General features: G+C 30.1%; 2 protein-coding genes across 3 annotated transcripts; both read left to right on the forward strand.

Moving 5' to 3' along the window:
- Positions 1 to 1,189: 1,189 nt before the first annotated feature.
- Positions 1,190 to 102,745, forward strand: LOC129921197 (retinal homeobox protein Rx). 2 transcript variants are annotated; one of them, XM_056002925.1, is made up of 6 exons: positions 1,190 to 1,780; positions 6,937 to 7,059; positions 28,900 to 30,192; positions 31,413 to 31,579; positions 101,570 to 101,735; positions 101,851 to 102,745. In XM_056002925.1, the coding sequence occupies exons 1-6, from the start codon at positions 1,555 to 1,557 to the stop codon at positions 102,600 to 102,602; spliced, it is 2,727 nt and encodes a 908-aa protein (XP_055858900.1). In that variant the 5' UTR covers positions 1,190 to 1,554; the 3' UTR covers positions 102,603 to 102,745. The 2 variants fall into 2 exon arrangements, with proteins under 2 accessions (XP_055858900.1, XP_055858901.1); XM_056002926.1 differs by having other exon boundaries at positions 31,419 to 31,579.
- Positions 102,746 to 139,102: 36,357 nt separating this feature from the next.
- Positions 139,103 to 141,863, forward strand: LOC129921041 (actin, muscle). Its single transcript, XM_056002668.1, has 2 exons — positions 139,103 to 139,261; positions 140,733 to 141,863. Exons 1-2 carry the CDS (start codon positions 139,222 to 139,224, stop codon positions 141,821 to 141,823), a joined length of 1,131 nt encoding a protein of 376 aa, XP_055858643.1. The 5' UTR covers positions 139,103 to 139,221; the 3' UTR covers positions 141,824 to 141,863.
- Positions 141,864 to 144,179: the final 2,316 nt, after the last annotated feature.

The raw sequence follows: 144,179 nt of genomic DNA on the forward strand, positions 1-144,179 counted from the left end.
CAAAATGGAAGAGTGAAAATCCATTCAGAAGCACACAAGCAGCATCCGCAGCCGTGTTTTGCTCCTGCCGCCTAGCCTAGTCATCCTTCCATTTTTCATCCTCTGTCATCCTTCACAATCAAGTAAACCTCTTCTTCGTCCTTTTTTCCCTCTCCCACTCCCGCGCACCTCATCATCCAGATTCTTAAATACATCTCAATTATTGTTTCCAAGTCTCTCGTTCGTTACACAATAACAGAATTAAGTGCTTTTTAAACCGCAGGACTATTAGCAAAAATCAGAAACAAAAACTATTCACACTCACACCGATTTACACATACAACACATGAATCGGAATGGAGACGAAGTAGCAGCAGAAGAGAGGTGCCACACGGCCTGAGTCTGATTCTGATGGCTATATCCTTATCCTTGTTATATACTCTGAATGGCTGTGGGTTACCCCTCAAGGACTCTACTTCCACTCCCTTACCCGCACGCACACACACACACGACATTGACACAGACTCATCATACACACTATACACGCACTATATTAAGATTGTTATTCCATTATCCTTGAAATACCCTCCTGCTTTACCCATCGACAAGAGGTTATAGCACGTGCCAGAACAGTTACAACCACCCCAGAGTAACGCTGTCACTATAACCATCTCTCTCACAGCTTTGTTATCCTGTTTCGTTTGTATTGGAGTGTGTACTGGCTGTCAGGTTTACGTCATTAATCTTCAGGGAGGGGTTGTTGTTTGTGCTATTGTGTTGCGCATTACGGACCGCCTTCTGTTCGTTTCGTTGAAAATCCCGTTTGCACACGTCAGAAACTCAGTCGAACGTGGCTAATGAGACTTCGGTGCTCACCTTGCCGCAATAGATGTCGGTCTGCCTTGTTCGCGTCAAGTTGCTTTCACGGAATTTTGTGTTTTCTTTCTTCGGGTAACTATTAGATTTTTTATAGCGAAGCGAAGCGAGTATATACCGTTACCACGCGATTTGACGTTTTGTTGTTTTTTTTCTGTATCCCCATAACCGTTACGAGCTTTCACCTACCTGTTTTTTTACTTGTTATCGTTGTTGTTGTTTCAAACTCTTTTCAGCAATCAACGACAAATGGGATTAATTAGCTTTTAATAAGCTCTAATGATTTTATAAGGAAAACAAAAAAATAATAAATAAATACACTTGTTTGTGTTCGTGTGTGTGCGTTACGTTATTATTTGTGTTACTTTTATTACTGTGGCTGCAAGGATACACTTTAAATGGATTTCGTTTCGTGATGCATCACACATTTCGTGTTTGATAAAATATTTCACCACACAAAATAAATACAAAAGAAAAAATTAAGTGCTTTTTTTATAAAGTGAGTGCATATTTTTGACTGTCAAGTGTATACCCAGTGATTAAATCGACAGTTTATGTTATAAAATGTTCGTGGTATCAAAGTGACAGCTGTCAAATTAGATAAATATAATAAATTTCTGCTCCAATTGACAGATTTTTGTTTGTTTTTTTTTCGTGTTCACATTCACGGTTAAGGTTATATAATTTTCGACAAACAAAATGGACGTCAAACCACCAATGACGGAACTACAAAAGCAAACATTTCAACATATTTTCGAAAAAATCGTCGCTAATAATAATAAATTCCCACCGAAGGAAATTGAGAATTTTCGTAGTTTGCTGGAAAATGTTCGTGATACTAAACATTTTCAACTGATTGTGGAGAAATTTAAGGCGTTGGAACAATTTGAGAATAATATACTTGGGAGTAATAATTCAATTGGAGGTGGGTATTTCTTTTATTTTGTTGGTTAAAAACCAATGAGAGGTCCAAATATTTTTTACTACAGCAAATTTTCAATCTTGTTTTAGATCTAATAGAATTTGTATAGAGAAATTATTTGAGAAGTGGGAACCCCGTCGGCTTTCTTCAATTGGATTTTATTTGCTTTTTTTTATCAGTCCTCTGAAATTTGAAGAAGTTTAACAAACTTCAAATGTTGGTTTTGTTGCAGTAACTTTTCAAATATAAGGTTTTTATTTACTGTCATTTCCTTAAGAAAAAACCTCTCTACTGGACATTCTTTAAGTGGACCAACGAAACTCTTACCTGAAATTATTGTATTAAAAAAAGACGACGGCCTTATCTGTGGTAAACCATGAGTAACCGCTACTCACTAAGCACGATTCGTTGAAAGAAATGGGGTCCTTCGAACCAACAGCAGTAAACCAAAAAACCGTTTGAAACCGAAAAACAGTTTACCTAAGCATTCGTTTCTCCATAGGTACTTTCTAGCGCCTATGTAAAATTTTCATAACTTTTAAACGGGTTGGGGTCGAAATTCTGTATGTTTAAAAATTCTGTATTCAAAATACTGTATGTCAAAATACTGTATGTCAAAATTCTGTATGTGCAAAATGCTGTACGAACAAAATTCTGAAAGTCAAAATTCTGTATAGCAAAATTCTGGTTGGTCAAAATACTGTATTTCAAAATTCTGTACATCAAAATTCTGTATTTCAAAATTCTGTAAAAATGCTGTAAAAAATATCGTTTTGATAATGTAAAAAAGTGCGCGCGCACTCACTTTTTCAAATTTTGATATCCTATTCATCAAATTTTGTTTTTATTTTTTTTGACTCCTAAAATTTTGAGTTTGGCGAAACGCACCGATAAAATGTGAAGAGAAACAACATATTTTCTTATATTTTTGTTTGCTTAACAAATTTTGTAATGAATTTTTGTGAACAACTTTTAAAAGCGGCTTTTTTTTGGCCCAATTTTGTTCAAGTTGTTCTGCTTGTTTATGGATTTTAACACCAAATTGTAAAAAATACAACAGGTTTTTTAGTTTTTGCATTTTAGTGATAAATTTTTAAGTGTTAAAAATCATGGATGAATTTATAAAATTCAGTAAAAGTTGGAGTAAAGTAAGTGGAAAATTACAAACAGAGTGGCCATTTTTTAAATTATACAAGTTTTCTTTGCAATTTCAATTTCCATTTGAGGCGAAAATATACACGGTTAAAAATGTTGGTGTAGATTCTACGAAAATTTGGGTTACAAGTTACAACACCAAATTTGTATTTAAATTTAATAATTTTGACTGTATATTACATTTTTTAGTCTAATACAAAATTTATTGAAATTTAATTTTTTTTTGTATTTAAAATCAAGGAAATTGTCCAAAATTTAAACTTTTATTTTATTATGATAACAATTTTTTTCCTTTTTTTTTTATTGTTTTTTAATATTTTATTTCTTTCTTCTTTAAAATGAAACAAGACATTTCTGAAAGTGATTACCTGCTCATCATAAATATAATAATGATGATATTATTATCTCTTTCATTTTTTTACACAAACTATGTAGGTAAAGTGAAATCTTATTGCCGTTCAAATTTTGTCAGAAATTCATACATTTTTTTTTTCGAAAAAAAAAACACAACAAAGTGCCTTCAAAATATGTAGTGCAAATTCAAATTTTTTATTTTTCATTAGAAAAAAGGTTAAAAAATGCATTTTTCTGAACCAAAATAGTTTAATATAGATAATTTTCGAGGTAGCCCTAGATCCAAAAAATAAATGTATTGTGCAACGGAATTAGTTTTTAATTCAAATTTTCTTTTATTTCAATACTTTTGATTAGGTAAATTTTAATGTTTTGTATTTTAACCGCGTAAGGTCTGTTTATTGTGTTATTTCCTAGTAAATAGAATCTGTTTGTTTTTTTGTAACCTAGCTATTATAAAAATTATTACTATGTATTATACAACTTCTAAACGGTCCTTTGTTATAAAAAATTGACGGTATTACAGATATCTATCAGTGAAACGAGTAATCTTTTGAAAATATAAGCTCAGTTGGATAAGTGTAAGTTAAAACAAATAAAAACTATTTCCTGAGGACTTTTCTCTCAATTTTTGCCGTCGAAGAATTTTTTTTTTTTTCAAAATGCCTTGTTTTTGCATTTATAAGCGGTTTTTTTTTTGTTTTAATATTAAGATCAAGAAAATACTTTCATCCGTTATAATTTCATTACGTCAATATTTAACAAGTTAAATAAATAAAAAAACATCATTATTTAAACGTTAAAAAATTAAGGGTAAATAATTTGGTATTTAACCATAAAAAACTTTATGTTTATTTTTTACTGTATGCGAAAAACTAAAGTTAATTAATAAAAAAAATTACACAGGGTTACAGTGAACTAAGAAGCGTATTGTATGTACAGTGATTTGTCTGCAATTAAATTAATTTACTAAACGATGTCTCTGCCACACATGTTGAAAAAAAATCCATATTAAATGTATTTTATTTTATCGTTAAATTCTATTTAACAGTTATATTTTCTAGGTTAAATGACTCTCATAATAGAATAATAAATTAATAGAATAGAACCTCGAGAAATGGATATAAACCAAAAACCGTCTTTTGTCTACCCTAAGTACCTATTGAAAAATTCAAAGTCCCATAAAATCCCCAAAAATTACTTTTTTCAAAAATTCAAATTTCTGTCGATTGCCGTTTAAATATTCGAAAAAAAAAATAAATTTTGGGGATTTTGAAATTTTCAGTAGATACACTGTGGTGTATGCGCAACTTTGGTTGCTATTTTTTAGTACAAAATTTATTTTTTTGAATATCTTTTAAACGTAGAGTGACAAACGACGAGGTGGAAAAACGACAGCAGTTTGAATCTTTGAAAAAATTAATTTTTGAGAATTTTAGGGGAATTTCAATTTTTCAGTACAAAATTAGTTTTTTTGAACATCTTCTAAACGTAGGATGGACATGGACAAACTATGATTTTTGGTGTGTATCCATTTCTCGAGGTGAACAAACGATATCCGTTTGAATTGTTGAAAAGAAGTAATTTTTGGGGAATTTAAGGCCTTTGAAATTTTCAGTAGGTACACTGTGGTGTATGAGTATTTTTTTATTGGAATTTTGAAAATTTGTTTTTTGAATATCTCCTAAGCTTAGGGTGGACAAACGATGATTTTTGTTATAAACCCATTTCTTGAGGTGGACAAACGCTGGACGTTTGAATTTTTGAAAAAAAAAAAAAATAATAATTGTTGGGGATAACAGAAAAAAACGATATTTTGTATGAGAGTTGATATAAAAAAAATCTTTTTGGAATATCTCCTAAGCGCAGGGTGGACAAACGATAATTTTTGGTATACGTAAAGAACTTAAGGTGAACAATCGACAGCAGTTTGAATTTTTGAAAAAAATTGATTTTTGATTATTTTAGGGGAATTTCAATTTTTCAGTGCAAAATTTGTTTTTTGATTAGCTTCTAACCAAAATGTGGAAAAACAATAATATTTGGTATGTATATAAAACTCGAGGTGAACAAATGATTGCAATACGTTTATCTATAAATTTAGGCGTTTTAGACGATTTTTACCGACTTCCAAAAAGGAGGAGGTATTCACTTCGTTTTTTGTCCTTACCTCATAACTTTGGACTGAATGAACCAATTTTAATAATTGTTTTTTGTATTGAAAAGAAACTAGAAGAAAAACAATAAAACCCAGTTTTGATCCATTGAAGTGGTTTTTTTTTTTTTTTTTTGATAAAAATTATTTTTCGTTTTTCAGACTTCCCATAAAAAAAAAGGAATTTTGCTCTAAATTTTTTTTGGACAAACGAATTAGAAAAATTTAATTCAAAGATTTTGAGGTCGCAGTTCAAAATTTTTGGTTTGGGTAACAGATTATTGTTTCCAAATTATTGGTTGATCAATCAGAATTTTAGAATTTTTTTAGATTATTTTAGTTCTCGGAAAAATAATTAAGGTAAATGTAAAAACGATGACATATTCTTTGATATTTTAGATCATGTTCATCTGATCCCCGATAAGTTTTAAGTTGATAATCATAGTTCAAAACATGGTAATGTCTTACTTGTGTGCTGGTTATAGAACGTAATCCTACATTAAGTTAAACATTCAATAATCAACAAACAAAATTTTATTTTTCTAATATACTTTTTCCAAAGTTTTTGGAAACAAAATAAAATCTATTAAAATTATTAAACCCCATGAAAGCATCACAAAAACGAGCCTTTTTTAAATATGTACTTACATCAGACAATTTTTTCTTAATTTGATACAATAGAAACAAAAAATTAGCTTACGTTCAGGAATACTTTAACTTGTTTCTAAATGATCCCAATTTAAAAATAAATCTTAATTATCCACCTAAGCTGTGTCTTTATCCTTCAACATGCTTATTAGCACACAATTCACCTTGATCCGCATTCAAATAATATAGCTATGCCATTTTTTCAACAACATATCACATTAATCCTGCCTTTTTCAGTTGCACCCTGGCGTTCACCTTATAATTAAAAGTAATTTAATTTCTTTGTCGTAAATATTCATATAACTTAAATAAATGATTCTACGTGATTTCACATATATGAGTATGTATGTGACAGCAAAACCTACCTCAATAAAAAAAAATAGCGTTAGCGTGTTGCTTAAAACCTCTCTCCCACACATGTTTGACACATGAAATCGTTTTAAACTCCAAACAAATTACCAGACTCTAATTGCAGCCAATATACCATGACAAATTGTCATTAAATGCTTTCTCTTAAGTAAATTTTCCACACACACACACACATATAAAATCATGAAACCCCCACCAAAGACCCCACTGTGTGCATTTCGACCGCAACAATTTAATGCAATTCTGGAAAGGACCACCTCCTCCTATAGGACTCGTATAATTATTCTGTTTACCTAGTTAATGTAGGTAAATGTATGATTTTATATATTTTTGTTGAAAATCTCCAACAAACACGATAAAAATATTGCTGAAACATGCGATATGTCGGTCTCGGTATTTTTTACCTTCAGACTTTTAAATGTGACAATAATTGCACCAGCAAGTTGATAAATTTTTGTATCTATTTTGTTTTATATAGATGCTGATATCAAGGACACTAGCCGAAAGTTGGGATCCGCTGGACAAACGCTAACACCACGTCACACGATCGACGCCATTTTGGGATTAAAAAATCGTGCTGAAAACGGTGGTGGAATAAATGGTAAGTTATCCTTGAAAAGTGTTGTTTTTCTTTTTTTTTTTTTAGTTTTAATTTAAAAAACTTGGCGCTAACAAATAAAAAAAGGGTGCCAATTCTACCAGGCAAATTTTTTTGTTATCCTTATCTGACATCTTGTTTAGCAGCAAGAACAAAAAAGGGGCATAACGGAACAAAGAAAGTGTAAAAAACAAATGTTTTGTGCCTCGAGACAAAATAGCATTATCGTTTTATATCGGACACCTTTTTTTTGTAGTGGTCCGGGTGTGTGACAATCTACAATAAGGATCTGTCAGGACAAAGAGAACTAAGAAAAACTAAAACACAAAAAAAGTACGCCCATTTTGTACCCGACATCGGTACATGATGGTACCCACGACTAAGAACTCTCAAACGGATTTCTAATAATAAACCCTATCACACCGAAAGGACATTAAGGACCCTCTCTATCTCATTTCTATTGTTTGCATGTTTTCTCCCGCGCAACACACGAAAAAAACAAATCTAACCAACAAAAAAGCCAATTATCTTAACCAAATCTTAAAACGGGATATAGGATTGACTAATCCAAGTGTCTACATAAAATTGTTCATCAAGCCGTTATCCTTGATATAAGGATTGCAAGACATTAGCCCCAAAAAAAAAAAACAAAAACGGATTAAAGGATGGAAAATTGCAAAAAAAAATCCTTTTCTTTCTGTTGAATTTGAATTGTGTCCCGCGTTTATTTGTAACTGTTGTAACAATTTGGACGGCTTACCTTATAAGAATCTTATCAAATAGCGTGCATCTAAGGATACGGAAATGAGCGGTGCTATTTCTTTTTTACTATACTGGTTGCTGCTGCTAGTAGTGCTTTGTGGTAATAATGCTTAGGGTTTTTGCCTAACTGTGGTTTAGTTTTCCTTGAAAAGAATTCCAACCTCCCTCCATTACACAATATAGAACTTGTTGTTGGGTAAAATAGTTATGATGGGGCTAGAGGGACCCTATATAGAAAGTAATTGTGATTGTGTTGCGCGATTCGACATTTATTACAAATTTGAAATTATTTAGCAAGTCGTGCCGACTGTAATTGAAATCGATTACGTGATTTTGAGCTTATTACTCATACTTTTTTTTTTTAAGGAATGAGGGAAAAATTGGTAATGTGAGGTTAGAATATGGCATAAAATATTATTAGTTGTATGGTTAAATTTGAGTAAAAAGGATGATTTCACTCTTTAACGAGATTTTAAAATTCATGTTTGAATGAAATTTTCCTTGAGTGGGTCAAAACTAAACTACTTAGCCTCTTTCAGTCAACTTATTCCAAAACCTTCTACGAGTAGATTCTTCAAATCGGTGAAGTCAGTGGACTTAGCTTAGCTTAGCCTTATTCCACTTGGCCTTCTTATAGAGATGTGCAGTGGCATAGAACTAACTTCAATTCTATCTTGAGGACTATTTTTGAGGAATTTGGTAAGAAGTGAAAAAAAAAAATAAAGAACTGTTTTGATAATTTTTTTTATAATAGACTAAACGTGTCCCCTAGAATCAAAAACAATCTATTCCACTTTTTGTGAAAAATGAGTTAGAAACGCAGTTTATCTCAATTTTTCAACCTCTTTCTTTTAGTGTGGTTGAGCACTTTCAAAGTGAACTTGTTCCAGTGTTCCAGAGTTATACTTTATAGAAATATTACAGTTTGAATCAAAACGAATGTATTCCACATTCTTCACATTTTTTGAGAATCAAAACAACACTATTCCTGATATAAAGGTAAATATTTCTTTTGCTAAGTTTCAAAAGAAAACTATTCCTATACATGACTTTCAAAACACTTCTATTCCAAAATTAATTATTAAATATTTTCGGAACGCGTTGGGTGACAAAGGAAAGCACAGTCAGTATAAAATCAAAAGTACATGTTTAATTCGATTCAGAAGTTGTTTTTTTTAATAAAGCGGGAAAATGTGCTTCGGAACGTTTTTTTTAAATAACTCAATAAAAGAAAAAGTGGAATAGATTGTTTTTGATTCTAGGGGACACAAACATCGTTTTAAATGATATATTTCACAAAACTAAGTATGCCATTTGACTTCTTGTATAAAAAAGAATTTTTAGAAAAAAAATTTCGAAAATCGTTAGATCTGTTTTTTAAAAAAGTAATTTTGTAATTAGGTATAAAAACTTTCTAACATTTTTCAAAAAAAAGTTGGTATATCATTTTAAAGAAATAAATATTTTACACATAAAACGAAATTTCAAAGTTTTTCACCAACCCATTTGCAAAAGCTTGATTTTTCAAAAAAAAAAAAAAAAAATTGAAATATTTTTTAAAAATCTAAAAATGTGTTTTTTGAAAATTTTAATAAACGCTTTTGTATAAATAGTACGTTAAAATCGGGTTAATCCTTTATGTACGAGATATTCAGAAACCAAAAAACCCTTCTATGGCAGGTACCGTCAATAACGGTACAAAAAATATTTTTTTTTTATTTCAAAAGTTAGCTCTTGTGTTTAATAGTACCTGCACACAAAAATTTGAATTCAAATCGTTAGAGCCGTTTTTGAAAAAAAAAACATAACTTTTGCATTTTCGTTATATTGCAGGTACCGTTAGTTTTGGTCATACAAAACATTTTTTAATTTATCCTCTAGGGAATCACCCAAAACTGCTAACTACCAAGTTTGAAGAAAATCAATTCACTCGTTTAGGCTGTAGCTCGGGTATATACAGACATCAGACATCATCGTAATGTTAAGTAAAATTGTTTTCTCGAATACGATTTTTTTTTTACGAATCCTATTGCCCTAAAATAGGTATATTTAGTATTTCAACGGGTAGATAACATAATAAAATAACAGCGTCCCACGAAATTCATATACATAGCTATTAACATTTATGAAAATTTTTGAACTGACAATACATATTTTGAAAGCAGAATCTTTTCCTTCAATTTTTATTTCAGTCATTATTAGACCTCGGATTTTGCATACTTTCTTATTTTTCATCATATTGATACCAAACTTTGTATTTAGACGTTTTATCATTCAAGTACAACAAATTTTGATGCATATCGAAAATATGCAAAATATATGCAAAAAATATACACAAAAATATACCAAAAATATGCAAAATATATGCAAAATATATGCAAAATTTTATCGAAAAATTAAATTGATTTTTTTAAAAATAAGTGTTTATTTAAGGTAAATACTAACACGTTGTTTATTTTAGTTAAATCTCAAAGGTGAAAATTTGTCCCAAGTTAAATTAAGTGCTCGACCAATTTTGAAAAAATAACAATAACAAGAAAATGTCACAAACCGTTAGTATAAAATTGGTTTTAGATTTCAAATACGAATTTTTAAAAAAATTTTTTTTTTTTCCTCATTTTCGAAAAAAATAATATTTTTTGAAATTATTTTGTATAATACGTTATTGTATTAATTTTAATTATGTAAAAGCCCCATTTTATGACGAATTTTATAATAAAAAAGATTTTTCTTATTTCCTTACAGAACAAAATGTTCTAGCAATTTGAATTTTATTTTTCTCAAAAATATCAATATTTCAAAAAAAAAAAAAAAATAAGTCGTCTTGTCTTGAATAAATAAGTGCTCGAATAATTTAAATAAAGTACCTTCACACCATTTTCTGAGATCATGCAACAAAAAAGATTGCCAAAAAGAAGTTCAAAACAAAAATAATATGTATGTAAATATTGGAAAATTAGTAGGAAAATGGGGTATAATTATAATTAATAAATAAAATATTTTTTTTTTTTTTTCAAAAATAACGAAAACTATTATGTATTCATTTGGTCCTTTTTAATAATCGTATGTGACAATAATAATAATTAATAAAATTTTAATATGTATCACTTTCATATAATTTTTTTTATTTGTTTGACATAGGAATTTTTGAATATTTTGCATATGCATTTTATGCAAATATGCAAAAAAAAATTAAAGTATGCATTTCGCTTTCAACTTTATTTTCGATTAAACTAATTTTGGTGTCATCAGAATTTACGTATCATAATTCTTCAAAAATATATGCAAATATGCAAAATCCGAGGTCTAGTCATTATTATTAGATATAGGTACATAACTCATTTGTTCAAGTCACTGAACTGTTTGATTTTTGTAATAATTAAGGTCCTTTGACAAGATCTATCTACCGAACAAAAATTTAAGAAAATCTTTTAAATGCAATAGGTACTATTTTTCATGTACAGTTTCCAATTTCCAATGTGGACCATCTAAAAACTTAAATTGAAAGAAGTTTTTTTATTTTGACAAGCTGCTTTTTTATTCAACAATTATTTACCTGCCCTACCACCAAAAATATGATCAAGCAGATTGACAAGGATTTTATTAAGGCGTTAACAAACTTAGCTTCTTTTCATTTTAGTCGAACGTTTGCAAAATTAAAATATCGATAACATGTTTACTTTCGTCTTGTTAAACACTATTTTTTATAGAAGAGATATTTGGCTATTAAAAATTTAATATAGTTTCATATATTTTGCTCCTTAAATTGCCTCTCTAAACTCAATCATTTTTATCGAAATTAATCGAAAACGAATATTTGTATATTTCACTGCAAATTCTTGTGAAGCACAAAATGACAACGATGTGGAAACTTTTTAACTCGCCTTAAAATATTGACACATTTCTTAAAATTTCGTCGATTATAGCTTAGATATAAAAAAAATATTACATAATAACTGGCAAGGCTACAGATAGCAGGATAATTTTACTTCTAGTAGGTATATTTAATCATACTATATAGTTAAATATACCATAAATTGGGAAACCGACGAAGTTACGAATACCAGAGTTAACTCTAGTTTTTCGTAACTTCGGTTTCGCGTAACTTTGATGGCCGTAACTCTGTCGCGCGTAACTCTGTTATTCGTAACTCCGTTACCATTTCCCATAAATTATGTACTTATAACAGAAATTTAGTTAAATATAGCATAAGTTAAAGTTAACCCCGCGTTATTTTTTCTCCGTAAACCCTCTCCTGTAGATGGTTCATTCATTCTTGTTTATAATAAGTCCCAAATCAAGTAGAGTGTTCTTATCATGAAATCTTGAAAAAAAAAAATGATAAATGACTTCTTTAAAATATAAATTCCTCAATAAACACCTCATTGAAGTCAATTAAAACGCCATGCATTAGCATCATAATTTCCATTAAGTAAGTCTAAGATCACTCAATTAATTCTTAAGGTTCCGGACTTCGGGAATAATTTAATTCTACGCTCAACCCAGCACGTAGTATATAATTAAACAGATGCACCTTTAAATGACAGCTCTAGTGATGAACTCATTCTCATTCAAACGAATAAAAAGAAGAAAACTTTATCTCTGAAAGCAGTCACCTAATTTGTAATATCGCCCTTTTGAAAAAATGAATTCGTCTCGTCTCGATACGATGAATAAAAGATCAAGACATCAACCTGCCAATCACAACGGGGATTTACCATCACTTAATTTCCAGGACCGTCCGGCGGCGGCTACGTCTCCACTATAATAAATGATTCCATTTCGTAATGTTCAGTCCAGACAGACTCCGTTCGAAGTTCAGACTTACAAATCAATTGATTTGAATAATAATTATTTTACGCACTTGTTCGTTGAGTTTGAGTTCTTTTCTGTATAAAGTTATAGCCAACAATCAAATCCACTTTGTTGTTCCTTCATATTCATTGACGGTTACGGTGTCTGGCGCGGATTATTAATGAAATTAAATTGTACGATATTCATACAATCCAGTGCTGTCGGACAGGTAAAGAGGGGAAAGGGAATGGTAACAAATAAAAGAACGTTAATGGATTTTCATTTTTTTTTTTTTTTAATTTATTGACTTTCATTGTCAAAACGTTACACGCTCGATTGACCACAAGACGATTAGAGAATTTGACATCTCATGTGAATTATATTAGTTTGATTGTCAGTCAGCATATAAAAACGCCTTAATGGACTTTTGACTGTTGCGCTACTGCAAACATCAATTTGCTGCCAATTTTCTTGATCTTAACTGACATTTTATCATTTATAATTGAATTAAATAAATTGCAAGAGATTTGGATTGCTAATAGCAAGAGTCTAAGTTTAAAAAGTCGCCAATTTCTACAAAAGGTGTGGCCAATATCTTTTGAATTAATTATATTGGTAACAATGATTACAATTATTTTTATTTTTGAATGTCATTATTTTAAGAGTATTTTGAATCAGTTTCCACACAGATTTCAAAAAGTCCATGAGAATAAATCAAATCGATAGTTAATTTATCGATATTTAAATTTAATTATGTTGCAAAATGCACAAAAATTTACAAAAAAAAAATATGTACTTCATTTATAATGTGTTACAATTTTCGAGTATGGAATTAAATTAAATTTTCAGACACTTCAAACGAAATTCGAATCGTTTCATTGTGAATTAACCTTTACATAATGTTAAATTAATGCGGCCATTTTAAAAATAGAAATCTCTGCGTTTACACGTTGCAGTTGTTTTCCGTTTTTTTTTTTTAAGAATGAGTAGAGTGAAAAAATCATTGAGATTAGAAAAAAAAACACTAAAATTTAAGATAAAAACAAAACAAATCACTAGAGGTAATAAAACGCAGAAATAAAAGAAATTTTGTGTGGTCTTGAACACCCAACGTGACGATATTTGAGAACAAGTCCCTTTTTTTTCAAAAATGAGTTTTTCATTAAAACGGATCTCTTAAATATACCTATCTATTTTAATACAAAAATAGATTTATGCAGCTAGCTAAAAATTAGATGGCACTAAAAAAAAGTGTTGCTTTAAAAAACCATGTTTCTAAAATCTCTCGTAGCTCAAAACTGAATTTTATGGCTTACGTCACTATTGTTCTCATAGCCTCATTTATGGGTGTGTTCGTTCAGTCGTCATCAATCAGATCCAAATTTGAATACTTTTGTTTTACATTTGGCATACCTAATTCATGACTTGTTTCATGACTTTCAAAAAAATGAAGATTGATACAAAAAAAATGTTTCAAAAAATTTCATGAATGTTGATTTTGGTATTCCATTCTGCAGAAATAATAACACTATTCGGCAACGAAAATAGAACATAACCAAACCCTACTTTTCTAAAGGAGTCCGAATTAGAAGTCAAAATTTTACTGGCACGTCACGTTTTTGAAATATTTGAATATTACCAGGTCAAAAACGCGTTTTTTTTTTGGGTACATTTGACGTCGAAATTACATCACTGTTAAGTTTTTAAGGCATTTATTTTTTTTTTCAAAATTATTTTTTCTCAAAGATATTTAAAAAAGAAATTTATGATAAATATCTCAAAATCTGGCTTGTTTTTTTTTTTTTCAAAATAATAAATGGGTTTCTGAACCAAATTCCAGTTTGCTTCTTCTGATTTGGACTTAAAAAAGGCAACATATTACGAAAAGATATATATTTTTGACTAAACATCCAAAATAACTTAGTTGAAAATTAGTTGATGAATGTAGCTTAAAAACTAGACGTGATAGAATAAATGTGTAAACAGTTTGAAATTCATCATACTAAAGTCAATTAAAATCACCTAAAAAAGTTCTTGCTCCCGATTGTTATTTGTTTTTTGCCGACCAGTGTAAAATCCTCATATAAAAAAAAGTTTTAAAAAACTCAATAACGTGTTTTGAAAATATGTATGTAGGTATGTACCTATTGATTTTTCAAAAAAAAAAAAAATATATATATTTTAAAGAATCCATAAATCATTATTTTTGGAGATTTTTCTTTTTTTTTATATTAGAATTTATTGAAACGCTTTTGTAAGTTCGTTGAAATCGGTACAAGAAAGTCAGAAATCGTTTACGACAAAGTCAGAAATCAAGAAACCGGTTCTATGGCAAGTTATTTTATTTGAAAAGAAAGAATTTATTTTCGAAAAAGGTTGTATTTTTTATAAAAAAAAATCGTTCGAACCGTTTTCGAGAAAAAACACATATTTTCAACTTGGTGATATGGCAAGTACCTTCCTTTAATTTCGATCCTAAAAAAATTTCAATTTTCTCCTTAACCCTTATGGCCCAACTATTGCTAAATTGGGGTGTGATGGTAAGCGTTAACACACAGTGTCTTATGGGAATGGCTACAATGCCTATAATCGTAATTCGTTAAGTGAAATATTTTTCCTTGGAACGTCTTATAAATCGATGAACCATGGCAGCCACCACAAAAAAGTGACGCCATTTTCTCCCGTTCCACTCTCGCACTTTTGCAGTGCGGCAAAAATTTAAATTCAAAATTTAAAAAAAAAAACTATTAGAGATACAAAAATCTTCTATAGCTTATTTAAAAGATAATAACCTTAATCCAAATGAAGGATTTTTAAAAATTCCGTCATATAATAGGGTAAACAGGGGTAAAACGGAAAGATGAAATTTGGGCTTAAATCTAAACGCGAAGTCGCAGACAGTTGATTTTTTAATTGAAGAATAACTGCATTTAAGAAAAAATTCTAAAAAAATTTTAAACTAAGCTGTAACGTTTTGTTTGAACGTAGTACACGTGTTGGGGCTATGACAAAATGATGATTTTGGGTAGGGAAAATTTTGTTGACAATTCTAAAGGTGCCAGGTGAAAGATGAGGGAAAAAAAATTAGGCTTCTCATACGGTTTTTTTTCCAACACTCTGCGTTTCGAAATATGAATTTTTGAAAAACACCTTGGTTTTTAGGGGTATTTTTGGATAGTTTTTGATTTTTAGCTTTTTTTTTGGAGCGTTCAAAAAATCTCAAACTAATAGGACAAGTAGATTTTATGCATACATGTGGAATCGTTTAGTGGGTTTTGACTAAATAACGGAAGAAACAAGTTTTTAAAAAACACGTTTTTGACCGTTTTTAACCGATTTACATGTTTTTTTTATTTTAATCATTTTTCTTTAATAGATACAGGAATAAAGTATATTGACACACCATGACCACGACTATATGTGTGCGAAGTTTCAATCATTTTCGTATACACAATTTTGAGATAAGGGTAAAGTAAAATTTGAGAATTCAACAGGTTATAACTTTTGACCAAAAGCAGATAGAAATTTTATTAAACTTTTATGAGCATCCTGATACAATGACCTTTCATTTGGTATATAACACATAACTTGCAAAAAACCTCAAAACACCAGTGGAGATCTATTGCCCCCCGAACAGCCACCAGTGTGGGAAGTACCGTAATCTCAGTCTGGAAATTCGACATGGTTGACTTTAAAAAAATTCTAACTTTTCTTGTAGGCATCTTTGAAATGAGATTGATACGTCATATGAAAGGTGAAATAATAAGCTTTCACATGGTGTAACATTTTTTAGGTTGTCAATTAAAAAAATTGATTCCATAGCGTGAGAACATAAAAATAAATTTTTTTTTTTTGCTTTTTTTAATGAAATTTGATCGAGTTCAAAAAATTCTAGCTCTTTTTGTAGATGTCTCATAGACCTAATCGATATATATGTTTTGAGCTAAGACGATAAGCTTTCAGATGGTATAAAAATTGTATAGGTTGTTAGGGAAAAAATGGAATTAATGACGTGAGAAGATAAAAATTCATGTTTTTTTTTTTGATTTTTTTGATGGAAACGATTGTTTTCAATAAATTTATTTTTACACTTTTTGCGCATTGTAAAAATTTAAAAATGGTTTTATTCTTAAGAAGAAATACTTGGCTTTTAAATTGCATAATTTTTTTTGTAAGCTTTTAAGATAAAAAAATTAATATAGGTAATGAGAAAATAAAAAAGGTATTCTTTTTTAGCTTTTTCTTGTAAATTATGATCGTTTGAAAAAAGTAAACGCTTCAATTGACTCTTTTTAAACAAAAGCACACAACCTGTTTTCTGACGACGTTATCACGTAAAATCATCGTCCATAAACCGGCTTTACAGATAACCTCTTTTTTGTTACACCAAAGGAATACTTGTCCATTGGAGTATACCTAAGTGAAAAACGTGCTTGTTAATAAGTTTTCGAAAGAACAATGGCATATTAATGAAAGAGCAAAGAATAACATAGCTATAGTAAATTTATTAAAACTGAATCGAAGAACAGTAAAAATTACGTTCAAGTTTCCTAACTTAAAATTATTTAATTAAAATTGATTAATGAACAAAAGGAATACATTCTACCTGATGATAAAAGTAATATTTTGGCAAATCAACTTTTTTATTTACATTGTTACTTGACTCATTTCACCTGAAAAAAGCTTAAAAAAATGCTTCCGAACAAATTCATGGCCTTTTTGACAGTGATTAACTTTTGACCCAACATGTTTTCTAGCACAAACTATCATGCAAAAAACAGTAGATACCTAAAATTTTTTGTTTACTTTATTTTTATATGTACCTAAAGGCTTCTTAACCAAGTTAATAAAAAATCAATCAACTAGGTCAATTATTTTGCTCCAGACAAGATTAAATCCACAAAAAAACATCAAATCAATATAATGCGGGGGCGTCAATAAAATCACTCGCTTCTACCACCGATAGACACTGCCGCCATTCACTGTTCGTTGTTCTGACAAATTGAAGGCACTGCCAAACAAACAGCATTAACCATCTGCTAATGATGTTAAAATCGATCCAAGCAAAAACACAAAACGAAGCGTAATCCTCTTAATTTGGACAACATTCTTCAGATTCGTTTCTATTATGTTCTCGTCTTTCTGTCCAAATTGTCCTAATGTGTCCGCCGACAAAATTTTTCGAGTGGCGGCACGAGTTCAGATACAAATTCATTTTAACCTCTGAATTTGTGATGTATATCTGAGATGTTGTTGCTTTGTTGTTGTTCCATAACATCAGATCGATGCAATAATGATGAAGATGTGATTCCAGAGTCCCAGGATGTACCTGTGCACATCTCAGACAAGGGCGATCGATAAGATCACTCACTGCGAATGACATGAGGTTTTTTTTTTTAACGTGTCTTATACAACTTCAATCTGCAGCAAGACTGACAAGTGGCGGCTTGGCGGCAACATACGTTAAACACGGTGTCGGTTCTTGCAACAAAACAAGAATTACTGTCACTTTTCATCATCATCGTAATGGATTTCAAAATCAATAAAAAAAAAAAGAAAAGAACTGCATTAGATGAAATGTCAAATTTGTTAAGTGACTTAAAAGCAAGATGTAATATTGGGCCTCTATTATGAACAAACAAACCTTAAAAAATGCCTCAATTAGCCACATGACTCGATTAGGGTCAATTTACAGGATCAGTGCAGTCAGACTGACTGAATCCGTAACGGAAAATGAAAAACCCCGATTAAGATCAAAAGGTTTTTAAAGGGCGGATTTATTTGTGTTTTTGGGCTGTGATTTCCTTTATGGCCCCGTTAATTGTGGCCTACACGCACAAATTAAGGGCTTTTTGGTTATTATATTGTCTTTTATTTCACTCAACGAAATCAATTTCATAACTTTTGATTCCATCAATTGATACCCGCTGCCGAAGTGGTTAAGTGGTATAAGAGTACTTTTTGGGGGAATTCAAGCTCGAAAAATAAATCAAAAAATATTATTTACTATTTCGTACGCCTACAGTATTTAATTAGGGTTATTAAGCGTAATTAATGACAGAATTGTTGTTGTTATATTGATTTAGTCTCATTTTTTTTGTCTTTAAATGAATATATTTACACTTGTTCTGAATGAAAAAAAAAAAGAAGTTAACCAAAATTAAGTGGTTTTGTTTATTCATTTCGAATATTAAATGATTGATTAGCATAACTAGGTGTATATATGAGGTTGAATTTAAGTCGTAAGCGAACGCCAATGGTAATTATTTGATTCCCCAAGCGAGATAAAATTTTATTAATACAAATTTTCGTTAATTATATTTGATTTTCTATGAGTCAAATTGAGTAGGTTTTTGGGTGGACAGATATTGAAAAATTCAATTGAACATAGTGAATTTAATTGAACGTTGAGTTTGTATAGTAATTTATTACTTTGATTTATTGGAAACTGGTTTTATTTGGTAAATGGAGTTGTTATTTGTATCTGAGATTATGGAAAGAATATGACCTCCATATAGTAAGTGGGCTAGTATAGTTAATACGTTTTTCCTTAATCAATAAGACTTAATTAAGTAAATGCAATTGGTAACAAGCAGATACATATTTTTTCAATTGCCTTAAAAACTGTTAAACTTTTAATGTAAACTATTAAAAAAAGGCACCATAAAATTAAATTATGCCTACTTTAAATCCCACCTTCTTAAAACAAATACGATATTCGCTTAAAATAAGTGGAATCTGAACTTTATTTTATTTCAATAGGAATTTGTAGGGAACAGGTCGTTATTCTGAATTCCAAAATTCTGTATGACCAAAATTCTGTATTTGAATCCATTATTCTGCTTTTCTATTATTCTGTATTTCAAAATTCTGTAAATCCATTATTCTGCTTTTTGGAATTCTGTATATTCCAAACTTATACATATTTATCTTTCTTGTTGAACAATTTATATTCAATTAACAAATTTAATTAAACAGTGTATAAGAGCCGTTTGCTAAAACGAAACTTAAGAATTTATGTTCTACATAAAACCTTATGCGACAGTCTACGCAGAGAAAAAATTAAGGAATATGAGTTTATGTTCTACTTAAATATTTCAGTTTTGTTTCAGCAAATGGCAATAAAGGAGAAATAAACCCTTACCTTACAAAAAAAAAAAAAAAACAAATTCAAAATACCAAAAAACAATTTGATGAAATATGTATACATAATGAAGATTCTTGGCTAAATATTAATCGTATTTTGGTATTCAAGGTATGTCATTGCCATATCCAAATTAATTGGGGAGATACTTTACTTCAAAGCATTTTCTGCAAAGAAAATACCAAAAATCTGTATTCCAAAATTCTATAAATGATAAAAGAAAAATAGTTTTGATAATGAAAAAAAGTGCTCATGTTTTTTTCATTATCAAAACAATTTTTTTATGGATTGGCATACCAATTTTTTTTTTTTGAAAATTTGTGTAGGTTTACATTTGTATAAAAAAAAACTATTAAAAAAAACGCTCTAACGATTTCGAAAATAAAATTTAAAAAATTATTTGTTATACACTGGGGCAAAAAACGGAACGTAAAATGTAATATGTTCAAAGTCGAAAAAACTAACATGAAACATTTTTAAATTCAAATTGAAACAGTATAAGAAATTTTTTTATTTTTGTCGGACTTCAGTTTTTGGTGGTTTTCGTTGATTTTAAGTTGTTTTTTCTCTCAGTGTACCAACATATAATTAAATGGCATTCTTGGTCTGGATTTAAAAACTACTAAAATTAATGTTTCTGTAATTTTTAAAAAATTTTGTCTATTATTTTGAAGTTTTAAATAAATTTCTAATGAAATTAAGTGAAACTATTCTTTAATGCATTAAAAAAAAAACTAAAGTATTTTAAACAATTTTTAAAACAAGACAAAGTAGGTACGTGCGATTCAGTCGTACATTTTATTTTGAATAGCGTTATAAACAATTAGAACTATTATCGGATTTGATTTTCGTTTTTGTTTGAACTTTTTAGTGGAGTAACTAAAGCTCAAAAATTGGCAATATTAGGGAACCCGGCCGAACAGCTTAGATTTTGATGATCTTTTTTTTTCAAACGTCGGTAATTAAAAATACTTTAAAGTCTATAGATTAAAAATTGTCGGTGTTGCCGTTTTGATTTTTTAAATTTAATTGAAGATTTTTGTGAACAAAAACAAATTTTTTTCAAAAATTTTTCTTAAATTTCATAAATTAATTGATGCCAAAAGATTGTCTAGGAAATTCAAGGAAAATAAATATCTGGGAGTGAGGGACAATCTTCCATAGTTCAAGCGATAGATGCAATTTTCTTATTAATTGACTTCAAACACAAAAAAAAATATTTGAACACAACGGCAACACCTACAATATTCAAATATACATTTTTTTAAAAGCTAGAAGCTTAGTCATATATGTAAAATTAAAATTAAGTTAATTGAATGAACGGCTTTTGAAAGAATGGTAATTGAACTCAGATTAAAAAAAAAAAAAATTATTGAAAAAATTTTAACATGTCGTTTTTTAAACTTGGTCGTAATATAAAATGCATTTATTTTCAAATTTTTTTGGCCGCATTTATTATGATTTCAAATTATAAAGGGAAATGTCAATATGTATTACGGTTTATGAAAAAAATTAAAAAGTATTTCATTTTCGAAGAACTTTTTTTAATAAAAGTTTTGAAAAAAAATGTAACTTATTTTTTTTTAAAGTTCAACATCTAAACATAAAATTATTTTTTATTCATTTAATAACCCTTACTGTTGAAAGTTAAATAGCAAAAATTTAAAGTTCCTATTTACCACAGTCTTTGAGAAAATTAATTATTTCACTGCAAAAATTCAGTTTTAATAAAAAAAAAACCATTGAAATTGAAGTAATTTTTCATTTTTTTTTTCAAAAGTGTGATGTATTTTACCTTTTTTGCTTCGAAATATAATATTTATGGCCAAATTTTTTTTTTAAATAAATTCATATTTTATTAGAAAAAGTTTGGAAAAAAGTCATTTTAAATTTTTCTAATAACATTTTTTTTTTTAATTCTGAGTTTTAGGACCATTTTTTCAAAAAGTGTTGATTAAATTTAGTGGATTTAAATTTAAGAGATAAGAATTAGCTTCTGGCTTTTTAAAAATGTATTTTAAAATATTGTAGGTGTTGCCGTTGTTTTCAAAATATTTTTTTTGTGTTTGAGGTCAGAATGTTAGAAAATTGCATTTATCGCTTAAACGATGGAAGATTTTCCCTTACTGCCTTTTATATATTTTCCTTAAATTACCTAGAGAATCTTTTGCTATCATTTGTTTTATGAAATTTGAGCAAAAAAATGGTTTTGTTAAGAAAAAAATTAATTTTAATTTTAAAAAACAATACGGCAACACCGGCAATTTTTAATCTGTAGACTTTAAAGTATTTTTAATTACCTACGTTTTAAAAAAAAATCGTCAAAATCAGAGCTGTTCGGCCGGGTTCCCTAATAATTTGCTTTAGTTACTCTACTACACTTAAGAGCAAAAAAACGGAATCAAAAAAGATAATTTTTATTTAAAACAAAAATTGCAATGGATAAAATAATGTTTCTTCAAGTTTTATGGTCTCATTTAAAAGCTTGAATTTTTTACTTTTAATTGTTGGTAAAAACTTCAAAATGCATACGATAGTATCATAGCTATCTGTCAATAAATTGCACTTCATTTTTTTCTAAATGTTAAATTTTCTTGATATTCTCTGCTTCAATTTCAGGTTTTTTTTCCTACCGTTACTATTGACGTTATCTGTCAATAAATTGCACTTAATTTTTTTTAAATGTTAAATTTTCCAGATATTCTCTGTTTCAGTTTCAGTCTTTTTTTGCTTACATGCTTCATTTATGTTGATTGGATCCTTATAAAGTGAACGGGTTTTAAAGTTCCTAGTATTGATTTAAAGCCTTTGTTTCAAGCTTTTTAATGGTGCAATTAACATTCATGTATGTCAATTACATCCTGGCCAATTAACGTTTTAAAAAAACGCAAAAGTTTGATTCCATTTTTTTGCTCCTAAGTGTATTTTATTGTTAGAGATTCAAAGCTCTAGATTTTGAGAAATCTTAATTCAAATTCTTCTTAAAGCAAAATTGAAATTCAATTAAATTTGTCACCATGAAATTATTTTCCATTACCAGCCTACTCCTGCTTCCATCCATCGTTCATCAAATTCACATATCCCACCGTCAAATCTACCATACCACCTAATTATATACACATTCTTATCCACGCGGAAAAAAAAACGAACAAAAAAAAAAAACCAAACCTCTAATTACATTTTAACTAGGTGTCCTTTAGGTAACCGAATTATGTGTTACATTTAAGTTTGATTTCGTTTATTACATCGATGAAACAAAAAGGACCCAATTCGTCGATTGCATATAATTAAATGAAACATTAGCTTAAATGCTTCCTCATGATTGTTTTTTGCTCTCCCAGAATCAACCGAAAGCCACCCATCCTGTAGGCTTAAAATGTGTAGAAATATCCTTCTAACTCAACTCGAAGCGACAAGAGAGTGGAGGAGTAAAGAGTGATGATCATTTGACATGCAAGAAAGTCATTAGTGGCGCAATGTTAGAACAAAGTCTATAATGGTGGTATGCCGTTAATACACGGTTTCGATATCGTAGCGACGCTCACAAGAAGTGACTTTTATTTCAATAAGAAATTTCAATTGTTTTTCGTCCTTGTTATCATACACGAGAATATTTAAGTATTGGTAAAAGGTAGTCATTGGCACTGTCACGAGGACGACGAGAAAGCAGTCCATGTGATTCGGATTCGGTGGTATTATTGTTTCATGGTATATAATTTCAGGGTCTATTTCACTTAACTGGAGGGAATCGCATTTTCTAACTTGACTTGACTTTAAGAAATGTTGCAATTGTGTGTAGATGATTGGTTTGGGTGGAATATGGTTTGCTTTGCGAACCAAAAGCAATTATTGTTAAAGCTATTATATTCTCAACACTTAGGTGGGCGTTTTGATTGCATTCCACAGGAGCAATATATAGAATTACCATAGGTTTAGTAATTAAATAGACAAATTGATTTCGGAAAATGTAATTGAATTGAAAAAAAAGAGAAGTTTTCTATTCGATGGTAGGGGAAGTTTGATGGTGGGAAAATTCAGGAATAAAATCGTAATTATTTACCTACTAACGAAACATACCAGTTTTAATCGATCAGAGTGAGTTTTTCAATTAATCAAACTAATTCAATGGGTTTGGTGTTCATGTTCAATGAGTGATGAATTTGACTTGGTGATGATGTAAGCGTTGGCTGGGTCTTAATGTATCAGAAAGTGAGAACTGTGTTTTTTTTTAATTACTATTCATAGAGTGTGTGTGGTCTTCATCAATAGATTAGAAAAAAAGGTACAGAAAAGTTAATTGTATTGTTTAGTGCAAAGCTTTAATCTACATAGGTAATTGAATTTTTGTTATAAAATTAGTTTTAAAGTCATGGACCTACCGATGAAAAACTCCTACTTTTAATCTTTGCTTATTCTTTTTTTAAATACAGTACTAGCTCTATATGTATCTTTTTTGCCCCCAAAAGGTCACTGTGGCGTATGCGTAACATTTTTTTGAATACTTGTTTGTAAAGAAAAAATCTCTTGATCTATGTGGACAATTTTTTATCATAAGTACTATGCGTGGTCAGTTGCAAGTTTATGTTATGAAGTTGCGGTTCCTGTGAACTTTTTATGTTTAGAACCTCATTAATAGATGTAACCGATCATATCTTATAGTCAAAGTTCCTTTGTTCATAAGGTTAAACGTTATAATTGATGTCAAATTAATGATATAGGTACCTAAGTTGATATTAAAAAAGGAAAATCATGGCTGCAGCTTGTAAATGGGAAATTTTAATTTGGAAAAACACTATTTTAGTGGAAAAATTGTTACAATGTCATATGCTTTTAGTTTGGTAACAATTAAAAAAAATCATGTGTGCAATTCACACGTGGTTGAAGTGAAACCTTAAAAATCATTAAAAAAAAAATCGAAAAAATATAACTTTTTTTTATTCCATCACTTTTTTTATATGACAACCTACAATAAATTTTATACCATCTGAAAGCTTATTGTTTCAGCTCAAAATATTTATATCGACCATGTCTACAAAAAGAGCTAGAATTTTTTTAACCCAATTAGTTTTCATAAAAAAGCAAAACAATCAATCTCTTTTCTCTTCTAACGCCATTAAATCCATTTTTTTAAAGACAACCTATAATAAATTTTATATCATTAGATATTATTTGACCTTTTATATGACGCTTCAATCATATATCTACTATGCCTACAAAAAAAAGAGTGTGTGTACACATGTACACGCGACTGAAGTTATACTTCTCATTCAGTATATGTAAATGAATTTCATTTGATATTTTTAATTGGGCCTTAGTTTTTTTACATTTTTATCAAGTGAACAATAAATTAATTCTTTCATCCTCCTTGGGTCCATGTAGTTTTCAATTTATTCTGTGAAATTTCCTCATGTTGTGCGGTTCAGAACGTACGGTATATGGTTAACGAAAGTAAATAAAGTGAGCTGAGCTGATGGTTGAGCTGAGCTGTTGGGTGAGCTAAGGTAAAGTGAGCTGAGCTGAGCTGTGATGGGTGAGAGGATACATTGATTTTTATTTGGAAAGTATAATGAAATATGAAGATATTTTAAACTTTTATAAAACACAATAGCTTAAGATGGTTGGTTCTAGTTATTAATGGAATTATTTTAACACATGGATATTTTTATAAATAAAACAGATAATTTTTCGTGATCTTTTTTCTTGGTTTTTTTAATAGTAAATATATTTCTATTTTTTTAGTAAAATATTTCTTTTTTTATCATAAAAAAAAATTCCGGTACAATCCGGTTTTTCGACTTTTTTCAAAATTCCGAGAAAATTGCGTTTGAAAGTTGGGGTAAATTTTTTTTTTCGAAAAATCCCCGAATCTTTGAACGCTCCTGGAAGCTAAACTGCTTGAGAGCAATTTTTGGGAGTGATGCTAAATGATAGCTTGTGTCATGGGCCTACGCTTTGCACATTATCAGATTTTTAAAAAATCGCCTTCCATGTTAAACCGCTGGTTTGAGAAAGCGTGGACCTACAGGGATGGGAGTTGTACCCAAATGTAGGTTAGAGTCCCCGCTACCTTTTGGCATCAAAATTTTTTTTTTCATTTTCTTCAAAATTCCGCGATATAGGCGTTGGAACGCTTTGATCTAGAGACAGGGGAGTGGTGCCATATGAAAGCTTATATTCTCAGCTACCCGATAGTGGTATAATCCGGTTTTTCGATTTTTTTTTTAAATTCCGAGAAAATCGCCTTTGAAAGTTGGGGTAAAATTTTTTTTCGAAAAATCCCCGAATCTTTGAACGCTCCTGGAAGCTAAACCGCTTGAGAGCAATTTTTGGGAGAGATGCCAAATGATAGCTTGTGTCATGGGCCTACGCTTTGCACATTATCAGATTTTTAAAAAATGTCCTTCCATATTAAACCGCCACATCATGCCTATTTTATCAGAATCGTGCCTATTTTTTTTTTTACTTTTAAGTTCTCCCGGTTTGAGAACGCGTGGACCTACAGGGATGAGAGTTGTACCCAAATGTAGGTTAGAGTCCCCTCTACCTTTTGGCATCAAAAAATTTTTTTTTCATTTTCTTCAAAATTCCGAGATATAGGCATTGGAAGTTGGGGGCTAGCTCAAATTTGAGCTGAGCTGAAATGTGAGCTTTTTGCAACCCTGGCAACTTGCCACATTTAAATTACCACATGCAACTTGCCACACGCAGCTTGCCACATACAACTTGCCACATGCAACTTGCCACATGCAACTTGCCACATACAACTTGCCACACGCAACTTGCCACATACAACTTGCCACATGCAACTTGCCACATGCAACTTGCCACATACAACTTGCCACACGCAACTTGCCACATACAACTTGCCACATGCAACTTGCCACATGCAACTTGCCACATACAACTTGCCACATGCATTTTGCCACATGAAACATGTAACTTGCAACGTGTTGTGTGTTTTATGTTTGCCGTACTGCGGCGTACTGCATTTTTAAATACTAAAGTACTGCCTACTCTAAAGGTGAAACGACAGCCCTGCTACCCAGGGTGATCGCGTCATAATCCCTTTGACATTCTTGTCAAAAAGTAAATTTTCATACTCACCCTCCCATAAGAAGTATAACTTCAAAAATTAGAATTTTTTAAAGCCAACCATATCGAAATTTAAAACTGAGATTACGGTACTTCCTCTACTGCTGGCTGGTCATCGGCAACAAACCTTCACAGGTGTTTTGAGGTATTTTTCAAGTTTTTCAATTAAAAATTATATAACTTGTAGAGCACATACCGTTATCTGTGATATATAAAAGGTAATGTTATCAGCATGCGTATTAAAGTTAAATAAATTTGTTATGTGCTCTAGATCAAAAGATATAACGTGTTTAGAAAAAGAACATCTTTTCACCGTTATCTCAGAATTTTGAATATGAAATTAATTGAAATTTTGCACAATCATAATTTATTATTATAATTTACTGTAGGTACAAATTTCATTCATCTATCTATTAAAACAAAAAAGTTATGAACAATTGATTTTTCGTGTCGCTTGTTCGTTTCATCTTGTTTCAAATCACTACGATACTAAAGAAATATTCACTTCAAAAAATAATAAAATAATTTAAGGAATGTAGACATAGGCATCCAAATATGGTAACTCTAGTCAAATATAACTCTATGATTTTTAATACAAATACATTTAAGTCCAAGTTAATCAGTCTAAATTGCACTAAAAATTGTCAAAAATAGTGCCTAAATTTGTATATTCGCATACAAATTTTTACATTTCCACTTTTAAATTACAAAACGTATATATATCTGGGTATTTATAATAATAATATTCATCAAAACGCATTAATTTTGGGTATGTTAGTTTTAGTTATAGTTTAATTGACTTAAACATTTTAATTCTATTCACAATTTCCTTTGTAAGTTTATCTAAAGGCTTAAATTGGTTTGGCCGATTCTACCAGGCTTACATAAATATATTACTAGGTAAAAAAAAAAACTAATATAACGCTTTCAAAAATATAATTATATACAGTTTTTTGAACAATTTATTTATACGCTAAAAACTTTCATTGATTACATTTTCTGAGACAATATTGGTATAAAAGTTCCCAACCGCTGTTATTAACTCTACCTGTCATAGAACCATTTCAACAAAAAAAACTTCAAAAGAAACATTTAAGTACCCTTAATATTAACAAATTTCAAAAACATAATTTTTGGATGATAAAAAAATATCTTTTTTTTTAAATGATCTAATAATTTTTAATAATACTTACCTACTTTCTTTAGAATGGCAAACCAAAATTTTATTGAAAAAATTTATATTCAAAAACTTGGCTTCAACGATTTAAACAGTTTTTGTTTGCAATTCCTTTTGTTATGTATCAAATTATAAATTATGTATCAAAGATTTAGTTTTTAGTTTATTCGCCAGTTTTTATTTCAATTTTTAAAGAAAAATGCGATTAAAATTCAAATCCCAAGAAATTATATTTTTTTGTATTACCTTGTTCACTCCAAGTTTTTTGCTTTTTTTTGTTTGTCCTTTTTTGTCATAAAAAGTCGAAATATAGATTTTCTTGAACATTTCAAAAACTACCAAAAACAACGCCTATGCCATGGATAAAAGAAGTTTTTAAAACTCAATTTGACGTTTGATTATATTAATTGTGAAGTAAATTGAAAAATTCATGTGAATCCGGATAGTAAAAAGGTGAATACGGGAGGTGTGGCTCATTTGTATCCTTAAGTGCCTAGCCTATACGGTTAAAAAACGCTTTATTTTATACCTTTCCCCAGCATTTCATATGAGTCCTGAATTCCTCAGTTAGTTCAAATATACATTAATACCTACAAGCTACAAGTTTCCCGAGTGTAAGTTCACTAGATGTGAACTGTGCAGTGTCAAAAATTAGATTTTTTTATGATGAGTTTGAATCCAAAGTCACGTTTATGAAATTGTTGAATATTAACAATTCAAAAACGTGTTTTTTGGGTACATTTGACGTCGAAACACATCTCCGTAATTTTTTTTTGCAAAACTACTTCTAGTATTTTAAAGAATACGCAGATAATGTGCTTTTACTTTTTTGACTATGTTTCTTAACAATTTTTTTTTTTTTATTCAATTCCAGGTGATCTAAATGACGATGCCACTGACTTACGTTATGGATTGCCTTTGGCCCACATTCGTGGCATTGATAACCAATTACTTTCATTGAACACCTCCCCCCAACTGCCATCACACAAAGCCTGTGTCGGTGGTGCTAATGCCAGTGGCGCCTATGGCATTCATCACCATCAACAGTCTCATCACCAACAACATCAGCAACAGCAGCAACAACAACAACAAAATCATCATTCCCATCATCACCATTTGCATGGTAATCATCTGAGTTACTCGGCACATTTCCGCAGTTCCGTAGACAATGGATCACCTAATTCATTGTCCCAGCAACACCAGCAATACCTTTCGGCAGCGGCCGCGCAAGAACACCAACATCAGCAGCAATCGATGATGGTGGGACATATTCTGCATCGCCAACAGCAGCAACAACAGCAACAACTACCCAGCCCTTCGGATAGGGATTACACAAGTCCGTCAATAGTAGCCAGCATGGCCCTAATTCAACAGCACCAACATCACGAGGCTAATAATGCGTCATCGGGAATTGGAAGTAATGTCGGCTTTGGCAATCAAAATCACATTTTGCATGAGAAAACTTCGAAATCATCTAATCACTACTTTGAGGATAATTCAGGACTTGGTGAGGCAATCGGTGGTGGCGGTGGCTCGGGAGAAACTACTGAAGGTGATTACGCCGACGAATCAATGTCGGCAAACGGTGATAACAAGGAGAATGGCTCATCGGCAGCCATTGATGTGACAACACCATCTCCTCCGCTAAGTATTGGCGGTGGCGCTGGCGGAGAATCAGGACTAAAAAGAAAATCATCATCGTCGCCAGCGTCCTACGATGATTTGGATGAGAATAATGAGACGATGGCTCACAACAGTAAACTGTTGAATGGAAATGATGACCAGGTTACTGGTAATGACCCGTCCACAATGGCAGATTGCTCAAAACTTGGCCCCAATTATGGTGAATATATAAGAGCGAGAAGTTTTGATGAGATGCAACAACAGCAACAACATCAATTACATCATAGTGGTGGCGGCGCTAGTGACGCTCATCAATCTCCACCACCTCTTATGCACCAGCATCATCTTCAACACCAGCAACAACAACAGCAGCAACAGCGACAATTGGATGAGTTTCGTTCGGCGGGAATTATACCAGAACAACCGGACAGACTGAATGACAATGACAGTGTTGTCAATGGCAGTTGTGCTTCTAGCGAGGACTTGAACCAGACGAATTCTAGTGAACAGGGTGAGAAGATCACATCGGGAAGTGATGATGAGGGTGAGTTGATGCCTTTTTTTTTTTACTAAAAGTGCAAGTTTTCTAGTAACCCGTGACGTAAAAAAAAAGTGGGATGAACTGTCCAACAAAGGGTTTTTGTGCCTTAAACTGCTTAATAAAGTTGTTCGTTCATAGTCAGTTTCCTCAATATATTAAAAAGGGGCTTTAAAAGATTGATATTTTTTTTTATTTGATAACGTCTTATAAACAGGACTATAGCTGTGCATAATTTCAATCACTTTTGTAGTTACAATTTTGAGATAATGGTAAAATAAAGTTCTATTTTTCAACAGGTTATATCTTTTGACCTAGAGCAGATAAAAATTAAATTTAACTTTATTAAGCATTCTGATAATATTACCTTCCATTTGATATAACACACATAACGGTACATTCATTACAAGCTAAACAATGTTAAATTAAAAAACTTCAGAAATACCTCAAAACACCTGTGGAAATCTGTTGCCCATTATTCTTAGTTTGAAATTTCGACATGGTTAGCTTTAAAAAATTCTTACTTTTATTGTAGCCATCGTAGAAATATGATTGAAGCGTCATAAAAAAGGAGAAATGATAAGCTTTCATATGATATAAAATTTATTATAGGTTGTCATAGAAAAAAATTGATTTAATGGCGTGAGAAGATAGAAAACATTGATATTTTTGCTTTTTTTGATGAAAACTGATCGTCGCACAGACATGATCGATATAAATATTTTGAACTGAAACAATAGGCTTTCAGATGGTTTAAAATTTATTATAGGTTGTTATATAAAAAAATGGATTTTTGGTTGATGGAAGTAATTTTTTTACTTTTTTCATAAGAAATTATCTTTTTGCGCATTGTAAAAATTTTAAAATTGTTTTATTCTCTAAAAGAAATATTTGGTATAACTTTTTGTGTAAGCTTTTCAAATTAAAAAAAAATTAATATAATGAGAAAAGAAAAAAAAGGTAATTTTTTTTAGCTTTTTCTTGTAATTTATGATTGTTTGGAATAAATGCTTCAACTGACTCATTTTAAACAAAAGCACACAACCTGTTTTATTACGACATTATCACGTAAAATCATCGTCTATAAACAGGCTTTACAGACAACCACCTTTTTTTTTTTGTTACTTGCGTCACGGGTGGGAAAAATGATTGCAATTTGACGAAAAATACAAAATTTCATCTGGAAAACTTTTGTTTTCTTCACTGTTTTTTTCATTTTTCCAAAGCTCAAGATGACTCCTGTTCGAAGAAGAAACATCGTAGAAATCGAACGACATTTACCACCTATCAGCTGCATGAATTGGAACGAGCGTTCGAAAAGTCCCACTACCCTGACGTGTACTCTCGCGAGGAATTAGCTATGAAAGTGAATCTCCCAGAAGTTCGAGTGCAGGTGAGTGCCAGTCACCCTTTCCCTCCCCTTTTAATTTATTACATGTAATAAAAACCCACATATGAATACCAAAACAATAATAACGGTACCTGAAATTTATTTCGAACAAAGGATAATCGCGTATTTTTATGAGGACATAATACAAAACACAAAAGTATCAAAAAACATTTTTATAGGCATTCGTTCGATGTTCGATTTTATTTGTTTTACCTGGTTTTGAGCTTTGATATAGGTTATAATAAAATGTACCTTTTTTTTCGAGACCTAGAGGCATAAAAAGTGTTATACTTTTTCACATGCGACACATATTCGTTACTTGCTAAATTTTTTGTTTGTTTATTTTTTTTTATCGAATCAAATTTAGTGGGTTAAGTTTAGGAATAGTTTGTATATACATTATTTTTGTTGAGTACATGAATGTGAAATAAAAATGTTATTTATGCATATGTAAATGCATTGCTGGGGTTTAATAAATGAAATTTATTTGATGTTGTCCTTTACTTCAAGATAATAAAATCAGTCGGGAATAGTTAGTAAGGCAGAAGACTGTCAAATTGGTTAATACACTTTTAATGATAAAAATAAAACAAGCTTATAAATCTTTCATATAAAATATTGTAATTTGAACGATCGAAATTGAAAATGGATAACCCAAAATGTATCCTAAAGCAGTTTTAGTATCAACAAATAAATTTCTGATCACGAAGTTTTTTATTTTTTGTTTAAATATTCCTGATTAATTTAATGAAAAACGAATCGAAAGGAATTATTGCCATTATTGTATAATCGGTAAAAAGTGCATTTATCATAAGTTTTATAGACATGAAGGTTATAAAAGTTTTTGCGATAAATAACCCGAATATATTTTTATATTTAGAAAATCAAAATGCTGAGCTTTTGAACTAAAAATAATTTGCATATCTAATAAAATTCATCTACATTTTTTTGTTGGAAAATCAATTTAAGTTTTCGTACTTAACCGTTTATGATAACCTAAGGTATATTTATATTTATCATTGATTAAATTTTTGTTTATGATTTCTGGCAAAAGTAAAAGCCTCTTGACACAGTAGATGAAAATAATTAATTATCACAAAAATAGTGTTTTTCAAAGTTCAAAAGTCGATATCTCAAAAACTTTGCAACGTTAGAAACATTGTAATGCTAATTTCAATTTAATAAACTCAAATTCCAATAGAAAAGAATAATTTGGTTTTTATGGAAAAATATTTCTCGCCAATATCACAATTGATTACGAAAAAATCCATCTTAAAAATCGTTTTTTTTTTTGTTTTTTCAATTTTTTTCAATATTTTCTGAAATAAAAGTGTAGTTTTTCTACATAATCATAAATTTAAAAGTTTTAATCTGAATAATAGTATTCCAAAACTTTTCAAAAATCAAAAGTTTTATCGGTAACTTTTTTGATTGAAAAACAAGCTATTTTTTCAAATTATAAGTAAAAGCTCAAAAAATAAGTAAAAAACATAACAAAGTAATATTAAACCATGCTTTGTTAAAATCTAACTATTTTTGTAAAAGATAAAAATAAAAAAACAAAAAATCGTGTTCTTGCATTTTTCTCATTATTTTTGAGGTTATAGGTAGGTATAAAAAAATGGTTTGAGTAAAGTTGTAGATCTTTTTATTATTTACAACTTTTGCATTAAATTTTTTCGATAGGAGATCTACTTTTAACAGAAATTATAAAAAAAAACCGATTTTTGTAACCCACTCCACTTTTTCGCCCACCCACCCCCTTTTCCCCAATTTCTTTTTAGGGCAATTTATTTTTCCCCTTTTTCATACACCATTTATCCTTTTTTCCCACCACCCGAATGCTGATAATAATGATTATTTCAACTTTTTCCCTCTTGAAACTGGATTGGCATTGATCTACATATTAAGAAAATACACATTAGTTCAACTTTGGTAAAAAAAATTCAGTGAAAATTTACGTTTACACATATCGCTGGCTGAGAATTATAGGGTTGTATGTCAACTCAACTTAGTTTTGAGAAAATCGATTTCAAAGTTTTTTAAGGCTGGTTTTTGGATAAAATAGTTACATAGCAGTAAAGTATTGATGCAATCTTATAAAGGACCCTAAAAAAATCATAAAACCATGAAAAAAACATTAATTTCACCACAAAAAAGGATTCTATGAGCATTTTCAAAAAATGACATGGAACCTTTTTATGAAAAAATTTGTAAAAAAATTTGAAAAAGGTTCTATGTTCAACATAGAACCTTATAGTTATAAAGAGCTTACATGTAATAAATTCATTTTATATGAAAAAAGTGACTTCATCGTGAAATAGGCTTTGATTTAATTTAATTTTATTCAAGTTTTGCACAAAACAGTCAAAATCTATTTTAAATAACAGAACAAAATACCACAAATCACGTTGTTCCATTTATAGAAAACAACAATTCCTACTTTTGTTGAATTAGGTACACAGAAAAAAGACATGCTAAAAACATTTAGAATTTGTATTAAATCAATCGGATTTTTGCATGCTTTTTTGCCAGAAAGACAGTCGTCTTAAACAATCATCTACGGTACAAAATTTATGCCAAAAAGTTTGTTTAATCTTTTTATTTTAATAAGTACATAAAATTAATAAAAAATCATTTCGATCTCAGCAGTTTTCTACACTTTTATTAAAATGAAGTTCACTTTGATTTTAAAAATGTTTAAACAAATTTTACTTATTTTTATTAGAAATCTTATTAATTTAAGAGGATTGGATTTTAGAGGAGTATCATCTTGATTCTAAGTTGCTTATTTGTCTCCATGTATAACGTAAGTAAATTTGCTTCAAGTTAGAAAAAAGTTTTATTCGATGAAACTTTTAATAGAAATAAACTAATATTATAATTGTAAAGATGAATAACGAAGAGTTCACTACGGTTAGTAGAGTAAAAGCTTGGCCTTTGAAAAAAAAAAAAAAATACTGAATTTTCCAAATACCACTAAAAATTAGTTAATTTTTTGTTTTTTTTTTGGGTACTAAGGTGACTCCTTTTATTTAAAGTTAAGAAATCTTTAACTTTTGGTTTGGTGTTTCTTTAACTTTTGGTTTATTAATACGAACTATGAAATTCCCAACCTCGATTATGAAAAAAAAGTTTTCAAAAAATCACTTCCAATTCTTGGCACACAAAGAACATTATTTTAATTTAATTATGATGTAAGAATATCTAGGTTGGATAGTACAAATTTTTTGGTTTAAAGAGTACAGAACGAGATACAAAAATTCTTTGCTGCTAAGCAAAAGCCCGTCCGCTAACTTGATAGTCGATAGTTGATAGTCAAAAACGACGAATTATGGAGCAAAAACATCGTTTTTGACTGTCATTTATTGACTATCAAGTTAACCGACTCCATCCCTGTTGTACAATACCAGCAAAAACATCAAAAGATCTTTTATTTTTACTTTAGTTAGAAAAAAGATCATTTCCATAAGATTTCATTTTTAAAAATTTGCGTAAAAAAGTTCTATGTAACTTAATACAATGTATTTTTTTGTTTGAAAAAATCAGTAAAAAGGTTCTATGTTGCAATTTGAATAACATAGAACCTTATTATATTAATACATGTATGTGAAATCATGAAAGTTGTATGTCTTTTTTACCTGTGCCGTCGCCATTAATTTTTTTCTAATTTTTTTTTTAATTTTATCTAAAAGCCGTTGAAATTACGAAAATTTTGGTGTATAAAACTCATTTTTTGTATTTTGTATGAAATACACCCTTATAATTCTCAGCCAGCGATATGTATGTTCAAATACCTATATCTATAACCTAAAATTTTATTTTAAATAAAATATTAATTTTTCGATTTTGATAGATTTTTGAAAAATGGTCTATTTTTAAGTGACAATTTAGTAGAATTTTTTTATTTCAATATAACACATATAGACCAGTGCCGATGCCTTCAAAAACATTAAAAAGTTCAAAAAAATCATAGTAGGATGAAACCCATTGGAAAAGGAGGTGAATATGATGGAAATTAAAGGAAAAATAAATTACGGGCGAGCCGATTTCAGGAAGTGGGTGGGTTGAGTTTTTAATGGTAAAAAATGGTATATCTCGATTTCCGGCAAAACTACAAGTCCTATAGAAATAAGTTGTATGACAAAGTTGTAGGAAGTTGTAGGTAATAAAAAGATCTACAGCTTTTGCATCAACAATTTTTTCACATAACCTCAAAATTTATGTGAAAAATTAAAAAAATCCGAGTTTTTGGTTTTTTATTTTTATCTTTTTCAAAAACAAAAATTTTTCTACGAAATTTGGTGAAAAATTACCTTATTATGTCCCAAATACACTGTAATTTATTTGATTTAAAATATTAATTTGTTCAACTTATTTTGACTTAATACCAAAAAAACACCCTAATTTTCAATCGAAAATTCACGTGTCAAAATATCAGCTTTTTTCAAAAAGTCGGTGGGCAGTTCGTTTGTTAAAATGTCTATTTTCTGATGGTGTAAAAAAAAATTTACATTAGTATACTTTAGAACATGTTTTAGTAAAATGCAAAAAATGAAAAAAGCTGGAATTCGAAAAATTTTTTTTATCATTGTTTACAATTTTGCCCTATTTATTCAAATTTACACTTTAATTACTCAAAAAACGTAGGATTTCATGTAATATTGGTTAATGTTACGGTTCTTGAGTAATTTAAGTGAAAATTTTAATAAATAGTCTAAAATTTTAAATAATGATAAAAAATTTTCGAATTCAAGCTTTTTGCTTTTACCGAGAACATGTACTATGGTATACTAATGTAAATTTTTGTTTACACTATTGGAAAGTAGAGATCTTAACGAACAAAATACCCACCGATTTTTTGAAAAAAGCTGATATTTTGACACGTGAATTTTCGATTGAAAATTAGGGTGTTTTTTTGGTACTAAGTAAAAAAAAAGGTTAAAAATTAATATTTTAAATCAAATAAATTACAGTGTGTTTGGGACATAATAAGGTAATTTTTCACCAAATTTCGTAGAAAAATTTTTGTTTTTGAAAAAGATAAAAATAAAAAACCAAAAACTCGGATTTTTTTAATTTTTCACATAAATTTTGAGGTTATGTGAAAAAATTGTTGATGCAAAAGTTTTAGATCTTTTTATTACCTACAACTTTGTTGTACAACTTTTTTCTATAAGATTTGTAGTTTTGCCGGAAATCGAGATATACCATTTTTTACCATTAAAAACTCAACCCACCCACTTCCCGAACTCGGCTCGTTTGTAATTTATTTTTCCTTTAATTTTCATCATATTCACCTTTTTTCCAGTGGGTTTCATTCTACTATGATTTTTTTTGGTTTCAAAAATTATCGACCCTGGTCTAATACTTTAAAAACTATTTTGATGCTTGGTTCTTGGCTCGGGTCTTAAGAGGATAGAATATTTTTGAGGTATTGCAATTATCTGAAGTTCTTACGATTTTGATTAAATTTGGTCTACTTAATGGTCTACGTGATTTTAATAGAACTGCTTTTTTGTTCTTCCTCAAAAAATTCAAATAGTGTCGTTGCCGTTGTTGGCTTAAATAATATTTTTTTGGTTAATCATTTACAATGTCCTTAAATGGCATTATTAAAAAATTATAAAAGTGGCATAAAAAACAATTCTGTACTTTTTTTTGTTTGTTTTAAAATCTTAACCAAGAGATTTATTTTCTTATGATAAGCTAACATAAAAGGTTCTTTGAACTACATAATAAAGTTCGGGCAAGCCAGTCATGTCATTTGATTACTTCGACAGGAAAATTTTTTTAGAAAAAAAAATTTAAATCGTTGAAGTGGTTTTTTAAATAAATAATTTTTTTAACACACACACAAAGCAAATTTATCGGTCGTTTGGATAGTATTTGGGTATGATTTTTGGCTGACCGGATTCCTTAAACAAATGCACCACGGGCATTTTGTTTATTACACTGTGATAGTTCAAAAAGCCGACAGAGGGCTCTCATGTCTACTAACGATAATTCGAGTTTGCTGAACAAGATGTCGTACTTAGTTTTTTTGGATTAGGTCAAATAAGAAAGATTTTTGCGCTTAAAATTTTGTTTGTACATGCCAAAAATGAGGCTATAAAACACCATATATTTTCTAATTTTTGATTTTTTATCTATGTAAAATGATGGAAAATCAATTTTTTTTTTGAAGTATTATACGTAAGACAAGTTTTTAAAAAAAAATCTGTCGAATGGCTATTTAAATCATTATTTTATGGAAAAAAACGTCGATTTTTCTTACATTTTTTAACTATAAAGGTACAAATGTATGCGAAAACTCAACATTTTTATGTAGACACCTTTTATGTGTTAGTACTCTGGAATATTATACATATGTAGATGCAGATATTTAATTAAAAAATCAGGCATGGTATCAATATTTTAATTTAAATTCTTTCAATTTGTTTAAAAATTAAAACATATTTACTATTACTTCCATCTGCATACTGCATTATATGAGCTTACATACACAACACATAATATATTTGTCAGTCCATCTCTAACTTAAGGGGGTTTGTCACGCTTATCTGTTTTGACTCCTTTAACGGTAATCTATTTTTTATTTATTTTTTTAGCTACTTGAGCCCATGAGTGTTTTGCCCCCTTCCGATCTTACCTGATATTCTAGAATATTTTTTTTCTTAAGGTTCAAACCCTTAGGATTCATTCTCTCACAAAAAATACTCTTGAATATCCAACTTTCATTATAAAAAAGAATAAGTTAAAAACTTTAAATATCTCACGGTAAAAAGTGCAACTTACTTTTAACATAAACGGTAACGATTTGTTGAAAAATTCCATATTTTATCCTGAAATTCAAGATCAAATCGTTGCCACCGAGTGCTGCATTTTAATTTAAGTAATACGAAAAATATTAGAAAAATTGAAGAAAAATCGATGAATTTTTCCATGAAAATAATGATTTAAATAGTCTTTCGACAGATTTTTTTTCAAATACCTTTTTTTTACGAATAATACTTCCAAAAAAATAGATTTTTCATTATTTTACATCGATAAAAAATCAAAAATTAGAAAATATATGGTGTTTTATAGCCTCATTTTTGGCATGTGCAAACAAAATTTCAAAAGCAAAAATCTTTCTTATTTGACCTAATCCAGAAAAACTAACTACGCCATCGTGTTCTGCATACTCGAATTATCTTTAGTAGATATGAGAGCCCTCTGTCGGAAAAAAAAAGTTCCATTTTCGAACACAGTGTTATTAAACGTTAACTTTTCTTTTAACTTAAACTTTTTTTAATATTTAAGTTCTATTTAGTATAGAATAAACAAAATTTTAAGGCAGTATAAAAATTAAAATGAATCTAAGAAACCGTTAAGTTTGGTGAAAGGCTTTAAAGTTAAGAATTATTCTTAATCAACGTTGATTTAAATCTAGGAATTCATTAAATTTTGTACGAAAGAGCTGTTAGAGGTTGCTTAAAGCTAATCAATTTAAAGCTTCTTCTTCCTTTTAACTAAGGTCTAATTTCTAAAAAGAAAAAAAAACAATTTTTGCTATTTATCCGTTCGGAGATAGTTCCGAAAGGATAGCCCGTTTCGATAAATAAAATATAAAAAATTCTCCGATTTCAAACAAATCGGAAAAAAATTTCTTTGAACGGATACCTCGATAGGGCTGAATTTCAAGCTATTGATTCTCTTAGTCTTAAAGATATTAATAATTTTCAAACTTATTCCGAGTCGTTTAATCATTAGTAAAAAAGTAACGCATATTACCGACAACACTTTATCAAAAAAAAAAAATATGCATCTGGGTTTTTCTGATATTCATCAAGCCATCCAGATGATTGCCATAATTTGCTTTGTCATCTCATACAAATGACAAATGAGCAATTGCAAAAATAGAAATAGAAATAGAACAACACATAAACACATTTCCAATCACATTTATAACCTAAACGAATCGAGTTGATCCCCACTTAATGATTTATATTGTTTGCAAATAAAATTTATTCCCTCCGATTTTTCATGCGCTGGATTACACCCGAAAATCCTTTAGATAGATTATTTATTATAGAGAAACAAAACATTGCAAACAGTCAAGCGAAAAATTCAATTTGAAGGTGTGACCGCAGCCATATGGTTTTACTTCGAAGATGAAGAAGGACCTTTATCTTGATGTGGATGGTTTGTATCCTTGTCATCGAGATATAGACAACTAAAACGATGATGATGCCGTCGTCGTCGAGGACGACAACGAAGACAACGATATGACGACAACGATGTCTGGAGAAACCATTTTCTTCATCCATTTATCTAATAAAGAGCCAAGATATAGATAATATACGAAACATCATAATGTTATACTCTAATGGAATTTTCCCCCTTTTTGTATCCACTTGTGTCGGTGTAGGGGTTGACATTGTTTTCTTCACCCTTTCCATAGTACAATGCAATCCGTCCTTACTTTGGGTCTTTCTCACTCGATGATGATGATGATGATGATGGTGGTAATAAATGTGAACGACGGCAATCATTTGCTCCGTTAAACACAATCAAATGTTTCTATTCTCGTCTATTAGATGAATTTATGTGCGTCCAGTTCATGGCTATTAGTTTGTATATAACCCTTTTGAGTTAAGGGCAAATGCGGTAGGCTTCAAAGTTATAATCTAACTTTCATTAGTTTTCCTTTCTTTGACATTCAAGTGCGGCGGCGGCCTCACCAACTTATTAGCTATGGTTTATTCTGTTGATATAACGCTGATATAGCTGACATAGGCTGAAGGCACCTAGAGAAGAAAGAAAAAAGGGTTAATTAAGATGACGTCAAGCTGAACAGCAATAAGATTGATTAAGCGTTTGTTAATTAGTTTAATATTAAGTTGAATTTGTTTCAAAAGGAAAAACAATTGAGGTAAATATTCCATGTCGAGTCGTCCTTTAGTAATTTTGTGCTTTATTTAATTCACATTTGTCGAAAGGAAATGAGGGAGAAAATGTGTATGAAGACGTAAAAGAAAATATATCTAACATTTGCAATTCCTTATAAATGATGAGAAATATATTTCCAAAGGAGAGCATAGGTAAGTATCCCCTTTAAATTGAATTTCCGATAATATGATATTTTTATTTATATCTTTTTTATCGAATTGCACCTAATGAAATAGGGAGAGAAAAGGAATGATTTTTGTGTTCTTATTGAATTTTTTTGATAAACAAAAAATAAACATAAGCGATATGAAAAAGGAAGGTTAAATAAATCGTTGACAAATTGAATTTCCCGAATTGTTTTTTGATGTGCTTTTTGCTTGGGGCTCATATCAGTTTTTGTGAGTAGTGAAAATGAATTCAAAGAATTGTAGATAATAATTATTTCAAAAAAATTTTTGCTCAAAGAAAATAAACACATGTCGTCTTTGTTTTGACAGTTTTGTCTTTGTTATCGCATCTCCATTAAGAAACTGAAAAATTTGGAAAAATTGTTAATAACACCAAAACGTTATATTTATTTACTTTATTTTTTTAAGATTCCATAACGGTATCCCTATAAGTTTTTAAATGAGATTATTCTTCGTTTCCATTATAAATAGTTATTATCAATGTAAAATAAGATATGAACGTTATTCCTGAGTATTCTGCAATATATTAAAATTACTTGAGTCTTTTAATGGAGGGGCGATATGCATTTTAAAAATAAAAAGATTATGTTTGCAGAAACAAAAGAGCTGAGCTGCAAACCTGAATACTTGTTTTTCTAGTTATAGCTTTATTTCTTTTGAGTCAAAAATGGTGGTTTAAATTTTTGTAGGAAGGTATTGTTATTTTTATTTAATCTAAAAAGGTAGAGCAATTTTGGGAGTAGGTTCTATACATTTTTAAAAACTATTCGGTACGGATTTTTTGGAAAAATTCTAGTGCTAGCTTCAAATGAGTGCCAAAAACCCAAATTTTAATACACCTACCGAGAGGTTTTTTCGGTGGGTTAAAAAAAATGCGGTAAAAATAACGTAGTCTTGGCAAAAAACTACTTATTTCTCGTTGCTAAAATCAACGTAGTTAAATTGTTTAAAATTACCGATTTAGAAGTTTATTTTAACTGACCACCTTTTTTATATTGATCAAGAATTTGGTTGAAATTTGAGATATTAGTAAAATTTAACCGAGAAAGTGGGTAAGATTAAACAATTTTCAATAACAGAGTCGATTCGTGTAATTTTAACCGGATTAGTTTGCAGATTCTATATTAACAATCTCCCTCTGTTAATTTTACACGAATTTTACGTTGTGTAATAAGCCGATGAGCTAATTTTTTTTTACAGAGCACGCACAGAAGAAACGCGTTTTTGTAATAGTTTCATATAATTTTTTTCGTAAAATACATAATTTTCCCCCAATTAAAAAAAAAACGAAAAAATATTTATTAAAACACCATCATTGGCAGCGTAGCAAATGTGACAATTCGGCCTTGGTTTCAATATTGAAGTTAAAAATAATAGTTGACATGTTAAGGGTCTTATAGGTTACGTGGAACATAAGCAAACATGAAGGAATTGAAATTTTATTATCGATTTAAGTTCTTATACTTTAATTCATCCATAAAATACTAGCTTCAACATTGTAAAGGCAAATCTACTACTGACCATATTTTACACTGCGACAGGCGATAGAGTCTAGAGCAAACCCTGATCAATTTCAAATTCAAATTCAATTTCATTTCTTACGGAACCTTCCATTGAACCACTTTTTTTATTTCTGATCATCTCTTAAATGGATAATTCAATTTCAATGAATTTATTTATACAAAAGCATATAGTCTGAACATAAATAAAGCTCAAAATGTTCATTTTTGGGTTAAAAAAATTCTGGAATTTTTTTTTGAACAATTTGGCACACCAAAACAGTTTAAATTTTTTTTTTTTAATGGGCACATTCAGGAAATATTAGCTACTAGATATTTAGGCAACGTCATTCTCTGAACGGAAATTTGAGAAAAAATTTCCTAAATTAGTTTGGATATGATGTTATAGTCAAATTTCGAAATTTCATTAAGAATTTTACAGATTGCATGGGGCAGATACCAAATTTCACTTAACTTTAATAAATAAATAATATTAATTATAACCGATAGTTAAACTTTTTACTCGTTTTTCACACAAATAGATTTAATTCTGTTAACGTTATTCTGTAATTAAAAACAATTAGCTTTCTTAAATTTTTATCGAAATTTTTTTTTGCCTAACTTTACAGTTAGCTTTCTAAATTGGAAGGATTTTTTTTTTACAGTTGACGATTGGCAAATCGAGAAATTACCTAAATATTTAGTCCCTAACGTTTTACAACCTGCCCAATAAAATAAATATATAAACACCTCGAAAGATTTTGAAAACTTTTTTTTATAAAAATCCCCTCTCCTAAGTTGATTATTTTTTTTTTTTGGCTTATGGAAGTACTGCATAAAATGAAGATTACATAATGGGCACATTTGCATTTTGTTCAATAGAGACAAAGAAGTAATAGCGACATTGTATTTCTTTTGTTTCATTAAGGTTTTCTGAGACATCATATTTTATAAACTCAATTCAATAGTAAGTTAAAGTAGCAAAAAACAAAAAGTTGCAAAAGAGTTACAGTTTGGATTTCAAAAACAATAATTAGCATTAAACTTACATTAAAATTAATACGCAAGTAATGAGTAACATGTAGCTTCATAAAAAACGTTTTAGTTGCACGTAGGACGTATGTAGATGGAAAACAAAAGAGTTGAGCAGCGAACTTGAATATTTATCGAAAATACACTATTGCTCATTAGTCATTATATTTAAGCTGTAAATGTTTAGTATTTGGAAAATAAATTAGGACAAACAAAGTATTCGAACTGTACAAATATTTTCGTATAGTTTTAAGCTTGGCAGCATTTTTTCATTTCTAAAAGGACTTGAAAATAAACTTTAAACATTAAAATTTTAAATTTTATATCAATTTTAAACACAAATACGACATTTATTCGTTTTAACAAAGTCGAAAATAAGAAAGAAAAAAATACTATCCTCTTTGTGTAGTAAAGTAGCCTTCTAAAAGACTTTTGTTTAGAATCAGTCTTGCTTGATTTCTAATTCTCGAAAATGGATACCAGAATATTAATAACATGAAATATTATTTATATTTAAAAACTCTTTTTTTTTATATCGAAGAATTCTCTAAGAAATAAACTTATACAAAAAAAAAATAATCCAGATATCAGTGACGCATTCCATCAACATGTGTAGAAAGGAATTCCCCCAAACTCATTCTTCATTGAGATCAAATTGATAGGCTTGTTAAGATCCCATCAATTTTTTTCATCTTCTTTAGATATTTATTCATATTAGAATTATTGTTACATGACATTTCCCCAGAATTTTTTTTTTTTTGAAATAGGTTTGTTATATACAAAAAAAGTGAACTCTAAATGAAAAACCACACATATAACCTCCAAACTCACTCTATCATATTACAATTAGTCGACCTGTCATCTTATATCGATGATGGCGTTGGCTATATACTTATATTTTGACATCAGGCTTAACTTGTCATACAAATTTGATTCATCCCAAAAAAAAAGCGCATTAACCTCTCTTAATTCTCTCAAGACCTTGTTTTGACAGTTTTTTTTTTTTTTTATTGTTCATTTTAATTTGACTTTATTTGATTAAGAGTCTCTCAAAAAATACAAAATACCTTATAAGAAGGTTTTATTTGATTGTAATCGTTGTAAGGTTTCGTGCGTTAGTCAACTTAACCAAAAAGAAACTCACAACTATGATACTTCGTTAATTAATTAAATTAAACTGTCGAATCGTTTGGTTTTCGTGGCAATAATAATTTCCGTTTTGAATAAATTTACATTTTTATCAACTAACAGACGACAGTCTTTTAGAACTCTATAGGTTATACGTCTCAATTTTAGGTTTTTGAATGAAATAAAAATGTGAACAATGTCACCCTTTCAAGCTTCAAATAATACCGTGTGACATGTTAAATTAAATGCCACCCTCATTCAACTCATTTCTCATATTCGTTTTACAAAAGAGAACCTCGATTTGCCGACGACGACATTTGAACAAAATCTAACTTCATGTTTGCATGCTGCTCAATTGCTCAGCTCAACTCAGCTTAACTATGAGCTTATAATACCTATATATTTTCTCTCTCTAGACCTTGTGTCTCCGGGCGATATGAATCTTAATAAATTCCTGAATTTCGAATTTGATTTCCATTTTTGTGTATTTGTGAATGTGTGTGTTTTTTTTTTTTCTACCAATGAATTTAATTGGAGTCGAATCAGAGTGGGAGGTTCATTTCATTTGGGAAAGCACACGCAAACTTCATTAGAAAACCTTTTCAAGGTAGTTACACAAATTATTGCAATTAATCATATTTCGCTTAGCGAGAATTGTGCTTGGATTTATTTTCATTTATTTTTGTTCGTTTTTTGTAAAGTGAATAATGTCCTGAAATTTGCTGTGAATAATTACCTAATAATGTATTTTATTTCAATTCGTGTTTTGTTGTTGTATATGAAAATTAACTACTTGCCGTTTTTAATGGTAATTAAATTAATTGAGCTTTATTTTTTGGAGGAATGAGTGAATGTGCGTATAATTGATGGAATAAGTTGGACTGCTCGTAAAGGAATTTGGGTTTCTTTATAGTCGTTTAAGAAGGAATTAAAAACTAACAGGTTGCTAGTTAGGCTAAAGGACTTTTTTATTTAAAGGGGTTTGATAGTTACCTAATTAGAAACGTTCTTTTAATGGTACAAAAATTAAGTTTAATTTGATTTATAGCAAACTGAAGTAAAGTTTGTAATAAATCAAATTTGTTAAGTTCCTTTGTACCCATTTTTTGATTTTTGTTACTTGATTCCATGAATAAATTAGAACTTGTGTGACTCTTTCCTTTTTTTTTGGGAAACATGAATACACTCACCCACCCACATATCAAACAAAAAAATGTATCTTTATTCTTTGTCATAATATAACCCCTTTCATGTATATCTTCAAAAAATCGAATGCTCCTTAACAGGCAAAATTTGCTTGAATAACCTCATAAATTTCATAAATTTCATAAACTATGTGCTCCATTTGAGACAGCGAAAATAATGCCGAAGCAATAAAATAGCTGCAGTTCCTTAAACGAAATATAAATTGAGACAAATTTATATTTCACCCTTTTTGCCTGTGGGAAAACATACCACCGCAGGGTTACCCTATATTTTCCCCACAACTTAACATAACCATCATTTCAGACGACATCATAGAGTTTCTTTTTTTTTTCAAGGGACAACAACTAAATTTCCCTAACAAGTTGAACATAAATATCCTTGTTGTTGCATTTTGTCAGTAATATTATGTTCAATTTACATGTATGGGAAAAATTCACCATCAGTTTTATTTTTTTTTCCAGGAAAAATAATAAAAAAAAAAACAAACATATAGAAAAGTTTCTGAGTGAAAGGGTTACAAAAGAAAGGACAATTGAATGTGAATATATTTCTCTTTTCAAGGAATAAGTTAAAATTGGATAACTCAATGTTATATTTTTTTTTTTATTTGTTTCGTCAAAGACGAAAAAATATAAGGCGCGACAAAGTTTTGTTTGGTTTTTTTTTTTTTTTTATTATTATTTTTTATTGGTGTGGTATATTATTGTGTTATGCTGCGGTTTCTTACTTTACTACACTATAGATATAAAAAATGCAATTTGACTTTAGTGGTGCGGCGCTGACAAACAAATTCAAATATCAAATTTCGTGATGTGATGTGGCAGCAAATCGGATTTTATTTCGTATATTTTATTGACTAAACATTAGAGAAAGATTTTTTTTTTTTGAAAAAAAAAAAAGAAAGGGGTAATAGTGGGTTATTTTGTTAAAAACAGGAATGGAGTTGGTAGTAGGTACTTGTAGCCATCAAGTTATTACATAGTTATGGAATCAAAAGTTTTTTTTTAGTGCGCGAGTAAAATGTATCATTAGATTGCATGTGTTTGGAAACCAGAAACTTTCAATTCAAACTAATAAGCTTATCTTTGACATATTGGCTAATTGCAAATATGTTGACAAAAAAAGTACTATTTTTCTTAGATTTAAAATCTATATATTTAATAAACTGCTTTTATTGCAACACACAAAACTTTTTGCCAGTTATTCTGTTAGCGGAAAGTAAGCTGTTTAATTGTCTTAAGAAATTTTTAAGACCAATAAATAAATATTAATGAGGAGACTTTTAACCGAAAATAGTAGCCCGAATATACAACCAAAACCCGTCGAGAAATAATGCACCTATATAATTTTGTATTCCCTTTCCAGCTTGAATTAGCCATTAATTATAGCCAGATTTACCTACCTGCAAAAAAGTATTAAACAGAAATTTTACATAATGTTACTCATTCTTCAAAAACAAAAAAGTATATATATAATTTTTTTCATATCCTTTTTTATTATTTACAAGTTACAATCAAATACATCTTTAAAGAGTCTTCACAAATACATCATCTAATCTTTTAAAAATTGTAGTTTCACAAATTTCATTATATTGTGAATGAAAAACAAAAGAGCTGAGTAGCAAACTTGAACGTTTAACTTGGCCCCAGTTATACAAAATTTAATACAGGTTTATGTTGTTTGGGTTTTGATTTGAAATCGCTACGAAAAGCACACACTATACCAATTTGAATCAGCTTGAATGTTGTTTGTTGAATCATTTGCAACAAATAAATGTTAAAGTCTTCAGCTGTTACAAGCTGCCCATCTTAGATTTTTACATAATGGCTCGAACACAGCTTTATCCTCATGCAAATAAGGTGCACAAATGTCCTTTTCACTTTGTGGTGGATTAAAAAATAATCTCAAAAATTCTAGCTAATTAGGTAAGTCCTAATTTTTTTCACAATCCAAAAACTTGTAGCTCGCATAATTTTTGAGTTATTGAATTTTCCATCTAAAAAATCTAAAGTTATTGAATATTTGATTTTTTTTTAATCATTAGAGCGGTTTAAAAAAATATTTGTTGGTTATAAGAAATTTAAAACAATTTTTAAACAAAGTATAACAAAAAAATTGGACAAAAGATGGACGATGGACCGTTAAAAAAAAATTAATTTATAAAATACCAAAAGTTTTATTTTTCATTTTTGCATAATAAATACATTTTCATTGAAATTTTCAATAAAATTATTTACGAGAAAGTAAGACTGTTTTTTTTTTAATTTCAAAACAAAACCTATATATTATTTTCAGCAGCAGGTAAACGTATTTTTTTAAACAAAATTGTTAGAGCCTCAAAAACGGCTCCTTTTCCACTTTGGTCATTGCGGGGCCTCACTTTTTTGCTTCATCATCTTATAATGTCATGGACCCATTGTTATCTTTAGTTCAATTTTTTTCACGAATCCTATAAACTTTATAGAACTTATGAAAGTAAAAAATATTTATCCCTGTTTTTGAACTTTTTTGTTAGCAGCAGTTGTGGCAAAAAAATGATTTATTTCCGTAAAAAAATATTCATAACTTTTTTTAATTAGTGGGATGCAAAAACAATTATAGAGAATTTCAAGCTTTACTAATGGATGCATATTTGTTTGATGACAGTAAAGAGATGAATGAAGATGAATTAAATCTGGAGGAGCATCAAACTACTGGGTAACCCATATACAATTTCATAAATGCACTGGATAATATTGAAAATTTTGTGTTTAATATAAACAGATTTGTTTTGGATAGTTTTATCGTATGTAAAATGATGTTAAGGATAAAACAATTTCTGGAATTTGTAAATTCGAATAGCTACCCAAACTAAAAACTAAAAAACCTTTATCGAAATCTTCAAATCGTTGCACAAAATTAGCTTTCCCATATAAGCAAACAAACAAAAAAAAAAACAACTAAAACCACCATTTTCTTTTGCAACACACTTAGCAAACAATCACAAAAGCGAATTGTCATCGTTCTGTGTGTAAACTTTTTGTTTAAAAATCCTCAAGGAGAAGAAACACACAAAAATTCAATTTCTCAAGATGAAAATTCCTTCAACTAACTATGTTGTATACAATTACATTTACACACCAACACACTGAAAAATAAAAAAATAAAAAAACCTTCTAACTTCACTACAACTACAATTTTGATTCTACTAATACATAAGGACTTACACTTGCTACACAGAGAATAAGATTGAGAGCTCTGAGGGAGCTTATCGTAAAGACTCTGTCATTTTCAATTTACCCTTAAATTGGTTGTATTGTTAGACGGTACGTTAAGCAATTCTCGCCGCATAAAAGAAGGGCAAATAAGCAAAATGGAAATTTTCTAAGAAGATTCTTGTTGGAAAATTTCATCAACCCACCTGGGGACGATGTGGAGATTGTATGTTTGTGTTCTGTTCTGTTGTAGAGTTGATTGGCAGTAGAAGTTGCAAAAAGGTAAGAAAAAGTTTCTTTTAGAGTTTGTTTTTTTTTTTTTGTTCTGTGTTGTTTTGAAAAGTTTATAGATTTAACAATTTATTTTAAACACAAAATTTCCAAATGGAATTAATAAAGTTAAAGAGTTTAGAAATTTTAATTCAATATGAAAAAAAAATTATTTAGTGAAATTCAAACTATTTACTAAATTCATAACTAACAATTTTAGTCAAACTTTTAATCTTAAATTCCTTACGATTTTAAGTATATTTTAACTTTTCGTTTACAAAAAAAACTTATAACCAACAAAAAAAAATACCAGCTTAAATTGATGCAGTTACAATTTACTTCCGTTTTCCTAAATCACGTATTGTAACACATTTCATTTCCGCTATCCCTTTACTCCTTCCGATGTACAAAATAGTTGTTATCAAAACTAACTTCTGGGCTCTAAAACTCTAACTTTTAATTGTGTTGTCAGCATAAATTTATTCCATCGCCAAGCATTACAATTCCGGAAATTAACTAATTTCCTAAACTAATTCATTTTATTAAAATATAAAATCGTGGCAACAAAAATGCAAATTTAGTTTTTACTAGTTTTTCCCTTTTTATATTTGTTTTATGTGTTTTTTTTTTTTTTTTTTTTTGTACTTCAATTGCAAATGTTTAAACCGCACAAATCGATAAGAAAACGAATATGCAAATTTTATTCGTGTATTCGCTTTTCATTTGTAACTGCGAGTGGGTGAAAGTTATGCTACTATTATATCCTTTTCTACTAAAACTTCAGTCATTTAATTTACACACACACACGTTGATATAAATATAATTTGCTTAGTTACGAGAACATTGTGATGTGTATGGCGTATACTTACTATTTATTATTGTAATGTAAAGGGAAGGCAAAGTTATAAGCTGTTCTTAGAGAAAATGTTAACGATCGGTTGTTATGTCCTTAAGGAATTTTGAAAACAATTTAGAATTGTTGGTTGTTGTGTCACGCAGTGATTTATAATGTTTACACATAGTTAATTTGCCTGATTACTCTACTAGCACCCTTTTTCCTTCTTTCACCCCGCCTACATATGTCCTCAAGGGTAAATAGTATGTTAGTCATATGTGTATTGAGTTCAACTTTATTTATATTGTGTGTGCATATTCTATATTAAATAGCATGACATATTTTAAGATGACGGGCGGGAGGGCTTGAATATCGTGTTTAATAAATTATTTTTTCTTGTCAACCGAAATTCTAAAAGAACATGTTTATTTGCTTTTATATTTTTTATCTTGAAATATTAAATATAGAAAATTAATAAAATTTTATCACCACATATAAAAAAAAAATGTTCTAAGTATGTTTCAATGATAACATTTTTGAAAAGTGGGTGATATATAAATACAAAAAATTGAGGGAATACATTTCTGTGCGCAAACTGTTGTCTGAGAAATATAAAAGAAAGTTATGGTTGTATATCGTAGCACAGTGCGGTATTTTGACCAAATTTCTCAATTTTGTTAATTATTAGAATAAATTCTTGAATATTTGACCAAAAACTACCAAGTCATCAAATAATGATAAAAAATGGTTCATGATATTGCTAAATTTTATACAGAATCAATTGATTAACGAAAAAAAAAGTTTTTTTTCTAAATTTCATCTTTAAAACTTAATTTCTCAAAAACTACTTAATGAAACAACTTGAATCAAAAAACAAAATAAAGAATAAACTACTAGCTTTAAAAAAAAGTTATAGCACAGCACTGTACGTGCATATTTTGATTTTAATAATTTTTTTCACGGCTAATCGGGATGTAATTTTCCTAAAATAACTTTTTAGCCATTTGGTACCTATTTGATGTGAAAAATAATATTTTTGGCCAGGTTTTAGACCAAAATGCCGCACTGTGCGTCGGTCAAAAGGAAAAACTCACTAACTGCTATTGAAATGCTTTGTAGTTACTAGTTAGTTAGATTTTCCTTTGGACCGACGACGATAGAATCCAAAGTTTTAGAATTTATAAGTACATTTTTGTTGGAATATTTTCTACAAATTATGAAAAGTAGTTTTTTGATAGTTTTGATTTTTTGGTAGGTAAATGTCAAAATGTCTCGGCTCCATGATTTGGTACCATAAATAGATTTAAACTATTATTCCTTTCTTCGTGACCTTTGTTAAATAACTTAACTTGTTTTTTTGTGTAGGCTATAGGTCGTTTTTGATATTTAATTATTTTTCGTCGACGTTTCAAGTGTGAATACACTCTTCTTCAGGACTATAATAATAAAATAATTCTAAAAAAATTATAATATATTTATGATAGATACTTATCTTAAACTTTTCTTTTCTTAAATTCTTTGTTATGGTTCTCAGTAAGTTTTTTAGATTTCTTAAATCGCTCAAATATTTTAAAATTCAATAAAAATGTCTTGAAAAAGACGTTTGTAATCATTGAATTTTCAAAATATAAAAATTTTTTATTCATTGATAAGAAATTCAAAAAAATTTTTTCGTTATCAAATTTAAGTGAAATTGAGTTGATTATAAAATTCACCTTGAGAAATAGTTCCTTTTAACAAACTGGCTATAAATACTACTAAGCCCTTCACAATCCGATCTTCTATTTACAGTATTGTCTGTATCTAAAATATGTAGCATTTCTAAAACCATTCTTTTATTAAAATGCTTCTCTGTTTGTAAAATATCTACATTGTTATAATCTGGCCTATGTCCCTCATCTACACAATGTAAAGCTAGAGCAGTTTTTTGTGAATGTCCGTTGTTAATATCCGATCTATGACCAGCTATGCGATTTTTGAGCTTCTGCATGGAAGTACCTACATAACCTAATGGACAATTGTTTGCTCCATCACCTAAACATTTTATTTTATAAACTATATTTGATTTATCATTTTTTGAAAGTTCACTTTTTAAATTCGAAAAAAGTGAATTTCTTAAAACATTTACTGACTTAAAAGCTAAACGAACACTATCTTTGTTTCTAATAGGAGCATCTAAAATTCGATTCGAAAGATTAGGAATTTACAAACAACTTCTGTAAGAAAACTGCGTTCTATTATTCACTAAATTTGGTTGAACTAATGGGTTAAAATATTGGTTCAATAATGTTTTTATTATACCTATGGGAAAAGAATTTGAAAGCAGAGTATCCATGATTCTACTAATGTTATTCCGACGAAAGGCAATGTCACTAATATCTAATACTCTGCTAATAAAATTTTTGGCTGTATTAACAATAATCTGTTTTGGCTGTTGGGAATTATAATTAATAAGTCGACCTGATGATGTTGCTTTCTTATACCAATCAAATATCAAATGGTTATTTTTCCTTATAACGAGCACGTCAAGGTATGGAAGTTTTCCATTATTTTCATATTCAACTGTAAACTGAATTTTTGGATGAAAACCATTCAATGCATCTAGAATTGAATTGACATGACTAGATTTAAGTATAACAAAAATGTCATCCACATATTTTGTAATAATTTTAGGTTTATAAGGAATATTATCAAAGACGTTATCCAATAGAGCTTCCATTACAATATCTGCCAAAATTGGAGATGCAGGACTGCCCATCGGAACTCCTTGTTTTTGTTGATAAAATATTTTATCAAATTCTAAATAATTATTATCTATTACACAAAATCGTAATATTTCTAAGAATTTTAATTTTGGAATTCTGGTATGGTCTTTAATAATATCCCAACTTTTCTCAACCAAATCTAGTGCTAATGGAATAGGAATGTTAGTGAACAATGATACAACATCAAATGAAACAAGAATATTATCTTGTTCTAAAATAACTAGTGAAACTGTTGATATAAACGATGAAGCGTTTTTAACATTGTATTTAGAGTTAATAATTACATTTTTTAAAATTTTAACCATATATTTGGATAACTCATAACATGGAACTTTTAAAGAAGAACAGATTGGCCTTAGAGGTACATTTGGTTTATGTATTTTAGGCAGACCAGTTATCTATCGATATTTATCGATCCACATTTATCTATCCACATTAATCTATCCACATTTATCTATCGACATTTATCTATCCATTTATCGATCCACATTTATCTATCCACATTTATCGATCCATATTTATCTATCGACATTTATCGATCCACATTTATTTATCGACATTTATCTATCCATTTATCGATCCACATTTATCTATCCACATTTATCTATCGACATTTATCTATCCACATTTATCGATCCACATTTATCGATCCACATTTATCTATCCACATTTATCTATCGACACTTATCTATCACATTTATCTATAGACATTTATTTGGATAGATAAATGTCGATAGATAAATGTGGATAGATAAATGTCGATAGATAAATGTGGATCGATAAATGTGGATCGATAAATGTCGATAGATAAATGTGGATCGATAAATGTCGATAGATAAATGTGGATAGATAAATGTGGATCGATAAATGTGGATCGATAAATGTGGATAGATAAATGTGGATCGATAAATGTGGATAGATAAATGTGGATCGATAAATGTCGATAGATAAATGTGGATAGATAAATGTGGATCGATAAATGTGGATCGATAAATGTGGATAGATAAATGTGGATCGATAAATGTCGATAGATAAATGTCGATAGATAAATGTGGATAGATAAATGTGGATCGATAAATGTGGATCGATAAATGTGGATAGATAAATGTGGATCGATAAATGTCGATAAATAAATGTCGATAGATAGATGTCGGGAGATAAATGTCGATAGATAGATGTCGATAGATAAATCGTCGCCCTAGTATTGGAGTGCCGTATACGCCAAATTGCAGTTTTTCAACTAGGTATGCAGTCGTATGTTTTCGAAGTTGCTCTTTTCAAATCTGCTAGATAAGTGTGGATAGATAAATGTGGATCGATAAATGTCTCAAGATAAATGTGGATAGATAAATGTGGATAGATAAATGTCGATAGATAAATGTCGATAGATAAATGTCGATAGATAAATGTGGATAGATAAATGTCGATAGATAAATGTCGATAGATAAATATCGATCGATAACTGGGGACAGATAAATGTGGATAGATAAATGTGGATCGATAAATGTGGATCTATAAATGTGGATAGATAAATGTGGATCGATAAATGTCGATAGATAAATGTCGATAGATAAATATCGATCGATAACTGGGGACAGATAAATGTGGATCGATAAATGTGGATAGATAAATGTGGATCGATAAATGTCGATAGATAAATGTCGATAAATAAATGTCGATAGATAGATGTCGGGAGATAAATGTCGATAGATAAATGTGGACCGATAAATGTGGATCGATAAATGTGGATAGATAAATGTGGATCGATAAATGTGGATAGATAAATGTGGATAGATAAATGTGGATCGATAAATGTGGATCGATAAATGTGGATAGATAAATGTGGATAGATAAATGTCGATAGATAAATGTGGATCGATAAATGTGGATCGATAAATGTCGATAGATAAATGTCGATAGATAAATGTCGATAGATAAATGTCGATAGATAAATGTGGATCGATAAATGTGGATCGATAAATGTGGATAGATAAATGTGGATCGATAAATGTGGATCGATAAATGTGGATAGATAAATGTGGATCGATAAATGTCTCAAGATAAATGTCGATAGATAAATGTGGATAGATAAATGTGGATAGATAAATGTGGATAGATAAATGTCGATAGATAAATGTCGATAGATAAATATCGATCGATAACTGGGGACAGATAAATGTGGATAGATAAATGTGGATCGATAAATGTGGATCTATAAATGTGGATAGATAAATGTGGATCGATAAATGTCGATAGATAAATGTCGATAGATAAATATCGATCGATAACTGGGGACAGATAAATGTGGATCGATAAATGTGGATAGATAAATGTGGATCGATAAATGTCGATAGATAAATGTCGATAAATAAATGTCGATAGATAGATGTCGGGAGATAAATGTCGATAGATAAATGTGGACCGATAAATGTGGATCGATAAATGTGGATAGATAAATGTGGATCGATAAATGTGGATAGATAAATGTGGATCGATAAATGTGGATCGATAAATGTGGATCGATAAATGTGGATAGATAAATGTGGATAGATAAATGTCGATAGATAAATGTGGATCGATAAATGTGGATCGATAAATGTCGATAGATAAATGTCGATAGATAAATGTCGATAGATAAATGTGGATCGATAAATGTGGATCGATAAATGTGGATAGATAAATGTGGATCGATAAATGTGGATCGATAAATGTGGATAGATAAATGTGGATAGATAAATGTCGATAGATAAATGTGGATCGATAAATGTGGATCGATAAATGTGGATAGATAAATGTGGATCGATAAATGTCGATAGATAAATGTGGATAGATAAATGTGGATCGATAAATGTGGATCGATAAATGTGGATAGATAAATGTGGATCGATAAATGTCGATAGATAAATGTCGATAGATAAATGTGGATAGATAAATGTGGATCGATAAATGTGGATCGATAAATGTGGATCGATAAATGTCGATAGACAAATGTCGATAGATAGATGTCGGGAGATAAATGTCGATAGATAGATGTCGATAGATAAATCGTCGCCCTAGTATTGGAGTGCCGTATACGCCAAATTGCAGTTTTTCAACTAGGTATGCAGTCGTATGTTTTCGAAGTTGCTCTTTTCAAATCTGCTAGATAAGTGTGGATAGATAAATGTGGATCGATAAATGTCTCAAGATAAATGTGGATAGATAAATGTGGATAGATAAATGTCGATAGATAAATGTCGATAGATAAATGTGGATCGATAAATGTGGATCGATAAATGTGGATAGATAAATGTGGATCGATAAATGTGGATCGATAAATGTGGATAGATAAATGTGGATAGATAAATGTCGATAGATAAATGTGGATCGATAAATGTGGATCGATAAATGTTGATAGATAAATGTGAATAGATAAATGTGGATCGATAAATGTGGATAGATAAATGTGGATCGATAAATGTCGATAGATAAATGTCGATAGATAAATGTGGATAGATAAATGTGGATCGATAAATGTGGATAGATAAATGTGGATCGATAAATGTGGATAGATAAATGTCGATAAATAAATGTCGATAGATAGATGTCGGGAGATAAATGTCGATAGATAGATGTCGATAGATAAATCGTCGCCCTAGTATTGGAGTGCCGTATACGCCAAATTGCAGTTTTTCAACACTTATCTGCTAGATAAGTGTGGATAGATAAATGTGGATCGATAAATGTCTCAAGATAAATGTGGATAGATAAATGTGGATAGATAAATGTCGATAGATAAATGTCGATAGATAAATGTGGATCGATAAATGTGGATAGATAAATGTGGATCGATAAATGTGGATCGATAAATGTGGATAGATAAATGTGGATAGATAAATGTCGATAGATAAATGTGGATAGATAAATGTGGATCGATAAATGTCTCAAGATAAATGTCTCAAGATAAATGTCTCAAGATAAATGTGGATAGATAAATGTGGATAGATAAATGTGGATAGATAAATGTCGATAGATAAATGTCGATAGATAAATATCGATCGATAACTGGGGACAGATAAATGTGGATAGATAAATGTGGATCGATAAATGTGGATCGATAAATGTGGATAGATAAATGTGGATCGATAAATGTCGATAGATAAATGTCGATAGATAAATATCGATAGATAAATATCGATCGATAACTGGGGACAGATAAATGTGGATCGATAAATGTGGATAGATAAATGTGGATCGATAAATGTCGATAGATAAATGTCGATAAATAAATGTCGATAGATAGATGTCGGGAGATAAATGTCGATAGATAGATGTCGATAGATAAATCGTCGCCCTAGTATTGGAGTGCCGTATACGCCAAATTGCAGTTTTTCAACTAGGTATGCAGTCGTATGTTTTCGAAGTTGCTCTTTTCAAATCTGCTAGATAAGTGTGGATAGATAAATGTGGATCGATAAATGTCTCAAGATAAATGTGGATAGATAAATGTGGATCGATAAATGTCTCAAGAATTTTTTTTTGAATTTCTTATCAATGAATAAAAATTTTTTATATTTTGAAAATTCAATGATTACAAACGTCTTTTTCAAGACATTTTTATTGAATTTTAAAATATTTGAGCGATTTAAGAAATCTAAAAAACTTACTGAGAACCATAACAAAGAATTTAAGAAAAGAAAAGTTTAAGATAAGTATCTATTATAAATATATTATAATTTTTTTAGAATTATTTTATTATTATAGTCCTGAAGAAGAGTGTATTCACACTTGAAACGTCGACGAAAAATAATTAAATATCAAAAACGACCTATAGCCTACACAAAAAAACAAGTTAAGTTAAATAGATTTAATGTAAAATTAAAATAAAATGTTTGGATATAATAGATTGGAATTGTCATACATTTTATTTTACATTGCTTTAAAAGAAAAGGGGAAGAAATGGCATACTTAGTTTAAAAAAACCGAAATTTTTTTCCCTTTTGAAAAGTGCTAATCCTCATGTTTTAAATACACCTACATATGACATCCCTAGAGAAAAGGGAAAAATGGCATTTTTTAATTTTGAAACTAACTCTTCAGAAGACCATTTATTTGTCTCAAACTGATATAAAATCAAGTACATAATGTTTTTCAAACGTAAATAAAGCTGGAATATAAAAGAGCTGAGCAGCGAACTGTAATACTAATTTTAAATTCATATTCGAGAAACTAGTATTTTACTTCTCAACTTTAAATTCAAATAACCACAGTTTATGTTTATTTAAAACCATATTTCTACCTAAAAACGACAAAGAAGTTAATATTAAAAACGTTAATCGATAAATACCTCCCCAATGGGATAAGCTTTGGTTGGTATTAATTTAAATAAAATGTTAATTTATACCCAAACAATGGTGGTAAATTCTTGAAAAGCCATCAAAAAGCCAGTTAAAATAATTTTAATAAGCCAGTCGGTTTTTTTTTTATTTACCTATAGGGGATGCTGCTGCTACATCGAAATCAAAAGTTTGAAAAAAAATTTAATCAAATACTAAAGGATTGTGTAGTTTACAAAAAGTTTCTGTCTAAAATATATCCCGGAACACCAGTTCCGTGATTTAATTTTTTTTTTTTTTTGTTCATGATAAAAATTCAATCAAATTTAACTTCAAAACACATCCCCATTTCGCTCCGCTTTGACAAATCAAATTTTATAAAATTATTGAAAGATCAAAAAATATTATGCTCAACATAATGGCAACTACAGTTAACAGATGTGCAAGTCATTAGAGGACATTTACCCGTTTAAATTGAATCAAGAGTTCATATACTTCAAAAATCCATTCATCCAACAGAGCCACCCCCTTTTCTGGATGGATAGATTTTGTTTGGTAACACTTGACATTTCGATTCAAATGAAATTGTAACGATTATTATTATTTTTTTTTTTTTTTGTTACACTTCACTCATATTGCAAAGTCAAGGATTTTCCATTGAATGGACCCACAAACACGGAAAAACCAGTTCAGACTTATACCATCTTTCTATATAGTAAATACGAAGTCAACCCTTATCTCAAGTGGGCTATTCAAAAGCGATCAGAATCACCACCCCTATTCATCATCATCATCATCATCGTCATCATTCAACATAAAGGGGCACGGGGTTATATTTGCACTCTCGACTGAATAAGTAAGTGAATGAGTGTGTTTAAACCGATAAACGTCATAATTCGTCAGTGATGCGAGCCGAATGTGGTCATAATTGCTGTCTGCAATATTTACAACCCACACCAAACCTGGAACCATCATCATCATCATCTACATCCCACCCCCTCTTGATTTTGGTCTTCGAACAAATTTACTATACCACGCGAATGTCCTTTTTCCATCATAGAGAGGGTATATTTTCATACCAAAGTACATTTATTTTCATATGAAAAAGGGCGCCGTGCAATAAAATCATTTGAGGGTGAAATTTGTTGTAAATACATTTATAATAGAGTTTAACCGTAATGACGGAAATAATTCAATTGTGTTTTAGAAACGAACATTAAAAAAAAAATAATAATAAATAAAACTTTCAGATATTGTACTAACCTTTGAGCCTCTCTCGGGGTAGACTGTCTACTTTTTTATAACACAAAAAAAGGGGGTGATTTCAATGATGATGATGATGATGGGCTGTTTATTATGTTTATTAACTTAATGGGCCAGAAAATCAAAGAACATTTTTGCGTAAATTCAATCAAGTTTCATAAATTTATTGTTTGTGAAAAAAAAACATATAAAATCGAATAACGGAATTGAATTGAATTGAATTTTGTATTATACGAATAACAGACACTCATTATACCGGAAGTGTTTGTGCATGAATTTTTTTATTGTTTTGTTTGTTGTGTTCTTGTATAGTTAAATTATTACATTTTTATTTATTTTTTTTGAAGTTATACTTCTTATGGGAGGGTGGGTATGAAAATTTACTTTTTGACAAGAATGTCAAAGGGATTATGACGCGATCACCCTGGGTAGCAGGGCTGTCGTTTCACCTTTAGAGTAGGCAGTACTTTAGTATTTAAAAATGCAGTACGCCGCAGTACGGCAAACATAAAACACACAACACGTTGCAAGTAACATGTTTCATGTGGCAAGTTGCATGTGGGAAGTTGCATGTGGCAAGTTGTATGTGGCAAGTTGCCTGTGGCAAGTTGCCTGTGGCAAGTTGCATGTGAAAATGAAAAAAGGTAGCGGGGACTCTAACCTACATTTGGGTACAACTCCCATCCCTGTAGGTCCACGCGTTCTCAAACCGGAAGAACTTAAAAGTAAAAAAAAAAATAGGCACGATTCTGAAAAAATAGGCATGATGTGGCGGTTTAACATGAAAGGCGATTTTTTAAAAATCTGAAAATGTGCAAAGCGTGGGCCCATGACAAAAGCTATCATTTGGCATCACTCCCAAAAATTGCTCTCAAGCGGTTTAGCTTCCAGGAGCGTTCAAAGATTCGGGGATTTTTCGAAAAAAAATTTTACCCCAACTTTCAAACGCGATTTTCTCGGAATTTTGAAAAAAATCGAAAAACCGGATTATACCACTATCGGCTAGCTGAGAATATAAGCTTTCATATGGCACCACTCCCCTGTCTCTAGATAAAAGCGTTCAGCTCCCAGAAGTTTTTTCGCGCCCCCAACTTCCAACGCCTATATCGCGGAATTTTGAAGAAAATGAAAATAAAATTTTTGATGCCAAAAGGTAGCGGGGACTCTAACCTACATTTGGGTACAACTCCCATCCCTGTATGTCCACGCGTTCTCAAACCGGGAGAACTTAAAAGTAAAAAAAAAATGGGCACGATTCTGAAAAAATAGGCATGATGTGGCGGTTTAACATGGAAGGCGATTTTTTAAAAATCTGACAATGTGCAAAGCGTAGGCCCATGACACAAGCTATCATTTAGCATCACTCCTAAAAATTTCTCTGAAGCGGTTTAGCTTCCAGGAGCGTTCAAAGATACGGGGATTTTTCGAAAAAAAATTTTACCCCAACTTTCAAACGCGATTTTCTCGGAATTTTGAAAAAAATCGAAAAACCGGATTGTACCGGAATTTTTTTTTATGATAAAAAAAGAAATATTTTACTAAAAAAATAGAAATATATTTACTATTAAAAAAACCAAGAGAAAAGATCACGAAAAATTATCTGTCTTATTTATAAAAATATCCATGTGTTAAAATAATTCCATTAATAACTAGAACCAAACATCTTAAGCTATAGTGTTTTATAAAAGTTTAAAATATCTTCATATTTCATTATACTTTCCAAATAAAAATCAATGTATCCTCTCACCCATCACAGCTCAGCTCACTTTACCTTAGCTCACCCAACAGCTCAGCTCAGCTCACCGACAGTTCAGCTCACCCAACAGCTCAGCTCAACCATCAGCTCAGCTCAAATGAGCTGAGCTATGGTACATAGCTCAAAAGTGAGCTAGCTCGAAATTTGAGCTGAGCTGTGAGCTGAGCTCAGCTCACTTTTGAGCTTTGTAGCAACCCTGCAAGTTCCATATTGCTACTACTAGTGCTGAAGCACACACAATTCTCATAAAATTACCATATCGCACATTTTATGAGCAATTCATTTACTTTCGTTAACCATATACCGTACGTTCTGATCCGCACAACATGAGTAAATTTCACAGAATAAATTGAAAACTACATGGACGCAAGGAGGATGAAAGAATTAATTTATTGTTCACTTGATAAAAATGTAAAAAAACGAATTGTGGATTAATTAATTTAATAATAGAAGTTAAAAATATCAAATGAAATTCATTTACATACATATACTGAATGAGAAGTATAACTTCAGTCGCGTGTACATGTGTACACACACTCTTTTTTTTTATGAGGCTCGAATTTTCAACAGATGGCTTTCGAGTGAGTGGGAGAGAGATATTTTTTGTAAATTATATAAAAATAAGTATAGTTGAAACAGTTAATTTAAAGTATGTTACAGCACCTGGAGACAATAAATTAGCTTAGTATATTTCAAAGGTTGAGACTTTTTTTAACGAAATTTGATTTAAAACATTCAGCATATTTTTCTATTAAGATGCATTTTCATAATTAAGAAAATCAAAATTGTCAGTCCGTTTTTAAATAAATTTTAATAAATAACCACGTTATTTTTACGCACCTTTTAAAATATTCAACCCACTCATGGCAATAGTCAGCAGCTGCTGGACCCGACTAACAAATTTGCTTCTATAAAGCTTTACAGGTGTTAATGTAGCTCCTGTAAAGCTTTATTGAAGGGATAATGTTTGTTGGGGAATGTGATGAATATTCAAGTTTGCTAATCAGCTCTTTTGTTTTCCATCTTCATCATAGTTTGACTTTTAGGATAACTGGTGCAAACGTCTAGGAAAATGAAACCAATATTAAGAATAAAATAAATTGTTCTTAAGGTTGCATCTACTTGCCTTTTAGGTTCGAATTTAGTTTGAAATGTACCTACTACAAAGAATTTGATGAAGTTTTTGTTGAGCGCTCTGGTCTAATAACACTAGTTAACAAAAAAAAAAAAAATAAAAATATTTTGGACACCATGTGTCGTTATGTTTTTCTTATAGATTTGAGCCCAGAAAACTCGAAAATCTTATAAAAAAAAATGTTTATGGATAGGTTTTCAAGATATGATTCTTCAAAGTTTTTTGTCAGTGTTTTTCGCAGCATACTTAGTATATTTTTGAAACCATTATGTTGAAAAATAAAGTATATCCTTTTTTGTCCTTAACATGCCCAATATCTATAAATGCTCAAAAGATAAAAATAGACTAATCTTATATATAAAAATGAGTTCGTTAAGTGTGTGTGGCCGATAAACTTGCGTTTGGCTGGTCCGATTTTGGTAATTTTTTGTTTGTTTGAAAGGTATTAACATGTAGATGGTTTGTATCAAAAAAAATAATACCTTTTCTCCCACTTTCACATAGCTGTCAATTTTTACGAGTGAAAAAACACTCTTGCTTTTTAAAAAGTTTAACTAAGCTTTATTTGTAAAAAAATATATTAAGACAGGCTTTCAAAATAATAATTATTGTTTATAGTCTGTGATGCCTGTCAACGTTTGAATTTGCTTAAAGCAGACACTCATTGGGACTCAACGCTTCCTGGTGCATCTGTTTTGTCTTCACCACATCATATTGTTCTCAGTAAATATAATCACATCTTATCCTTCAAATCCACTCGAACTTTAGATTAGGATTAGATGTGATTAGGATTAGATACACCGAATGCGCTGTGTGACATTAAATCCACATTTGGATTACACAAATGAAAAAATGTAGAATCAAGTTGTGATTTTTATTTAGGGTTGGTTGCTCCAAATCGTGAAGAGCAAGATGTTCTTGATCAAGAAATACTACGCGGAAGGCAATACAATTGCGTTGAATTAAGAATATTTGTGCAAACCAATTCCCGAAGTATGACACTATTATGCAAGGTGTCATCAATCAGAGTTGTGGTTTGTATTTCTTAGATGCACCCGATGGTACGGGAAAAACATTTTTGATATCATAACTTTTAGCATAAATACGATCTGAAAATAAAATAGCATTGGCTCTGGAAATTGCAGCCATGTTATTAGATGGTGGCCGTACAGCACACTCGGTTCTTAAATTGCCTTTGAATATGCAGGTTAATGAAACACCTACAGTACCTTGTCATATTATTAGGTCCAAGCGAAAAAATACAATTTTTTGGTTCATGCTGCTGAATTTTTAAAGTTTTTGTCGAAATGTCTTTAATTTTTTTTTATCCCATTTACCTGCGCTTATCATGTAGATACGGATTGCCTTAAAAAAAAGTCAAAGAATTCATACTTTTTGATACAAAATAACGTACAATAGGAGATAAGCTCTAAAAGACGTTTTCTATGGAATTTACGCCCGGATAATTACCAGACCGGTCCAATACTTAATTTTTTTGTACCGAGGAATAACGTGACATGCTTTACTTTAATGGCAAGGATCGCATTTCGCATAAACATAGAAGCTCTGATCGTCTGGATAGTACGTAATTTTCTTAGATTTGGAGTAGTTTTTTTTCGTATAAGACCAGACAAGTACGTTAATCAAATAAAAAAACATCCTCTGATCATTATTGGCTGTGCTGCTATTTCAGGGAAAGGAAAACGCCATAGCTCCAGACCAAAACAAAAGGAGCTTGGGAACGTTTTGATTTTACGATTTCAGAATAGGCTCGAGACTCGAAGCATCTATATCTATGCAAGACTGGGTCCTTGCCATAAAGGTAAGAATGTCACGTTATTCCTCGATATACAAATTCGAGTATTGGACCGGTCTGATAATTCTCCCGGCATGAATTCCATAGGAAACGTCTTTTGGAGCTTATCCCCTTATGTACGTTATTTTGTATCAAAAAGTATGAATTCTTTGACTTTTTTTTAAGGCAATCCGTATCTACATGATAAGCGCAGGTAAATGGGATAAAAAAAAATTAAAGACATTTCGACAAAAACTTTAAAAATTCAGCAGCATGAACCAAAAAATTGTATTTTTTTCGCTTGGACCTAATAATATGACAAGGCTTTTTGATACATTATAGTCCTGGTATATCCAATGAATTCAAAAACTCCGTTTGGTAATTTGATACATTGCTTTCATTTGTGATAGAGTCAACCGATTTGTAGGCAAAACACTGTGCATTTATATAGTTTAAAATTGTTGCATTGATTTCAGAAACATTTTTATTTGTAACAGAGCCATTATTGCACGTTCACTCAGCCAAGTATGATTTTTGTAATTTGTCTTTATACTTGGAATTAATTCATTTTTTGAATTTACATTGAAAAAATTGTTTTGAAGTGTAATTCGGCCTTCCGAATCAAGTGCCACTTTTCCATTAACAATGTCCAATAACTGCATAAATTACAATAAATTGGTTAATGTTCATTACAATAAACCAGTTTTTTTCGGTTTAAATGTATTTTCAAACAGGTTCTATTTTTTTAAAAAGTACACTCAGCGAAGCGGGTGGGGGTTAGCTAGTTATTACATAAAAACATCAAAAATGTCGTTTTTTTTCTCTTTTTTGAATAGTTTTTCTAAAGTTTTTACAATAATTTAATTTCAAATTTTTTTTAAAAGGATACATGTCGATAGATAATTTAACTATCTACAAAAATTGTTCTAGTGTTTCTTGTTTATTAATTCAGCTTTCAGGTGCTGCTTCTTGTGTTCAGATTGATCGTTTATTACTCAAGATATATTTCGAATATTGTGTACCAGAAAAACACAACGATAAAAAACTTTGAAAAATTATACATATCTCCAAAATGTATCCGTCGTAATTTTTCTTAAAAGGATTTCCGAGTTCTTGAAGTCAAAGTACGTAAGAAATAAAATGCACGACTGGGTCGCACGAACTTGCTCTTAGAGTTAAAGTTGCTTACATTTTTAAGACTTTTTATATAGAAATTTGGAAAAAAAAAATAAAATTCGTTTAAAAAAAAAAAAATAAAATCTGAAATCAAATTGCCCTCCAAAACAAGTATGCAGTTTTAATTGATATATTAAGATGCATTTTTAGAAAAAAATTTCAAAATCGTTAGAGCCGTTTTTTAAAAAACTAATTTTTTATAAATAATTTTTTGAAAAAAAAGTTTTAAAATAAAATTGGTATGCCATTTTGTAGAAATCACTAATCAGCATCTTAAAACAAAATTTCAAAAAAATTCAATGTCCCGTTTTCGAAAATTTGATTTTTCAAAAAAAAATTCAAAATTTTTTTTAAAATCCAAAAATTATTTTTTTGAAAAAAAACAGTTCTATGGCAGGTACCGTTAATAATGATTTTCAAAAAAAAAATTTTTCATTAGAAGATATACCTTAGCTTAAAACTAACATTTGAATTTTTTAAACAAAATCGTTGGAGCCATTTTTGAGATATTTCAATTTTACTAAAATCGGTATATGACAAGTACCGTTATTTTTGGTCCAAAAAAATTAATTCCAAAAACCCCTATGGAGAGTCGCCCAATAACGCTCCGTTTAGGCTGTAGGTCCTTATACAGACAGACAGACAGACAGACGGACTTCCGGGACCCACTTTTTTGGCATTGTCTACCATCGTAATGTCATGGAAAAAAATTATCTCAACTTTTTTTTTTGTACGAATGCATAACTTGATGTATAGTACCTATATCGCAAGAAAAAATAGTGCGATTGAGTGTACATTTTGACTGTAAACCAGTGTAATCTGCATTGATGACTTGAGGTCTCTGAAGCTGGATATCATTGTAATGCTGCAGTTATGAGATCTTCAAAGTTCAAGGTCCATATATGTCAATAAACGTTAAAGGTTCAAATCAATACATTAGACTAAAACCCTACTGGACTGAAGTACCTATAGTTTGGAAAAAAAATGTCAAGGTTTTTTGAAAACCAACATTAGGTATAGAAATAATGATAGAAAAGTTAAAAGTTTTCGTCAAATCGTCCGTCTTTGCTTTCATGCATTCTAGCGTTCGAGGTTAATAATGAGTCTCATTGTGTCTCTGGAAACTATACAGTTGCGAAATTTTAAAATCAAACGATACTAGAAAATAATTGTTACTATTACGTTGAATTAAGAAAGTCACCGAATAATATTTCAGCAGAAACTACGACTAAAAAAAAAAAATAATAACGCAAGTGCATTGACAAAAATACAAACTCAAATTAAACACCAGTTAGTGTTCTTAATTTGATCCATAAAAACAACAATCTACACCAAAAACTTTCCATCATTACAATAAAATTAATGTGTTTTCTATTAATATTAGTCTATTAATTTTGATTAAAAAGGAGACATCTCCAACTTACGCACGCTTTTCAAACTCTTAAAACAAAAACTAACTAAAACTTCTGCGCCATAACCTACTCGTGTGTCATGTAAATAATACAAATTCAATAAAACTCGAAAATAAATGCAAATATTTGATTTAATTATTATCACATTGAAACTCATAAAATATTTCCCAGAGAATTGCACCTATTAACACGTTAAAAATTACGATTATTGTTTTATTCGCACACAAATATAAGAAAAAAATGAACAAGTTTAAGCGATATTAAAAGGAGCCATATAATCGTCCTTAAAATGTGGCTCCTAACGAAGAAGACAAAACAGTGTCAGTCTGGTAAAACCCTGATAATTTATATAGAAATGAAAGGTGATTAACTATCACACACCATCGCCATCGCGCGCCCTCTTTCGTGCCACTGATAAATGTAACTCAATATCCTCATAGATAAACAGGACACGATTACTTCATGATAATATTGAAATGACGACAGGCAGATTACAATTCCTTCCCTTCTTTGAAAAAAAAATAGAAAAAGAAAAGTTATTCCGTGCTTGTCGAAATAAGTTTTCCACAAAGGAGACATACAAAACTTGCGTGACGTTTAGTTTGGGAAAATTTTTCCAGACAAGTCAGCCGAAGTTTGAACAGCATTTTATTGGCAATTATCACGGAAATGGAAGTAGGAACAATTGGTTCCACTATACTTTGACAGTTTAACATCTTTCTTAAAGTTTTTTTTTTTTATTTTGTTTTTCTTTCTTAGCAATAAATCATTTAAAACAAAAAATCTAAAAATCCATCCTACACATATGGCATCATCACCGGTCAGTGTCCTGTCATCGTTTAACCCACAACCACAAACCCAGCTAACCACAAACAAAGGGTGACAGCTTACGGTTAATTTAGCTTAATATAAATGTCTAAGTTCATATATAAGCTACTCAAATATTAAATATAATAATTAGAACGGTTTTTTTTAGTGGTCACTTTAATATAAGTTGGAAAAGAAAGGACCCAAAGGACCTGTGCTGAAATACTGTTTAGTGGTCACTTTGGGACGCAACAGAGTGACGATGACAACAAACGCATTGTCGACATACATCAGCAGGTCTAACGATTAAAATCTCAAATAAGGATAATAAGAATATTATGTCCTCTGTGTTCATGTAGTTGAGTCTACCTTTGGTGAAGGCTATTTGCTCATGGGGACCTTAATTTCTTTTATATAGTTGCCCAGATATAAATATGGTTTAAAGGTAATTGCTTTGACCACGCAGCCATGCGCCAGACATGTATTAAATTGGAGTTGATGGATAGTGATATTGTATTTGGTGAAATTAATTTCTTATCAAAGTGCGGGATATTTCATTTTACATATATGGAAGAGGTGGAGAGAGGGAGGTTAATAGTTTGATTAAATGACAAGCATTTTATAATAAAGAGGTAGTTCATTAGAATGATAATAAAGGAGGTGGCAGAAGGACAGTGAAGAAAAATCTGAAGAATTGGCGTTGAATCTAAGTAAAATATTTTTTCTTTTTATTAAATTAACAAAATTGAAGAAAATGTCAATTTGGAACCAATTATTATCATAATCCTGTAGCAAAAATAAAACAGTCCTTCCAAACCTCAGATACAAGATTACACAAACTTGACCGGGAAAGAAATATACATATTTTTAATTCATAGAAGCTTCAAAAGTATTCAGTCCGAACAACAACATTTACATTTTACTCCACGACGGTTCAGAAAAAACTAATATAAGGTACATTGATTTTTAAAAAAGAATATAACAATAAAAGACATCAAAATCTTAGCCATTACTTTCATGGAAATTAATTTACAATTTGGAAGTAACATTTCAGTGTTTTTCAACAACATGCAAAAACTGTCACTTCTTCCTGTCACTTTTGAGAATCATCTGCTGTCTTAATTACTTTCAATTGATAATTCATTGTAATTTAAATTTTGATATTTAGTCATACTCATCCATGAGAATCAACAAGAACAAACAATTATTTACTGCGGGTATTTTAAAAAAAAAATTATTATTTGTAGGGCATAATAAAATTGTAAGATTAATAGTTTCAAAAGTAATCAAATAAATATGAATTCATTTAGGTCACTCTAATCCATGAGAATCAACAAGAACGAAGATTTTTGAAATGAAATCTTCTTTAGTATCGTAGTATTAAAACTTTTTTGTTTTATTAGATAGATAAATGAAATTTATACTGTAGATAGATAATAGAATAAACTATAACTGTACAAAATGTCAATTAATTTTATATTCAAAATCCTGAGACGGTGAAGAGATGTTCTTTTTCTAAACACGTAATATTTTTTCATCTGGAACACATAAAAATGATTTAACTTTGGTACTTAAATTGAAAAACTTGAAAAAATACCTCAAAACACCTGTGGAGATCTGTTGCCGATGACCAGGCACCAGTGTAGGAAGTACCGTAATATCAGCACGGTTGGCCTAAAAAAATTCATACTTTTTTTGTAGGCATGGTAGAAATATGATTGAAGCGACATATAGAAGATGAAATAATAAGCTTTCAGATGATATAAATTTATTATAGATTGTCATTTAAAAAAATGGATTTATTGGTATTACAAGAGAAAAAAAATTGAATTTTTTGCTTTTGGGTTCGAAAAATTCTACCTCTTTTTGTAGATGTTGTATAGAAATAGTCGATATAAATATTTTGAACTGAAACAATAAGCTTTCAGATGGTATAATATTTATTATAAGTTTTCATAAAAAAAAATCATGTGAGCAATTCAAACGTGGTAGAAGTTAGACATTAAAAAATCATTTTTGTTGAAGCAAAAAAAAATCGAAAAAATCTAACTTAACTGCATTACCTTTAAATTCAGTTTTTTTTTTTATATGAAAAATGATCATAAGATTTTATTTTTTACATAAAATAGAAAATAGTATTGATATCGATTTAAATTTTATTTGAGTCGTAGAAAATATATGTTCAACTTTAATTCAAAATCAAACTTTGTTCAGTAACGATTGCATTAATGCATCCGTCGATCCTTTGGAGCTTATTTTAAACAAATTTTATATCGGTAAAATATTTGTCAATTTTGCATTGGATATTTTTCTTAAACTCAAGTTAAAATTTCAGCTTGGTTACAAAACCTTATAATTTAATCTTATTTTATAACAAAAAATCTCCAGGAGGTAAATAACACGAATTTCGACTGAATGATTGTACGAGTTTAAACGAAGCCCAACATTCCAATTCAATAGATCAATAGATTGACCAGCTGTATACGATTCCTTTTATTTATTACATATAATTTTATAGGTAAAACGGATAGTTTTGGAAGCATAACAATAAACTTCTTTCTGTTACACTCTGCATTTTACACATTTTTGATTATTTTTGTTAATTTTTTTCTCAGGACATAAATATTTCACATGTGGCCTAAAAATACTTTCATTAACTAAAGTGCAATTCGTTAAAATTTAATAATCCTCTCACTTGTTCAAAACGTGAGAAAAGTCTTCTTTTTTTTGCATAAGGATAAGGATTCACACAGTGCCTAATTACATATCTGTAACATATCAGTTCAATGGGTTTGAAATTTGAATTGACGCCTAACCCTTTTAGGAAAATTGCTCGTAATTGATAGTTGAAAAAAAAAAAAAAAAATAATAAAAAAAATTATAATACCCATTTAAACCCCCCGCCTAGTTATTTATATAAAAAAAACCTCCTTTGGTCTGGCTCATGTACTCAATATAATCTGGCGTGTTATAGTCCCTTTTATGAAAAATTAATATCAAATCGATCCATATAAATATATTCCGTTGTTTGACTTGAACCAACTTAAAAATGAAAAAAAAAAGAAAAGTTTAATGAGGTATCGCATGGCTATTAATTATATATCCCAAAGAGCTAGAGATCGAAGAAAAAGGGTTATTCGCCTAACTATACGAGTATATTACCTCACAGGATATTCACACACATCATACATATAGATATAGCCATCAACCCAGAAAACGAATCAAAGAAACTTTGCCGAACAGTTTCTTTTGTTCAACAACTAATTGAATTAAGCATATATAAACAAATCAACACAAAAAAAAAAATCCAAATGGAAAAAAAAGGAATAAAATCCAAAACAAGGACTCGACAAAAAAACAAACACATAACGATACGGAGACTGAACACGGTATAGGTTACATCAGGTAAAACCGATGGCTATAAATCGCATCGGGTGGTTCCGCTTTATAATCCTTTAATTATATGATCAAAAAAAAAAAATGGAATGAAATATCCCAAACAGGACAAAGACACAACCATGTCTGACATATTATTCCATTCAAACAACAAAAAATAAAATTTTGATGAAATTTATGACATGTTTTGTGTGTGCTCTCGCAGGATGATTGTAGAAAGATGCCATTCAGATGGTTAATTTTCGTCAAGTTCCGCTTTAAGGTTATTATTTTTTTTTTTTTTTAATTTGGGGAAATACGTTGATGAGTTTTTGTTGGGATTTACCTGAGGTCCCAGAGGGAGCAAAAGGACGAAGTTAGAAAAAAAAAACTTCCTGCCTTTTGAAAACAATAGTCAATTAATGAGAGAAGAATATTATTATTGTAGTGAGATTAATTGGCAAGAAGTTTGCCGACAAAGTGGCGGCAACCGGCAAAATAATGAATGAAGCAGTGAAGATTGTTGACCAACGACAAAAGGACGAAGAGTCGTGGTAGAAATCTGCCCGTATTGGATTATTTCACGGTTGTAAAAATATCAATTAAAAAAAATGCATTTGAAATTAAAAAAAAATTTATTGCAAAAAAAAAATTGCTTAACAAAAATTATTTATTGCAACTGAAAAATATTTGCATTGAAAAAAAAAATTGCAACGAAAAAAAATTTGCATTGAAAAAAAAAAAACATTTATTGCAACTAAAAATATTTTTCATTAAAAAAAACTGTATGCCAATGAAAAAAGTTTGCATTGAAAATAAAATTTTTATTGCATATAAAAATATTTTGCATTGAAAAAATAAAAACAATTTATTGGAATACAAAATTTTCTGCATAAAAATAAAAAATCAATACAAAATGTGTGCATTAAATATTTTTCATATAATTTTGCATCAAATATTCAAAATTGTAAGAAATTTGATGAATATTTAAAAAAAATATTTAATGCACACATTTTGCATTGATTTTTTTTTTCAATGCAGAAAATTTTTTATTTGCAATAAATTTTTTTTCAATGCAAAATATTTTTATTTGCAATAAATTTTTACTTTCAATGCAAATATTTTTCAGTAGCAATAAAAAATTTTATTTAATGCAAATGTTTTTTTTTTTCAATGGAAATATTTTTATATGCAATAAATATTTTTTTAATTTGTAATGGAGAGCAAATGCATTCAAAATAAAATGACTTTTAACAACCCTGGATTATTTAGAGATTTTTACTGAAGATGTAGTAAATACATTTTTACATCAAAAAGTTGTTATTCATTAATTAGACTGTCTAGGAAAAATTTTAATATTTTCCAATTCAAAAGGTCCTTGAAACTTTGTTATCAGTCTATTTCAATAAAAATCACTTTTCTTCAACTCACTGCTTTTCCAGCAGTTGTATCACACAATCACGATATCATATTCATAAGCCTCCAACCAGTTCGTTGGATTGTAATTTGACTGTAATTCAAATTAGCATATTGCGTTTTGATTGCTTGAAACGTTAATTAGACACAATCAAGATTGCTATGCACACTCAATGGTGTTTTTTTTTTTTAGTTTTAATTTACAATTGTTTACCTACTCCCTACCCGTATAATTGTTAAGCCTTCATGCACCCATCAGTGGACTGGATATATTTCTGCATGTTGTATATATCCTTTACTCCAGGACACAAAACGGATAAATGCTAGGGCGGGCGTGTGTTTTGAAATTGCATGTGAGTTTCACAAATAATGCAACAATAACTGCAAACCATACCGAAACTTGACACACTAATTTCCCACGCTAAGTCGTCAAGGATATGAGAGAGTCCCGTCCGTGTTCATGTGTGCGGGATATGGAGTTAAGTAGTGCGCATTTATAAAAATCTAAAACGGAAAACCAAAATGCATTGTGTAAAGGAAAAATTTTAAATACCATCACGGGATCGTGTAGATCCTTTCGGCCATAGTCATGAGGATTTCGAATTCAAACAGTCAACGTCGATTATATGGAGCGTTAATGGATTTATGCATCAGATGCAAATGACTGCGGATTGACCATGTGCATGGTTCTTGGGGTCGGTTTGGGTCGGGGAATAAAAATTGCAAATTGCAATCAAAATTTGCCACCTCTCGGAACTCAAACCACCCAAAAACTGTTGGTGTACTCATTAAATTCCCTCCCGTGTCGCTTGTCCGTCATACTCTATGAGAGTAGATTCATTTTGAGTTAAAATGGCTCTCACGCGATTTTGAATCCGTCGACATTTTTTTTTTTTTTTTTAATTTAACAAAATGTTCAAATAATGCAAAGTGCACTAATGATTAAGACTCGCTCGCCAGTGGTGCTATGAGATGGTGTGGGTGATAATTGGTCTCTCTCTCTCTTTCTGTCTCTCTTTCTTTCTCTCTCTCTCTCTGGGGAGGATGAATTTCCTTTTAATTTTCCATGTTTGATGTGCTCGTGAGGCAAATTACCGTTTGATTAATTGTATTTGACTATTATAGCGATTGGCTAATGACATAATGACTTGCTGCAACCAAAACGACATCAACATCGACATCATAGGGTAATTATTATAAAAGTTTTTGAAAAATTATAGAAACATGAATATAACAAGTCGTTTGATATAGAGGCATGTTGTTTATGTGATAGAGTGAAACAAAGTGCATGAGACATTTTAATTGCATTAAATTTTTAATTATTTATAGATTTTTTTTTTTTTTTTCAATGTCAGGGAATATGAAATATTTAATAATTGTGAGTAATTAATTAATGTATCATTATTTTTGATTGGTTTGTTAAACTGGAAAAAAAATGATTTACATTATTCATGTAATTAAGTCATAATTTTTTCTTTCAATATTATAATTTATTCAAAATTCAGTTGAATAGGTTGTATAATTTACCTCCCTGAGATTCATTGCTATGAATTAAGGTTTATATTTAAAACTTTTTTCAACTAGCCAATAATAAAATGAGTTCATAAGAATTTCGAACCAAAGATTTTGTCAATATTTCTGAAAATTGGTTTGAAAGAAGCTTCAAAGTATCGGCCTTACTTCTGCAATCGGTACTCATATAAAAAAAAAAATGGATTTTGAATTAAAGTTGCACATAAACACAAAAGGAGAAAGGCCGCAAAATATAACAACAATTAAAAAAAAATAAAATTTAAACCAAAAAACAATATTTAAACTCGATTACTCTATTGTTTTTTGTTTTATTATAAAAAGAAATTACATAGATTTCAGTAAATTAAATGTAGAAATAAAACAAAAATTAAGTTAAAAATAATGTTTTAATAATTTAAGAAATAGTTTACATAAAAATGATATTATATAGAAAGAAAGAAAAAAAGGTTTATAATCAATCTACAACTTATTCTTTTTATATGGACAAAATATTGAAAATTTGACTGTTAATACACTAGCCCAAAAAATTAAGGGAACAAAACAAAAATCGTGATTTTTTTTAGTGATTTTTGATAGGCTGTATCTCAGTAAAAAAAGATCGCATCATAACAAAATGTGAAAGCTCTATTCTTTTAGTTTCAGGATTAAATGTTAAAATATTTTCTTTCTAACGGTAAAATAGCTAAATTGTTGGAACTGTTCAAAAACCAAAATTTTCCAATTTTTTTTCGTTTTTACTGTTCCCCTAAGAAAGTGGGAACATTTTTTCTGATAAAATGATTATTATTTTTAGAAAGGCTATTTATTTGGCTTTAAGATTCATTTTGTTTCAAACTTCTACGATTTTTTTTAAACTGCAATATAAGTCATCAAACCAAAAACCATATTTTTGATTTTGACTATCAATATCTCAACAACGGATCACTGTACAGAACATTCAAGGAAACATTTAAAAACTTCATTCAATTCTCTACAAAGGAATTAAGTTTGCTTTGTTAAACAAAATGTTTTCTTATTTTTGAGATTAATTTAGAAAAGCTATCAAAATAGGCATTTTTACGGTTTTTTAGAAAATTTACCGCTATTTTATTTCTATGGGTGATAAGATTAAACTGAGGCTTAATTATTGAAGCTTTATATACCTGTAATTAGTATGCAAAGTTTCAGACTTATTCATTAAGCAGTTTTTCTGTTGTGAGGGTTGAACTTTTGAGATGAAATAAAACACCATATTTCTTCAGGTCTAAATGACTTACTTCTTGTAACTTTTTTATGAGCAAAATCAAATTCTTTTGAGTTTATTTGATAATTTTATTGAAAAATATCGTTTAAATTTAAGATAAACCAAGGAAAAATTAAAAGTTTTAAAAAAATTAAATTTTGAAAAAAAGCTTTTCATACCATTTTTGGTTACTTTTTCTAATTTTGAAAATTTTTTGTTTTTCCTTGGCTTATCTTAAATTTAGATGATATTTTTCATACTAAATTTCACCAGCTTAAAATAAGGTGATATCAGCTTAAAATGAGGTGATATCCGCTTAAACTCAGTTAAATTTAATGTGAACCTCATCTTATTTTAATGTGATTGTTCATCTTAAAAATACTGACAAAAAATAAAAAATTTAAAATTATAGTCACACTTTAGCTTTACTTGTAGTTTATCACCATACATACATACAGTGAGATAGCACGATGGTATAAGGCACTCGCCTAGTAACCCAACAGTTGTAGGTTTGATCCCCGGTGGCTGCCATTTTTTTTTTATTTGCGCATTCAAGAAATTAATTTGACATGCAGAAATCCGATTAAATTAAAGTGGGACCCGCTTAATTCTCTGAGTCTGTTTTCTCCGTGTACGTATCAAGTTATTTTATTTTTTTCTAACTTATGAAATAAAAATTATTTAGGTAAAAATCTTTCGTTTTGATTTTTGGTGAATTATTTCTCATAATTTGAGTGGCATGTCTTTAAAAAAGACTATATCTCGAGTTGTAGATATTTTACATTTTTTTTTTTTTTTTTGTATGTCTGGCTTTCATATATTCATAATATCTATCGATTCAAATTTCAATTTCATTTCTATCACGTTTTGTTTAGAAAATAGATTTTTGCCCTTTTTTCTTAATTCACCTTTGTTTACCCTACTCAAAATTCAAATTTAAAAAATTTTCAAATTAAATTTCCTATGACATAGTATTCTTTTTATTACTCTTTGGCTTCCCATATAAGCAGGGTTGCGTATTCAAAAATACGGAAAAATAAACTTTAAGGCTTGGCAACTCTATGCCTTGACATCATATCGCTAGGCAACCCATATGCAATTTATTTAATTAGACACTCTACCTTTCAGAAAATATAACTCTATTACATTCTTCTGTTTAAATTACATAAAAACTCGATGAGAATTAGAATAATAACTTTTGGGAAACTTTTTAGATGTTTTCGAAAACAAACACTTCATTTAATTATAACAAATCCTAACAAAAATAATAAAAGTCACTACTTTCTTTAACATTTCTACAACATAAGTAAAGCTGATGTTCGACTTCATTCTTAGTTGCACACTTATTAGGTTAACTTTCATGAAACAGTTTTTAGTTCAGAAAACACAAATAAGACCAAGAAATAACAAAATTTAACCTTTATAAAACAGAATTGCCACAAATTTGTTGCAAATCAAGAGGGGAAATGCGGCTGTTCGGGTTACAATATTGTATAAGAATATGTTTCTGAAATTAATGGAAAACAATTAGATTGTTTAACTGGAGTTACATCTGCTAAATTAAAACCCATCTGTGCTATTCGGGTATCTACCTTTCAGAAAATATAACTCTATTACATTCTTCTGTTTAAATTACATAAAAACTCGATAAGGATAAAAAAAACATAATTCATAACACATGGCAACCCTCCTCCTACCACAACATGAAGCTTCATTCCTAGTACCTACGTTTTGTATAGCAACTGATAAGGGATCGTAAAATATGGAAAAAGTATTCGAATAATTGTTCGTTCTTGTTGATTCTCATGAATTAGAGTAACCCAAATGAATTAAGAAATTTTGCATTTTGTTTAGAAAACAAGGCAGATTTTCTATTAAATTATAATTTGAACAAAGGTTTAATGTTTGAAAAAAAAAGTCTCCAAATATAAATGCAGAATTTTCTTCTAAAAATACGATGTCAATACATTTTTAATTTTTATACTTTTGGAGTTTTTAAATCAATTTTGAATTTACTATACATTTTTTAATAAAAAATGCATTAAACCCAAACTAAGTCTCTAGCATTTTTGTGTCTTTTTATTCATTAGATTTCTGGAGTACCTATCAGTTTCTTCGGAGATTTTTTAGGTTTTTGAGAAAAGTAATCGGTCTATAGTTAAGGAAATGAAGATCACTTCAATTAACTATATTTGTCCAATATTCTTGAAAAAATCATCACTGTCGAAGAGAGTCTCTATTAATTTGTTATTTTTTGTAGGTTATAGGGCAAAAAAAAAAATAAATTAAAAAAAAATATTTCTCTATTTAAATTCAAAGAAAAGGTTATGATTCTTAAGGCTAAAAAGAGTTGGGCAAATGTACCCAAACTATTAAAATGTAACTTCTTAACCTACAAGTGTGACAATCATCAATTTTGTCAATGATGATTAAAATCATATAGACTCTTTTTTAGAAAAAAAATTCTGACTGAAGCAAAAATTTAATTAAATTTCCTTTCCCTTTCTGATTTGAAAATTAATCCCAAATACTTACCAAATTTGAAAAGTGTGTTTGGGATTAATTTTTCACCCAATTTCCTACATGCTCATGCTCAAGTTGCAGCATTAAAAGGACAACAGCTTTATTTGTTAAAGCACACGTTCCTTATTATTGTTAATAGACAAGATCTTCCACATAACCCAACAATTGTCTGATATATTCACCCTCACAATCCATACGAATATGTTCTAAATGTCTAAAAATGAAGTAAGATAAAAAAAAAAAAAAAACAAATAATACCAAAAGGGATGCGCCCTAAACAACAAAAGGAATGAAATTGGATTCCAATCAATATTATATCTACCAGCGTATATGTAAAAAGGCTTACCGCAAAGCATCGTTTCTTTTATCTTCACCCACATAAAAATCCAGGAAAAAAAGGACATTTTGCGCATATAGAAAAAAACAAACACAAAAACAACAACAACTTGATATCACTTGATAATCTGGGTCGTGCGGTGTAAATATGTTTGTTCATTCTAACCTAATTGTATGAAGTGCGGTTAAATGCAAAGCGAATCCTTGATTATCATGCTCTAATTAATTGCGACACGAATGTGACCTTCGATTGCTATTTAGGCGGTTTAATCCAAAGGAATTCACACAATTAATTGTGAAGATGATATTAAAAAAAAAAAAGTAAGTCCTTCGGTAAAGAAGAAAAATGATAAATCTGTTTAAGTAATTGCGAATGTTTTTAGTTATTTCTTCATTTATATAGGCTTTAAGGTCTTCTTGTTCAAATTTGTAATTTGATACACGTTTTTTTGTTTGATAGTGTAATATGAGATGCTTCATCGTTAATGAAGTTTTGATGGCGGTAGTTCTTTTCATATTCAACGATGAATGGAAGCGGTAAGCTTTATAAATTAAGAAAGCACATCAGGCTTTTGTGATTGAATCCTTTTTTTTGGCGGAAAATAAATTATGAAAGGAGAAAGTCGAAAAAAATTTCTATTGGGGCATGAACATTTTTAAAGTTTCAATTTTTTAAAGACTTACCTATAATTTTTTCATATTTCTTTCAATTGCAGTGGACGTCAAGGACGTCATTTTTAATTTCTAATTAGGGTTATAAATTTCAGTCGTGTTTTGGGTGTTTGTATATAATTTCAGCAGATGCCTAATTAACTCACCCCTACATTTATTGACCTTCCCCTTTTAAATGTAGTAAAGAGACCCGTGCGGTTAGAATGAAATACCATTGTAGTGTGGAAAAGGGAAATAAATCAAAATATGACTTTTAATTTGTTGAAAACAATCGCTTGTCATGTTAGAATTTTATAAATGTGTTTGTTTAACTTGTGTTGAAAAATTATCAGAAACAAAAAAAAAAAAAAAAACAAAGCCGTAAAATGCAATAGAAATATATGGTTTAATTTTTTATGATGTCAGTATTTCAAAATGTTTTTAACTTTCATCAACTTGTCGTGGCAAAGTATGAGCGTGGGACGATCAACAAAAAAAGTACTTCACAATAATTTTTTTTTTAATATGTATTTTTGAGTTAACCGTATTTAAATCTATAAAAATTTCTATTCCCGACCAGATACACATTCTTGATTCTTCTGCAAGCATTCAAATTACAGTCGACTCCCTCTAAGTCGAATTTTCACGGGTCACGAAAATAGTCCAGATAAACCCCAGTTAATGCCTATTCCTACGAATAAAAGTTTTAATTTTTCTTATAGTCTATCTGACGATTGAAAAATCAGAGCTTAGAGGAATTAATATAATTATTTTACTTTAAATTTTTTCATAAAAAAGGGTGAAATAGTTCGAGTTAGAGGGAAGTTCTACTTCGAGGGAGTCTCTTTTTACAATGCACGACTGGGTCACAGGTTTTCGCTCTCATGGGCAAAAGAGCATTAGTGTTGAATCTTTTTATGAAAAAATTTAAGGACTAATTTAAAGTTGTTTTCTTAGGAAATTCCACTTAAAGAAAATTGTTGCTAATTTCAACAATTTTATACTTTGTGCCAAAAATTTTTGTGGGTTAAAAAATTCAGAACAATATATTCTTAATTTAAGAATGCAAAGTGTTAAAAAATATTTACGTGTTATCATTTTAAGAATAAAATATTTAACCAACAATTTATTTCTTTTAAAACAAAAAGAATTAATAATAAAATTGTTGTAATAACAAAATATTTTTAAAGCAAGAATAATAATTATATTGAATTCAATTTTATTGAAGTCTTAAAGTTATTCAAGAATGGATTTGTTAAGCAAACATCAATTTTTTTTCTCTAAGTGTCCATAGTTTTAAATTAGTTTGACCACAAAACGAAGTATTCCATTTATATTGTTAAAAAAAAAATAACAAAATCTATTGAGCCAATTTTCAAAAATATATATATTAGTAGTAGTAGGTACCTGGTATCTCAAGTAGCACAAAAGTCTAAAATACACTAAAATATTTGGGGTATTTTTTGCACTTTCGTGATATGCATTTTGAATATAAAAAATATACCATTTTCTCGTATATAATAAACTCAGCTGGTTAAAAAATTAAACCGATTTTGGTATATAAATAGAGCTAGTGGTATAAAAAATTAACTGGTTTTTGGTGAAAAATTATTCCTTTGAAATTGAAAAATACACAATAAATCTATGGATAAAATACACCATTTAAATTATTCTGATTTATAATTTGCACCAAAGTTTATTTTTTAACCTAAAATAGTTTGATGAATTAAAATGTACACTATTTCTTATGAAAAAATGAAAATAAATTATTCTCTATCACAATACAATTAACTAATGATTAAATATGAATTTGAGTGCCTAATTTAAGAACGAAACAAATTCTATCTACTTATTTTAGTCACTACCCCGTCTAAAAATCGAGCGCCTCAAAAATTTCAATGAATTAATGATTTTTTTTTTTTCAATTTTAAAAATCAGTTTTTACATTTTTTTAGAAGCGTTCTCTTATTATAATATAAACGAATCGAAAAAAAGTAAGAATGCGGGATATTAGGCCGATATAGTACTATTATAGTAAAATAATTAATCGCTGTTTTCATTATTTAAATGGCGGCCATGGAAAAATATGACGTCTCCCACTTATGCAGTCTGGTGAATTTTATGTCCACAGGGTGTACTTCCTACACCAAAGAGAGTGTATAAAATATACCGTTTCGGTTCATTTGAGAATCGAATAATTTTATGCACCAATAATGGTGTATTATAAAAACAATTGAATATCGGCGTATTTTTTGCACGGAATCTTAAAAGAAATGTTGAAATTTTGCACTGAAAAGATGATGGTATAATTTTTATACCATCTTTTTTGATAAATACACCATTTTATTCAAATTTCTCAATTTTACACCAAAATTAATGAATTTACACCAATTTATACACCAGTGTGCTACTTGAGATATTATGTTGAGGTCACTTGAACTTATATTGAATTATATTCAATCACTCCACTTAAAATAAAAATAATTATTTTAATAATTTTTTATTATTTTGTTATTTTTTTCTTCGTTATTATATGTAATGTATGTATGAACCATTGTACCAACATACATATACAAAATATTTAACATTAAAAAAAAAAAAATAGTATTCTAAATTTCCAAAAAATAGAATTTTCACTTAAAAAAAAATTATGACACTCTGTACAGTTGACTTCAAAAATGTCTGCATATTTAACATAGTTTTATTTATACTTTTGTTACAAACCAAATAAATATTTTCAATTAAAGAATAAAAAGAATCATACATTAGAAAACAAATAAAGTTCGCTGCTCAACTCTTTTGTTTCAAGGAGCTGATTTGTAAAAAAAAAGTGTTTCAAAAGAAAAAATAATTGAAAATGGTTAAAATCCATTTTAGGGGCTCTCAGAATCTTTACTGTTTTCGATCAAATGTAAGTTTGGTACAGTGTCGAATTATGAGTTTGAGCCACAATTTGAGTTTTTGCAAAAATTTTTTTTTTTTTTTTTAATATACACATTTTGGTTCAAATTGGAAAAAATAATTTTAGTGAAAGTTTTTGTTCGAAAACATTCTATACCAGAGAACCGTTTTCTTGAATTCTGTCTAACCGTGAATATGAAGCCTTAGTCTCCAAGTTTAGAAAAAAATTTCAAAAATATTCTTTAAACTTAAAAAAAAAAAATTCGATTTTTTTATCATTTCCAAGGTTTTGGATGAATAAACTATAAAATACCTTTACAAGCGTTTTTGGTGTGCTTTACTCGAATATGAAGTCAGAAATATTCTATCACTCTAAGTTCTTGAAATATTGCCATTAGAATGAGCGAAAAAAACGTGTTTTTGCGGTTATGCTTTGATGTGAGATACCTTGTCTCAACATAATTTTTTACAGTTTCTATGAGAACTGGTTTTCTTCTTTGAAAATCTGTTAAAATCTTTCCGAGATATCTTAAATATAAGTACGTTTGTTTTGGCTTATTTTATCAATAACGTTATTTTAAACTCCAGTAACTTCAAATTAAAATACGAGTATCTCGGATTATAAAAAAGACATCACAAAGATTAAAAAAGGTTTTTAAAGAAGAAAAACAATTCTTATACAAACCTTCACAAAAAGTAATGAAAAAAATTCCCTCGCATTGCAGCATAACTTCAGAAACAGGTGTTTTTGCATTTTCTAACGTTAATATTTTATAAATGGGAGCTGATAAAATATTTCTGAATTCGGATTCCAGTTCAGCACATCAAAAACCTTTAGAAAAGTATGTATTATTTGGCTTATTCATCATACAAAAAGTTTAATTTTGTTGTGCAGTGTTACCTATAGTTTAAATTTTTATTTTATTAATTTCCAAAAGCTTAGGTTTTTTAAGCAACTTTTTACGTACGACGTGCATTTTATTTTTTATTTTTCTTTGATTTTTTTTTGGGTTTTGGGACGAATACTAATCAAAGGATTCATAGATTATACAAATCCGTTTAGCCGTTCTTGAGTTTTAAATGGTGTATGTGACCTATGAATAGTTAAGAAACATATCGCGGCACAAAGCCAAAACCACTAATCTGCAAAATTGTAATTTTGAGAAAAACGGCTTCAAAGTTATTGCAAAACTCATGCAAATTAATGGAAACGGAAACGATATCTTAGGCTTCTAGGCAACTGATGGAGGATTGGGATCGACGCAGTGAATAGAGGGACCGATAGCAAGTAAAATGACGCATTAAAGTGAAAATATTAAAAAATGCATAGGTATTCGCGGTTTTGGCATTGTGCCGACGATATATATACACAATTTTTTTTATTTTACCAATTATTTTCAGACAAAAATTTGTACTATTTCAATTTTCACCCATTCTCTTAAAATCAGAGACTATTCATAAAATGACGATAACTTTTTACATGATGGTTAAATCATTTTGGTTTAATTAGACCATCACCCGACTAACAATTTTGCTTCTATAAAGCTTTACAGGTGCTATCGTTGCTTCTGTAAAGCTTTAGAGAAGCAAAATTGTTTGTAGGGCACTCAGGTAATGTAAAGTACCTCAAAATCATGCATCTGATTGTGAGTAAGAATGTGTCATTCTCATTACTAATGAGTAATTAGTAATGACTCATTTGTTATGTTTTGGAATTCAACAAACTATGGGTGAAAATTTAATTTAAACGACTTTAAATTCACAATTCTTAGGCACATTTAAATAAATACAACATAAAGCTCACCTGTAGAAGAAAAATAAAAATTTTTAAATATGTTGGATACATGCATTTTATTTAAATTAAATCATATTAAAGTCTTTATTTAAATCTATGTTATCGTCTATTCAATTCCAAATATAGGGACTTTAAGTTGGTTGCCCTACATTTGTTAACTTTTTTTTTTTAATGCAGCTAATTGCCTGTCATAAAACTTGACTTATTTTTAAACCTTCTATTGTGCATATGTGTACCGCCATTTTATTTTATTTTCATGTATTCGTGTATGTTTTTTTAATTTTTGTATCTTCCAAATGCTTCCCCAAAGAATGTATATCCTTTAAAAGCTTTGAAAAGCATTTCACCCACAGTAAGTTAGTCTGTAAACGCCCTTTTCCATTCATCTTTTTCATCTCAATCAAAAACATACAGCGCATGGCTCCATGCGCTGAATAAACCCTCAGCATCCCGAGAGTAACAATTTGTATAATTCCCCTAAGTTTAAGTTAACATCGCTCTTCGGGGGGCTTTTGAACTCTGTGCGCTCCCATTTAAATTCGAAATGGAAGCGGCTTTTCACACGTATCTATCTACTCGTATATCCTGATCCCAGACAAAGACATTTACAGAAAAGTAAATCACATGAATAAATGCCTGCAGGGGATGTACTATACCAGCCCAGGACGTTTATAGTGCAGACTTTGAGACGACGACAAACATCGCCTCAAGGTGGAATTCCTAAAATTATTATATCATCATGTTACAGTTTCCCAAATTTGTATATCTTCACCGTTCACCCCCTCTTTGACCCCCCGAAGCTGAGAAAATTGACTGTTATTTGTTTGTTTGCTTTCGTTGACATCCTCCGCCCGCCGCCATGTGCCAGCGGTGGCGGATGTTTACATCGAGCATATTGTTACCGATTTAACTAGTTATTAAGGAGGCTAATTAAACACTGGCCACGTGCCTGAATGCTGACGAGGAGGATGACGACGATGAGATGAGGACGAGAACAAAGATTGGTGTGTGGCACTGGTGGTGGCAGTAAACAACTTATTTAGCAGAATATGGACAAATGATGCTGTGGAACAGTTTTTGATGTTGATTTGTAGAGAGAATTCCTTTCAAGTTGTCTGACGGGTATAAACAGCTTACATGTTATATTGTGTGACATAAAAATGAACAAAATACAACACCCCCTTGTAATAAGCGAAATGCTGCTCTGATTGTTTATATGTTGTTTTGAAATATACGAAGGTGAGGGTTGCTTGTGTTTTGCTATTGTTTTTTGCATAGTGACATTTTTAACATTGAGTTTCTTTATATGTATAAATACAAGTTTTCGTTTTTAGGTCTACAATAAATTCTATTCCAATTTAAGATTGACAGTGACAGTTTCAGTTTGACATTTAATTAAGATTTGACACATTTTTTAACCATAGCACTTCATCGTATCAAAAATTGTTACGAAATCATGAAAAATTATTTTAAAAAATCTCGATAAACTTATTGAAGAATGTTTATGTCAAAAATGTTTATAAGCGCAGCAAATTGTTTCTCAATACAAAAACCTCGAAAAATGTACATCTAAACCGACTTTTTAAGATCCTGAGACTTTTTGCAGTAAATCGGTAGGTACCTTATTGTAAAAATAACCTACTTGAGTATTTAACTATTTTCTTATGAGAATTAAGAACCCCTAAATTTTTGATTAGGCGGTTTCAAATCGAAAAACATCAGTTAAGAAGTTTAAACTGTTAATACCTTGTAAATTCATGCTTCGTCGTGCAAAATACACTTAGAAGCATATGTTTTTGTAGGCTTTTTGCACAAAGTAAAACTGAACAAAAACTATTTTTTTTTTCATTTTCAGCGCTATTTCAAAATAATGGTCATGGGATCAAATACTACCTTTTTTTCAAATAAAATTCTGTTTAATTGAACTTTTTTTAACCTGGTTTTATTTAAATTTAATAGACAAAGAAATCATGTGTATTTGGTTTTTGGGTTATTAAATTTTATTTTTTATTAAATATTAAATTCCATTCATACTTGAAATTCAATTTAAATGAAATATAAAGAGTTTTACTTTAATTAATTAATTAATTTCCAAAATCAAAGCTCTTTTTATGTTTAATGCTTTATTTAAGATATTTTTCGATGGGCTGCTATTTTTTTTTTTTTTTTTTTGCTCACCATTGTACCAATTTCTGAAAAGTTTTATTATCTCGAAAACGGCTATAACGTTTTTTTTTTAATTCAAATATATTGCTTTTAAAACAAGCTCTATTTTTTAATGAATTTTTTATTTTCCAAAGTCATTATTAAAGGTAAACACGTTTTTTTAAACCTAATTATTTTCCGAAACGGCTTGTTGAGTTCAAAAGATTTTTTTTTGCAATAGCACTTATATAATTTTTATATTTTCTGATTCTGAAATTCTGAAATAATTCTGAAATAAAATTTTGAAAAAAATAATTTTTGGATTTAAAAAATTACCTATGCATTTTCTTACTCAAATTTTCGAAAACGGGACATCGAATTTTTTTAACGTTCAAGTTGATAAGTAACTACTACAAAACGCCATACCAAGCTTATATATTTTTTTTTTTTATTTTTTCAAAAATTATTTTTTTTTTAAACGCCTAAACAAAAGTATAGTTTTTCCACACAATCTTTAAAAAACGGTTTTAAGCTAAATAATTGCATTCCAAACTTTTCAAAAATCAAAAATTTTATCGGTAACTTTTTTGATTGAAAAATAGGCTATTTTTTCAAATTAAATTCGTCAAAAATCCAAAAATTAACTTTTTGCTCAAAAAACATTTTTAATAGATAGAAAACATAACAAAGTAATTTTTAACCAAGTTTTGTTAAAATCCAACAATTTTTGTAAAAGATAAAAATAAAAAATAAAAAAATCGTATTTTTGCATTTTTTTTCAATATTTTTGAGGTTATAGAAAAAAATTGTTTGAGTAAAAGTTGTAGACATTTATACTACCTACAACTTTTGCATTTGACTTTTTTCGATAGGACGTCTAGTTTTGACAGAAATCGTAAAAAAACATGATTTTTGACACCCACCCCACTTTTTCGCCCACCCACCCCCTTTCCCCCAATTTTTTTGTGGGCAATTTATTTTTCCCCTTTCATATAACATTTATCCTAAATTTTCCCACCACCCTTATGCTGCTAGTATTTTGTTCAACTTTTGCCTTCTGAAAACCGGATTGGCACTGGTCTATATTGATTTTTTTTTCTTAAAAATGCATCTGAAAAGAAGAAATAAAATTGCATACTTCTTATTATTTTTTTCCTTTGAAGAACGAATTTTGTTTTTTCTTTTTTCATATGTAAAACTGTACATACTTGTACAGATTTTTTTATATAACAAATTTTAAAAAAAATAGCAACTAAATTCTGAACTTTAGGATCAGTAATGTAAATAATTAAATTTTATTTTCATGTGTTAAATGCAAATAAATTTTAAAAAATTTTGTTTGTTTTTTTAACTTAAAAATACTTTTTTTTTATAAATCACAAATTGTTCTGTCAAAGCAAACACATAAACTTTCGAAGAAAACTGGCCCCAAAATCAAAAATTATGTTTGCTGAACTCGAATCCGAAGTCAGAAACAACTAATCAGCTCCCTTTTTTGAGATATTACCGTTAGAAAATGCAATAAAACGTTTTTTTGAGTTCTTTGGACCCTATTCTTTTGTATAAGAAAAATTGTTTGAGCATATTTAGTTACGGTTTCTATACGAACTGTTTTCCATCTTTCGATACCTGTTTAAATCTTTTCAATATCTTTTGTATTGCCCGAGATATCTTAAAATTAAGTAAGTGGATTTTTCTTCATGTATCATAAAGGAGATAATGACGTTATCAAATTTATAAAAATACCAAACAACTGAGGATATCTCGGGCAATAAAAAAGTTATCGGAAAGATTTAAACAGATTTAAAAAGGTGATAAATAGTTCTTATAAAAACCGTTACTAAAAATGCTCAAACAATTTTCCTTATATAAAAGAATAAGGTCCGAAGTACTACATATTCTAACGGTAATATTTCAAAAACGGAAGCTGATGAATTTTTTTTTACTTCGGATTCGAGTTCAGCACACCGAAAACCTTCAGAAAAGTATATTTTTGTTTCGGCAACAAAAAAAAGTTTAATTTTGTTAACCAGTGTTATCACAAGCATGAAAATGGAACACTCTTAAAAAAATAATGTTAGATCAATAAAAAAAAAACAACTAAACCTTATTGGTTTTTAAAAATATACCCAAAAATCATCACTCAAATTTTTCTTATCTACTTGAGGAGCATTTTGCCTTTCATTTTTATAGAAGTTTTAATGCTTTTAATTACTGTAAGCGTTATGTGAGAAAAACTGAAAAGGGCATATACTTTGAGGTCTTTAACTCTGATGTATAATTATAATTGCAATCAGAATGATCTTTCCAAATTTCTGTGTGACAATTTACTCTTTAGGTGGCGTGTTTTTGAAAAATTATAAAGGAAAATGAGATTTATTCTCTGACTTCACAACTTCAAATCACCTCCTCGATATTGGGCTTCTCTATATAAGTGACCATTGCCTGTCTGTCCAGTGTGCTTGAATGAAACCATTTACTTGAAAATGATAACACTGGTTTACAAAATTAAACTTTTTTTTTGTTGCCGGAACCAAAATATACTTTTCTGAAGGTTTTCGGTGTGCTTAACTCGAATCCGAAGTCAAAAAAATTCTAGCAGCTCGCGTTTTTGAAATATTACCGTTAGAAAATGCAAAAAAACCTTTTTTTGACTACTTCGGACGTTTTTTTTTTTTCATGTAAGAAAATTTTTTAAAATTAAAATTGTAACGGTTTCTAAAAGACCTGTTTTTCTTCTTTCAAAATCTGTTTAAATCTTTCCGATATCTTTCGTATAGGTTTAGATATCTTAAGATGAACTAAGTGTGTTTAGCTCAAAAATCATAGAGGATGTAATAACGTATCTCGAATTAAAATATTCATCACCAAAAAATAGATAATGTCAAAAAAACAAATCGCATATCGTAAATTTTTGACTTTTTTGATCGTTATCTCGAAAACGGTTCATGATACGCAAAAAATGTGTATGCATGAATTGTAGAACATGGTAAAAGCTACAAAAAAGCTCCTTGTAAAATTATGGTATCTCGAAGGATAGCCGAGTTATTGTCATAGGAAATCTTGGTCGAAAACTTCAAGTTAAGCTTTTTTTAAACATACAACATATCCAAAATTTAGCTTTCTCGGTCATTTTACATTTCTAAGCCGTTTTTTCCTACAAAATGATAAATTAAGGCATTTGAGTAATTTCATAGAGGGTAAGTAGAATGAAGAATAATAATGTTTAGGCCCACAGTTGACGGTATAGGGATAAGGATAAAATTATTTTTATCAAAATTTGATCTAATGAGCTGTTTGTCGAATTTATTTTCAATATCTTTATAACATTTCATTACCTACTACATATTACTGTCCCGCTGAAATTATTGACGTTGTGTATTTTCACTTTCAACCAATACTGTTTTTATATATAAAATATAGCTCTATAAAATCAAATTTTGATGTCATTGTGTCGCGCCGTCGTCGTTGTCGTTGTCATTATCATCAAACCATAAAATATAAACATCATCAATTCATCCTTCTTTTTCATTTTCAAATTCATAGAAGCACACCAACATGCTTTCGTCAACATTGTCACCGTAAAAGGAGCTTTAACCCATTTCCGGCTAACGTTGCGTTTTCGCAACGTCAACTTTGAAGATCTCTGGAACGTAGCTGATTATAAATTGAAATGAAGTAAAAAGTGATTTTGAAATATAGTACAATTATCTAATCGACCTGTTTTTGGATTTTTTTGTGAAAATTTTTTTTCGTGCTTTTTAAAGACTTTCAAAATTCGAGTTTTTGAAAATTTTGAGGTAGGATTTTTGAACTTTCGCGAAATATCGTCAAAATTATAATTTTACAAAATAATGTCAACTGCAGATAAATAAGAGTTCAAATAATGATCTAAAATAATTCTGACGTAATTTACATGAGTTGTCTGCTTGTCAGCTAAGATGAAAGCATGACGTTGCGTTTTCGCAACGTTAGCCGAAAGCAGTAGCTAAAAACACAATATTTTTTTGTTTGCTGCTTGAAATGAAATTGAACGGTTTTTTTTCTTGGAATATTATGTGTTTTTATTTATAATGCTGACATTTTAAAAATATATCATAATTTTTTATTGTTCTACAAAAGGATGCATATTTTAGTTCTGAGAACAAAAAAATAAAATATCATTCATAAGGGTTATATTGGAAAACCCATTTATGCATATTTTAGTTCTGAGAACAAAAAAATAAAAATCATTCATTAGTGTTATATTGGGAAAACCCTTTACCATTCACTTGCCTTTATTCTTAGAAATAATTAGGCAATAACTTTTTGTATATAGGAAACATCAAGGCTCAGGTCACTTTTCTTATCAGCGTGGTCCCTATAAGGCAACTGTACTATGTTCAGGTACTATATGAATGGAGTGCATATTCTTATTCCAAGAAAAAAAAAACACAAGTACCTAATAATGGGGCCCTGTATTGGAAAAATGGATCGCGAATATAAGCTCTTCGCATTGAGCTTATTTTTTACTTATAAGCTGTGAGTTGTGCTATCAAGAAGTGTTTTGAAAATTATATCTGTGTTTTACAAAAAAAAAAAAAATCAATATTATGTATCGCAAAAAGTTTTTATCTGCTAAAGAACTCGAAGAGTTATTGATGAATCCCAGTTCTGATGAAGACGAGGAATTAAATTTGAATTTGGATGCTGCACTTCATACAAACATTATTATTTTACCTCCAAAAAATGATGCTGTTAGTGATAATGAGGACATCGATGATAATGAGCAGCTTTTGGAGGATAGAAATGAGTTCCCAAATGAATTGGCTGGCGAAGTTGAGCTAGAATGCATGTTTGATGATTTAAATTCTCAAAATCCTGAAATCAATGAACCGGAAGTCCATGTTTCACCAAATAAACCAAACAGTGCATCTACATCCCAAAACGTTGCTTCAACTTCTAAAAAGGAATTGGCATGTCTTCCTTATAAGTTACCGAAGTGGTCAAAAAGCCATCGTGTTGAATTTTCAAAAAAACCAACAGACGTATCAAGTGAAAATATACGAGCAATTTATGACAAAATCGGTAAGTTTATAATATATATATTATTCAGAAGAGAGATGACTCTTTTTATTTTTCTTACAGGTAATTTCAATCCTCTGGAAATGCTAGAACTATTTCTAGACAGTGACATTATCAATTTTATTGTTGACCACACAAACGCCTATGCTAATATAGACAAAAATAATCCAACATTCAAAACGGATGGCAATGAAATACGCAAATTCATCGGCATAATGTATTTCTCTGGATTACATACAGTGCCCCAATTGGATTTGTATTGGTCTAATCAACAAGTATTTGGATGCGACCTAATAAAAAATACAATGAGTCGAGATCGGTTCCGGAAAATAAAGTGCTATTTACACGTTTGTGACAACAGTAAAATCGACCCCAGAGATAAGTTTGCTAAAGTTTCATTGCTCAACAATATGCTAAATGAAAGATTTATGCAGTTTGGAGTATTTTGCCATCATCTTTCAATTGACGAACAGATGATACCATACTACGGACGCCATTCTGCAAAAATGTTCATCAGAGGAAAACCAATACGTTTTGGATATAAGTATTGGAATTTGTGCTCACATGATGGTTACTTGTTCCAATTCATTCCTTATGGTGGCGCAAGTAGTGAAAACTCCTCTGAATTCGGGTTGGGAGAAAATGTTGTACTCAGATTACTTTCAAAAATCGATAAACCAAGTCAGCACACGGTAACTTTCGACAATTTTTTCACGTCACACAAACTAATATATCGGCTTTCTAAATTGGGCTATTTCGCAACAGGTAATTTTATTCAATCTCAATTTTGTGTAGCGAAAAACTTACTGTTTTTGTATTTACAGGCACAGTTCGTGAAAATAGAACTGGAAAAGCAGTGTTGACCGATCCCAAACAAATGAAGAAAAAAAGTCGTGGTTCCATGGATTTCGCATTTGATAAGGAAAATGAAATAGCAGCTGTTCGTTGGAACGACAATTCAATTGTAACAGTTTTATCGAATCATTTGATGGACCAACCAATTAATCAGGCGAAGCGGTTTGATCGAAAGCAGAGGAAACATATCAACATTCCAATGCCAAATGCAATTCGTCAATACAACGTAACGATGGGTGGAGTTGATTTATTCGATAACGCTACAAGCAACTATAGGATACGAATTCGAGGAAAAAAGTGGTACTGGCCACTTTTAACAAATGCCCTGGACGCAGCGCTGGTAAATGCATGGAAAATGCATTGCATTTGCAAAAAATTTGCCAAGGAAACATCAATGTCGCAACTAGAGTTTAGGACATTTGTTGTAGATGCACTGTTGCGATCGGAAACAAACTCTGAACCTGTGTGTCAAACGGAAGGAAGCCCCAATGTAGTGGTCCGTTTCGACAGTATGAAACATACTGTCATCAAAACAGAAAAACGTCTCCGATGTCGCAAGTGTTCCAGCCAAACCATTTTTTCCTGCAGGAAATGCAATATCCCCCTCCACCCTAAATGCTTCGAAGAATACCACACCAAAGCCCTTTCTTTGTAAACATAATATATCTAAGTATAATGTTTAAGTTATTACGAATTTTGTTTTTTGATTTTCAACAACCTCTCTCTACGCAATGTATATAAATTTAATTCAAATAAAATTCATAAAATTCTCCATGTAAATATTTTTTTTTTTTTTAATTTTGATACCCCTTTCGGCTAACGTTGCGAAAACGCAACGTGAATTTTCCGGAAAACTAGGAGCATCACTAAAAATTTTTTTTCAGATTTCATCTAATTAGACCAAAAATAGATAGTGTTCAAAATTTCAAGTTTCTAAGTCAACTGGAACTGGTAGCCGCCGGAAATGGGTTAATGGCAAAATTAATTACACATAATTTGCAAGATTAATAATTATGATATAAAAGACAACGACAATAAGGACGAAACGAACGTTGACGACACAACACGAGAGGATGATGGTGACGACGCGACGTTATGTTATGAAACTCAGAAACTCATTCATTTCATATACCCGCCCACTTATCAACCCCATTTAGTTCGTTTTTATCCCCAAGAGCGATGCGATGCTCTCTGGATGCTAATGAAAGGTTGTGTTAAGTTTCAAGAACTTTTAATTAATTTTTCGGGATGAGGAAAATTACTGTGTATACAGTTTATTATAATTTTGTGTGTTTTTTTTTTTTTTTCTTCTTAGTCAGTACCCAGTTAAAGCATCGTTTCAGTTGAATGTAAGGATGAAGAAGGACGAAGTGACTAATGGTAATGAGGTTTACATTTTTTTTTTTTGTGCTATTCCTTCAATTGAATTAGCTTTTAGCTACGTGCTTTTCTTTTTCTCAAAAAAACAGAAAAAAAATTGAAAAAAACTTTCAAGAAAATTATTATTTTAACAACTTTTTAAAAAGAATTTATCGTCCTTCATTCCTTCATCTTCTAACTGTTAATCAATTGTATGTAATTTCATGAAAGAAGGTAAAACTTTCAAAACTGCCAAACTTAATTATCCAACTTAAATACGGTTATTACATCATTTGACTGAAATTGTATGCGTTTTAAATTACAAACAGACTGAAAGATCTGAGAATTAAATGATTTGCGGTAAATTTGTGAACAAATAAACAAAAATGGCGTCGATGTATGTAAACCTAACATATCCTCCTTTACACTCTTCTGATGTTGAAACAAATTCTAAAACTATAGAAATTTAATTATGCTGTGCTTCCTTCTGTTGAAAATCCTGCGTGCAGTAAAACAAACAAAATCTTAATTAGAATTTAATTGTTTTGTAAAATGAGACTTTGAGTATGTTGTGTGTGATGTGTGCATGTGTGTGTGTGTTAGGGCGGATATGGAGCTCATTTACATTGATTATTATAGCACATTACACAAGCTATATATGCATTTGTGTGTGAACAACATTCTAGATAAATATGATGAAGTGAATTTTTGTTGAAATGGAATGATAGTGGAGGTGCAGGTTGTGGGTAGTGGGTAAATTCTATAAAATGAGGTGGTTTTGTGGAAAAACTAATCGCATTTGGGTTTAACATTTTATGTGGCTGACTGGTGTCTGGTTGTGGCTTTTTGTGTTGTTCATTATTTAATTGAGACAAATTAAGCTGGCATAGAGCATAATAAATTTCTGTGATGTTTGTTGTTGGAGAATTAATTAAATATGGCAACCTCATTAACTTTATCGTGATAAAGAAAATAAAAACAACACACAAGCAAAACATGTTTGTTTTGCACGCATTCAATGCAGAAAACCAGAAGGTAATTTATTTATCGGCTTGTTGAGATGAATGATAAAGGGCAGTAATGCAATGAAATTAAAATAAATACAGGAATGATTTACATTTTTTATTTAATTGAAGTAAAGTTTAAAAGGTATAGTATTGCTTTTTCTACCAACTTCTGATTTGTAAAAAAAAAAAAACAACTTATATCGACATTTTAACGACGTTTTTACTAAACAATTTGTGTCTAGAGAATTTTATTTACTTTTGTAGAGAGAATGACATAAGAATTTAAATATAATTAAATTAAAAATTGTGTTTTGTGTATTGCCACTGAATGTTTGCAAACTTGTTTCGTCCTCTTTTTTGAGACCGTAAAAAATATTAAAACCAAAATGTAACTATTAAAAAATGTATGTGTTTTTTATCACATTTGACTTTAAAAATTAAGAAAATAAAAGAGTTGGTATGTTAAAAAAAAATTAGTAATCTAGAATTTGTTTTATTGTTCAGGTCTAGAATAGGGCTGCCAGATAAAAAAAAGTCGGAACAGATCGGGACAGCAAAAAAATAATAAAAAGAATTACATACAAACTTTTCCATACATACGACTCATACATTTTAGGGACTTTTTGCAAAAGTATGAGTTGGTTATAAAAACTAAATAAAAACTATTGATGGTTCTTTTAGTAAATGTACTAATTCAATGTATGTTTTCAAAAGTTTTCTAATTTTGGAGAGTGAATGAATTCGACCAAAAAGTTTTTTTCATGTATATAATTTTTGTGACTTCTCTTATATCTAAAATAATTTATTTTTAATTTTTTGAATTATATTTTTTTCTACTTTAAGCCTGCCATGAAAAAAAAAATTGTTTAAAAAGTGTTTTTTTTTTAATCTGAAAAAGTGAAATTTTAGAAAAAACTTAGCTTTTGGCATTTACACATTTAAATTTTCTGAAATCTTACAAAAGTTATATTGATTTTTTATTTCAAAATGTTTTTTAAAGCAAAAAAAAAAAAAATAAGAATACATTTTAATTGTGAATGTTTTACATCTTACTTGCTTAAGTAACTATTAAATTCTTTTATTTGAGTTCAAATTGAAAAAAAAAATCATTTTCATCCATTTTAAAGGTAATATCTTGCATTGAGGTTTCGGGAGTTTACTTTACATTGAATTTTATCATTAGCTCCCGATCGCTCAAAACAGTTGCAATTTTGTTTTAGAAGTTTGAATCAATATCAATAGGTAGGTATAATAAAAACTATTGACATTGAATACAAGACTATCTAAATCCTGTTACTTACAAGAGTGATTCATTAAATCAGTGATTCATTAAGGAATCTCATTTCTTCTCCTTAAAGGTTTCAAACAAAGACTGATAAAAATGTCGGAATGTCGAAACAGAACCGGGACAATTTGTAAATCGGAACAGGGTCAAAATGTCGGGACTGTCCCGACGAAATCGGGACGTCCGTCGTCGTCTGGCAACCCTAGTCCAGAAACACCGTTGACCTTCTTTACCAAAATTCTTGCTTTATTTTAGATATCAAACATTTTTTTAAAGTTGAATAAATTCTAGTCTAATAGATTGAACACATTAAACACACGTAATATACTGATAAACGTTCATTGTTCAATTTTAGAAATTAATCAAGTTTGCTGATCAGCTCTTTTGTTTCTAATCGATGACATTGTCAAGATTAATTTGAAAATGAAATGAAAATATATTGATACTTAAATTATACTTTAATTTGAAATTGTCTTTAGCTCCACGAGTAAAGCATTTCTGCATTGACCACCCTGTCTATTACATGGAGTTTTTTTTTTTAATAACACTCTAAAAAGTTAATTTTATTTGAATGTTTCTTGGTATCTAATCCTAAGAGTTATACAAATAAAAGAAATTGTGTTTGAAATTTTTAGATAGGATACTTATTAAAGAACTTTCTTTTTGATAAAAATATATTAGATACATTTACTTACTTTCGACGAATAATTTTATGAAGAAGTTTTGGATTGTTTGGAAAAATTTTTTTTTTGTTTGAAAAATAATACTAATTTACAAAAAAATAAAAAATTTTTAGACACTAAGTGCCGTTATACTTTTCATATAGATTCAAGCTCAGGAAACTCGAAAATCGTATCTAAAAAAATGTTTATAGATAAGTTTTCGAGATATGATTTTTCAAAGTTTTTTTTTTGCAGCATACTTAGTAGGTATTCGGGATATATCTTCAGTAATAAACAATCAATCTGAATAGAAAAACCAGCACCTGAAAGCTGAAACAAACACTGAAATAACTTTTTTGGTTCACTCAAGATGTTTAAGTGCAATGTATAAAAACATTTTAAAATAATCGATTTTTAAAGGAAATTTTTGTTAAAAAAAATTTCTTACTGAAATTAAAAAAAAAATCTTTCGAATCCTCATAGTTTTATTTTTTTTTTGTGTGTAGTGCACTTTCTGGCAAAAATAACAAGACAATTTTCTTGATGTTTTTACTTAATAGTCTATATTTATCCTTTGAGAAATTAATAGATAACGGAGAAAAAAAAAATACTTTATCTTTCAACATAATGGTCACAAAAATTGAATACGGCTTAAATTGGATAAAATATGGACTTTCAAAATCTACTATTTTTAATCTTTTTGAGCAATTTCTCAAAAGAAGTCGTGAAATTAAGTTTCAACACTTCTTTTTAAAAATTGGGTTTGTTACATTTTAAAAATTTGAATAAATTCAAATCAATCAAAAGCATAACGTCATAATATTTAAAACCCTGTAGAAGTTTACATTCACATTTTTACAAAGTTAATTTCTCTGTTTCTTTCCTTGTAACACCCACAGTACCTACTGACAAAAAAATAAAAAAAAAGTATAAAATAAACACATTTTTGCCACCATCATCAAACTCTCTACCTCCCCCATTCCCGCTATTCGACATTCTAATTAAAGCTTCTGCTAATTGAGTTTCATCTCTTGATCTCTTTTCGCATTTAATTATCTTCGGTTTTTCTTTTACCATCAGTCTATCCACTTTACTAACACTTCATACAAATAGCATCCCGATTGACTTATCTTATCCGCCCACACACCACTCAACAAACACACACACACACACACAACCAAATCATCTTATTCACACAAACATCAAACACCAGCACAACCTCGTCAACCCCATAACAAACAGTGTTTCAAGTTTAATTAATAAATTTTTGTTTTTTATCTTCTTCTTGTTTGTCTACTGAAACCTTTTTATACCGACGACGAACCACGATGTTTTTAAATCGAATCCCTCCATTTTTTTTTTTTTTTTTTTTAAATATGTATGTGTGTGTATGTGTATTTGTGTGGGTGTAGAGTATTTGCGCTTCCTTTTAATTGAATCATTGAAATCAATTTTGTAATTTCCATTTAGGTTTAGATTGGGGTTTGTCGTAGGGGACGAGTATGCCATCATCAGTAGGACCAACTTAAATGGGAATCCCCCATCAAATTACCCCCACACACACATACACATTCACATTCATTCTATCACCAACACACATATACTTTCTTTTTCTCTATTTCAGCGCCAACCCCGCAGGTTGAATGTGATTAAGTGTCGCCATCTCTTTCGTTTTTTTTTTTTTATTTTGGGGGGGTTTTTATTGGAAAACTTTTACCCAGGGACACAAATTGCTTTTCAAATGTTTTTGACAGTTTGCAAATTGGAAAATTGACTTTTGACACAAAAGTCTTCCAAGGAAAATTTTTCGTTGGATGATTTTTTTTTTTTCTATACTTTTGTGCAAAAGAAGCAAATTGGACAAGGTACAGGGGGAAGGATTTTTTTTTTCTTTTTTTCTAATATGTATGGGCGGCAAGTCTTTTATTTATTTTTTTTTTTTTGTTTATTTGGACTTTTTAAGGTAAATTTTTTATATCTGCCAAAAATCATAAACATATACCTCCTTCCTACATAATGATGCCTCTACTTTACTGACATAGGACGGAAGTTCAAATTGGTATATTTCTTTGTAAATTAAGTTAATTTGAATGTCGAATTCTATTCGAATTGAATGATAGAATATAGTGGGACAAGAGAGGAAGATAAAGTTTATAATAATTCAAGGAATAGAGTTGGGTATTTAGTTTGTTGGATAAACGGATAGTAAAGAAAGTTAAGAAAGTTTGAATCAAGGGTTTGGCTTGTGTCAGTATAGAACTTGAATTGAATTACTTGAAATCCTTTGAAGTTAAAAATAAAAAATCCAGGATAAATATAAAAATTGGGTATTTTCTAATTCAATGTTCTCAATCAGTAACTCTTTTATTTTATGATTTTCGAGCAAGGACGATTTGATTATTCGATGTAGAGTGTAAGAAGCTAGAGCTTATTTTTTTTTTTTTGCAAGAGTAAGAGAAAGTCAAAAACCCAATTTACCAACAGTGAAAAATTCAGAGAACCCGAAATACCGAAATCAGTTAAAACCTAAAATCGAAGGAAAATCCAAAAGCCTTGAATCGGAAGAATTTAGAATTCTCCCCATAAACAAAAAAATCGAAATAATTCAACACAAAAATAACAAAATCTAGGAATTCTTAAAAAATTTGAGCCTAATGGACTGATACCTTAAAAATCTTTTGCTATAAATTAAAGTTTAAATATTTACTTGCAAATAATTGAGATACAACAAAGCTTTAGGTACTTCTTGAGGGTTTAGGTTTTCTGAACTCAGAGTTTGGGGATTCAAATTTTTGAATTTGAAACATAGACTTTCGCGGTATAGTCGTAAATTGATGATTTTTAAAAGCATTTGTTCTTGGGTATTTTCGATTTTCGAAGAATTGACACTGCAAATGTAGCTATGTATAATTTTTGGTTTATTGGATACTAGAAATATTGTGTTTTTACGGGTTGAAAGTTTTGGTAAGTTTTGAAAAACTAAGCTATTTTGAGACTTAGGGTTTCGTGTTAATTTAATTAATTTTTGGTTTTCAGAAATTGGTCTCCGAAATTCTGAGCCATATCCCATCATATTATACCATATTCTCTGTAACTAAACTCTCAAATATTTGAGTTATATTGTTCTGGGGAGTTAGGTTAGAAAATTGATTCTTGTTGTTCGTATGGTTTTTTTTTTGCAAAATATCTATTCATGTTAAGATCCCAAACTTCGGATTTAGGAGATTTCATGCTTTCTGCAATATATTACACTGGTTAACAAAATTGAACTTTTTTTTTGTTGCCGAAACAAAAATATACTTTTCTGAAGGTTTTTGATGTGCTGTGAAGTCAAAAAAAAATTAATCAGCTCCCGTTTTTGAAATATTACCGTTAGAAAATGCAGCACTTTGGACCTTATTTTTTTATATATGGAAAATAGTTTGAGCATATTTAGTAACGGTTTTAATAAGAACTATTTACCACCTTTTTAAATCTGTTTAAATCTTTCCGATATCTTTTTTACTGCCTGAGATATCCTCAGTTGTTTGGTATTTTTATAAATTTTATAACGTCATTATATTCTTTATGATGTATGAAGCCAAACCCACTGACTTCAGTTTAAGATATCTCGGGCAATACAAAAGATATTGAAAAGATTTAAACAGGTATCGAAAGATGGAAAACAGTTCTTATAGAAACCGTTTCTATATATGCTCAAACAATTTTCCTTATACAAAAGAATAATATCCGAAGAACTCAAAAAAACGTTGTTTTTGCATTTTCTAACGGTAATATCTCAAAAACGGGAGCTGTTTGTTGTTTTTGACTTCGGATTCGAGTTCAGCACACCGAAAACCTTCAGAAAAGTATATTTTTGTTTCGGCAACAAAACCCTTGTAAGCCAGTGTTATGTATTTTTGATTTTGGGATGGATAAATGCTAAAAATATTGAATTTCTTGTCTTTTGATATTAAAATTTCAGGATCACGTTTTTTCAGATTTTTAGCCTAATTTGTTTTTTTTAATCAATTTTTGAACTTTTTTGGATTCTAAAAGTCGGGGTTTTTGGGTTTATCGTAGTTTTAATTTTAGTTTAAGGTTTTTGATGTCTGGATTTAATATTTTGGAACTTTGAATTTCTGGGTATTGGATTTTGAAACTTTGAGCTATTCTTTGTTTCTATCCCATAAAATCTTACCCTTTTAAATTTCCTGTCTTTCTTCCTTATGCGACTTTTGATACCTTTCTGTTATTTAAATGTTAAGAACCGAAATTTTGATATGAGATTTTGGGGTTTTCAGAATTCTGAGATTTAAAAATATGAATCTATAACTTTTTTTTAATCTGTTTTTTGAATACACAAATAAAATGTATCTATTATAGAATTTTAAGATGTCTGTAATAGCTCAGGGCAATTAGTCAAAATATGGGCATGAAATCGCATTTTTCGCGGGACAAAATTTTTTTCATGGAATGTGTTCGGGTGGTTGTCCTTATCATAAAAGTCAATTTGTTGGGAAAATTGGAGGTTGGGAACAGCCGCCATCTTGGAAAAGAGATTGGTAGCGTTTTTATTGAATAGCTCCATTGTTATTCATTTTAACAGAAAATGACAAAGGTAGGACTTATTAACAATAAAATTATCTAAACAATGATATACAAAACAATTCCGTGAGTTGATTAAATAAAATTTTATAGTTGGTCAAAGTGCGGGTTTGTTTCGCAAGGTTGGGACAAAATGACATTTTTTCATATATCTGACGAACTTTTGATTTGTTTGGATAATTCTTCAAGAATGAATTATATTACTTATAATTACCTATAAAATGAGCCCACAATCGTTATTGTAACCATCGTATTGTAGAAGTAATCTAACTCCGAAACTCTCCATGTACTAGTCAAAAGTGAGAAAAAAGCTAGTTTTTTGCTAGTAGGCCGAGAAAATTTTAGGAGTAGAGGTATAACCAAAATATAAGTACGCAGTTTTGCTGCCATACTCGTGTTAATGTCGATTTCAAAGGTCTGACAACTCTAATTTTGGGCTTTATACGGTTTTTGGGGGGTTAAATAACGTAAGTTTTCCAGTTAACGTGAATGGGCTAAATTTATACTATTTGAAATTATAAATATACAAGCTGATGCTCTATTATTTTTCCTAAATCTGGACACCTTAATCTCGGCTATGGGGTTAATAGAACTCACGATGTAAGGTTTTTTAACTAACCATATCAGGCTTTTCAATTCAAATAAACAAACAAAGATCGAAACAAAAAAGCCTCTAAAACATAATCGTATAAACGGCTTATATCTTGAGTTCTATTGGTCACATCCTCAAGATTGGGGTGTCTAGATTTAGGAAAAATAATAGGGAATCAGCTTGTATATTTATAATTTCAAATAGTATAAATTTAGCCCATTCACGTTAACTAGAAACCTTACGTTATTTAACCCCCCAAAAACCGTATAAAGCCCAAAATTAGAGTTGTCTGACCTTTGAAATCGACATTAACACGAGTATGGCAACAAAACTGCGTACTTGTATTTTGGTTATACCTCTACTCCCAAAATTTTCTCGGCCTACTAGCAAAAAACTAGCTTTTTTCTCACTTTTGACTAGTACATGGAGAGTTTCGGAGTTAGATTACTTCTACAATACGATGGTTACAATAACGATTGTGGGCTCATTTTATAGGTAATTATAAGTACTATAATTCATTCTTGAAGAATTATCCAAACAAATCAAAAGTTCGTCAGATATATGAAAAAATGTCATTTTGTCCCAACCTTGCGAAACAAACCCGCACTTTGACCAACTATAAAATTTTATTTAATCAACTCACGGAATTGTTTTGTATATCATTGTTTAGATAATTTTATTGTTAATAAGTCCTACCTTTGTCATTTTCTGTTAAAATGAATAACAATGGAGCTATTCAATAAAAACGCTACCAATCTCTTTTCCAAGATGGCGGCTGTTCCCAACCTCCAATTTTCCCAACAAATTGACTTTTATGATAAGGACAACCACCCGAACACATTCCATGAAAAAAATTTTGTCCCGCGAAAAATGCGATTTAAATTACTAATTTCCCTGGGCTATAAGCTTTGTATTAACATTTTCAAATGTGCTCTTCAATTTTACTAAAAATATATATTTTTTGTATCTTTCAAGGTATGGTTTCAAAATCGTCGAGCAAAATGGCGCCGCCAAGAGAAGTCCGAAAGTCTCCGTCTTGGCCTTACACATTTCTCCCAACTACCCCATCGTCTATCGTGCAACAGTTCCGGTATGCCAGTCGATCCCTGGCTATCACCTCCGCTCCTCTCAGCGCTGCCAGGTAATTAATCACAATTCCCGCATTTCCATTCAAACAATTTATTTTCAAATTTTCCACTGAAATTTGGCAAACGTTTATGACTAAAATTAGCATTTCTCTATTCTCATCCGTCCAGGTTTTCTTTCACACCCGCAGACTGTCTATCCAAGCTATTTAACTCCGCCCCTTAGTTTGGCCCCCTCCAACCTGACCATGGGTAGCTTGGCAGCCATGTCCCATCACCACCATCACCATCATCACCATCCACATCCGGGTGGCCCGATTCAGCCACCTCCACCGCCGCCGCCATCAGGAATTCCAATGGGATCAAATTCTAGCGGCCTTTCATCACAACAACAACCACCACAAGGATTACGTATTTCGCCACAAACTTTGGTCACAATGCCACCGCAAATGAGTTCGTCCAGTCTGCGAATGCCGTCGTCGCCACCGCAAATGGCATCCATGGTCAATGGTGGAACATCATCTTCTTCTAACAACAATAACAATGGTCCACCGCAAAATCTCTCAATGTCATCGAGGAGTTCTCCCCATTTACTTGCCTCGGCAGCCGCAAGTGGTTCGCCGCATTCACAGATAATGCTCCAACCGGGTTCGAGTGGCTCCTTGCCACCTTTAGCCCAGTCTCCATCATCACACAGCAATATTACTATGACGCCTTCACCACAAAATCTCTCCACATCCTCGCTTTCGATGAGTAGTCCAGGAAGTGCAACGGGCAAGATGTTGAAAATAGATCCTTGCGGAGACGATGCCGATGCCAGTGGTGGCAATTCGGTAGACATTCGTTCGAACTCAATAGCTACGCTCCGAATCAAAGCCAAGGAACACTTGGAGAGCATAAACAAAGGACTCGCAATAGTGTAATAGTTTTAGGATATACGTTTAATTTGTATTTATATAAGCAAATGCACTCTCTCCTTTTTAAAAACAATAAAAAATGTATACGTATTTTATTTTTTATTTTTTATTTGAGTATGAGTGTGAGCAAAAATAATATATCACTTAAAAATATTTTTACAAAAACAAATAAAACACAAATAAATTAATATATTGTTAGTTAATAAGCAAATTTCCTTGTACAGTAAAAGTTTGATGAAAGCGTTTTCAATGTGATTCTTATAGAAATATGAATTTTTTAGTAGTAAAATCACCACCCAGTTCACACGTGTTTCTTTTTTTAATTTAAAATTTCTTTTATAATTTAGTTAAATTTTAGTTTTAGATGATTTTTATTATTATTTTGTTTGTTTTATGTTTAAATTTTTTCTTAAATTTAAGATGAATCTTTACGATTAAGATAATGTATACTATTTAAATAAAATAAATAATAAAAAATAAAATAAAACAATTGTAAATTTGGCAAAAATGCATTGAAATATATAAAAATATATAAACAAAAAGGTGTTTCAAAGTTTTTTTTTGAAAGATATCTTTTTAATTTTTTGGAAAGAAAGTACTTTTCAATGTCTTCACAGAACATATTTATTTTATAGTTTAAAAAATCAGGCAACACCTAATCTAGGTAAACCTAAGATTTTTTGCAAAGTCCAAAATAATTCAAATAAAAATAACTTATGAACCAGACCTCAGAGAAACTGTTGGGTTTCGTATATGAATAAGGCTTACAAAGACCTTTCTTTCGATGCTCACTCGATGGATTTTAAGGAAATTTTTTAAAATGGAATTTTTTGAGGCAAGGGTTTAACCTAAGATTTCTTACAAAGTCCAAAATAATTCAAATAAAAATAACTAATGAACCAGACCTCAGAGAAACTGTTGGATTTCATATATGAATAAGGCTTACCAAGACCTTTCTTCCGATGTCTCACTCGATGGATTTGGAGGAAATTTTTTAAAATGGAATTTTTTGCGGCAAGGGTTTAACCTAGGATTTTTTGCAAAGTCCAAAACAATTCAAATAAAAATAACTTATGAACCAGACCTTTCTTCCGATGTCCCTTTCGATGGATTTGGAGGAAATTTTTTTAAATGGAATTTTTTGCTGCATGGGGTTAAATTTGGATTTTTTGCAAAACAACTTATGGAGAAGACCTCAGAGAAACTTTTGGGTTTCAACTATGAATAAGGCTTACCAAGACCTTTCTTCCGATGTCCCTTTCGATGGATTTGTAGGAAATTTTTTAAAATGGAATTTTTTGCGGCAAGGGTTTAATTTAAGATTTTTTACAAAGTCCAAAATAATTCAAATAAAAATAACTTATGAATCAGACCTCAAAGAAACTTTTGGGTTTCAACTATGAATAAGGCTTACCAAGACCTTTCTTCCGATGCTCACTCGATGGATTTTAAGGAAATTTTTTAAAATGGAATTTTTTGAGGCAAGGGTTTAACCTAAGATTTCTTACAAAGTCCAAAATAATTCAAATAAAAATAACTAATGAACCAGACCTCAGAGAAACTGTTGGATTTCATATATGAATAAGGCTTACCAAGACCTTTCTTCCGATGTCTCACTCGATGGATTTGGAGGAAATTTTTTAAAATGGAATTTTTTGCGGCAAGGGTTTAACCTAGGATTTTTTGCAAAGTCCAAAACAATTCAAATAAAAATAACTTATGAACCAGACCTTTCTTCCGATGTCCCTTTCGATGGATTTGGAGGAAATTTTTTTAAATGGAATTTTTTGCGGCAAGGGTTTAACCTAGGATTTTTTGCAAAGTCCAAAACAATTCAAATAAAAATAACTTATGAACCAGACCTCAAAGAAACTTTTGGGTTTCAACTATGAATAAGGCTTACCAAGAAATTTCTTCCGATGCTCACTCGATGGATTTTAAGGAAATTTTTTAAAATGGAATTTTTTGAGGCAAGGGTTTAACCTAAGATTTCTTACAAAGTCCAAAATAATTCAAATAAAAATAACTTATGAACCAGACCTCAGAGAAACTTTTGGGTTTCATATATGAATAAGGCTTACAAAGACCTTTCTTCCGATGTCCCTTTCGATGGATTTGGAGGAAATTTTTTTAAATGGAATTTTTTGCGGCAAGGGTTTAACCTAGGATTTTTTGCAAAGTCCAAAATAATTCAAATAAAAATAACTTATGAACCAGACCTCAGAGAATTTTTTGGATTTCAACTATGAATAAGGCTTACAAAGACCTTTCTTCCGATGTCCCTTTCGATGGATTTGGAGGAATTTTTTTAAAATGGAATTTTTTGAGGCAAGGGTTTAACCTAGGATTTTTTGCAAAGTCCAAAATAATTCAAATAAAAATAACTTATGAACCAGACCTCAGAGAAACTTTTGGGTTTCAACTATGAATAAGGCTTACCAAGACCTTTCTTCCGATGCTCACTCGATGGATTTTAAGGAAATTTTTTAAAATGGAATTTTTTGAGGCAAGGGTTTAACCTAAGATTTCTTACAAAGTCCAAAATAATTCAAATAAAAATAACTTATGAACCAGACCTCAGAGAAACTGTTGGGTTTCATATATGAATAAGGCTTACAAAGACCTTTCTTCCGATGTCCCTTTCGATGGATTTGGAGGAAATTTTTTTAAATGGAATTTTTTGCGGCAAGGGTTTAACCTAGGATTTTTTGCAAAGTCCAAAATAATTCAAATAAAAATAACTTATGAACCAGACCTCAGAGAATTTTTTGGATTTCAACTATGAATAAGGCTTACAAAGACCTTTCTTCCGATGTCCCTTTCGATGGATTTGGAGGAATTTTTTTAAAATGGAATTTTTTGAGGCAAGGGTTTAACCTAGGATTTTTTGCAAAGTCCAAAATAATTCAAATAAAAATAACTTATGAACCAGACCTCAGAGAAACTGTTGGGTTTCATATATGAATAAGGCTTACCAAGACCTTTCTTCCGATGTCACTTTCGATGGATTTGGAGGAAATTTTTTAAAATGGAATTTTTTGAGGCAAGGGTTTAACCTAGGATTTTTTGCAAAGTCCAAAATAATTCAAATAAAAATAACTTATGAACCAGACCTCAGAGAAACTTTTGGGTTTCAACTATGAATACGGCTTACCAAGACCTTTCTTCCGATGTCTCACTCGATGGATTTGGAGGAAATTTTTTAAAATGGAATTTTTTGCGGCAAGGGTTTAACCTAGGATTTTTTGCAAAGTCCAAATAATTCAAATAAAAATAACTTATGAACCAGACCTCAGAGAAACTTTTGAGTTTAAACTATGAATAAGGCTTACCAAGACCTTTCTTCCGATGTCTCACTCGATGGATTTTTAGATAATTTTTTAAAATGGAATTTTTTGCGGCAAGGGTTTAACCTAGGATTTTTTGCAAAGTCCAAAATAATTCAAATAAAAATAACTTATGAACCAGACCTCAGAGAAACTTTTGGGTTTCAACTATGAAAAAGGCTTACAAAGACCTTTCTTCCGATGTCCCTTTCGATGGATTTGGAGGAAATTTTTTAAAATTGAATTTTTGGCGGCAAGGGTTTAACCTAGGATTTTTTGCAAAGTCCAAATAATTCAAATAAAAATAACTTATGAACCAGACCTCAGAGAAACTTTTGAGTTTAAACTATGAATAAGGCTTACCAAGACCTTTCTTCCGATGTCTCACTCGATGGATTTTTAGATAATTTTTTAAAATGGAATTTTTTGCGGCAAGGGTTTAACCTAGGATTTTTTGCAAAGTCCAAAATAATTCAAATAAAAATAACTTATGAACCAGACCTCAGAGAAACGTTTGGGTTTCAACTATGAAAAAGGCTTACAAAGACCTTTCTTCCGATGTCTCACTCGATGGATTTGGAGGAAATTTTTTAAAATGGAATTTTTTGCGGCAAGGGTTTAACCTAGGATTTTTTGCAAAGTCCAAAATAATTCAAATAAAAATAACTTATGAACCAGACCTCAGAGAAACTTTTGGGTTTCAACTATGAAAAAGGCTTACAAAGACCTTTCTTCCGATGTCCCTTTCGATGGATTTGGAGGAAATTTTTTAAAATTGAATTTTTGGCGGCAAGGGTGGGTTTAACCTAGGATTTTTTGCAAAGTCCAAATAATTCAAATAAAAATAACTTATGAACCAGACCTCAGAGAAACTTTTGGGTTTCAACTATGAATAAGGCTTACCAAGACCTTTCTTCCGATGTCTCACTCGATGGATTTGGAGGAAATTTTTAAAAATGGAATTTTTTGCGGCAAGGGTTTAACCTAGGATTTTTTGCAAAGTCCAAAATAATTCAAATAAAAATAACTTATGAACCAGACCTCAGAGAAACTTTTGGGTTTCAACTATGAATACGGCTTACCAAGACCTTTCTGTCTCACTCGATGGATTTGGAGGAAATTTTTTAAAATGGAATTTTTTGCGGCAAGGGTTTAACCTAGGATTTTTTGCAAAGTCCAAAATAATTCAAATAAAAATAACTTATGAACCAGACCTCAGAGAAACTTTTGGGTTTCAACTATGAATAAGGCTTACCAAGACCTTTTTTCCGATGTCCCTTTCGATGGATTTGGATGAAATTTTTTAAAATGGAATTTTTTGCGGCAAGGGTTTAACCTAGGATTTTTTGCAAAGTCCAAAATAATTCAAATAAAAATAACTTATGAACCAGACCTCAGAGAAACTTTTGGGTTTCAACTATGAATAAGGCTTACCAAGACCTTTCTTCCGATGTCTCACTCGATGGATTTGGAGGAAATTTTTAAAAATGGAATTTTTTGCGGCAAGGGTTTAACCTAGGATTTTTTGCAAAGTCCAAAATAATTCAAATAAAAATAACTTATGAACCAGACCTCAGAGAATTTTTTGGATTTCAACTATGAATAAGGCTTACAAAGACCTTTCTTCCGATGTCCCTTTCGATGGATTTGGAGGAATTTTTTTAAAATGGAATTTTTTGAGGCAAGGGTTTAACCTAGGATTTTTTGCAAAGTCCAAAATAATTCAAATAAAAATAACTTATGAACCAGACCTCAGAGAAACTTTTGGGTTTCAACTATGAATAAGGCTTACCAAGACCTTTCTTCCGATGTCTCACTCGATGGATTTGGAGGAAATTTTTAAAAATGGAATTTTTTGAGGCAAGGGTTTAACCTAGGATTTTTTGCAAAGTCCAAAATAATTCAAATAAAAATAACTTATGAACCAGACCTCAGAGAATTTTTTGGATTTCAACTATGAATAAGGCTTACAAAGACCTTTCTTCCGATGTCCCTTTCGATGGATTTGGAGGAAATTTTTTAAAATTGAATTTTTGGCGGCAAGGGTGGGTTTAACCTAGGATTTTTTGCAAAGTCCAAATAATTCAAATAAAAATAACTTATGAACCAGACCTCAGAGAAACTTTTGGGTTTCAACTATGAATAAGGCTTACCAAGACCTTTCTTCCGATGTCTCACTCGATGGATTTGGAGGAAATTTTTAAAAATGGAATTTTTTGCGGCAAGGGTTTAACCTAGGATTTTTTGCAAAGTCCAAAATAATTCAAATAAAAATAACTTATGAACCAGACCTCAGAGAATTTTTTGGATTTCAACTATGAATAAGGCTTACAAAGACCTTTCTTCCGATGTCCCTTTCGATGGATTTGGAGGAATTTTTTTAAAATGGAATTTTTTGAGGCAAGGGTTTAACCTAGGATTTTTTGCAAAGTCCAAAATAATTCAAATAAAAATAACTTATGAACCAGACCTCAGAGAAACTTTTGGGTTTCAACTATGAATAAGGCTTACCAAGACCTTTCTTCCGATGCTTACTCGATGGATTTTAAGGAAATTTTTTAAAATGGAATTTTTTGAGGCAAGGGTTTAACCTAAGATTTCTTACAAAGTCCAAAATAATTCAAATAAAAATAACTTATGAACCAGACCTCAGAGAAACTGTTGGGTTTCATATATGAATAAGGCTTACAAAGACCTTTCTTCCGATGTCCCTTTCGATGGATTTGGAGGAAATTTTTTTAAATGGAATTTTTTGCGGCAAGGGTTTAACCTAGGATTTTTTGCAAAGTCCAAAATAATTCAAATAAAAATAACTTATGAACCAGACCTCAGAGAATTTTTTGGATTTCAACTATGAATAAGGCTTACAAAGACCTTTCTTCCGATGTCCCTTTCGATGGATTTGGAGGAATTTTTTTAAAATGGAATTTTTTGAGGCAAGGGTTTAACCTAGGATTTTTTGCAAAGTCCAAAATAATTCAAATAAAAATAACTTATGAACCAGACCTCAGAGAAACTGTTGGATTTCATATATGAATAAGGCTTACCAAGACCTTTCTTCCGATGTCACTTTCGATGGATTTGGAGGAAATTTTTTAAAATGGAATTTTTTGAGGCAAGGGTTTAACCTAGGATTTTTTGCAAAGTCCAAAATAATTCAAATAAAAATAACTTATGAACCAGACCTCAGAGAAACTTTTGGGTTTCAACTATGAATACGGCTTACCAAGACCTTTCTTCCGATGTCTCACTCGATGGATTTGGAGGAAATTTTTTAAAATGGAATTTTTTGCGGCAAGGGTTTAACCTAGGATTTTTTGCAAAGTCCAAAATAATTCAAATAAAAATAACTTATGAACCAGACCTCAGAGAAACTTTTGGGTTTCAACTATGAAAAAGGCTTACAAAGACCTTTCTTCCGATGTCCCTTTCGATGGATTTGGAGGAAATTTTTTAAAATTGAATTTTTGGCGGCAAGGGTTTAACCTAGGATTTTTTGCAAAGTCCAAATAATTCAAATAAAAATAACTTATGAACCAGACCTCAGAGAAACTTTTGGGTTTCAACTATGAATAAGGCTTACCAAGACCTTTCTTCCGATGTCTCACTCGATGGATTTTTAGATAATTTTTTAAAATGGAATTTTTTGCGGCAAGGGTTTAACCTAGGATTTTTTGCAAAGTCCAAAATAAGTCAAATAAAAATAACTTATGAACCAGACCTCAGAGAAACTTTTGGGTTTCAACTATGAATAAGGCTTACCAAGACCTTTCTTCCGATGTCTCACTCGATGGATTTGGAGGAAATTTTTAAAAATGGAATTTTTTGCGGCAAGGGTTTAACCTAGGATTTTTTGCAAAGTCCAAAATAATTCAAATAAAAATAACTTATGAACCAGACCTCAGAGAAACTTTTGGGTTTCAACTATGAATACGGCTTACCAAGACCTTTCTTCCGATGTCTCACTCGATGGATTTGGAGGAAATTTTTTAAAATGGAATTTTTTGCGGCAAGGGTTTAACCTAGGATTTTTTGCAAAGTCCAAAATAATTGAAATAAAAATAACTTATGAACCAGACCTCAGAGAAACTTTTGGGTTTCAACTATGAATAAGGCTTACAAAGACCTTTCTTCCGATGTTCCTTTCGATGGATTTGGAGGAAATTTTTTAAAATTGAATTTTTGGCGGCAAGGGTTTAACCTAGGATTTTTTGCAAAGTCCAAATAATTCAAATAAAAATAACTTATGAACCAGACCTCAGAGAAACTTTTGGGTTTAAACTATGAATAAGGCTTACCAAGACCTTTCTTCCGATGTCTCACTCGATGGATTTTTAGATAATTTTTTAAAATGGAATTTTTTGCGGCAAGGGTTTAACCTAGGATTTTTTGCAAAGTCCAAAATAATTCAAATAAAAATAACTTATGAACCAGACCTCAGAGAAACGTTTGGGTTTCAACTATGAAAAAGGCTTACAAAGACCTTTCTTCCGATGTCTCACTCGATGGATTTGGAGGAAATTTTTTAAAATGGAATTTTTTGCGGCAAGGGTTTAACCTAGGATTTTTTGCAAAGTCCAAAATAATTCAAATAAAAATAACTTATGAACCAGACCTCAGAGAAACTTTTGGGTTTCAACTATGAAAAAGGCTTACAAAGACCTTTCTTCCGATGTCCCTTTCGATGGATTTGGAGGAAATTTTTTAAAATTGAATTTTTGGCGGCAAGGGTTTAACCTAGGATTTTTTGCAAAGTCCAAAATAATTCAAATAAAAATAACTTATGAACCAGACCTCAGAGAAACTTTTGGGTTTCAACTATGAATACGGCTTACCAAGACCTTTCTTCCGATGTCTCACTCGATGGATTTGGAGGAAATTTTTTAAAATGGAATTTTTTGCGGCAAGGGTTTAACCTAGGATTTTTTGCAAAGTCCAAAATAATTCAAATAAAAATAACTTATGAACCAGACCTCAGAGAAACTTTTGGGTTTCAACTATGAATAAGGCTTACCAAGACCTTTTTTCCGATGTCCCTTTCGATGGATTTGGATGAAATTTTTTAAAATGGAATTTTTTGCGGCAAGGGTTTAACCTAGGACTTTTTGCAAAGTCCAAAATAATTCAAATAAAAATAACTTATGAACAAGACCTCAGATAAACTTATGGGTTTCAACTATGAATAAGGCTTACAAAGACCTTTCTTCCTATGTCCCTTTCGATGGATTTGGAGGAATTTTTTTAAAATGGAATTTTTTGCGGCAAGGGTTTAACCTAGGATTTTTTGCAAAGTCCAAAATTATTCAAATAAAAATAACTTATGAACCAGACCTCAGAGAAACTTTTGGGTTTCAACTATGAATAAGGCTTACAAAGACCTTTCTTCCGATGCCCCTTTCGATGGATTTGGAGGAAATTTTTTTAAATGGATTTTTTTGCTGCAAGGGTTTAACCTAGGATTTTTTGCAAAGTCCAAAATAATTCAAATAAAAATAACTTATGAACAAGACCTCAGATAAACTTATGGGTTTCAACTATGAATAAGGCTTACAAAGACCTTTCTTCCGATGCCCCTTTCGATGGATTTGGAGGAATTTTTTTAAAATGGAATTTTTTGCGGCAAGGGTTTAACCTAGGATGTTTTGCAAAGTCCAAAATAATTCAAATAAAAATAACTTATGAATCAGACATCAGAGAATTTTTTGGATTTCAACTATGAATAAGGCTTACAAAGACCTTTCCTCTGATGTCTCACTCGATGAATTTGGAAGAAATTTTTATAAGTACTCAAAACGGGAAATGTTATGGTATGATGGCAACGCACTGCAAAAATCATCAAAATTCCTTTCGTGTTCGATGTAGGCTAGCAAAAAATCAATTTTAAGCAAATAAAAACGAAATTTAATTAAGTTGGATTGATCAAATCATACAAGCCTATAAGTTTGTCTATTTACACTCAATAAAAAAAACTGAGAGAAAAAAATTAATTAAACAGATCGTTTATTACCGAAATGGTTTGCTAATTCTTTTTTGTTCCTCTCTAAATAAACGGGCAGGTAACTTTGTATGGTTTTGTGTATATTTGCATTGCACTTGACTATATACAAGAGAAAAACTTGACCAAATCGGAAAGTTCCATAAATCAACACGCACAACCGAGAGCGAACCCATTCAAGCCATCATCAACCATCATCGTGCCTAATGAATTTTCCGTTTTTATTGGCATTTCCGGCCTCTGCCCAGTTCGGAGCGTAGCAAAGTTCAGAGAGTTCGTTCGATATACAAGCAGGGGCCCGGGCATCAAACAAAACTTCCATCATCATGTATCCAATTGAATGTATGTTGGTTTGCTCTAAAAGAGAGCTGGTGTATTGGTGTAAGCCAAGAGAAGGGACGAAAGGGTAGTTTGTTGTTGGCCACCACCACAACCCCATTTCGGCACCCGTCGAGACCACCACTCTCTCTATACACTCTTCGTACAAAACTCATCCTCAAACCGATTAATCGAAATACTTCGTCTGTAAATTTCTGATTGATTGGTTTGTGCAAACATTAATTACCATTTTATTGCTTCGGTAACATTTCGAAGGACAGGCAGGTTGTGTAGTTGTAGAAGGCATCCGCATCCGATGTTTGTTGGTTGGTTTGTATTTAACTTTTGATGGGACCCTTTTGCTTTGCTTCTTCACCCTGATCGAATAAGAGGTTAACTTTTACATTATCTTTGTTGTTGGATTGTGTATATGCGTGGTGGAAGGAAGAGGTTTAAAGTGGATACACTTTGTATAGAGAGGGTTGATTTTTGAGTTTATATCGAATGTGTTGGTGTAAATCCAAATCTGTGAAAGGGGTTTGAAAATTCTTCTTTATACAAAAATGATTGGCCACGGGTGAAAGTGGTTACGTTTGGCTTACGAGTTAAGTTAAGGGCAGGTCTACCCAAGCAGCCAACTTAAATCTCATGTAAATGAATTTGAATGTATTAGTGCACTTCTCTTTGCCATGATTTCACAGCTTTGAATAACATTTTTGCTCTTCGACTCTTTTTTCCCTCAAAGTGAAGCAAAAAAAAAAAAACAAAAACAAAATGGAAAGCCACACAAGAAGATAGAGAAAAGAAATACCTCTATGCACAAGAATACGACGCAAAAAACCAGACGGCAAAGGAGATACATTTTTGTTGTTTCATTCATGGGATGTGTGAAAAAAAATGCTAGGCAGGCAGACGCAGAACAGTGATTTTTTTTGTATATTATCCTTTACTTATGAACAGAAATAATATGTATTACGCATGAATAACAAGTTCTTTTTTTTTTTGTTTGCTGGATCTAATTATGTCATGTGTTTTATTATCTTTTGTTTTCTAATGATATTTGTATAGGTTCTTAGAAAAATAAATGTATAAAAAAAAACGGCAGGCGAAATCAGACATTTCAAAAATATTATAGTACCTATGTAGGTACATAATTATGTAGATATATCTAGCTATGCAGGATTCGCAACCCTTTCACTAACAGTACTTACTAAAAGTAATAATTTTTTTGAAAGGGTTGTAAGAGCGCTACATAAATATATGGTAGGTATATATTTAGGTAGGTATCTATTAGTTGTTGTTATGAATTACTGTGGGTATGAGGACAAAGCGAGGAAAAACGTCGCACCGTCTAGGTAGGTACTGGTCATTTATGGCTTTCTTTTTTGTTGTTTTCAATTTAAAAATCTGTGTCCGATATTTTTGTGGCACTTCTTTTTACAAGGCAACCCTTTTCTCTCACAATGTTCATATGTAACCACAGAAAGCAAAAAATGAAATTTTCTCCTCTCTGATGTACCTACTACATATTATTAGGTACCTAAATACATTATATAACACTGATTATTGACACATTCATTGTCTGTTGCAGAATTTCGCTCACCATTTGATTTTATGATTTAGTAAATTCTAATTGTCCTTTGAAATACCTACTCTTCAACCCAACCAATGTTCAAGATAGGTACCTAGACCAACTAGTAATTAATATACTATACATATACATTTACAAGTATCTTGACTCTGAAAGAAATAAAAGTAGATAGATTGTATCCTACCCAAAAGTGTTTAAAAATTTTTAACAACAATATCTACGTAGGTATGCTAATGGCCGGCGCACGCCGACGCGCCGCCGCCGACCGACGACACCATGTCTGTCGGTTACGAAGACAAGGACGCTGTTAGTGGCACACGACCAGGATGATGTCTCGAAAATGTATTTTATTTGTGTTTTATGACCTTTCATTATAGAACAGACCAATACAGAAAAAAAAAAAATTATGTCGAAACTAATTCTACCTACTTTACTATGTATGCAAGCTATGTTCCTATACACTATATGTACCGAAAAGTAATATTCGTTCATCAACTATAAAAAAAATATTGCAATCATGACCATGCACAAAAAAAAAAAAACATTACATACCTAACTTACTTCTCTGAAAACAAAAACGAAAAATATACAATTACTGTCACCCACACCCATAAACAAAAATCAAGCAAATATCTTGCAACAAAAAAAATCTGACCTTCCACAAAGTCTAGGATTGAAAAAAAATGAGACAAATAAAAAATAAGACAAAAAAAAAAACAGACGCGACGAGAGTCAAACAAAAAAGTGAGAAAAAATGAGAGCGGATTTATTAAAAAAAAAGAGAATGCAGCGAAAAGAGAATGTTTTAGCGCTGATTTAGCAGTGGAATTTTGTTGAACTAAAGTTATTTGTGTGCGTGAGCAAAGAACTTTTTTTAGGTGAAAAACGCAAAATAGACACAATTTTAAAAATTAAAATTAAATAAACCATGCATGAAAAAATATTTTTTTTTATTGGAACTTATTGACAAAATAACAAAAAAAAATAAAAAAAATAAATTGATATTGTCAAGGTTTCCCTTCTTTCACAACGACATTATACATATTGACATATTCAACTGCGTTTATAAGTATGTTAGGGCCAAAAAATTAAAAAAAAAAATCAGCAGATCCCAGCTCTGAAATATATTTTATCATATTAAAATAATAAAAAAAATTTAAAAAAATTATTTATGGATTACCCGCCAGGCAAAACAAAAAAAAAGACACCAAACCTATAATTTTTTCAGATTTTTTGTTCCAAAAACTCATATTTTTTTTATAAAAAAAAAAAAAAAAATACAGTAATGTTAATGTATTTTCAGGCTTTAAAAAACAGTTTATTTTGTTTCTATAACTTTTGAACTTTAAAAGTTATGCGAAATCTAGCATTGATGTTTTTTGGAAATTTGCCCTTTTTTTCGGGGTGTGGCAATATTTTTTTTCTGACAAATTATACAAAATTTCAAAAAAACGATTCAGTGAAGACCTGAAGGTATTTGTTGTTATGTAAAAAAAAAATATTCACAAATAAAAAAATAACATTTGATGAATTTCCCAGCGATTCTTAACAACACACATCTAAATTTGACGATTTTTCATAGTTTTTACTGATTTTGACAACTACAAAATTTTTATTTTTTTTTTTAAGCCACTAATATATGTCACCAAATATATTCTTAATCCAAAATCGTTTATTTCAATAAAATCTTCTCAAAAATGTGGATTCTACAGAGCTTCGCGCAAAGTCTTAATCATTTTTTGGCCCTGAAACATACCCTTAAGCGGAAACAAAGCAATAAGAACAAATAAACAAATAAAGTTTCAGAACGACGCAGAACTTTTTTTCTTCATCTCAGATTTAATTAAATTTAAGTTGATGCTTTTTGGAATCGAAGTCTCAAAAATATTTATATACATCTTTTGTTTCTGGATTTTCGAAAAAAAATTCTATTTCCTTGCCGAAAAAAATTTCATGTTAGACCTATTACAAATTGAATCCCAAAAAATTCTCTAAGGTCTGGTTCATAAGTTATTTTTATTTGAATTATTTTGGACTTTGCAAAAAATCCTAGGTTAAACCCTTGCCGCAAAAAATTCCATTTTAAAAAATTTCCTCCAAATCCATCGAGTGAGACATCGGAAGAAAGGTCTTGGTAAGCCGTATTCATAGTTGAAACCCAAAAGTTTCTCTGAGGTCTGGTTCATAAGTTATTTTTATTTGAATTATTTTGGACTTTGCAAAAAATCCTAGGTTAAACCCTTGCCGCAAAAAATTCAATTTTAAAAAATTTCCTCCAAATCCATCGAGTGAGACATCGGAAGAAAGGTCTTTATAAGCCCTATTTATAATTAAAGCCCAAAAGTTTAGCTGAGGTCTGGTTCATTAGTTTTTTTTATTTGAATTATTTTGGACTTTGCAAAAAATCCTAGGTTAAACCCTTGCCTCAAAAATTCCATTTTAAAAAATTTCCTTAAAATCCATCGAGTGAGACATCGGAAGAAAGGTCTTTGTAAGCCCTATTAATAATTAAAACCCGAAAGTTTATCTGAGTTCTGGTCCATAAGTTATTTTTATTTTGATTATCTTGGACTTTGCAAAAAATCCTAGGTTAACCCCTTGCCGCAAAAAATTCAATTTTAAAATATTTCCTCCAAATCCATCCCGTGAGACATCGAAAGAACGGATTTTGTAAGCCCTCTTCTTAATTGAAACCTCAATAATTCTTTGAGGTCAGTTTGCTGAGCTATTTGCAATCGAAATATTAATTTTGATCAGAAATCAGATATCTTCGGATCAAAGCCTTTGTTTCTTCCTTATTTAGGAAACGATTCGCATATTCTAATAAAAATGCTTTATTTTGTATGCTCAAAACCTTTTTTAATTGTTTGTGCATGTCATCAGTCGGTTTTCTCTTATCAATTTCTACACACTCGTAGGTAGGTACTTGTGCTTGTTGGTACTATCCTTCCAACCCACGCATTTCATCTTATCATTTTAATTAATTGCTCAAGTGTTGAAAATTCCAAATTAAGTGTCATTAAATGCTGGACACACAATTATAAGCAATAAAATAACAAAATGCCATTTATGTATTTGAAATGCTGAAACAATCCTCACACAAACGCATTCCTACCACAAATGTATGCCCACAAATTATTATAACCTTAAATCCACCATTGCACACAACTATAACTAAATGTCAGTAATTTATATAATCGTTCAAACTGCAGCAATTCGAAGAGCTCGTTCGTATGAAAATTTTGCCTTTATTTCAACTCCACCAACCACCACAACAAAGCATATAATTAAAATCCATTATACGGTAAATGCAGCCAGGACAACATTTCCATCGATAAGATTTACATTCCTTTTACTTTTCAATACAATTTAGTTATAATTAAATGTTTATCAATGCAAAAACATCTACAAATTAATAAGAAGTATACATATCGACACATCTACACACAAGTTGAGATATCCCTTATATACCTATTACATGATTTCAAAGGAATAGGTACTCTTGATGAATCGTCCTTACACTCTACTAGCCTAACAACATCAAAATGCATTATTGCACCCTCTTGTTTGGAAAAAAAGAGGTTTATTTCATTTTTAGAGGTCCTTTAAGTGGGAATAATGCGCCTAATGGATGGTCCTACAAATAAGGGTGGTAATAATAATTGTGATGTTCATTCAGCTAGTCCGTTAGGTAGAGTCCTTCTCTTATTTTCTACAAAAAACAAAGATTGCTATCTACCCTTTGCTTTCGAATGAATGTGAACCAAAAATTAAAATCGTTGTCCGCTATACAAAGGGAAACTTACAAATTAAATTGTATTTCAATATAAACCATCGAAACTGTGAAAATTATGATTTAACTTCAATCAGTTCTAGCAAACAAACAACAACGCAGGACCTAAAAGGACTCTTAACATATTCGAAACCTCATTTGAATTGAAACGGAAAAGAGAATTCGTTTTTTCTCTAAAATGTTTGGTGCGACATCTATATACTCGGATGGGTACTACAAGTGTATTAAACAGTTCATCTAGAAGTTGATAGAGGGCGAATAGAAAATAGTAAGTAGAGAGACATTTTTATTTTCGAATTATTGTTCGTTAGTGATTTGAATTGAATGCTTGTATTACAAATCTTTCATCAAAATGCATTCAATTAAAGGTTTTGAAGTTCTGAATGTTTAAGTATAGGAATGATCGAAATGAAATCGGAAATTCAAAGTTTAAATCGTTGAAAGTTTCAATTGATTTTTGAATAAAAGTTAAAAAAAAGTTAAAAAAAGTTTTAAAATAATTTTAAACTACGTGTTTATTACGGTAGACCTTATCACAAAATTAATGAAAACATCCGCTCAAATCGTCTCCAAAAAAATAATTTAAAAAAATCCTCTAATTTCTTCAGATTTTATCTAAGGTACTCCTTACTCGCTTTGTATTTGTATATGTATTTGGCAGATACGTGCAAGTTATTTTGTTATTTTGCTCTCTAAAAAACATAAACATAATTTCAAATACCTTTTGTGTTGATTTTTGGTGAATTATTTCTCAAAACACCAAATTTCACGGTTTTGACTTTTATACGTCCATATCTCGAGTTCCAGATATTTTACATTATTTGTTTGAATGTACCTACCTACATTTTTAAATAATTATTTATATAAAAGTCTGAATTTCACTTTGATAGGCACAAGGTGAGTAGGGGGTATAGAAAAAAAAAAAACCGGAAAAAATTAGATATTTTTAATTTAGTTTAAAAAAAAAAGCAAATAAGGATCGTCCTAATTTATTTACAGGGTGTCCCATAGTCACCGCCCCAAATGAAAACCATAGATTCCTGAGGTCATTTTAAGTCGAAAAACTTAAGAGGTAATTTTCTCGTTTTCGTCCCGTTTTCGAGTTACCACGGTTTTTATGATTTTTGCTCTCTTGTCCTTTAACTGGCCTTATCTTTGCCAAACTACGTTTGATTTGAAAGATTTTTTTTACAACCAATCAAGAATTTATTACAGTTTAAGTTTGTCTCAAAACTTTTTTTTCTGCGGACTATCGTTTTCCCACAATTTTGCATCAAACACAATTTTCTTCGTTTTTTAAGTTGTTTTTTACACTTTCATATCATTTAAGTAAAAAAAAAACACGTTATTGAGTATTAATTTTTTGTGGTTTTTATTAAAGCCCAGTTTATTTCCATAAAAAAAATAAGTTTTATTTCATAAAAAGGCTACTGAAAGTAATTAAAAAAAATAAACAAACTGAGGGAATTAAAAAAAAAATTATTTTTAAATACAAAATTAATTTAAATGAATTAAAACTTTTTCTGAGCTTTATCTATTTGTTCTTTTCTTAACCACAATAGCTCAGAAAAAGTTTATAATTCATTTAAATTATTTTTTTATTTAAAAATTTGGCTCGGGCACCAAATACTAAAACTATAACTGTACCAAATTTTAGTTTTTCCTATCTCATCAAATTTGTTTACTATTTTGTTTTTATTTTTGATTTTCATTGACTCATGGCAGCTGGCAACCCTTTCGTACTCATGTTTTTGCATGCTTTAAGCTTCTTCTAAATAACTTACAAGAGCTATATAGGCACCAGTTTTAAACTTCATTCATTACTCATTCTCATCATAACTTAAATTTAATGTATAAAGTGTTATTACTCTGGCAACCCTATTGTTTGACCAACGCTTTTATCGATTTGTTTCCTAAAATATTTGAATCAGGGATAATTGCCTACCTATAGTCTAGTAAAATTAAATTTATACCTCGTTTCCAGGGAAAATCGATGCAATAATTTTAACCTCAAAGTTTTGGTTTTTTGAAAAAAAAAAAAAACCCACTTTAATACTGTGATTTCCCAATATTTGACTAAAGACAGAAACATGAAATTTACAGTGTGTTAAGTTAAAACTTTTAACTTTAAGTCCCGAAAAAAAAAATTGTGTTATTTTTATATATATTTTCTTGTTTGAAAATTCGCAAAAATGCTTAAAAGCTAAAATAACCCCTAATTAAGGCTATGATTGCACTATTTTTGACATTAAATAGAAGCATGAAATTTACAGTATAATTATATCGTATTCTAAGCTAAATTCCCAGACAATTTCGTTTTGATATTTACATATCTTCAAAGTCTACTGCTTGTTCAATAATAATTAAAACCCCAAAATTTTAATAATTTGAGCTTAAAATTTTTGCATAAGGACGAGTACAGTTATCGAGTTTATTTAAGATTTATTTTGTTGAGAAACATCTATATTTAATATATAAGTAAGTATAAGCTTCGTACATATATATAATAGCCAAGGTTCTGGACCCAGTCAAAAACCATGAAAAATCAGCAAAATTACCAGTTTTTCAAAAATTGTTTTTCAATTCAGGGATAATTAATACGTAATTTTTTAATATTTATTCAAAAATTACTATTTTTAAGCTTTAAAATGCCGTTTCAAACAAAAAGATTTATTTAATAGACGCCAAACTATAGTATAACATGAAAATGACGTTATCCAAAAGTTCAAATGCGGGTAGCGGGGAAACCACGAAATTTAAAATTAAATCATCATGAATTTGTTTTCCTTACAGTCCTAGAGAACATCCTTACAAAGTTTGAGCAAAATCTAAAATGAGACAGCAATTCCGATTGAACGATTTCATACGGAATGATATATTTTTCTGATATCAAAGAATCATTTTCTATCTTACACAGAGAAAAATATGACCCGCTAAAAACTAACAGATTGCCATATTGTTTTACCGTCCATACATTTCATAAGGAAATCTTATTAAAATCAACGATTAATAAGGTTTTTTTAAGGAGATTTCTTATTATTTTTATAGAGAAAATCTTATTAAAATTTGACTGAAAAGTTGATTTTTTTTGCAACTTAGCAGTAGAACAAAAACCGCGATCAATATTTTCATGGCAGGTTGGTTCAGGTGGTAAGGTGGGCGACTAATGATTTGAAGTCCCCAGTTCGATTCCCAGCCTGGTCATGGTTTTTTTTATTTTTTTGCAGATTTTAAAACAATAAGGAAAACCCGATTGTTTTAATAAGGTTTCCTTCTTGGATAAAAACCATAGAGAAATCTTAATGTTTTTGTTCTATTTTATGTGGTCTATTTTTCTCTGTGTATGAGGAAAAATATAATAATTGTTTTTACTTTAAAATTCGATGATTCTGGCAACCCTATAATTTTTTTTTATTATGATTAAATTTACTTTCTTAACTTTTTATATTACTGCTTGCTTCCACCAACGTTTTTAATAATTATTCGTCGTTTTTTATGTACCAAATGTTTTATGGTACCATTTTAAAAATCTTTCTAGTAATAATGTGCACTAAATCGATAGAAAATGTTGTAACGAACAATTAATAGCTTTATTTTTTGTCGTAGGACACTCTGAAGCCAAGTTATTCCCAAAAAACGATATTTTTGGGTGTTTTTGCACCGATTTTGCATGCGTTCATTTATCAATTGCTCGGCCATCTTTGGTGATAAAGAGCTGATTTTTTCCGTAAAATGCAGGACATGAATAGGGCTACAAAATAAAAAAACGTCAATCGTGATATAAGCTTTTTTCGAAATAATGACAAAAATGTGTTTTTTAACAACAAGAATTTGACTTTAAATGGCTGCCATTTTGTATTTACTCACTCAAATACAATGAAATTACATACAACGATAGAAAATATTATAAGGAAGAGAGTATTGGGTTCTTTTAAATTTGTGTGTATATTTTCTTGAAGAAAACTAGTAGTTATTTTATCTGTGCTGATTTCAGTAAGTTTGATTTTTTTTTGCGAAGAACAGTGTGTTTCAATTGAAAATTTTCTTAATACCTACCAAACATATTTTTTTGAATTGATGTTCTATCAAATTCAGTGCGGATTTGTGCTGGAAATCGCATGTAATACCATAAATTGTTCATTTCATTTTTTCCCTCCATTTTTTTTTTTTTCTAATTTTTGTAACTTTACAATAAGGCATTGTAAAAATTAACTATAACATTATTCTTATAGTAAATTGAGCGCTCTACAAAATATCTCTTCGAATTTTTTTCATAGAGTGAACCCATTTAATGTTATTCAAACTTAAAGTTCAAAATAAATGAAATTATCACTTTTTTGGGTAAACTAATACTGATTGATTGAACTTTTTTTGCCACAAGAACCAAGATATACTTTTCTAGTGGTTTTTGGGTTGCTGAACTCGAATCCGCAATCAAAAAAATTCTATTTGTCTTTGTTCTTGAAATATTACCGCTATAAAATGAAAATAAAAGGTTTTTTTTTAAACGGTTATATTTCAAGAACATAGGCTAATAGAATTTTTCTGATTGCGGATTCGAGTTCAGCAACCCGAAAACCTTTAAAAAAATATATTTTGGTTCTTGTGGCAAAAATTCGGTGGCCAGTGACTTAAATTTTAGATTAAGTTTAATTTCTCTTTGGCTTATTAACTGAAACTTAAGATATCTCGAGCAATAAAAGAGATATCGTGAAAATGTAAACAGTTTTTGAAAGAAGAATATCTGTTCTTATAATCAACGTTACAAATTTATTTAATGTAATGAATTACCCCACATAAAAACAGAATCTCGAAAACAGCCAAAATGACTTTTTTTTAGCATTTTATAAAAAATTATGGGCAGTACTTTGGAGTTATGTCCTGTTTTCTTACTTCTAAATTTCTTTTGGCAAATAGATAACGGGTTTTCTTTGTACCTAGTTAATTTAATATTAAAATTATTACAATTATTTCCTGACATATTCAATATGCAAATCTTCTTATATCATTTATCAATTTCATAAAGAATTTTCAAGCGAAGCCAAACTCATCAATTCACATCATAATGTATCTAGAGGTACTTAACAAAAATAGCTGTGGGTGTTTGGGTATAATTGAAAAAGTCTGCCTTCGAAAAATATTAATTAAAAATTAATTATTTTGACAGAGCAAATAAATAAAATATTTCAGAAAAAAACCATCAAAGAAACATTTCGTTTTCGCAATAAATATTAATTTGTCAACATTTTGTAATATAATTTATCAAAAAATAATGTAATTGAAAGCCAGAGTTGCCATGGTGTGAATTATATATTCGAAAAGCTCAATCATCAATTCTATTTATTTTTGTCTCTCAATACTTTTTCAATCATCAAAACACCATGTCTGTGTCGAACTAACTAAAAATGTCACTTTTCTCATCTCAAGCAAAACATCTCTTTTTCTTCAAAATTGCAAAACAATATTTCATAACTTGACTTATTTCATTCACTTTGCAAAGAAATTCCAAATGATTTTTAATTTTTTTTTTTTGCTTTTTTCAAGGTGATCGTGTGAAGCCAAATTGCTTTTCCCACCCACACAAATCCATCCAAATATTTTCAGCTCAACCCAGTTCTCGTCGAAAAGTCTTTTCTTCTGATGACGTGGACTTTTATGGTGCGAACAAAAGGTGAAACATTTTTCTAATAAATACAATACACAGAATCAGGCGTCCACTTTGTTGGCAACAGCCCGTGAAAAAAGAAAAATATAAAAATGTCCGCCTCCGCGCACATGTTTCGCCACAAAATCTACAAGTTGATATGAGACTTTTGTCAATCTGTCTTATTGTCTATAAAAATCTCTCGCAAAAAAAAGAGAGCCAACAAGTGAATTTCTATTTCCGATCGTCGGTTTTTTTCAGTGTTTATTTTAGCGGCTGATCGCAGTGACAGCATCCATGCAGGCATATCAGACATCGCCATGAACGGAAGTCGTCGAAATTTTGATAGAATTCGGAATGACAATAAAGAATAAAAACGTCACATTAATTTGACAAACAATTGACTCATTTAGCGCAGAGCATTAACAACAAGATACACGTGTTTCCCTGAGAATCAGCGAGAGATATTTTAAGAATGAATTAAAAATTACAATTTTTGATGACAATTTGTATGGCGATCGTATCAACTATAAACGTGATGATTTCTCAGCAAATTCATTTTTGAAGAGCACAACTAATTTGAAAGGAATTTTTCAAATTCATTGTTTTATTTTTTTCGAAATGATGTTGAGATGAATGAGGCGAAGCGAGTTATAATTAGTTTTGTGTGTTGGCGGGAGATACAATTTTCTTAAGACCGTATAAGGCAATGAATCGGCTAAAAGGGATTTAAAAATAGGATTTTGAGTGATTCTTTTTTGTTTTCTTTTTTTTCGAATTTTATAGACAGGTTTTTTTTTTTTAGATGTTTTCCATCACAGAACGTTTTTAAGGTCGTGTTTAAGATACTTCAATCAAGTATCTTTGAAGTATGTATAAGTTAATGTATATGAAGTATATGAAGATTTGGGGGTAATAAATGGGGCATAATTTTGTAAATTTGTTTAATTATCTCCAGACATGCGCTGACCATTTTTTTTTTTTTCAAAATCATTGAAAAGTAGGTAGAAATAGACGAAATCTCGAAGAAGAATAAAACTTTATTTTATGTATTTTTAAGTAGTATAAATATTAAGCTGAATATTTGAAACACTTATAATTACTATAGGTGGTACCAAACTCAAATCCGAAGATTTTAGATTACAGATTTAACTTCCTTCTCGGAACATTTTTTACACAAAATATTTGTATGAACTCTTTAAATTCTTGGAAGCTTCATAAGCATACAATTTTTGTATTAGATTTTCAAAGATTTTCAAATACTTTAATATCTTAGTGGTTTTGTTACAAGACTTAATTTAAACATAGAAGAACTTTGCTATCACTGGTCAACAAAATTTAACTTTTTTTTTGCCACAAGAACCAAAATATACTTTTCTAGTAGTTTTTGGGGTGCTGAATCCGAATCTGAAGTCAGAAAAATTTGATTGGCCTCCGTTTTTGAAATATTGTAGTTATAAAATGCTAAAAAACGTCATTTTTTTGAGGTTTACTACTAGAAAAGTATATTTTGGTTCTTGTGGCAAAAACCTTGTTGAGCAGTGTATTTTTTTAAATAGTATTTCTTAGTATTCTTATTTTTTGAACCTTCCATTTTTGAAGTGAAAACTTCAACACGAAAAATCAATTGATCATAACTTTTGTTTTAATAGATAGATAAATGAAATTTATACAGTAGATAGGTAATTAAATCAATTATGATTGTGCAAAATTTCAATTAATTTCATATTCAAAATTCTGAGATAACGGTGAAAAGATGTTATTTTTCTAAACACGTTATATCTTTTGATCTAGAGCAAATAACAAATTTATTTAACTTTGATACGCATGCTGATAATATTACCTTTCATTTAATATATCACACATAACGGTACGTGCTCTACAACTTATATAATCTTTAATTGAAAAACTTGAAAAATACCTCAAAACACCTGTGAAGATTTGTTGCGGATGACCAGCCAGCTGTAGAGGAAGTACCATAATCTCAGTTTGAAATTTCGACATGGTTGGCTTTAAAAAATTCTTACTTTTTTTGTAGGCATGGTAGAAATATGATTGAAGCGTCATATGAAAGAAGAGAAAAGAGATTGATTGTTTTGCTTTTTTTATGAAAACTAATTGGGTTAAAAAAATTCTAGCTCTTTTTGTAGATGTTATATAGACATGGTCGATATAAATATTTTGAGCTGAAACAATAAGCTTTCAGATGGTATAAAATTTATTGTAGGTTGTCATATAAAAAAAGTGATATAATAAAAAAAAAGTTATATTTTTTTGATTTTTTTAAAATGATTTTTAAGGTTTACTTTCAACCACGTGTGAATTGCACACATGATTTTTTTTTTATTTACAAAAAACCATTTTTGGGGCATTCCATGAAAAATGGTAACTTTTTATAATTAGGAAAAAGAGTAATAGATGGGATTTATTGCAATGGAAAACTTCTTTAGAGGCAGAAAACTGTTTATCAAGAGTAAACAAGTGTTTGCGAACTTAACTCCTAAATCGATATTCACCTAGCCAAACACGTTTTTTGAATATCGATGAAAGTTGAAGTATGAATACACAACTAATTTATTATATAACTATGAATAAAAATGTACGTTTTTTTAATTTTTTGGCATTAAACGTGTAAAAAGAAAAAGTCTGAAAAAATGATTTCCTTTATCAAGCTAAATCTCTCTCTATTATAACAATTACAAATTTGAAAAATGTTCACATGATAGCTACACTTATACAGTTTGAGTCTGTGAAGTTTTAAATTTTTTGAACAAATAATTTGGCTGGAATTACAAATTGATCGAACAGGTCCAAAAAACGCCATGTTATTCACATAAGAAACTTCAACCGCTTAGAGGCACGGGTTAGAATTAAGTTAGAGATTTGAAACTTGGGGAATTTTTAGTTTATTTTCAATGATATAAGATCTTAGGAGCACACAAATTCTAATTAATTTAAAATAACGAGCACCCTATTGTGCACATTTTTCTAGTTAAGAAAAAGTAGCATAGATTCCGCAATTTTGGTCAAACTCAATAAAACAATACACCAATTTGTGCCTAAACAAAACTTCTTTAAGAATATTACCTAGGTTAGGGTTAGGTTAGGTAGAAATGGCTGTCAGGAAAACAACTGACACACTTAGACCATTTATTGGTCCGTTGTGATACCATGATTTTGTGAGGAAATTCCTCACTAATTAAACCAGTTGGAGCTTTTAATAAAGCGGTGAAGGTTGAAGATGTCAGTATTGATTAGTTCACTGGTATCTTCTAAGAAATATTTTTCCAGGTATTTTTTACGTCTACTGGAAAGGGCAGGACATGAGCAGAGAAGATGTTGGATTGTTTCTTCTTCTTCCTCATCAAGGCAATTTCTACAGAAGTCGTTAGAGATTACGCCAAGTCTTATGGCGTGTCTACCTATGAGACAGTGTCCTGTTAAGACACCTATTACAGAGCTGATATGCAATCTGCTTAGAGACAACAAATTTTTTGAACGTTTTGGATCTAGCCTAGGCCAGATCTGCTTGGTCGTTTTTCAAGTTATAATGTTTGACCATCGTATGTTTATTGCCTCTATAGCTTCTTGTTTCAGCATGAGTTTGCACGTTGCGATTGGTATACCAATATTTGCCTTATTGGGTAAAATTGGTATTAGAGTTCCATTTCTGGCGAGTTCGTCTGCTTCACAGTTTCCCAGAATATCTCTGTGACCCGGCACCCAGAAAAGGTGAATGTTAAACTGTTCTGACATCTCCATGAGAGATGATCGACAGTCGCGGGCAGTAACGGAGTTTGTGGAAACCGAAGCTAACGATTTAAGGGCGGCCTGGCTATCAGAGAAGATGTGGATATCCGATGTAGATATCACGTTTTCTTTGAGCCAAGTCAGTACTTCTTTAATCGCCATTATTTCCGCTTGGAACACGCTGCAGTGATTAGGGAGACGGAAGGAGAGACTAACATTAAGTCTATCGGAGTAAACCCCACCACCCACTCCGTCATTGGTTTTAGAACCATCTGTGTAGAAATGAATTGAATCATCTCTTAGAAACTCGGCATTGTCCCATTCTGATCTATTTGGGATGGTGACTTCATAATTATTGCCGAAAACCAATTGTGGGGTGGTGTAGTCGGAGTGACTGTGGATTGAATATGTGAAGAATGTTACCTAACTTTATTTGTTTGTTTGTTTGATTGTGCAATAAAAAAATGGGTAAAGTTGAAAAAATTGAGGAAAAAATAACTTTTTCAAGATTTATGGGATACAAACCTACACTTTATTTGTTTTAACAATAGACTTATATACATCATACAAAAGGTCTAAAAACACTCTTTCCAAAAACATATAAAAAAAGAGTGAGATATTAGAGAATACCGCGTAAAGTCTGTAAAAATGGTTTTTTGTAAATTAAAAAAAAAATGGGTTCCAAAAATATAACAAAAATATTTTTCTGCATTATTCGACTATATAAACAGCTTACATTATGTTACGTGTCGGGCGTATTTAATTTTTTTTTTTTTTTATTTTGTAGCACAGTTAATTATTTGATGAAATATAAGGCTAAAAATGAGACTTCAAATTTGTCAAATGATATTGTATGGAATTATTCTGTTCTTAACTAGCCTGATTATGGGCAGTATATTATTATATATATACTTAAAAACATCACATGCTAAGAGACATATGAAAAAAAATATAGTAATATATTTTCAAAAATAAAATTTCCTGTCAGAAAATTTTCTAGGTAACTAAAATCACTTTAATCGACTTGACCTTTGATTTCAATTGCTGACCAAAAAGTTTTTAAAAAGTTTGAAAACAACAAAAATTCATTTCCCTGCCAAATGAAAAACAATATTAATATTTACCAATATCTCTAGTTGTACAGTCCATTCTACTTAACTGCATATTGAAATTCAACAAAATTTCAAACTTTGTGTAGCCTTATTTTCGAAACAAATATTCAAAGTATGGTACCAATCTTACTTAAGAAAATGTGTCTAACTAAATGCTAAAATTGAAAATGCTGTGAAATGCTACTTCTAATCCAAATAAACAGGTTCGACTGTAATAAGAAAAATCAATAAAAATAATAAAAATTTTGTTCACATAATTTATTGACTGAACTAAATCTTGAATATTTGAATAAAATCAAACAAAAATATATTTTCTTGGCAATTTATTATCTCTCAATTAAAACCAAAAGAATCTGGTGTAGATTTGATTTCAATAAAATTGTACATCTATAAAATTTCTCGTTCGCCTTCGTTTATTAATAAAATCCCATAAAAAAAATCGAATTGAATTTGCTTATAAATTGAACAAGTGTAAAAACCACTACCTTTAAACAAAACAATAATAAAAATAATAATAATAACAAAAAAAAGTAAGCTAAATATAATTCGTCTGCCCATTTATGTACCGGAACACTTAATACCCAGGTGATTATTTTTTATTTAGTTGAGTGTTCAATTTATAGATATAGTGCAAATGCACAAAAATTGAATATTTCGTTGCGGCCAATTTGAGGTGTTATTGTGTGCTAAATAAAAATAGAAATACACTTGTTCTTCCAATTAATAAATTGTTAGACGTTTAAGACAATCTAACATGGTTTCGCGCAGCCCAATCGGTGAACGCAATTAGTCATTATCTGCAGATACATACGATGAACGACTGAAAACTGATTTTTTGTTCGCAAACTTAGTAGAGAAAGAGATGCATGGGATTGTTTGAGAAAAATATTGGATATCTGACTAAGATAGATAAATTGATCTTTCTAATATTAGATTCAAAATTAAAGACATTATCCGGTTAAAAAGATGCTTCATGCCAATGCATCAATAATAATTGAGTTCTCAATATAATATTGTTGATTAAAAAAAAACTATAGGTCAGGTCGGTGTTGTTAGTGTTGCCGCTGGCCTTAAATAATTTCTTTAAATTCAACTTCTTATAAAAGAACCCTTCCTGTTTACACTTTGGAAAATAGACGCTCCTTCATTTATTCGTTTTTTTTTTTGTTCCGATCCAACCTTACGGTCCCACTGATTTGAACAAAGCTTTCCCATAAGGCCTCTAAAGTAGGGTGTGTCAAATTGCTGAACTATTTTCAAATATAATAGCTTTTAAAAGTTACATTGATTACACTGGTCAACAAGGTTTTTGCCACAAGAACCAAAATGTACTTTGCTAGTAGTTTTTGGGGTGCTGAATCCGAATCTGGAGTCAGAAAAATTTGATTGACCTTCGTTTTTGAAATATTACCGTTAGAAAATGTAAAAAAACGTAATTTTGGCTGTTTTCGAGGTTATGTTTTTATGTGGAGTGAATCAGAAACAAAACTGGCCAACCGAATTAAACTTTTTTTGCCACAAGAATCAAAATATACTTTTCTGAAGGTTTTTGGGTTGCTTAACTCGAATCCACAATCAGAAAAATTCTATTCGTTCTTGAAATATTACCGTTATAAAATGCAAAAAGTAGGGTTTTTTTTTATAAAGGAAATGGTAACGGAGTTACGAATAACAGAGTTACGCGCGACAGAGTTACGGCCGTCAAAGTTACGCGAAACCGAAGTTACGAAAAACTAGAGTTACGAATTCTAAAGAATATCAGAATTTTATGTTGTTTTTTTTTGGTTCGTTAGAAGATTGTCACCCCAATTGCTATTGTATAATTGCTATTGTATAATTGCTATTTAATAATTGAGTTTAAAAAGACAACGAATTTCAGTATTTATCATCAATTAATACCTGACAATTGCAATAAGGATGACCTATCCAATCAAAATTTTACAAGATTAAATAACACCCATTTTCACCTACTCATTTAGTTCTGACCAATGAGAAAAATGTTAATCTCTTGTTTGTATTTCCATAATTCCATATCGTTCCTCGCAATTGTTGCCAACCCAAAAACCACATGTCATAGCTTAACATAACTTTAGAATTCGTAACTCTAGTTTTTCGTAACTTCGGTTTCGCGTAACTTTGACGCTCGTAACTTTGTCGCCCGTAACTCTGGTATTCGTAGCTTCGTCGGTTTCCCCTTTGGCTAAAAATATAGGAAAAATCGAAGGAATTTGGATTTTTACAGATTTTCGAAATATATGTTTTTATATATATAAAATCGTTTTTTTTTCCAAAAAAACTAACGGAATCACCTACTCCTACAGTATCATGATATATCTTTTTGCGAAGCCAAAAACTCCTTCTGTAACTTATGATTTAAATCAAGTTATTTCACGAATTAGTTTTGGAAAAAATAATTTTCAAACTCAAAATAAATAAAAAACCAACAAAATTCAAACCAATTTTTTCGAAATTTAACGTTCTTAAGTACTTTTTGTTTTTATTTTCTGTAATATTTTCAATTTATGATCAAAAGTTGAAAACTAGATGATTTTAGGTCAAATACTTTTAAAGACATGCCTAAGCAAATATCTAAAAAAAAAATCAGTTAAAGGAGAAAAAGGAACTGACTGGCTCTACAGAGGTATTATTTAATAACGTCTATATTATTAATTGTTCGATTTTATTTTTAAGACTTATTCAAACTATTTTAAAAACTTACATAACTAATAGGTATTTAAAAGTTGCATGCATATGCAGAAACTTAGATTATAAAAATGATATCTGAGCGAAAGAGGGGAAAAAAATGTTTGTTTTCCCAATAGTTTTTTATGAATACCCTTTTTATTTTGATAGATAGATATATTAAATGTATATAGAGAGTGAAAAAATTAAATTCAGAGTTATATTTCTACAAAAATTTTAAACACTTTCACATTCAAAATTCGGAAATATCGGTAAAACATAATGAACTTTTTTCATAATATTAAGTCTTTGAAGTGAAAACTTCTTAAGTATCGTAGTGATTTGAAACAAGATGAAACGAAAAAGCGACACGAAAAATCAATTGATCATAACTTTTTTGTTTTAATAGATAAATGAATGAAATTTATACAGTAGATAGGTAGTTAAATAAATTATAATTGTGCAAAATTTCAATTAATTTCATATTCAAAATTCTGAGATAACGGTGAAAAGATGTTCTTTTTCTTTTGATTTCAGTTTGAAATTTCGACATGGTTGGCTTTAAAAAATTCTTACTTTTTTTGTAGGCATGGTAGAAATATGATTGAAGCGTCATATAAAAGGTGAAATAATAATGATATAAAATTTATTATAGGTTGTATTTAAGAAAATTGATTTAATGGCGTTAGAAGAGGAAAGAGATTGATTGTTTTGCTTTTTTTATGAAAACTAATTGGGTTAAAAAAATTCTAGCTCTTTCTGTAGATGTTGTATAGACATGGTCGATATAAATATTTTGAGCTGAAACAATAAGCTTTCAGATGGTATTTATTATTATAATTTATTGTAGGTTGTCATATAAAAAAAGTGATGGAATAAAAAAAAGTTATATTTTTTCGATTTTTTTTTAAATGGTTTTTAAGGTTTCACTTCAACCACGTGTGAATTGCACACATGATTTTTTTTCAGTTTCAACCGATTTGATCGAGCCAAAACGAACGATATTATAATTTTTTTTTTACATATTCTTAAAACTAAAACCCTAATACAATTTTTGACCTTATTACATTGAAAAATTCGAGCACTTTTTTTCGGCCATACAAACAGACAGATAAAGTACAACCTTCCCGGTATGGCCTACCAGAATGAACAAAATAACAAGGACACAATAATGGTACATAATTACCCTTCTAATTACAATGTGGGCATTAATATCTCTGATTTTCTTGGTCCTTGTAATGGACTTAAAACACTTTTCTTTTTTTTTTTTTTTTTCAAAAAAGCCAATAACAAAAGTATTTGTTAACCCTTTTAATGTCAATCAAGTCACACAAAGCAGAAATCCTTTTATCCCAAAAACAGTTCCAAACCCTCTTTTGATTGTCCTTCTGCTGCATACAAAATGCATAATATTTTATTAACGCCCAAGGACAAAACAGAAAAAAAAAAAATTATAAAACCAACAATCGCATCGAACAAATAAAAATTCCTCAGAAAAACCAATTTTCCCAAATATAATTGAATTGACCATCACACAGCGACCAGAAATCACATGGCGCTGATGTGGTCGATCAATGCCATCAATTAGCCAATGCTGATGCTATATAAAGGGCTGCGGCTTTACTCCTCCACATCATCATCATCATCATCAGATCAGAACTCCAGAAGCCCTGAAGATACAATACAAACAGAAACCATCGTCTCCTCCAAATATATTCGTTAAATGAAAATAAGGAAAAAATACGAATAGAATAACAAGAAACACACATCAACGGAAAATCCAATAAAATTCCAAATCTAAACTGTTAATAATAAAAATCCTCTTTTTTTTCGAATTTTCGATATAAAATACAAAAAAGGTATACAAAAGGATGTTTGGCAAACAAAATCATTTCACCCTCGGTTAACAGTGGAAAATATTGTCACAGTCTCAACAAAAACAAAAACCTATCCAAGTGAGTTGTCAAGGGGGGATTTATGGTGATTGAATCTCTGTGAAAAATGTCCTTTATCCTGGTGGTTACTATGGAAACATTTATATCCTCCTCAAATGGATTCGTGAGTTTAGTTCTCGCTTGGCCGATTTTTGTTTTGTTCCTAGGAGACTCGAAGCAACGAAATACGATTTCATGAAGGTTGAAGGCGCGCTACGCTACACCACTCGGGATGAAAATCCTTAGGAATTTTTATAAATATTTATCCGCCTGCGAAAAGGACATATAAACGAATACGAATTTACTCTTATTTGTTTATGAGCGTGTGTCCTTCTTTTTTTCGGTTGTAAACAGAACGAACGATTGAGCAAAGGGCGAATTATTTATTGTGAAATCCCGAATCAGCTATCAGACTGTGACTGGGACTGGGATACACGTGCCTTGGGAAAACATTGCCAAGGTAAAGTCCGCATTTTACAAAGTAAGTGACATGTGATCCAAGTCACTTTATTACTTAACTGGGGCTACAAAACGAGACTGGATTTATTAAATTTTGATTTGTACTTGATTTAGCAATTTTGCCAATTAAGTTTGGATATTTTTATTAAACGACAAAGTAAATATTGTGCACGCACTTTGTGTCGCTTTGTGCTTCGGGGTGTTGATGGTTGATTTTGATTTATTTGTCCTTGTTTTGTTGGACGATGAGGATGAGGATTTTCATTCGGAGTGTGCAGGGAATTTGATGTTATTTTAGGTAGAAAGCTAAATTTTAACAATGTCTACATAATTTTTAGTGTATAAACATAAAATTAAAAATAAATAAAGTCATCTGAAATAATTTGCCAATACCCGATGAGTTATTGGAGTTGGAGGGTGTCCGTTCGTTGCTGGACAAATTAAAGATATCACAGAATCAAACTTTATAGGTAGATATGCTTAAAATTTGCTCATTTGGAATTCATAAGCTTAAAATAAAGGAACTCTTAGGTTTTCTTAACGTAACAAGTAGCTGAAGTGGCCCAAACGCATGAGCAAATGTTCACTTGAGTAAAATTTTGACTTGAGTGACGACTCTGAATTCCGCTCTTAGTTAAAATGACGTCACAATCTGTCTCAAGAGTGTCACGTCGTGTGATCGTCAACGAAAACTGCTGTCATTGCGTTGACGGGTACGATGATACTCGCGTTGACTCACATTTTTGGGTCAACGCATTGACTATTTTCGATGACCGTGTAATCTCTCTGTCAATGCCATTGGGACGCGTTGACAGGGTTTTAGGACTGGGTGTCATCGCAATGACCCTGTCCCAGCGTTGACGAGGCAGAATTTAATACCGTGTCATCGTTTTAGAATGACATTGTTTTTTGTATAGAAATATGATGAAAGTTGGATTGGGAAAATTTTTTGTAGGACGATTATTTGAATGGTGTTCCGTTTTGGAGAGAGGGGGGTTCTCATTTCACCTTTTTGTTTTTTTTTTTACAAAAAAAAACTTTTTGGTATGGCCGTGGCATCCATGTTGGATGCAAAAAATTTTTTTTTGACAAAAAACCAAAAACCATTTATACATTCTAAGCTAAATTTTAAGACCATAACCATTAACATTGGGTGCGGCTTTCCTATGGTATGAGCGTTTGAAGGTGGCCATGTTGATTTTTTTTTCGATTTTTTAAAAATCAAATGTGGAAACTTTTTTATTTTTTTTATCTAATTTTTCGACACAAATTTAGCAATTTTAAATTTGTATTCGTTCAACAATCTTATTAGAATTCATTTAAGACTTTTATCTTAAAAGTGCATTGCGTATATCTCGAAATATTTACATTTCAATGCAACAATGTCAAACATATTTCCGTTTAATTTTTCTATGAGAGCTTTTTTCAAATCTCATTTTCTCCGCTTTTTTTTACAAAATATTTTTGGAAAATTAAAATTTTTGCTTTGTGTCAAACAGTGTGATCAGTGTGTTTTGCGAGAGGCAACGCGTTGACACTGCTAAGTAAACGTCACGTTGACAATCGTGTGATAGTCAATGTTTTATGCATTGACACTGTGAACGTTGACGGTGAGATGACAGAGAGAATATGGATTATTTCTTGACGTCAGAGAGTCAACGCGTTGACCGATTTCGTTGACCGTGTAATCATAGCTTAACGAATAAGTGAACCTACCGGGTTTTTATTAAGGAAACCCGGGACTTATAAGTGTCCCGTGTTTTGTAATTTGTCCCGTGATTGTCCCGTATTTGCACATTCTCTAATTTTGTATTCAATATTTTAAATACTTTGTACGGAAAACAAGAAAACAGTGGTTGTAAATTAAAATTTTTCTGATTTTTCGGATAAGGCATTAAGCCTAGTACGCTGCTGAAGCAAAACGAAAATTTTTCTAAGTCTCCAAAGTCAAAAAACTTTTGCTGCAAGAAAATTGCCTGGACAAATAAATGGGAGTGAAAAACGATTGAAACTCTATATATATTCTGGCACAGGTAAGAATTTCGTTACCTAAGCTGCGTATTGTTCAACGATAAGCACAATTTTCGTTTACGATTTCGTTGTGCTGGTTTTGTAAGAAAATTTTTGTTTCGCCTCTAGACTAGGCTTTCGTTTTTTTTTAATATTCGTCAATTATTTAGTTCCAGCTTCTGTTTGTCAGGTTGCCACACCAGGTAAAATGTTTTCGAGTAAAGAACAACATATATTTAGAAGTGTAAAGAGCCCAGATAAGTTTCAAAACTTTTAAGGACATGTTAAAATTTGTGTTAAAAATCATACAATTTCAAAATCATTTAAAATAAAATTAAAATGTTAAAAAACAGCTCTCCCAATTTTTATTATAAAAATATATTTTTAGAAGTTATTAACAGACATTATTATAAAACCATTTTCTTGATTTCTGATTTCGTAAACGACTTAAATGATTTCAACAAAAACGGTACCATAAAATCGTTTAGGAAATCTTGATATCAAAATTATGAAAAATTATGAAAACTCATTTAAAAAATTTGATTTTTTTTTTTTTAATCAATATTTTCAAAACGATCCAATGAATTTTTATCTGTCCCGGGTTTCGCTTCCAGAAATATGGTCACCGTAGTTATAATCCATACAACTACGAAACTACGAATATATGATTAAGAAATGTTTTTATAATTTAATATAATTTTCAGAATAGTTTATCAATAATTATATTTTTTTCTGCAAACTGAGTTTTCTATTAGGTATTTTTTGGACCACCAGTTTTTAGAACATAAAATATTATTTGAAAAATAAATCATTTTTCCTTTTATTCTGAAATGGTGAAAAAGTGATTTCTACGAATTTAAAAACAATTAGTAAAAAATTAAATTTTTTTTATCTTGAGTCTTTTTTTTTTTGTAAAAAATTTACAATTTAATTCAAAGACAAACTTTTTTCCTGTTGAAAATATTGCATTTTAAAGAAGTTTGGATCTTGCAAATATTTTTTTTTCTCTCTTTTACATAACCTTCCTCAGTGAAAGTATTCTCTATTCCTTAAGATTTTTACTTGCGAAATATTATCAAGTTATGCATTCGAAAAAAAAGACGAGATAATAATAATTAAATAACCCACAATAGTGAATGCGAAAAAGTTGGTCCCGTGAGATTGTACTAAGGAGTTCCTGAAAATAATTTTAAAACATTTAAATTTTCTTAAAAACTGAAAAAATTCAACCGTAAGTTTTTAAACAATGTTTATTGACGAAATTTTTTTTTTTCGAGGAATTCACTATCTTTCTTATCTGCAATACATTTACCTTACCGTTTTTTTTTAATTCTAAATTTCTCTCAAACAACTGATTCAATTGTTTTCAAAATTTATTATGCAAAACTATTTATAAAACTCGAATATAAATCAAGAATTATATTGTCAAAAAAAAAAATATTAGAATAATAATTGCTTAAAAAATTTCATACCAACTTTATTTATTCTTTAAATAAAGTTGGTATGAAAGGTTTAAAAAAAAAATATTTATAAAAAATTAGTTAAAAAAAACGAATTATAGTTTTTTTTCTAAAATGCATCCTGATAAAAGAAATCAAATTGAATTCTTTCTGGATCTCAATATAATAAGGTGGTTTTCAATTGAGGTATGAATTTTAATGTTAATAAAAGTAAACTCTGCCAACTTTATTATTTTTAAAAATGACAGGGTTTCTTCAACGGTCATGGGTCTTTTACTATGTAATTTTATTTATAATTCAATTTATTAAAGTTCTTTAAATTATAATAATCTTTATAATCTTTGGATCTCTATTAACTGCCATGCTATTTTTGTGCTCATCCTCTTTTAGACCAGTGCCAATCCGGTTTTCAGAAGGCAAAAGTTGAAAAAATTATTAGCAGCATAAGGGTGGTGGGAAAATTTAGGATAAATGGTATATGACAGGGGAAAAATAAATTACCTACAAAAAAATTGGGGGAAGGGGGTGTGTGCGCGAAAAAGTGGGGTGGGTGTCAAAAATAATGGTTTTTTATGATTTCTGTCAAAATTAGACATCCTATCGAAAAAAGTCAAATGCAAAAGTTGTAGGTAGTACATATAAATGTCTACAACTTTTAATCAAACAATTTTTTTCTATAACCTTAAAAATATTGAAAAAAATGCAAAAATACGATTTTTTGATTTTTTATTTTTATCTTTTACAAAAATAATTTGATTTTAACAAAACTTGGTTAAAAATTACTTCCTTATGTTTTCTATCTAGGTATTAAAAATGTTTTTTGAGCAAAAAATTAATTTTTGGATTTTTGACGAATTTAATTTGAAAAAATAGCTTATTTTTCAATCAAAAAAGCTACCAAACAAATTTTTGATTTTTGAAAAGTTTGGAATGCAATTATTTAGCTTCAAACCGTTTTTTAAAGATTGTGTGGAAAAACTATATTTTTGTTAATATGGAAATAATTTTCCATAGGAACCAAATTATACTTTTCTAATGGTCATTGACCTTTGTAATTTGAATCAAGCACTAGAATAGCTCTAACGTGCAAAGTTTTTGAGATATTGAATTTTGAACGTCCCAAACACTATTTTTCTGATTTTTGGCATGGTAATATGTCAAAAACGTGATGTGATAGAAATTTTTTGACTTCAGATTCGAGCTCAGCGCACAAAAAACCATTAGAAAAATATACTGAATTCTTTGAAAGAAATTATGAATTCATCGATGACAGCTGTGTAAAAGATACAACCTCAGCATATTATAATGACGACAACATTCGAGCCAAGCTCCAGACCTCAGCAACCAATAAATAAAAATTGTGTTCACAAATATCGAAATTGTATTGATCATTGCAATCGTAAAAAGATTTTTCATCTATCAAAAAACTTTTCCTAATTCATACATATCAACTACTTAAAATCACAGTTTACTGGAGTACTTGAAAAATTCTCAAAAAAAAAAAATTGAAATCGGCCTTGAAAAACCGACGAGTAGGTCATCTTAATGTTTTCTTTTTGCGTTCGAAACAAAAACTATTAAATATAATAATTAGGTATGAACGTTTTTATTTGATATTTTTCCGCGCTATGTTTACATAACAAAAATAACCACACAATAAAATTTCAAAAAAAATTAAAGAACTGTTCAGCAGTTAACTCTTTTCAGCTAATAAAATATTTTTTTTTTTTTATAATTTTCATTGATAAAATAGGTATAAACAGACAGAAATAAAATTGTAATCAATTAAATCATAAGGCTCCCACAGTGTTCGACCTCCTTCAACTAAATACAAAAAAACTGAAAAAACCAAAAACTCATCATGAAAATTAAAAAAAATTCTAAAAGTAAACAATCATCTAATCATCGAAAAGCAAAACAATAAAAAACACACAAACATCGAAAAAAACATCGACTACCTACATTATCAATCCAATTTAAAATTAGATTAGAAGGTAGGTGATTTGAAAATTACTTAAAAAATTGCCAAAAACAGAGAATTCCCCCCTCGACAAACGAACAACGAAGAAACAAAAATTCCTAAAATTGTATCTGTATGAGTCTTACCTACTAAAGATCGCACACAATTTAAACTCAAAAACTTAAGCCTCTCCATACCAAAAATATTTTCAAAACAAAATAAAAAAAAAAAAAACATAGAATTTTCCAAATCTCTTACCATATACGGTACGTTTACTCGGCGCAGGCTAACTTTTTCCCCCGCCATCGTTTCGTACCGCCGATATTATATGGTCCAAAACCCCATCAACATCACCAATCTATTTTTATCCAACACCGCGCGCAACACCACCACTCGAAGAGACATCTGTGCTGTTGATGAGATTTGTATCTGAACTTCTTGTGGGGTGTCCGGAATATAAAAACTGATGTTCGCCTGCCGAGATACGCTCAGTCAGTTCGATCCATTGGAAACGGTCGCGATCCTATATACAATCAGTATTCTTTTGTGTTCTTAAGTGTTCAAACCTAAAATAAAATAAACTAATTCAAAATGTGTGACGATGATGTTGCTGCTTTGGTCGTTGATAACGGTGCGTTGGTTTTTTAAATGAAAATTTTGAAAAAAAAAAAAAAATATTTTTTAAAGAAAAAGTGAAGTTTTGCTTAACAAGAAGATGGGATAAATTTTTGTGATTTTTTAAATTTTATTTGAATCCAGTTCTCTTACGATCTGGACTAAGTGAAATTAAAATAAGAAGTTTTTTTCATCATATTCCTAAAAAACAGACAAAACTTTTAAATATTTTGAAAATTGTTTTCGAAAACTGGGTTTTCAACCTCAACTCGTTTTCGAAATTCCGCGACACAAACACCAAAATTGTCAATTTATTTCTATAACTTAACTAAACAGCTAAAATCAATATTTTGAGTTTCTCAATAGAAACAAAACTAAGAAATAGTTTTCGAAAATACCGTTTTCGACCTCTATAGTAGTATTATTTTGAACAAAATGTACTACTTAATGATCACGGATGCTTAATCCTTCAAAAAAAAGTTTTTCCTTTGAAATAAGTCCATCTGTTTATAAATTTACTCGGAACAAACACCCAAATTTTATATTTTTTCTTTTAAAAACTAAATCTTAAACATTTAATTGTTATTTTGACAAATACTTCGGTTCGGTTCTTGGGCCAAATAAAATTAATCAGCTTAAGAATCAATATTTTGAGTTTCTCACTAGAAAAAAACTAAGAAACAGTTTTCGAAAACACCGTTTTCGACCTCTATAGTAGTATTATTTTGAACAAAATGTACTACTAAATCATCACGGATGCTTAAGCACTTTAAAAATAAGTTTTTTTTTTTAAATTAGCCCAGCCGTTTTCAAATTTACTCAGAACAAACACCCAAATTTTAATATTTTTTTTCAAAATTTTTATATTTTTTTCTTCTTTTAGAGTATTTTCTAATTTTTCAGTTCGGTTCTTTAAAAAAAAAATAGGCAATAAATCAGCTTTTTGAGATTTTTCTAAAAAAAAAGAGCAGTTTTTTTAAATTTTCCCAAAATCGGAGTTTTATCAAAGTAATAGAAATAAATTGTACCCAATATTCTTCAAAAATACTTTACCCTTCTTTGAAAGTTTCTTTAATTAAAATCCAATCAGAATATTTCAAGTTATTCCGGAACAAACATACAAAATTTTTTAATATTTTCAAAAAACATGAACAAATCATCAATTTTTTAAGTATTTTTCTACTATTCGGTTAAAATTTCTTTTTCTCAAAATTGATGTGAGAAGTGATAGAAATATCCTGAAATATTCTCGGGAAAGAGGACAGAGAAATTAAAGACCCTATTTCTATAAAAAAAAAAGGAATCCTTATTTATATCCGAAATAAAAATATAAATTTATAATTCAAGACCCTCGAATCCAAAAATCAAAAGACTTTATCAAAACTTCACATTTTCTCAGAACTCATAATTTAGGACCCCTAATTTCAAAATCCCCCTCAAATTCCCTCAAAATACTCATCTTCCTTTTGTTTTTCTTACAATTACAGGTTCCGGTATGTGCAAAGCTGGCTTTGCCGGAGATGATGCACCACGTGCCGTCTTCCCATCCATTGTAGGCAGGCCCCGCCATCAAGGTGTCATGGTCGGTATGGGTCAAAAGGACTCCTATGTCGGTGATGAGGCCCAAAGCAAAAGAGGTATCCTCACCTTAAAATACCCCATTGAACACGGTATCATCACCAACTGGGATGATATGGAAAAGATCTGGCATCACACCTTCTACAATGAATTGCGTGTTGCCCCCGAAGAACACCCAGTTCTGTTAACCGAAGCCCCCTTGAACCCAAAGGCCAATCGTGAGAAGATGACCCAAATCATGTTTGAAACCTTCAACTCTCCAGCCATGTATGTTGCCATCCAAGCTGTTCTCTCCCTGTACGCTTCCGGTCGTACCACCGGTATCGTGCTCGACTCTGGAGATGGTGTCTCCCACACTGTCCCAATCTATGAGGGTTATGCCTTGCCCCATGCAATCCTCCGTTTGGACTTGGCTGGTCGTGACTTGACCGATTACTTGATGAAGATCCTCACCGAACGTGGTTACTCATTCACCACCACAGCTGAACGTGAAATTGTTCGTGACATCAAGGAGAAATTGTGCTATGTTGCTTTGGACTTTGAACAAGAAATGGCTACTGCTGCTGCTTCTACCTCTCTCGAGAAGTCCTATGAACTTCCCGATGGTCAAGTGATCACCATTGGTAACGAACGTTTCCGTTGCCCAGAGGCTCTCTTCCAACCCTCATTCTTGGGTATGGAATCGTGCGGTATTCACGAGACTGTCTACAACTCGATCATGAAGTGCGACGTTGACATCAGGAAGGACTTGTATGCCAACACTGTCATGTCCGGCGGTACCACCATGTACCCAGGTATTGCTGATCGTATGCAAAAGGAAATCACCGCCTTGGCTCCATCGACCATCAAGATCAAGATCATTGCTCCACCAGAGAGGAAATACTCCGTATGGATCGGTGGATCTATCCTTGCTTCGTTGTCAACCTTCCAACAGATGTGGATCTCGAAGGAGGAATACGATGAATCTGGCCCAGGAATTGTCCACCGCAAGTGCTTCTAAGTTGATAATAACAACAAATGCCACCAATACCCTTTTTGAGAAGTTAATTCAAATTGAAAAAAAATCCCCAAGCCAGATCAGATCAGATCCTGATGTTAACCAGGAGTGCACATATTATTTTAGTTTCGTCCTGCCGACTGATATCCTTTTTTTTTAATAATTTTATGTTAATATAAATGTTTTTTTTTTAAATACTTTTTTTTTGTATAAAATATGGAATTAGTTTTAATGCACCACAATAATTACTGTAAGGAAATTCTATTAAAAATGATGCCAAATGTAAAATAATTTTTGGTCCTTAAGGACATAAATTTCTTTATTTTTTATTTTTTAAGCTAGTCAAACGAATTTATGTATTATTAAATAAAAATTATTATACAATTTAAAAAATTATTTTTATTTTTATTTGACAGAGATGGTTTTGTTTGTGGTGAGCTGTCACTTTGAATCATTTATCTGGTCTTTTGGCGGCTGTCATAATAAATAATTATCATAAGTGATGATGAATATTAAATGATCACATTTCTTCGATGCATTTTATGTGTCTTTTTGACTCTTTGAATATTGTGTAAAATTAATGTTTTTGAATTTTAGAGGGGATGAATACTGTGGTGATGTGGTATTTTGCTAATTAATTAAACGACAAACGATGCTAAGTTGGCTTGGCTGGCGTTGCGAGAGTGAAAAGAAATGTGCAAAGGGAATTTTTGATGGCAAGTTGCCATCATCTATGCATATTGCAATGAAGGTATTGGTTGTGAAGCATTTAGAGATGGATTGTGGTGCTAAAATTTTGTAGATTTTTTTTGTTTTGATTTTTTTTTTTTTTTTTTCAGAATGTGTCTGAGTGCAAAAGTTGAATTTTTCAAATTCGTTCAATATTTCGGTTTAAGATTAAAAGGCTTTGGGGACTTGTGTTTAGAAGGAATTTTAGAAATTAACAAGTGTGTTGAATGAGTTAAAAGAAACATTTGGAAAATCTCAAATTTTAAAAGCAATTATGATAATTAAATTTTGTTTGAAATCAAATATACATTTGGCACATCTGTGGAAACGTTTTTGTTGCTGGGGCATTGTTGGTTCATGACATAATATAATTTTAGAGTAATGTTCATTCAAACGCTATTCTTAAATTCTGTTAACCCTTTCGAACTCAAGCTATGAAAATCAATATTAAAAAACTTTTTTTCAGTTTTATCGTGTCAAAAACATCACAACTAAGAAATATGAATAGCAAAAAATTATATTCCAAAATAATCAATAGCAAAAACAATGTGTTACTCTTATGTTACATGTAAGTAACATACACTGCCTATGACCACCAAAAAAAGTCGGACAGCTGGGAAAATAACTTTTTATAGAACAATGAATGCTACTTCTTCTAAGCCAAAAAACAAAACACTTTCTGGACTACCATTTTTTAAATCTTTTTTTCAAAATTTTTCATTTCAGTTCCTTTTTCGATAAAAAAAAATAAAAGTATTATAATTTGACTAAATTTTTGTACTAATCCAGTAACTAGGCATTAGTATCTTTCAATTAAGCCATTGAAAACTAAAAAATTATTTAATGGAATATTTTATACGAATTTTTAAACATAAGTTACATAAGAGTAACGCTGGTACCGAAAGGGTTAAATAAGCAATGTCGTTTTTTTTACCAAAAGGATTTTGAAACAAATGTTAGGACTAAACTACTGTAAGGACCGAATAATGCAGTTATTACTTTCAATATCTGTTTTTGTAGATATTGATTTGACCACTTATAATATTTTGAATGGAACAACAAAGTTTTATATTTGATCATCGATATATCTCAGTATCAAATGATTGAACAAAAAATCTGATGTCGATTTTTTACGAATTCTAAACTTGGAGTGGAGTAACTAAAGATCAAAAATTGGCAGTATTAGGGAACCCGGCCGAACAGCTTAGATTTTGATGATCTTTTTTTTCAAACGTCGGTAATTAAAAATTCCTAAATTTCATAAATTAATTGATGCCAAAAAATTGTCTAGGAAATTCAAGGAAAAAAAATATATTGGAGTGAGGGACAATCTTCCATAGTTCAAGCGGTAGATGCAATTTTCTTATTAATTGACTTCAAACACAAAAAAAAATATTTGAACACAACGGCAACACCTACAATATTCAAATATACATTTTTTAAAAGCTAGAAGCTTAGTCATATGTGTAAAATTAAAATTAAGTTAATTGAATGAACGGCTTTTGAAAGAATGGTAATTGAACTCAGATTTTTGAAAAAAAAAAATTATTGAAAAAATTTTAACATGTCGTTTTTTAAACTTGGTCGTAATATAAAATGCATTTATTTTCAAATTTGTTTGGCCGCATTT

This window comes from Episyrphus balteatus, chromosome 1 (assembly GCF_945859705.1).
Source record: "Episyrphus balteatus chromosome 1, idEpiBalt1.1, whole genome shotgun sequence".
In the NCBI taxonomy this organism is placed as follows: Eukaryota; Metazoa; Arthropoda; class Insecta; order Diptera; family Syrphidae; genus Episyrphus; species Episyrphus balteatus.

Coding starts and splice junctions, on each gene's coding strand:
- LOC129921197 (XM_056002925.1), top strand. CDS start 1,555: ATGGACGTCAAACCACCAATGACGGAACTACAAAAGCAAACATTTCAA. Junction 1,781..6,936: donor GAGTAATAATTCAATTGGAG/GTGGGTATTTCT, acceptor TGTTTTATATAG/ATGCTGATATCAAGGACACT. Junction 7,060..28,899: donor AAACGGTGGTGGAATAAATG/GTAAGTTATCCT, acceptor ATTCAATTCCAG/GTGATCTAAATGACGATGCC.
- LOC129921041 (XM_056002668.1), top strand. CDS start 139,222: ATGTGTGACGATGATGTTGCTGCTTTGGTCGTTGATAACG. Junction 139,262..140,732: donor TGCTTTGGTCGTTGATAACG/GTGCGTTGGTTT, acceptor TTACAATTACAG/GTTCCGGTATGTGCAAAGCT.